Consider the following 144,179-nt stretch of genomic DNA (forward strand, 5'->3'; position numbering starts at 1 on the left):
AGTTCCTCAAAAGAAACACAATCTCAGAGAGTAGCATCCAGGAAGACAAAAAAAAAAAATAAGTGTCTCCAAACCTAAACCAAGTAAGGTATATTTCATATTTTCTTAGAATAGTCAAGAAAAAGAAAAAAAAATGGGGCAATGAAATAGCACAAAACAAATTGAAATAGGATTTTTGTGACAGTTTAATAATGTCCTTTCATATTTAATAACACAATTATAAATGTTAATGCATATATTCAAGGAAAATCTGAAAGGAACTCTTTTGAAAAAAATAAGTAACATTGAAATAGTCATAGAATAATTTAAAATTGTTCTAATATTGATTTAAATAATTACCTATACAAAAACAGATCCTTTGCTCCACTGTTAAAATGAAAGCAACAGCAAACATATTTGCTTGCTAAGTTAAAATCCAAACATGATATTTTTCCTTATTTTAAAGTAATAATTATGTCATTAATTATTTTCACCTCTAAATTGTTATATGTGCTTTTCATTTTGGCCCCTTGCTATTTGAATAAGGTATATTGTTAATCTGATAAAAGGAATTATTGTTAATAACTCTTCCTATTTTTTTTGCCTTTCAAAAATGTTGGCTTTCTCCTTTAAACTTGTTTTCTAAAAGCTTGCCCATAACTGAATGTTCTTCTGATGTGACTAAAACAGAGCAAACACCTGCAACAAAGAAAAAAAAGAAAAAGGGAAAAACTCTGAATTTAATTTGTGCCTCTGCCTATAACAAGTAGTGTGACCCTGAATGCATTGATACTTGACCCTCAATTTTCTCACATTTTAATTGGTAATAAGAAGGCTTGCTGTATTATTTTGCTGCTTCTTTTTGCCTAGTTGGGCACTATAATATAAAAAGGGCAAACAGGGAACAAAGACAAAACATAGATTAATACCCTGACCAAGTCAGGCTGCAAAATTCTTTTAGCCTCCCAAGCTGCTGTTGGAGGAGTTTGGTGGTGAAAGATAAGAACTATCCCCAGAGAAAAGGATTTCTGAATAGTACAAGAGACTCTTCCATGTGAAATTCTTCCTGGAAAAGCCCCTCCACCCCCACATTGCTCCAAAAGAGAGTGGTTATATATTTCACCTGGTACAATCCATCAGGAGAGCTGCAGAAAGTAATTTACAGAAATGTTGTAGCAGTCATTTATTTATTGATTTTTTTTCAGAGTGTTGGCGGAAACCATTCAAATATTTAGGTAACTCAAACATCAGCTGTACTCCAGCCTTCCTGGGCCAGCTGTGTTTCAACCTCATGCTAACTGATGTACTGAACAGTTCTTTTCTGTCTTTTAGTTTTCCATGTATTCTAGAATTTTGTGGCTATTTTGTATGTGAGTTATAACTCAACAAAAATTTAAATAAAGTATAGCATCACTTTAAAATAAATATGAATGAGACACACACCTTTTCTTTTTCAAAGTTCCCTTTAGACCACAGGGACAAACAATCATGCCCTTCTGGCAAGCCAATCTTCCTATTATTTAATTACACTCTTGTTTTCTGGCAAGCTTTTAAAAAAACAAGTTTAAAAAAAGAAAGCCAACATTTTTGAAAGTCAAAAAAATAGGGAGCATTATTAACAATAATTCTTTTTATAAGATTAACAGTATACCTTATTCAAATAGTGAGGGGGCAAAATGAAAAGAAAATGTAACAATTTAGAGGTAAAAATAATTAAAAATTTAAAAATATTAAATTTTTCTTCCCTTTTCCTTAGGAAAATAAGGACCTTCTCTAAGCCCAGGTTCTTGACTCTTGTATTTATTTGGCAGAGGTATCATTTTCAAAAAACAATGTCACTACTGTTAAAGAAAATTAATTTGCCAGGTGTCAAGGACATAATTTTTTTCTCTAAATTATCACATACTAATTATTGAACATCTTGGTTTCCATCTGCCCTACATCTTCCTTAGCTTTTCTTGGAGGTTTATAAAGAGCAGCCTGTCATTTGTGCTCTGTCCTCCTTTCTGAACAGCTAACCACATCTACTAAAGCATGGTGTCCTTAGTGCTTCTCCTAGCTACACAGGGGTACATCTCTGTTGTGCATGGATAATTGCATGCTTTTAGAACTTTAGTCATAGTTTAAAAAGCAACTTTTTGAATACTTCACTTAGAGTGCACACTGTGAGAGCAATGTTTACTTATGATTCTCTCTGTTGGTTCTCTGGATCTTTTACTTGAGTGGAGTAAGTAATACATAAAAATAGTAGAATGTTGATATATATGTATATATCACTGCTAGTTTAGCCTCATATTTATCTCTAGGTAGGACCATCTGTGTTTTCATTTGAGGAAGATTTCTCCAAATATAATCTTGCTTGATATTGCTATTTTGGTCTTCCTTTTCTTATCTCTATGAAAGCTGTCTTATCCTACCACCCTTAATTTCACCTTGATAGAATATATTATTGGATGTTACTTTTTAAAAACTAAAATACAGTAAAATTTGCTTTTTGATATTAATTTCTATTTGATCTCATACATGCATACATTCTTGGAACCATTAGTACTGAGAGAATACAGTATACTTCCATTATCCCAAAGAATTTCCACAGGTTGCTCCTTTATATTGAGACCCTAAAACACTCCAAGCCCTTGCAATCATTGATCTTTGTTCTCTTCTATGGTATGCCTTTTCCAGAATAAATGGACTTATGTATTTTATAATCTTTTGAAGCTAGATTCTTTCCCTTGTTGTAATGTTTTTGAAGTTCATTTATGTGTGTATTGAGTGAATTAATAGGTTTTTTCCTTATTGTTGCTAACATACCATTGTGTGGATGTACCATAGCACATGCATTTATCCACTGAAAGATAGTTGAATTGTCTTCAATTTTTGTCCATTACGAGTAAAGCTTCTTGCTACACAAGTCTTTTTGTGAACAATGTTTTCATTTCTCTTAGATAAATACCTATGAAGTAGGATTACTGGGTTATATAGAATATCTATCCTTAATTTTATTTTTTTTAAATCACCAAACTTTTTCTAAGTGGTTGTACAGCTGCCCTTGCCTTCAAATTTTTTCCTTGATTTAGTACTTATATAATTTTCTTTTCTCTTATAAGAAAGGAAAATTGCAGCTATTTTCTAAATGTGTTTTTAGACAATTAATATATACGATGGGAAGACTTCCTCTTTATTTTAACATAGTAGAAGTTGTTTTATCTTGCATAATTAAAAAATACATTTGGTATATTTTTCTTCTGCTGACTCACTGTATAATCTCTTATTTGCTTTTTGATAACATTGTGAAGAAAAAACAATCATGTATTATATCCTATCATCCACCTTGTAGGTATGATAGATTGATTTGCTTCTTGTATTGTAGAATAAGATCTTGATACTGTCACTTCTACATTCAGAACATCTGGACATATAACATGAGTTATAAATTAGAAACCTATCAGTAATAAACCAATTTATGAATTAGAAGAAAACATAATATGAGAGTATATATGTATTATTTGCCTTTCTTAAAAACTTTCCTGAGTTTTAGGGATTGTTACAGTTGGTATCTTCTCTGGTGCTCTCTAATCCAATAAGGTCCTCCAATTAGAACAGGTATCAATGAATCTGAAGTCCTGATCTTACAAAAGGGGATGTTTTTAAACTGTCACATCAATGATCTACAATAGAAATGAAGGTATGCCCCCAAAAGAGCTGAAAATTTAGAATCTGTGTTGGTTTGAATATTGCTATGCTTGCATTTTGTACCTTAATTCAACTATTTCGAAACTTTAGGTAAGTTTTGCAAATTTTTTAAAAATTTTTTCTCCTGAACTCCTACATTTTGGATTGCACATAGCTGTGGCAGACTCCTAATTACTGATACTATTCTTTTTATTCAGGTATTAATAAAGTAGGCAAGGAGAATTTTTCTAACATCTTTCTTCTATGAGTAGCTCCAATGTAATTCTGGCACAGGCAATCTTCTAATCGGTACCTGGTTTATCTATCCTACACATCAAGATGCCAACTTCCCTCAGGTCAGGGATTTGCCTGAAAAATGCCCAATAGAATGTTCATCCAGGGCTATGTTAAGAGAAAGATTATAGGGTGGCTGACGGAATTCACAAAACATGATGAAAAGTGTATACCAATTACAAAAAATTCTCTAATTGTAATTACACATGAGGAGCTGTGTATTATCCTCATTACAAACACAGTGAATAGTTTCCAGGTATGTCTAAAGGAAAGTTTTATTTTTGGTGCAAAATCTATGCTGATTTGAATTTGGTATCTGCTTTATTGCTTTAGTTCTATGCCCTATGTTTTTCTTGTCCCTGATAGAACACTCTGGAAAAGCATTTTTCTAATTTTGGGATCCTTAGTCCTAACTACCCTCATTTTCGATCTATAATTGCCCACAATTTTACTATCAAGAATTTTCCCTGTTCATCATTGCAGTTTTGCTTAATTAATATATTCTGTAAAATGTGACCTCCTGATTACTTAACTCTTCATAGTTTGCTGTATTATTCAGCTATCAGAGGCATAGGGTAAGCCAGCAGCACCATTCTGAATCCTTCTTGTCCAATCTTGTCTCTAGAGGAAGCATGTACAGCTTTGTATTTTTTTTTTTTTTTTGCTGCTGTTACCTCAATATCAGGTAACATGCTTCCACACGATTTTTCATTTATTTGCTTTATATATGATATATTTCTTTTTTTAAAGGCAAAGATTTAGCTAGTTTACACTTATTTTCATCTTTATTTCTTTTTTTAAAGGCAAAGATTTAGCTAGTTTACACTTATTTTCATCTTTACACTTCCGTCCAACAAAACAAACACATATGATGTTCAATTCAGTTTTCCTATTAACCAAAACATCATCTTCAGAAATATGTCTCTATAGATGTAAAGCATCATCAATAAATTATTTTTAAATATGATGTCTCAAATGTTACATGAGCCATCATATAGTCATCTCTAGGGGAAAGTATGGTTCTATAATTCTATTAATATAATTCTATTAATAATTTCTCTCTGTGTATTTTAGTTACAAATGATGAAATGAAAGATCTAAATGTAGAGCAGCTTAAAGCACATTACAACAGCAAACATCCTCTGACTTGGGCAAGATTTATAGAATCCAGTGCTTCTGAATGGAAATACTAGTTCTGTTTCATAGGGTTGGATATGGAATTGAATATTTTCACATATAAAAAAAAATTATAAATGTGTGTAGTGGAGAGAATCCATAAAGTGTACATTGCCATAAAAATAGTTACTTTTATATTATTCTTTGCTTTCTGTACACCGTGTCTGAGAGTTTCATATGGGTTATCACCTACCTCATTGGATACTTACAACATCTCTGTAAGAAGATACGATTATCTGCATCTTACACATGGAGATGTGAAATAAAGAAAAGTTATTTATTCAAGTTGGCATTGCCAATGATTGAAGGAGGAAAATTTAAACATGGGCAGTAAAATTTCAGAGCAAATTTTCAGTCACCAGACACCAAACCAAACTATTGGGTAATAAAGTATGAAAGTCAGTTAGGATAATGAAAAAAGTTTACAATAGTTTGGGATTGGAACCTAAGTAGGATTCAAGTTGATATAGAAAGGAGAAATACAGGGACTGGCAAGTAGAGGTCAGTAGCACAAACCTTGGGTTGATATTTATGATATTAGTGCAATGAGTTCATCTCTTTCAAGATTTAGTTTGAGAGTTTTTCCAAAACTAGAATAGTGTTAATACCTAGTCAAGATAATGTTAATGATAGTAACACTTCAAAGTGAATTGAAGATAAATATTAAATGCTAAGTACAATTACTTTTAGAGATTTTTTGAAGAAATTGTGCAGAAAAATGAAAATATTGAAAAGAAACTTGTGAAATCAGAAAAATCATAAAATGTTGCTTACTGCATCTAATAGACATTTTTTTCATGTGCAGCAATAACTGCACAATAACATCTATGTTCTTATTCTATGACTATTTTATTTTTGTTTAAGTTGTTGTTATGTCTTCTTTTAAAATTAATTAATTAGTTAATTTTAATTAGGTATATATGACAGCAGATTGCATTTTGATTCATTGTACACAATTGCAGCACAATTTTTCACTTTTCTGGTTGAACACAACATAGCATCTCACCATATATGTAGTCATATATGTGCCTAGGGTAATGATATCAATCTCATTCCACCATCTTTCCTACCCCCATATCCCTTATTTGCCTCTCTGTTTTGAATGGGTTATTTAAGTGTTTAAGTTTAAATTCCATGAGCTGTCCATTTCCTTGGTAGAGTTAAATGCAAATTCATCACCAATCTCTTGTTTGATTTAGGAGAACAGATTTCATTCTGCATTGTAAATAAGGATACTTTGAATATGTAATAGGAATGCTAGTTCTCTATACCCAATCCTCATTCTAGACTTTAAGTTATTCATAGCCACTATTCCCATAACACTTAGAGTGATTATATCTATTGCCAACTTCTATAAATCATTAAGATCAAATCTAGCAATTCCCTGGCACCAAATCCCAACTTTCTACATAAAGCACAACTGGGGGAGGCTTAAATAGATTAAGGAAATGAAACTGGTAACACGGTCACTAGAAATTTAGTCTTTATTTACAAATGCTTTTCATTTCTTTCCTTACTGGTTCTTATTCACAAGACTTGGTTGTCAACAAAAAATTCTGTGTAAATTCCAAGAGTCCAAGTGTGATTTTACTGAGGAAAACTTATTCCACCCAACCTTTTCCCCACAGTTTTACATAATGAGGTAGCAGAGTCACTTCTCACTTAACAACACTGTGCAGTTATTACAGTTGATTCAGCAAGGCCTTACAGACTGGATTCATAAAACAAGAACTTATTGAATTCAAAAAGAGGAATGATGAAGATAAATTGAGAAATGTCTAAATGAAATTAAAAATTATTACTTTCTCAGAATTCAGAGAGTGGCTGGCAGTGGTACGCAATATCCAGTTAACAATGTTAGGAATAAAAGGTATGTATGTAACTGATAAAGATGGATGTCTTACTTTTGTGCATATAACTTGAGAAGTTTATAATAAATATTGTAATAATTGATCTTTCTTTATGATGTGCAAGTGTTAAATGACACTTGATTTATGATATCAACTTCCTGCCTTTGGCACTGATGGATGGTTCTCATGTTTCTTCTAATAAAAGAATGGTCAAGCCTTCAATTACAAATACCAAGGTGGTACACATAAACTAAATGGAGCTGGGAGCAGTCTCTACCACCACCTTCTAATATTAGCCCAGACTAAAACCATTTCTCCCATGCATGTTGACAACAGGAAGATATCACTGCTGATTAATGAGACTTGGATTACTCTGTCATAGCAAAAGAATGGGGCAGGGGAATTTAAACTCTTTTTTTTATAACAGCTACTTGGTTACCTAAATAAGTATAAAGAAGTTTCTGAAAGATTATTAATAGCTATATTGACATTCTGATTGAAAGTAATTTTTTAGGAGGCATGGGTATAATTTAGTAGAGATTCTTTTGGCTTTCAACCACAATTTCTAAGAAATATTTCAATTATTAATGTCACGATCTATATGCAATCATGGTATCTGTGTGAAATTTTTTCCTCAGCTCAGATCTGAGTTTTTTCAAAGATAAGAATTTGACAATTTGGAGCTGCATCATTATGGCTCTTTAGGCTAAAATAGTTAAACATAACCTAAATTGCTTAAGTAGATCAGGGTATGTTGGGGAATATTCTCTCATTTGTACCCAGAGCTATGATAAGGCAACATTTGATTTTATAGACCACATTTGAGACATAGGTTCTTGTAGTTAGTGAATTTTGTCTTTTGTTTTCTTTAAAATTCTAAAAGTATATTATTTTTTTAGTTTTGACCCTCATTTAAAAAATATATCTTTGTTCCGCCTCTGAAAGACTGATTTGTAGATTTCAAACCTCATGAAAAGATATTTCAATAGAAAAATAATTCAGAGTTTTGAAAACAGTAATTCAAACTAAGTTTCTGTGGGAAACACAATCCCTAAATTTTGTTGTTTTCCTGAACCCAATGCTATCTGTGGCAATTAATTTAAACAGCTACATATCCATAAAAATATTTTATCCTCTGTCTTCTACCTTATTAAGAAGTGTCCCCAATGTGAGAAGGTGTTACATAAATTTAAATTCAGTAATAAAGAGATATTTATTTATATTACCCTTGGAGTGCAGAGACTTAGGTTAGATAGAGCAGGGCTGTCACAAAGGAAACTTGCTTTTCTGCACTGTACGTATGTGTTTCACCATGTGTGGACATTTGTATTCTTTAAATAAAAACTCTTAAACGTGGTATCAAATTTCACAAAATAAACAAAACCAGGTAAACATGATTCAGAAACTGAACATCACCTAAGCTTCAGTATATGTTCTCCCTTTGGCCATTACCTCTTTAATGACTCCTCTGAATTAATATGGTAGATATGAACTTTATCTTTTTATCTCTTTTCTTTTTAAAAGAAATATGTAAGAGATAAGAACTAGTCAATATAGTTCTCTTCTAAATAACCATACAGTATGTGCTTTATTGTGTCTGGCTACTTGTACGCAGTTAACATATTTAGTTTTTTTTTTTTTGTATTTGATATTCCGTTGTAGGAATTTATTTATTTAATGGTTGATGGGGTTTGGGAGAAATTTCAAGTTGTTGTTGACTTTTTGTAAACATCGACACACATTACTGATGGGTGTATGTTAGGAGTGAATTCTGGAGACTGGGTGACATACACATGTTCAGGTTTTTTTAAATATATGTATATGTATTTTTAGTTGTCTATGAACTTTTATTTTATTTATTCATTTGTGGTGCTTAGAGTTGAACCCAGTGCTTGCAAAATACTAGGCAATCACTCTACCACTGAGCTACAACCCCAGTCCCCATATGTTCAGTTTTAATAAATACTTTCAGGCAGCTCTCCAAAGTGGTTGCACTTGCATAGACTAATAGCACAAGTGTATGAGATTTCTAATCTTAAATTCTCACAAATGACTAGCATTTTTATGTGTGTGTTTCGATTTTAGCCATTCTTGTGTTTTGTGTGTGTAATTGTATTTTTTTATTGTTTCAATTTGTATTTCTCTGCAATTTAATACTTTTTCATAGGCTTATTATCCATTAGTTGTTCTATTTAGTGGTCTCTTTTGAATGTTTATTTTTTCCTGTGTTGTCATTTTTAATTAATTTATTGTTTTTCATATATCCTGTATATAAAGTTTTTGTGAGATATATGCATTTCAAATATTTTTCTCCAGTCATTGCAGTGAGTAACCACGCTCTTAAATATTTTTAAGGCAAACAAATTATTAAATTTATTGTAATCCAAATGAGTAGAACATAATTGACAACATGTCTGCATCTCTCTCTCTCTCTCTCTCTCTCTCTCTCTCTCTCTCTCTCTCTCTCTACTGAAAACTACCTGTCAGAAGAATGGTTGAAATCAAAACTTTCTTGTAAACAAATTAGTGACCATATATCATAGCCTTCAAGCTTGTGGCATTCACTAGCAGGATGATAAACTCCTAGCCACAAAATGATTTTGAAGTAGAATATACCTGGTATTATGGTTTAGATGTGAGGTGTTCCCAAAAATTTCGTGTGTGAGACAATGCAAAAATCTTAGAGGTGAAATAATTGGGTTATGGAAATCTTAACCCAATTAATCAGAATCGTCTCTTGATAGGGATTAGCTGGGTGGTTACTGTAGGCAAGTTGAGTGTGGCTGAAGGATGTGAGTCATTGGGGGTGTGCTTTGGTGTATACATTTTGTCCATGGTGAGGAGACTCTAAAACCAAGGCAACAACTTTTATGTGAGTAATGTTACCACACATATTGAAGAGGAATAGGATATTTTATGAACTTCCTAAGACTTTTCCAAGAAAGTACATTATTTTAAAAATACTAATTTTCCTTGCAAGAACATTTACAAAGCTTCTATGTACCCTATATATTTTAAAAAATATATGTATATGCATATTTAAATATATTCATATCAGGTCTTACCCTAAATCATTACAAAGAGACAGAGCTATATCATTTTTTGCTTTATTTCATTTTAAAAATTAATAAAGAGGAGAGAAGATTTGAAAATCCTATTTGTTCTTCATAAAACATTATATACTCAGTCTCATATAATCTGACACATGACCTAAAATTTTAAATTTTTTAAAATAACTTTGCACAAATGTTATTTTAATAGGGGATATTTTGAAAAAAACTACTTTGCACATGTGTTATTTATGAGTATTATTTAAGCCTCACTTGTCTCAATTACCAAACTCATAATTGTGAATCATAAATCTATAATTCTATGAAGCCTTTTCTACCATTAATATGCAAAAATATTGCTAATATATTTTGCTGGTAATTGGATAAGATACAAAGCTGGGATGTAGAGAAAATTGAGAAATGAATGTTTGCCTTGACATATTTTATATTATTCCCACTTTACTATCAATTGGCTAAGTGGAGTTTTTCCAGGAGAAATAATAGACCATTATCAATGGCTTTGACTTTGATAGATTCCTAAACTGGGGAGTCTTTTTAATATTTTAAAGCCAAGCATATTTTTTATGTAAAAAGCACACAGATATCAGATTTAACATTTTGTTATATAATTAAATAAAAATACCACTTTTAAGTCTAGATGGAGTCCTCTATTTAATATGGAGGTTAAACACAAGAATATCTAAAGTCATTGTCAGTTTCTCAAAAAACAGTTTGATTTATATTTATTTTCCAAACACATACTTTGATGTAGGCCTAGACTTCTGATCCAGAAGCATGCAAGACATTATCTTATCCTGGGAGTTATTTTGGGTGGGAGCCAGTCTGCCTCTGTCATAAAGAAACCTATATATGATTCCTAAAGGATACTTTCGTGCAAAACTGCAATCAATGAGTCTACCACGGAGAGTTAACTGCAAAACATATCCTTTGACAATTCAATCTTTGAGTAGAATTGCTTACTACTAACAACCTGGATGCAGTAGATTGTGCACCCAAGAAATTTTTAGTTTCATATGAGCTGTTTGCTTAAGATAAACAGAAAAATTAGTTTATCCTTTAGAACTAAAATATTTATTTTGGTACTTCTTTTTTTGCTTGCCATTGTAATGTTGAAAATAATATATCTTTATATTTATTCTAAATTCAATTTCCTTCTTGCTTCTTTCCTACCACCACCTGAATTTGATAGGTGCAGAGTTTTAATTCATTGTAAATTATGTTTATAATTTTGGAGGTTATGCTTTAATTTGTATTTCTCAATTCATCATCTTGATGCTGACTTACAGATCATGAGTAAATGAACAGAGGTCTGTAGTTTGTCCCAACTCCTTCCCTTCATTCTTCCTTCCTTTTTTCCACTTCTGACAGTTCTTCCCTTGCTTTTATGGGGTCATAGTATTAGTCATATGCATTCTACTCTCTAAATCAGGTGTTCCATGGTTTTTAAACAAGATGAATTTAAGAAGTAAAAAAAAAAAAGAAAATATCCTCTAAAATTTATGGTTATATTATTAAAATTCACTGCAGATTTTTCATTCTACCACTAGAATATATCCTTGCTATCAATATTTTTTAATTTATACTTACTGACAAAGTAAATCCCTTATCTTTTTAGACCAACAGGAGTAAAACAAATTCCTTAATGTTTGAGGATCCAATGCTAGCTAAAACAGAGTTTCATCCATAATTTTCATACATAAAATTTACTTTGGTGATTAAGTTCTAAATATAACAAATAAAGGCTTAGCAATATGTCTTTCAAAGAATTTATTAGTAGCTGGAAATGAATCACCCATTAAGATTTCCATTTACTCTTTATGGGAGTAAAAGACACTTTCACAGTAATCATTGTTTTCAGAAATACTAACTTAAAAGGAGCAAAAAAAGGGTCTAGTATTTGTGAATAGATGTGTGTATGTATATTTCAATCTTTTCAGACTGCTATAAGAAAAATACCACAGACCATGTGACTTTGACAGCAAAACCTATTTCTCATAATTCTGGAGGCTTGAATCGAGGCATTGGGTGAAGGCTCACTTCCTGGTTCATACTGATATATATATATATGCATTCATATACATACACTCATATATATTATATATATATATATACATACAAACATATAGGCACCTAATATAGGCACCTACCTGTCACACACACACACACACACACACACACACACACACACACGCATATATATGACTCACACAGCTTACATATTTACATTTGGTCTCTTGTTTTCTAGATATGTGACCTTGGACGATTAACATCTCTGAACCACAAAGATCCTATCTCAAAAATGGGGTTAGTAATCATTCTGACTATTTAAACGGTGGGAAAAAATTGAAAAAAACACTAAGGGGAGGTTTTTTTTTTTTTTTTTTTTTTTGGATACCAGAGTTTGAAATCAGGGATGCTTGATTTTGAGCCACATTCTGGGTCCTAATTTGCATTTTATTTAGAGACAAGGTGTCATTGAATTGCTTAGCACCTCACTTCTGCTGAAGCTGGCTTTGAACTCATAATCCTCCTGCCTCAGTCTCCTGAGCCACTGGGATTACAGGTGTGTGCCACTGCCCTGGCTATAGGGAGTGTTTAAAATACACAATATTGTTATTATCATCTGTTTTAATGGACATTCAACTACTACTAAAACTAACTTTATACTAACAGAAAGATTCAACCATGTTATAATGGTGACTGTATTAGCAATTCATCTTTCCCTTAACAATTGTAATCTAGAAATATAGGTCAATTTAATTAACATTAAATTTGATGTTAATAAACATTAATTGGTGTACTTTATTTTTTTACTATTACTATACACAAACGCAGTTATACTTTTAACAAGCTTCCCTCTCCTTTTTTCTTCTTCTTTTTTTTTAAGTTTAACTTCTTCTCCTGGCAGAGTATTTGTTTCAAAAATCATGCAAACACAAAAGATTATTTTTTAAAGTAATGTTGATATTGATTTAGATTTGTGGTCTGCTTACCAACTTGGTAACAATGTTATTAAACTTGTGACTCAAATTTCTCATATACCAATTTTGATGATATGCATCTACCTTATAGAATTGGTAGGAGTCAATGAAATAATGCATGCAATAAACTTTCACTTTACACATATTATACACATAATAAATGGTAGTTTTTAAACTCATAGTTTTAAATTAACAACTATAGTTCCTAAATTACTATAAAATGCTTGTTTAAATTAGAAAAACAAATATATATATATATATATATATACACACACACATACACACACACATACTGTTTGGAGTGTTATAAGAGTTTTAGTCTAGCAAGGCAAGTATGGCTCTTGCCTGAAGAGAAAGATATTAAACATTAATAATATGCAACACTCTCAATTGAATCATGTTACGTTCTCCATGTCAACATGTTCTATCTTTAATTAACTGCATAAAGGTTACATTAAATGAATCAGAAGGAAGATTATACAGAGCACACTTCAGACTTTGCAGAGTTTTATCCAACCATAATCTTTGCAATAGTGATATTCTGAAGTGTCAGATGAATTGAAGGAGGTGTAAAAGCATAGACATTTAATGAGTGCTTTATCAGTGCTCTATCAATTTATATCTAAACTTCAATAAAATAAATCATTTCAGTGTGGTTTACCTCTCAGCACATTGACGTGTGCCATGATGGTTTATTATTTATGTATGTGTGTGTGTGTGGTGGTGGGGGGTGTCTACTATATTATAAAAGAATAATATCATTGGATCAAATTTTAAAAGTAGGATTGCTAATTGTATCAAAAATTTATTCAAATTTATAAAATATTACAATGATACTGTACATTTGATATAAACAGAGACAAATAATCAAGATAAGGATATGATCTTACCCTCTTTATACTTACATATGCTATGGTCTGAATGTTGGATTCCCTGAATTGCTAATATGATAGCATTAGGTCATGAGGACTCTAACCTCGTGAATGGGATGACTATCCTTACCAGAGAGACCCCAGAGAGCTAGCTCTTTCCCCATGTGAGTATGCAGTGGGAAGGCATGTCAATGAGGAAGCAAGTCTTCATCAGGCAAGCCTGGTGCCTTAGCCTGGACTTCTGTATTTCTAGAACTGTGAGAAACAAATTTCTGTTGTTTATAAGTCACACAGTCTAATGCACTCTGTTATGGTAGCCCAAACAAACTAATATGCCCATAATTACTTTTATAATAGTAATGAAATACTTATCTAAATTACAGTTTATTATATTAAAGAAAATAAATCTCATTAACAAATTCAATATACCCAAAATGTGTGAACAGATAATGAGAATCAGATTTATTTACTTGCCTATTTTCTTATTTATGCACAAATTCTTCCAGAAGGAATTACGTTGTTAAAGGTTATCATTTAATTGATATATAAATAAGAAATAAAATTTCACATACACATCACAAAACTTTTGATAGAATGATTTAAAAAAAAATCTTTATTTTTTAGTGTAGTTGGACATAATACCTTTATTTATTTATTTCTATGTGGTGTTGAGGATCAAATCCAGGGCCTCACATGTGCTAGGTGAGAACTGCTGAGCCATACCCCCAGCTGTTGATGGAATATTAATTGAAAATTTTCTCATGTGTTATACAGTAATACTTGAAATAAAAATTTTAGGACTCATCATTGGACTTAAAGTTATTAAGAAGTAAAACCCAGGCAGTTACAATTCTAAGTGAATTACATTGGAAATGCTGTGGTATCTAGTTGTAAATACCCTGAATACAAAGTAGAAAGCTTTGTTCCCAGAACAATGTGGACCTCATTGGACTAGCAGTATTTTGAAAGTCAGAACCTGTGACATCAGACAATGGTTGCTACTTTTCCAAGGACGTAGATAAAAAGCAGTATTAAAATTATCCAACTCTTATCTACCTCTTAGAACACTTTAATTGGCTACTCCACACCATCCTCCATTAAAGATGATGCACCATTATTGGAGGTTCACTCTAGAATCATCCTGTAAGTAGTGGAGTACCCACTAGGATCCTATCCCTCACTTTTTCTCTTTCCACTCAATTCCTATGTTTTAGGTGTTGTCATTTAAATCCCATGGTTCTAGATATCATTTTACATGGTAGTAAATCTCAAATCAACATCTTTGGTAACTATTTTCCAACTAAGTACAAACCATCATCATCTGTCAGCTGAGACTCTTTAAGTTTCCTCTACAAACTACTCTCCTCAAATCAACTAGACTGACTTTGTCAAAAGGTATAAGTAACTACTGATTTCTTGCTTAAAAGACCTGTCAGTCAATCCTGCTGCAAGAACAATACAATCCATCTCAGATCAAAAATAATTTAAAAAGATATTTCCTATCCATCCACCTGGACACACACACACTCATACATAAGAGTTATTAAGCATGTTTAAATGTTTTCTAAATTGTACATAACTTTTTTTGTGTTAATCGTGGTGGTAGTACTAATGATGATGAAGATTCTGATGAAACAATGCCCTGACAAGACCTTTTGTCCTGGGAATACCAGTAGGTAATTCCAACTAACAATGTGACACATAGTTTCTATCCAGAACTAAGATCATATATTTGCCCTACATTGGGCTCAATTCTCTCAGTGATAATGTGGTTAAAAACTACTGATTTTATTAAACACTGTGTAAAAGATTTATAAATGCTACTACATATGGATTTCTTAGCAATGTATAGAGTGCACCAGATGATTTTAGAAACTTTGCTTAAATAGGCAGAACTGATATTCATTTCCTCTTTTCTACTCTTTTTATTTATTTATTTATTTATTTTTCTTTTTTTAATTAGTTGCTCATGACAATACAATGATCTTGACATATCATACATTTGAATCAAATGTTACAGGATCTGATTTAGGTTACTTACAGAGGTATTCTATCTCTAACTTAGTTAACTTTTCTGTTTTCATGTATTTTAGTTAATTTCACAATTTTGTGGGTTAACTTTTCTGTTTTCATGTATTTTAGTTAATTTCACAATTTTGTGTACTCTTAGACATTCTTAGAAAGTAAACACATATGTGCTTATATAATACATATGTATGTACACACAAACATGCAGATACATGTAGATACTAATAATTTTCTCATTGAAATTTTTGTAAAAACATTTTAAAAGACTTAAAGAGATACAGCATACATATAAAATATTGAGTTTTAGTACTGTAGGTTTTGTAAGTGCTGAAATTAATAAAGCTGAGCTTAGCTGAGATCAAGTTTGAAGGTTCAAATTCCATTATTCTCAATCTTGTTTTATTTGTCTTCCTGAAGATCTCAATAGCTTTAGTCATAAGCAGATTTTTTCCTCTCATAAAGGTCAGCTTCTACTACTGAAATTCTGATTCAGCACAATAATTAGACTCCTGTTACTAGGCAGATGAAATTTTCAGAAGATCCTTCCCATATACATAGTCCACTTAATATCAACATTTTCTTCATTAGAATATTACCAACTTTTCTCACTTCCACTGAATTGAGCTCAATATGTGTAATATTGCATAATTTGATGGCAATTTTGTTCAAAAATTGTAGTCTTAAAATATTTAAAAGAATAAGTGTGGTTCAATCACTTAAGAAATAAAATATTTCAATTCCATTGAAATATTCTCTAAATAGTAATCATTTTGCTTAATTCAGTATTCTTACAGTTTGGTAAGAACTTACATTATGCTTTATTTCTAAAATATACTTTATATCTATTTTATTAAAATCCATTCAAATGTTTTATTGTCTATATTGTTTTCCAAATTGCTAATTTTTCTTCAATGTCATTTTGAGAATAATACACCTTGACTATCTTACTAATGATCATCCATCTCACACATATTGAATAAATTCTACATATATGTGTGTATATACATATAAATATACACACACTTATGTATGAACCTTTTTACTTTATGAAAATATAAAGGTAAATATAAATTACCTTTAAATATAAAAATTTAAAGGTTGCTGCTAAATTTTCTTTATTATAAGTGATTCTATGAGCATATGGCCTTGTACAGCTGCCTCTTTAGAGAAAAACTGTTGGGTTTTGAAAAAATATATATATATATATATACACACACATACATATTAAGTTTATCTAGATATCATAAAGTTACTCTTCAAATTGGTTGTATTCATTTAAATTCCCAATAACAGGACACAGAAATATTTTTGCTCCATATCCTTGTCAAAACATGTTATTGTCAGACTTAAACGTTCCCAATCTCTTAGTGTGAAATGGTTTCTTATAGTAGTTTTAACTTGCAATCCTCATATTACTGTTGAGATTAAATATTTTTACACACAAATCACGTTTCCTCTTCCTTCAATTTTCTGTAGCTGTATTTTGTTCATATTATTGGATTACTTTCATTTCTCTCCCTCTCTGCTTCCTTCTCCACTTTCATCATTCTTTCTTCCTTCCTCCCCTCCCTCCCTCCCTCCCCCTCTCTCTTCCTTCCTTCCTTCCTTTGTAAATCAACTACATAACTAAGCATGCCAATTTAGTTGAAATGACATTCGAAGCCAACCTCTCTCAGGGAAGTAAGCAGTGTGTTGATTTACATTCTAGTATAAACTTCTAATCCAACTGCTGATCAACAACAATCAGCTAATTGGCTATTTCAAGAAACATTTTCTATTACATAGTATTAACAGAATTAATTTGGTAACAGCTTTCCCTTACTTTTCTTAAAAGGCTTATTTAGTTTGTACTTATCAATTTCTTGAATGTTTTGACAATTAAAATTAAATTATTTTTGGGGGATAGATTTGAAAGTTCTGATGAAACATTTTCTACTTGTTATATGATATTTTTTTTCTTCAGTTACTATTAGAAGAAATTTTCCAAGTCATACAAATTTTACATTCATCCATATAGGGAAAGTCATTGTATTTTCATATCACTTGAAATCTCTTCTATATCCTTAATATGAATGACAAATTTCATGTCTACAGATTGGGTAGGGGATGCCGGTATAGCTAGTGAAACTTTATGTCAGTGTGCATATGGGAGGATGTTTTTCCTATATTTTTACATTTATTTTTGCCCAGAATCACACATTTCTCTTATTTTTTGCATTGAAATTAATGTATTATTGCCTTGAAGATCTTTCTTCCTTATAACTCATTTTTATCCTTTAGTATTTGTTTTCCTTTTGAAAGACATGCTTGAGATTTTTCTCAGATTTGAATATTACCTCTCTGCGAATGTTTATATGCTGCTTTTTTCTATAATAATACTTTGACCATGTACAAAATTATAGGTTTTCAATTATTGTTTTTCTCATAGGTTGAAAGGTATTATTTATTCTTTCTTGAAAATGACTTTTCAAAACTCTGGTGTTAGTCCTGGTCATCTTTTATTTCTTTCTGTCACTGTTTAAAATCTCCCTGGCATCTTTTGTGTTTTATAGTTTTAATTCTATGTGTCAAGGGATGAGTTTTTCTCTTTGTCATGTGACATCGTTTGGAAGATTTGTGAATCTCCCCAAATAGAGTTATTTTAATTATTAGTGATCTACTTACACATTTAAACTGTGACTATTCCATATCATTTATCTTACTTTGGTGTTTTTAATGAGAATATTTTCAGGACATATAATGTGTTTTATTGCTAGATACTAAAGTTTCATGAATTAAATTAAAAACTGGAAATTATTTTGTTTATAAAACATGTGTGAAATGGTGATATAACAGAAATATTTAAGGAAATATATTATTTGAAAACTAAAACAAGAGAAATGTTTAAGAGTTTCACCACAGGTAGATGAGAAATCAAACACATATAACTTTTCCAAGAAGATACTATCTTTAGTCATGCATTTAAAAGCTCAGAAAGAAAATCTGGCAAAGGAAACTCATCTTCATTTTGTGAGCAACAAATAGAAACACATTTGCCTCTATCTACTGAAAAGAAGGAAAAATATTAACCACTGAATGTAATATGGACAAAGCCTTATCTTTAATTATTCAAAATTAAATGTTCACCTTTCATGTGAAAGAAAAGAAGGGTATATCTCTACAGATTGTTGAAGAAACTTTATTTGGTGTTTTAATCAGCTATTTGTTGCAATGTAGAGAAGGAAAGGTTTATTTTGACTCAGGGTTTCAGAGGTCTCAATCCATGGTTTTCTGAGTTCATAACTCTGGGTTGAAGGTAAGGTAGAAAATCATGGCAGAAGGGTAAGAAGGGGATATGGCAATCAGGAAGCAGAGAGAGAAGTCTACTCACTAGGGACAAAATATAATTCACAAAGGCAGGCTCCAGTGACCTACCTCCTCCAGCCACACTTTTCCTTCTAGAGTTACCACCCACTTAATCCATATTGGTGGATTAATTCACTGATTAAGCCACATCTCTTATAATCTAATACTTTAGCCTCTGAATGTTCTTGTGTTGTTTCATACATGAGTATTTTGGAGGACACTGCATATCTAAACCATAACATCTGGGAAGCAAACAAGGTAATTGGAATAAGGAAAAAAACAAAAACACTTTCATTGTGCAAATTCTGTAATTAATACTTAATTCTGTAGAGATGACCTTAAGCATTTTGTCTATTGTTAATTACTATAAAAATAAAAACATTTAAACATATTTTAATTATTTTTTTTCCTAACAAAAAGTGCCTGTTTCTTTCTTAACTTGAAAATTACCTTTTTGGTGGTATTTAAGGAACATTATGACATTATAGATTTCCTGTGCTGAGGCATCATGCTGATTCATACAAGTAGAGAGAAAGTATCACACTATGATGTGCCAGCCTCTGAGACTGAGGAGACATATTTTCTTAACAAGCCACACCGAGGAATTTTCTTCAGTGTAAAATCTCTTTTATTTTTTTTTCCAATATGATTCTTCTAAAATACATATATTTCAAACACCTCACTGAAAAAAATTTTTACTGGGTGTTAAAGGAAATGATCTGGATTAAAATACACATATCTGATCAGTACATTCTGGAAAACTGATGTCATCACATGTGAATAATTTTAAAAATACCTAAAAACTTTAATTTTAAAACTGATACATTTTCAGAAAATTATTAAATATTATGTTGAATTGTTGCAATTGAGTTAATCAGGATTTTGTAAGTATTTTGTATTAAAATTTAATATTATTTAAGGATAAAAAAATTAAGTGTACCATTTGAATTTGAATAGTAGAATTAAGAAACTAAGAATAATTAAGGAGAAAGGCAAGGGAATGGAACAGTATGAGAAACACAATCTATCTCTCATCACTAATCATTACTGAAAAACTGTCAACAGAAAATGTCTAAATGTCTTCATTATCCAAGAAACATAAATCATGAAGTAGTAGTATAAGCCTGATATTGGGGACATGAGGGAAACACAAAAAGATTTGAGAAATGAACAAGTAAATGTGGTTGCCACTAAGAAAAACTGTGATTGAAGCAGCTACCAGATGGATCCTTCTCATTAAATCTTCTATATGCCTAGGTTTTTCTTTCCTTTATTTGAAAACCATGTTTATGCATCACTATGGAAAATCATCAATAGAGTTTTATCAAGTTGAATATATCTATCATAGGGTCCTACTCAGTATACAAGATAGTTCTGTGAACTGAGGTTTTTTAAAAAGAAAATGCTGTAGGAATTTGTACACCAAACTAATACCTTTGTTAGTTTTCAGTATCAACCTGAAGAAAGATATGTTCATGTTTCTCGTCTTGGGTCAGGGGGTTATTATTTCTGTACTAACATACATGCTATATAAAGAGCTATGAATCTTTTCAGGAACATTCTTGATCTGGTTATTTATGTCTATCCTGTCTATTAGAAGCAGGCATGAAATTTTTTTCATTCAATGTAGCAGTCTACATGGAACAACAAAATGAATGTATTCTTTAACTCATAACTTCTATATCCAAATATAATAATCATAACACAAGCACATATGTATTTTGTATTCACACGTTTTTCTATTCATTTTCATATTTAATTACATAGCAGAATATAGAATTCAAGCAGAATATAGAATTTCTCTAAAGTCACACAATTAGCATATTGAACAGACTACCGTTGTCTTATTTATTTATCTATTGTGATTTTCTTCTAGATCTCCAATGACATTTTTAATCTCATGTATTTGAGAAGCCTTAATTGTCACTTCTAGATAATATTGCAAAATGTTTTTTCTCTTTTTGGGGGTGTTATTTAATTAATAAATTAATTACTATGTTAATAAATTAGGCAAGTATGTTGATATTTCCAGTTATTGATTATTATGTAACAAACTATTCCAAAGTTAAGTAGCTTAAAACAACCACCATTTTATTATGACCCATCAAGAATTAGGGGGAGAGTTCAGCTGGGTAATTGTTCGGCTTCTAATGTCATTACTCTATAACACTCAATTAGCTAAGAGTTGTCTGCAGCATCCAATATGACTTCACCCACACAATGTGTATAGCTGTAAGGCTAGACTCAGCTCACACTGTTGACCTACCTGCAGCTTCTTCACTATATGATCTCAGGGTTTCAGAGTTTCTTAAGTAGCTGCTGGCTTCATATAGTTGTTGGCATTATAAGAGGTTTTGGTGAAAGCTAAGAGCCCTTTCTTCTTTGAAAATCCTAGACCAATTCACCCTATTCCACTTGCCAAGCTAATTAATTAATCCAGCTTGTTTAAAGGGGAAATGAATTTTTCCTGCACTCTCAATGAAAGGAGTAGCAAAAGATTTGCCAATATCTTTAATCTATTATGATAATTTGGCAAAATGATGCTTCATATCAGTATTCTCTATTGCTCCTAAATTTTTGAATTTTAATATACAAAACTCAGAGTATGTGCTCCTTCATCATTCCACACCTTTGTTTTCAGATTTTCAAATTATAGCCCTGTCAAAATCATGTGCTTATTAAATTTGAAAATGTATGGCTGTGAATGTGTATTTCACACTTTTATTTTTATTCTGACATACTAAACATTTTCCTACAGAAAGTTTAAGAATTGATCTTGAACAAAATTTATAAATTGGTATAAACAAAATAAAAATCTGTGAAAGATGCTGAGAGATTGAACATTTTCTATTGGAGTGTATGAAAACTTTAGCCCCCAAGCACTCCCCTCTTGTCCATCTGAAAATCCCAAATGGGCCAATAAACAGTAGCTAAGCTGAGACTCCAGGCTTGCTTTCCCTGCATTCCATCCCCTACAAACATCTGTTTCCTCCTCTAACATTTTTAATAGTGAACAGCACTGAGCTAGGTACTTGTCTATGCATGTATGATGTAATATTTACAATTCTTATTTACTAATTTAATATCAAATCTAGGCATTAATTTAGTAATCCAATGAAGTAAGTGAGATACAATTTAAACAAAGAAATAATAATAAAGAATCTTATATTTACATTCTTCCCAAATTCTCAGATTTTGTAACAAAGGACTAGAGAATAGAAATATTGAAAAATGGCAGATTATAACCATTTCGTGAAATAGAACATTATTTTGACTCTAACGTAAAATATTATTTATATTAGCTATCAATGGCTGTATGCCATTATTCAAAATTTAATTGCTAAAAATATTACACACATATTATTTCATAGATTTTGTGGATCCAAAATATGGATGTGACTTAGGTGGATCCTTCTTTTACAGGCTGCAATGCAAGAGTTGAGCTGAAGCATCATCTCAGGCTTGAATATGGGTTGGCTCCCCTTCCAACTCTCTCAGTGACTGTTGATCAGGTTCATGTCTCACAGGCTGAGTAAGGTAATTCGTTCCTTGGTGGCTATTGATGCTGCTAGCCATGTGGACTCCTCATAGGACAGGCCAAAACACAGCAGCTGGCTTCATCAGAATGAGCAAAAGAAGCTCCAAGACATTAGGACACTTTTTTAAAAATGATTATCTATTATTACAGGTAGTACCACACCATTTTTAAAAATTTTGTTTGTTTGATTCTTTGTTTGGTATGCAGGAGCACTTAACCACTGAGCCGCATCCCCAGCCCTTTTTATTTTTTATTTTGAGACAGGGTTTCAATAAGTTGCTTGGAACCTTGATAAATTGCTGAGGATGGCTTTAAACTCATCATCTCCTGCCTTAGCCTCCCAAGTTGCTGGGACTACATCACTTTTGCAGTATTTAATTCCTGAGAAGCAAATCATTAGGTCCACTCCATACTCAAAAGATTACCAAAGAGTACTAATACCCTATGCAGGGATAACTGGAAGTCATTTAAGAAGCTGTCAAGGATAATTATGAGCATATTTAAAACTTTTAATTAATTTACACTTCTCTAAGATAAATATATTGTCAGTTTTTGTAAGTGTAAGCTTATTTCTTGTCAACTGACATATTTGAATTATGATGTGTCTTTATTTCAGTGGATAAGTGTAAGAGTATAAATCTTTGGTTTGAGTTCTTTTATTTATTTATTTTATCTTTGCTTTTTCTTAGCCTCAAAATACCAAAGCTCAATGAATCATCCCATCTTCATTGTGTTCAGCTCATAAATATTACAAAATATTTATACCTAGAAAAATCACAAAGTATTTATACTTAGAAAATGTTTTTTTTTATATATTCTTTCAAAATCATGTACAATGGAAGTATAACCCTTGTATACATCTAGCCAAATGCAAAGCACATATTTTAGTTTCATTAAGTGTTATTTAGGGCCGGAGCACAAAATCTATAAACATGGTTCCAGAGTAAGATACACACGGCATATGGTGTCTTAAGTAAGTTGAAGCACATAAAAGGAAAATCTTATAATTGTTACACTTAGTAAAATTAGCACAAGCAAAGTTAAATAAAAAGTTTGAAATTTTTTAGTAGTAATATGAAATAAATATTATTTATCTATAATAAATGATATTTCTATTATTATAATGATACTTCTGTTATTATTATTTCATTGATTCCGTAAAATTTATAAAAAAATAGAATATTATGTAACATTGGAATAGAAATTCTCTTGTTATATAGTTGATGATTATTACCAAAACAGGATTGACATAGGTGACAATGTTAGTTGAATATTAAATGACATTATGTTTTCTACCTTTCTCCTTTAACTTTAAAAAAATTTGATATTCATCTTTAATGACCACGTAGAAGATATTAGGATATATAGATCCTGAAAAAAATTTAATTTGAATGTTTTGTTTGTACTTATGTATAATTAATTCTTTTATTTATATAGAATTCAAGTACTTTATAGAAAGCTAAACATTTTTATAAAAAGCATTTGTATTTTTTTCACTTTTCCTTCTTTGAGATCATTTTATTCATTCTTGGCTTTCAGGGTATTTCCACCTTTTCTGGGCAGTAATCTGTCTTTACTTTCATTATATTATGGGGGAGAAAAGATGCTCTTCAAAGGATAGGATCACCAATAAAACTGTTTATGACAATTTGGAATGGAAAGATTATGTGAAGAAAAATAAAAATGTCAAAGGTCTGCATGTCAATGAATTAACTGGTGGGCACATGGTCATAAGATTTCTAACAATGATGGATGATGTTATACTGAAAAGATAAACATGGAAAATTAGTCTGTTTTTACAATAAGCAGGTCTTTACTTCCTTAGTAATTCTGGTCCTTTATTATCATTTTATAAGGGTGAATGTTAAAATATTTTGTTAATGTACTACTCTTAGAATCTATTTCCAGATTAACAACAACAACAAAAGCCTAATGCAAATGAAAACATTGGATTACTATAAAACCCATTATGTATTTTATCTACAGTTAAATAGACTTATTTGTATAAATACCTGTTTAATTTCATCAACTTATAATTAATAACTTTGAAGTCTGTTTAATTTTTGTAAATATGTAGATAGTATAGGTAATACTATTTTCCTGCCATGCTAATACAGTGTTATAACTCTGATTTCTATGACTTTTGTTGCTCCCACAGTTCCAACTAGTAGGAAATCCCAAACCTCCATCTTCACACAACTTCCCCCCATCCATTAATTTAGTTCCTTCTGTGGGTTGAATGTTTGTGTTTTCCCACATTCATGTAATGAAGTTCTAAATTTGACTATTTGACAAATCTGCTATTTGACAATGTTTGGAGGGGCTTTACTTTTTTTTTAATTTCAAGTACAGGATGTTTTATTATGAACATTTCCAAAATACAAGTTTTAAAAAATTCCATTATTAGTATGTACATGCTTGCTCCAGTAACCAATATTTTTAAAAATATTTAATACTCCTGCTTTGCCAGAGAGTGAAGCATTGTTCACCCTTTCTATGATTCTGTAAACTAAGATGCTTCTTCCTCCTGTCCCCAGGACTGTCAGAGTTGGAGAGGAAAGGCTACAGTTTCATTCACTTCCCACAGCAGGTTACCACAAATGTTTGCAAATTCTTTTAGAGGAAGATAATAAAAGATGGCATATCAGAAGGTCTTACCCCTTTTCAAAGAAATCTGCAATATCTCTCACCCCACATGCACTTCCACAATGTGATTTTGTCACCTACTTTCTGCTGCTTTCCCAAGAAATGAAGTCTTTTTAATCTCCTTGAATCCTGGTGATCTACAACTACACAGACCTCTAGAATATGGCAGAAAAGAAGTTGTGTCCATTCTGGGTTCAGCCATCAACTGGCCTAGCAGCTTCTGTATCCTTCCATTTGGATCACTTAGTCTTGACTTGTTCCATCTGAGAAACCAAACAACGTGCTATGAGATTTACAAGCCAAGAGGAGAGACCACATGCAGGCATACTGATTGACCAACAACCACTACTGCCAGCCACAAGAGGCTGCCATCTTGGATGACCAGGACAGTCTAGTCTTCAGATGACTGCAACCCCAGCCACCATCTAACTGCAATGACATGAGCTATCCCCCAGAGTGTCATTTGTTTTTAATCAATACAATTTAAAAAAAAATCCTCGTTGTGTGATGTGGCTCAAGCTGTACCATGCTTGCCTGGCATGCGCTGGGTTCCATCCTCAGCACCACACAAAAATAAAGATGTTGTGTTCACCAAAAACTAAACAAATAAATATTAAAAAATTCCTTTTCTCTCTCTCTCTCTTTAAAAAAAAATCTGACTTAGTCCTATTATGATGTTTCACAGATGGTAAAATGGATTCGCAAAGAAGAGTGGGAATTTTGAATTGTTCCTTCATGGACACAGTCACCCATGTGGTGGCCAGGTCTGATATTATTATATATACATGACAAATTGGAATAGGGGTATCTAGTTATCTATTACTGTAAAAAATTTTCTCTAATTTCAGTGGATTAAAACAACTATTTATCATCTTTTACCATATTTCTGTGGGTTGAGTGGATTTATTTAACCTTTAATTAAGTTTTAGTGAGGTCAAAAGGTGAGTTCTGATCCAGTGGGATCAGTGTATTTATAATAAGAGCCTCCAAAATTCCCTCTCTTTGTCTGTCTCTCTATCTCCTCTCTCTCCTCTCTCCCTCCTGCCTGCTTCTACTATGTGATGATAGAGGCAAAAAATGGTTATCCAAAGTCAGGAAGAAAACCACCATGAAAAGCTGAGTTGGCTGGCAAAGTGATCTTGGAATTCTCAGTGAGAAAATGAATTTTTGTTGTTTAAGTCCCACAGTCTGTGGTATGCTGTTATGGCAGCCTGAGCTGAGTACAGCAGCCACCATTTCACTCAGTCCACAAGGTGCCCTCAACTTTCTAACAGGAGAACCAAGAACTACACCTGGAAATAAATTCCTTTTATATTTCCTTCTTTGTTCCTTGATGAAGGATGGGCTGCTTTTCCAATGCTGTCAGAAGGAACTGTTTTAGTTGTTTTTTTTTTTTTCATTCTTGAGACCAAAAGACCTGACAAGAACAATTAAAGGAGAAAAGTTTATTTTGGGGGCTCACAGTTTCAGATGTCTCTTACCATGGATGGTGAACTCCATTCCTCAGGACTCCAGGGGATGCACGACATCACAGCAGAAGGATATGATAGAAGAATTCAGGTCAAGACATGGCTACTGAGAAGCACACACAGAGATTCCACTTGCTATGGACAGAATGTATACCCCACAAGCACACCTCCAAGTACCCACCTCCTCCTGCCACACCCAACTTGCCTACAGTCACAACTCAGTTACTCCCTATCAGGGGAGATTACTCACTGATTAGGTTAAGGCTTTCATAACCCAGTCAGTTCACTGCTAAACTTTCCTGCATTGTCTCACATGTGAGCTTTTTGAGACATCTAATAGTGAAACCATAGTAGGACCTGACAGGCAATGTCTCAAAGACTAGAGTGCTGCTGGCCCATACTAAGCCCCTAGGATGACTAGCTCTTGTATCTTAGAATTTCATGTTAAGCCATTTTTTTATACTGTGTATCTGCTGGCTTAGGGTATCAGAGAATGGAGGATTCCTAGAGAAAGGAATGAACGCTTCTCAAAGAACCATTAGGCTCTGGACCCACATTCTGAGTCTCAAGACTTCCTTCATCATTCTTGTTTTCTACCTAATGACACATATGTCACAAAGACCCGTATAAAGCATGCCTTTTGTTATTTTATTAAACTATGAAACTTACAACTCTATTTTAAATTGCATTATCTTAAAAATGCTCATATAGGAGCTGGGGTTGTGACTCAGTGGCAGAGTGCTTGCCTAGCACGCATGAGGAAATGGGTTTGATTCTCAGCATGCCATATAAATAAATAAAATAAAAGTCAATTGACAACTACCATGTTTTTTTTTTTTAAAAAGTTGAGGTAACTTTTGAAAATATGTGAGTGAATGTATATGTGTTCAACATATATATTAGAATATATAATTATACATTTTAGTACACTTACTAATATAACAGCTGGATTGTTTTGATATAATGGAAAACATGAGTAATTTAATTTTTGATATAATGGAAAATATGAGTAATTTAATGTGTTTACTTCATAGTTAAAATTTTTTATTGCATAGAACAATTTTCAAGGTATAGGTTTATAAAATTACTCAGGGGATATACTTCAGGGAACTATCCATGAGAAAGTAAAATTATCAGGGAGTTGAAGTTTACTAATAAAGTTCACAATGATTATTTATTGAATATGATTGAATTTGACCTACACTTTTCTGGAGATATCACATCACTACCACATTAAATAATGCTTATAGTGTGTCTGAAGAACTAGAATTTCTTATATTATACCTCTGTTCTATCTGGCCCAAAATATAAGTGTCAATCAGAAGATGAAAAGAGAGAAGTTGTGGAAACTCACAGGTCATTTGATATCAGTGAACACAGAACTGCCACTGTAAAGAATTTGAGTAAAATGAGCTAGACCTTCAAAGATTGAGTGAGCTTAGAAATCATATTCATATCTCACTAAATTTTTGTGAGAGTGAATGAGTTTGTACATGAAATATCTGGGGAGCAGCTCTGCATATATTCTTTGGAGTTTTATAGATCTTTATAAAAATTTCTAATTGTGTAATTTAGGCAAAAATTATTAATATCTCTCTCCATCAATTTAATCAGCTTTAAATTATTTTAAATGACTGCCTCAGAATTACTTTGAAAATTATATAATGTGTGTAAGATCTTCATGCCTTAATAGATTCCCGGAAAATGATAAGAATCATTACTTGAGAGTTGGGAACACTAACTTATTGCTTCTCATATTTATTTCAGCAAGGAAAGGTGCACATTAATGAGAACATCACATGCCGATGTGGTCTGAGCCTTTATTTTGTACATTTGTTCTGTCAGTCACATGGGTTAGACTGCAACTTGAACTTACACCTCCTCTATCCAGTTTATGAGCTTGGGTGAATAAACACTTAAAATATTATACAACCAGAGATATGAAAAATTGTGCTCTATATGTGTAATAAGAATTGTAATTCATTCTGCTGTCATATATAAATACAAAATACTATGTAGATGTAGAAAAGAAAGGAAAAGCATGTTTTATAATTTATTTTTAATTGGTAAATGAAGGAAATATACATATGCAATATAAAAATGAGAGAGGAAAAATCAAAAATAAATTTAAAAATTAGATTAGCTACCTAATTACAAATAAAAAAAAATTCAAGACTAACAGTCAACTTGAATTCTGGTTCCTTTATAGCAAGAATTATCTTTATTCATCTTCATATTTATAATGGTCCTTCACTCAGCACTTTACTCAATAAACAGTAGTTGATTGACTGTCATTTGAACATATGCTGACAGCTTATTTCAATTGTTCATATCTTAAAATAACCCAACACATTAAATATCTCTAAGCAATGTCTTTTAATGATTGACAAGCTTTATTAATTAATATAGTTTGTAATGGACTTATTAAGATCAAGCATAATTGGGTTCCATTTTGACACATTTGAGTAATACATTTTTTATCCATTGTACTGCTTTTTAAGCCTTGGCAATCTTAATGGCATGTCTGAGTCACCTTTTCTGTGGCTTAATGCAATATCGGATAGAGGACATAATGAGTGGAAATGTATTTAAAGGTACAAATATGCTCCTAAATTATCATTCCATTCTGTGACATTTGGTAGTTAAAATCTATTCCAATTAAACTCTTTTGAGATAGTAATTTATGATGAGAAGCAAGAATATTCAAAATACTTAAATGCTCAGAAGCTTTATTCTATTAAAAGCATAAATGTCCAAGAAAGATTTCAGAGCATATCTACAAGAAGCAGAATCTGCCTATGGTAAGGATTATTAGTGACATTAAGTTTACATAAAGTATTTATATTTCTAAAATATTGCTAATGTATATGGTAAACAATATAATTCCTCATTGTGGGGTATATTTAGATGACATTTTCAAACAAATAAACATGGATATGTTTAAGCCATTTAGCTAAGGTTCAAATATTTCTTATCAAAATTTAATTAAAGTTTATTTTTATATATATCAACCTTTTTTTGGTTCAAATATTTTGCATATGGATTAAGTATCACTAGTCAGGATGAGTAGTTTTGTTTAGTGGAAATATGACTAAACAAGATAAAATTGAAATTGTTTTATTTATTTTAGAAAATGGCTTGAAGATGCAGTTCTCAAAACGAATTCCATGAAGTGTTTGAGTTTAGGTGAAATCCTAATATATTGAATCAATATATATTCTCAGCAACACTGTGTGTCTGGCAGGAAATGAAACAGTTGCCCTTGTGGAACTGATGTTGAGGGACTTCCATCTCAAAGAAATGAACATACACTTAATAGGTTAGATTATGATAAGTGTAGAGAGCAGGATAAAGCAGTTTAGGAGGTTGGAGTGCAATGACATGAGTGGATAAAATTTTACACAGTGTATTACTGGAAGGTCTCTCGAATAAGTAGTTGTTAGAGCAGATGTAATGCCGTGTGAGTGAGCCATGGACTACCTAGTGGCCGAGTCAAGAAAAGAACAAACATAAGGGCCAGTAGTATTAATGACCTTGGAACTGTAGGATGGTTGAGGAGTCCAGTGGGCTTGGGGAGGAGAAGAGAAAGTTAGAAGATGAAGCTAAAGATGTTCAGAGCAGTGAGAATGGTGGACATTGCAAAGACTTTGGAATTTATTCTGACTGGGGAAAGTGGTTTGGGGAGGGTTATGAATAGAGATGAAAATGGCAATGAATAATTGGTAGCAACTATGTATCACTTCAAAATGTTAACCATATTAAAATGCATTATATCAGTATGATGTTATATATACATTATTGGATGTATTAAATTCTTATTTCAAACATGTATCATATTTTGAGAAAATATAATAATTATTTTTCCTAATTTAAAAAATCTTGATGCATATTACTTTTGATGAATATGCTAAGAATACATTAAACATTTTAAACTGTTTTAAGGTGAAGTTTATTTGTAAAACTCTGATCTAGACACATAAGTTTGAAACATGTAATTATGCTACTTAATTGCCCAATCCTGAGTCAATCAACTGAATTTCTTTGTAACTTGCTTTTGTTTTTGTTTTTCTGCTATAAAACAAGTGTATTGGTTTGGATGACTTCCAAGGACACTTATAGCTTTCATGTCCTGTAAAATTTCTATTTTCCCAACTATCAGAGAAACTTCTAAGGAAGTAATATTCTCCAAAATCATATTTTAAATCTTAATAAATTTCAGAATTTGGAGAATCATTGATTTCTTGATGTAAACCACCATAATACTAGAAATATTCAATACTTTGATATTGTATACTTTGCTATTATAAGTAATTTATAAAACTATACTTTGTGTATACTTTGCTATTATATATACTTTGCTATTATACTTTGCTTTATAAGTAATTTATAAAACTAAATATACTTTGCTATTATAAGGTTTGGTGCAAGAAACCTATGAGCAATCTTATGCAAACATTGCAAGCTCCAAAAAGTGTTACTTTTTTTTCTCTTACACACTAGAAAGCAGATATTTAAACAAAGGAAAATAGCTCTATAAGGCAACATACCAATGTGCATTAAACTCCTTATGACTTGACTTAATTACATGTATTCTTTTGTAATTTGTCCATACATTCTTTTTAATTTTCTTTAATTTTCCCTGATCAGACATTTTAAAAATTTTCTCTAAGACCTGAGGTAGTAGGACTCATTTACAATGTTCCTTTGCTTCTCTGGCAGCTTTATGTAACAACTGATGCTGAGCAATCTTTACTTAAAGTTCCTCATCCCAGGCTCCCAGTTGTCCAATTAAAAACAGAAACACTGCATGACATTTGAATTATTTTTATACACCCAATGAAACTATGTCCAGTTTCCATTTCTGCAACTACCAAGAGAGAATCCCTTGTAAACACATTTTTTTAAATGAAATAAATTCAGGAATACATTCAAATTAGGAGCCAGATATATCTTTAAAATGAGTGTTGTTTGAATAAACTGAGATTAAGAAGCACAAGGGGCTGGGGTTGTGGCTCAGAGGTGGAGCGCTTGCCTGGCATGCTTGAGGCACTGGGTTTGATCCTCAGCACTACATAAAAATAAAAAAATAAAAGGTACTGTGTCAACCTACAACTAAAAAATAAAATTTTTAAAAAAGAAGCACAAATATTCATTTGTGTATGTGCGTGTGTGTGTGTCTGTGTTTGTTGACATTTAAGGATGAGGGGACGTTTCTTTACTATGCACTTATGTTTCTAGTTTTCACAGATACTTTACAAATAGAGAAGCATGAGGTTATGTTTGAGATATGAGGTATCCCCCCAAAGCTATTATGTAAGACAATGCAAAGAAATGTGGAGGTGAAATGATTGGATTATGAGAGCTTTTTTTTAAAAAAATAATAAATTTATTTTTAGGTGGTGCTGAGGATCAAACCCAGTGTCTCACACATGGTAGGGAGAACTCTACTGCTGAATAACAACTCCAGCCCATAGATTATGAAAGCTTTAACCTGACAACTGATATGGATTAATCTGGCTATCACCATAATCAGATGGAGAGTGGCTGAAGGAAATAGATCACCGGTTCATGCCCTTGGGGTGCTGCAGTCTGACTGGGCACAAATAACTGGTAGGTCACTAGACACTTGTAGGTTCAAACAAGTCTCTTTGAGGTCTGGTGCTAAGTCCTGAGCTTCTTTCCTCTACCATGCCCTTCTGCTTCAACTTTAGGCCCAGAACAATGAACAGAGCCATTTATGGATGAAGTCCTCTCAAACATTGAAGGCTAAATAAATTCTTTCTCCTTTAAAATTTGTTTTGTCAGGTCTTTCTGTCAAAGCAGTAAAAATGATGACTAAAACACCTGACAAAGTGGTGTACATAAATGGGAAGAAAAAATATGTGAAAGACCTAGGGTTTAGAATAATCACAATTCTGAGGGGTGAGGGTATTGTGTTCCACTCCTTAGTTTTATAAGTAGAGTTTTTTTTTTCTTTTTCCCTATTTAAGTAAATGTAAATGATTGCTTGTCATGGGTCCCAGAAGCAACATATCAATCTTAATAAGGATTTCTGTTAGTGATAACAGTAGGATGAGATTGGAAAGTGAGAATGCAGTGCTCGTTTATTGTGTGGTCCTAGTGCTAAGTAAATGGCAGAGGACATTTGATATGGGAAAGGAGCTATGATGTTTGTTTGGCAAGTAGAAAGAAACATTAGGGAAACGTGAATGACCAGCTAAAACTTGTAGACCAGCCTTTAAATTTTTATTTTGTGTTTTAACTGCTTATAAATCCAACTGCCTTACTCTCAAATGTTTACTCATAGGTTATGAAATCTCAAGTTTATGACATCTAATTCATATCATATTGTGGATAATGTCATTCCATAATTTCTGGAACAGATAACTTTGAATAGGAAATTGTGGTTATTTCCAAATGGCTTAAGCTAAATTGATCATAATTGACCACAGGTTGTCCATCATTCCTTGTATGAAAACTAATAAAATAGTTATTTGACTTAAAGACTCATTGGTCTTCAGATTTAGCATTTTCACCCATGAAGTGAAAAAGAATCTCTTATACAGCTAGATAAAGCATTCATGTAGTTGTTTTTCAATTTTCTTCTTGAATCACATTCTTAAGACCTATAATATAAAAAAAGTAAAAGGACTGTATTTTAGTCAGCTTTCTGTCACTATAAAAAAGTATTGGAGACTATCAACTTATAAAGAAAAAAAGGCTTATTTTTTGGCTCATAGAGGATCCAGTCTATGATCAGTCGGCCCCAAGACTCTGGGCCAATGGAAAGTCAGCTCACCATGGTGGGAGTGCATGGTGGAGCAAAACTACTTAGCTCCTGATGAGCTGGAGAGCAGGAAGGTGATTGGGGTCCTAGTATATCTTTTAAGGGAACACCCCCAATGACCTCCTACTAGGCCCCTCACCTCTTAAAGATTCCATTACCCCTCAAAAGGCACTTTATCACATGGGAATTTGGGAGAATTTGATATCTAAACCATAACAGGCAGTTAGTGTAATACAATGTAAAATAAACACATAATTTTTTAGAATGGTAGTAGTATACAATCTATGTGATCTTTGAGGGAAAATCAAATTCTTAAGACATTGAAAGCATGATTCTAATTTCCTTAGCACTTCTAATAATTTCTTAATCTTTTTCCAGCAGTTGGTGACCATTCCAACTTGACCTATCTTTACAGACTTTGGTGGACAATACCTGGGATTGGTTCATAGTCTGAATGCTGAAAACTACATCTCTCAGACTCCTTTGCAGTTGGTGCTCTGCATGTGCTCAGGAATTTTCTACCACACACATTCTCATGGAAAATACAAAGGGAAGATCCTTCCACAAACTGCTTCTTGACTTTGACCAGAGGAGATTTTTAAACTCTGCGGTTAGGAAGAAAACATAAAGGTTATTTGAACGTGACACAGCAGAATGAGAACCATATACAGTATCTTACTCGTTCATCTCAAAGGAGTAACTAGGGCAACAAGAGAATGAGGAACATAAGAAAAATAGGTCTTACTTGCTGTCCATTTGCAACCTGGTGGGTACCAGAGTAGAGGCTTTCAAATAAAGTAAGTCCCACTGTGAGACACACAATAGCTAGTTTCCTGTTCTCAGGTTCAATAGTTAGAAAATGCCAAAGCTGGGATCTGAGCCAACTCTGCTCAGACTAGTGCACTACAATACCTCCACTTCAGGAGACGTCTGTATGATATACAATCACATCTTTGTACTAATATTTTTGTATCTTTTCTGGTTGGGCTAGGATTTGTGTCTTTGTTTAACTGACTCTGGTCTAGGGTTATGTTCAGTGTGTCTTAAACCATTCTTGTCTGGTGCTGTCTAATATGGGGCTGCTCTGTTCTCTATATCAGGGTCTTTATAATTAATTGCAAAAAATCATCAGTCTATTTATTGGTCTACAGTAACTAGAAATCCAGGTTATAAATATGCTGCTGACAGTCTTGTTGAAAGGATGCAGCCCTCCTGAACTTTCTTCCTGTAACCTAAAGGCCTCCAGGTATTTAGCACTCTGGGAGTAATGTAACTGAGGGCTTTCAGGTCCTGAATTTCTGTTTCTGAGCTCTTTGCTTGCTGCCTTCATGGTCAACATTCTCTTGCTTGAGGGGCTGGGGAGATTTTTTGAAGAAACAGGCACTCCTGAACACTGGGTCAGAGCTGAAAACAAATAGTTGTCATACTTCTTAGGAAGTATCACGGGAAGTATGCAGTTAAATCCCTTGTCTGGGTAATAACAGTTCTGGTTTCTATGCTTGAATCATTTTATGTCCAAGAATCATGTCAATGTTGGTTTTAAAATATGCATGACATCCAAACTGGTTGTCTAAAATTTTTCCATTGAAAGTGTTTTTCTTAACTAAATATTTCAGCATTTCCCCTCACATAGACAACAAAAAATGAGAAACTGAAGCTTATTATGAAAATAAACATTTAGACATCATCTGAAAAATCAAGATTAAATTCAAACCGATACAGTGAATAATACTTTGCTTTTTTGACAGATCTCCAAAAATTCATTTTTGACACATTCTGTCCGTATACTCCAATTTACTAATTATAACTCAATTTAAAATTTTTTTAAAGACTGCCTGCTATCTGCTTTGTCCATGAGAGTATTCCCTAACCCTCTAACCCTAACACCCAACCCTAACCCTAACCCTAAATCATAACCCTAACCCCTAACCCTAAACCCTAAAACCTAACCCCAACCTAACCCTAACCCTAAATCCTAAACCCTAACCCCTAAACTCTAACCCCTAAACCCTAACCCCGACCTCTGACCCCTGACCCTAACCCCTAAACCTAAACCTAACAATAACCCTAACCCTAAAACCCTAACCCTAACCCTAAAATCCTAACCCCAAAACCCTAACCCTAACCCTAAAACCCTAACCCAAAAACCCTAACTCTAACCCAAAAACCCTAACCCTAAAACCCTAACCCAAAAACCCTAACCCTAAAACCCTCACCCTCACCCTCACCCCTAACCCCTACACCCTCAATCTAAACCCTAAAGCTAAACCTAACCCTAACCCCAAACCCTCACCCTCACCCTAAACCCTAACCCCAACCCCATCCCCAACCAACCCTAAGCCTTAGCCCTAGCCACAGCCCCTAACCCCTAGCCCTAGCCCCAACCTCAACCCTAACCCCTAACCTTAACCCTAGCCCCAGCCCCTAACCCATAACCCCTAACCCTAACCCCTAACCCTCTAACACTAACACCCTAACCCTAACCACCCCAACCCTAACCCCAACCCTACCCCTACCCCTAACCCTAACAACCCTAACCCTAAACCTTAAACCCTAACCCTAACAACCCTAACCCTAACCTGAACCCCTAACCTCTAACCCCAAACCCTAACCCTAAACCCAAACCCTAACCAATAACCCCTAACCCAACCCCAAAACCCTAAAACCTAATCCCACCCTTCACCCTAAACTTAACCCTAACCAACCCTAACCCTAACCCTAACCGTAAACCCTAAACCTAACCCTAACCACCAAAACCACCCTAACCCAAACCCCTAACCCCAACCCTAACCCCGAACCCTAACACTAACCCTAAACCCAACCCCTGACCCTAATCCCTAACACTAACCCTAACAATAACCATAACCCTAACCCTAAAACCCTCACCCTCATCCCTCAACCCAAAACCCTAACACCTACACCTTCACCCTAAACCCTAAACCTAACCCTAACCCAAAACCCTCACCCCTCACTCCTCACCCTAAACCCTAAACCCAACCCCAACCCTAAGCCATAGCCCTAGCCCCAGCCCCTAACCCCTAGCCCCAACCCCAACCCTAACCCTAGCCCCAACCCCTAAACCTAACCCTAACTCTAACCCTAACCCTCTAACCCTAACACCTTAACCCTAACCTTAACCCTAACCCTAACCCCAACCCTACCCCTACCCCTAAACCCTAACAACCCTAACCCTAAACCCTAACAACCCTAACCCTAACAACCCTAAACCCTAACCCCACCCCTCACCCTAACCCTAACCAATCCTAACCCTAACCCCCTAACTCTAACCCCTAATCCTAACCCCTAATCCTAACCCCAACCCCTAACCCTAACCCCCAACCCTAACCCTAACCACCATAACCCTAACCTTAACCCTAAAACCTCACCCCCACCCTCACCCCCACCCTCACGCCTAACCCTAACCCCCTAACCCTTAACCCTTAACCCCTAACCCTAACAATTTTCTCCATTAAATTTCCTCCTGATCAATAAAGATAATTAGAAATGCAATATCGCATAGGCTTAAGACAAAAATAAAACCAATACAATTTTATGAAAAGTCTACTTACCTCTACATAACTCTTCACAAAAGGGTCCCAAACTCCAGGAGTTTTAATCAATCCACAAATATTTACAGATGTCTTTCAGCTGTCACTGAGCATACTTTGGGTTGCTGAACTGTATGCATAATCATTTTCATCTGCTCGAAGATAAAAAAATTTTTAAAGTCATTTGGTGAAGGCCCAGAGTTCAATACCCAGCATCACAAAAAAACAAAAAAGAGAGAAAAGTCGTTTAGTATTGAGAACTTCTGTTAAGACAATAGTAAACTGAGCTATTGTTAAAAGAATAATACATCATGCTCAAGTGGGATCTACTCTAGGAATGCAAGGTTGGCTTAACAACTGAAAATCTCTTAATGTAAATAAAGATCTACTGATCTAAACCAAATCAGTAGACCAAAGAACAAAAACTACATGATCATCTTGTGACCATGGACAATCTAGGAACTTTCCACAATCTGATTAAACAGTATCTATGAAAAACCCACAGTAAACATGAAATTTAATAGTGATAGATTGGATGCTTTTTTTCCCTAAAATCAAGAACAAGATAAGAATGTCCCCTCTCACTATTTCTATTCATTATACTGGAGGTTTTAGCTAGGGCTTTCAGCAAATTATAGAAAAGACATCTAGACTGAAAAGGAAAACTATATTTTCTGTCTAGAAAATTCTAAAATTCCATTAAAATTTATTAGAATTAATAAATGAATTCATCAATGTTGCCAGGTACAAGATAAATACAAAAAATGAATTTACAATGAAGAAGCAAACAATGAAATTAGGAAAACAATGCCATTTGTAAAAGCATCAAAAACTAAAAATAAAAGGTGTAAGTTTTACGAAAGAGATGAAAAGTTCCATCTGAAAAGTAATATTGTTGAAACAAATTTCAAAAGACCCAAATAAATATAAAGACACCTCAGATACACAGGTTGGAAGACCACTATTGTTAAACTAGTCTACAGAGTCCTATCATTCCTATCAAAACCACAGGGAATCTTTTTGTATAAATGGACAAGCTAACTAACTGCATTGTAGGTTTTTTAAAATTATATATATATTTTAGTTGTAGATGGACACAATACCTTTATTAATTTATTTATTTTTATGTGATGCTAAGGATTGAACCCAGTGCCTCACACATGCTAAGCAAGCACTCTACCCATTTAACAACTCCAACCTGCAACTGGCAGTTCTTTTAAAGTAAAGAATAAATTTGCCAAGGCCTGTAATCTGTTCAGCTCAGTAGGCTAAAGCCAGGTGGATCACAGTTCAGAGCTAACCTCAGCAACTTAGCAGGGCCCTACGCAACTCAGTAAGACCCTGTCTCTAAATAAAATACAAAATAAGGCTGGGGGAAGTGGCTCAGTGGTTAAGTGCCCCTGGGTTCAACACCTGGTACCCCCCCACATACCCAAAAAGCATTTAATTATGTCAGAAGCAGCCAAAATAAATAATCCATTACTCAACTATTACTATGTTCCAAGCACATAAAGATATTTCCCCTTAATTTTAAAAAATTCAAGCCTAGAGAAAGAAACAATAAAATGCAAATAACAAATACAATACAAATAGTAGTAGCTAATATTTATTGGATCTTTACTACATACCTGGTCTATTATTTAATTTGGGGCTAGGGATGTAACTCAGTGGTACAGTGCCTGACTAGTGTGCATGAGGCCCTGGGTTCTATCCCTCCCACACAGAATCACACACACTCACACTACATACTAATTGTTTTCTTCCACATTATGTTGAAAAAACTAAGGGAGTGAAATTATGAAACTTGTCCAAGGTCACATACACACACACAAAATGAGGACAAGGAAATTCAGAGAACATAAAACTACTAGGCATGACTAGAACTAGGACAAGAGATAGGTAGGAGGCAATGATATTGCAGGTGGCAAACGAAACTAGAAATACAAATGCAAAAGCGAGTTTGGAATTAATCCTCAAGAGGCTCAGTGTCTCTCTCCCTCATTTCCCACATCGACCCAAGCATTAAAGCTTCTGATCCTACCACCTAGAATTTCTACAATATTTCCTCTTCTCTGGAATTCTACAACACCCTGAAATTGTGTTAATCACTGCATTAGCTTTCTAACTAGTTACCCTGCCTAAAATACTGCTTTTCCACATTACTACCAGAATTAAATCCTTTAAAGTCAATTTCCGGGGTTAAACACCTAAGTTTGAAATAATATGTGACTCTGAATGCGACCCAGCATGTACTTTGAGGAGTTATAACACAAATTCTCTTTTCAAATCCTCAAAAACCAGAATCAGTAACACATGGTTGCCACAGTAACCAAAGCTTCTCCAGCTGGCTCACATTTCCCAGAACCCAAGGTTTTAGAGCATAAGGGGAAAAAACTCGGAAGGAAAATCCTCAAAAACCAGAATCAGTAACACATGGTTGCCACAGTAACCAAAGCTTCTCCAGCTGGCTCTCATTTCCCAGAACCCAAGGTTTTAGAGCATAAGGGGAAAAAACTCGGAAGGAAAACACGGGTAAATCCAAGCACACCCTTTTTGTCTTCTAAACAAGTAAGCTCGCAATTATACTGGCGGCACTCACCCACCTACCGCCGGAGCTCCGCAGGAAACCGCCTCCACTCCAGAAGAAAGCTCTCACCGGAAATTGTGAGCGTGGGCTTGCTCTGAGCATGCCCCAAAACCTGCCTTGGGAGCATGCGCAAAACCTAGCCCCGCCCCAACTCCTCCTTTGAAGGTTGGAACGAAGTTGCCCGCCCCTTGAGCCGGTACCGGCTAACGGAAGTGAACCAAGAACTGACTATAGGATGCTGCCTTCCCATTTGTTTGGCCAGAGATTTGCATCATTCTGTCCCATCCAGAAGGTGTAAGATTTCCATTGCAAATAGAGATTGTGGAGAGGGGACGGCGGCTGGACTAGGGGAGTAAGATGTCACTTTACCTGGTGGTCCTTTGGATTTTGCTTCGCTTTCCGACGGGAGTGGTGGTGCACACCTGTAATTCCAGTGGCTCAGGAGGCTGAGGTAGGAGGATTTTGTCAGTTCTACCTTTGGTTAAACAATCCCTGCGAAAGGAAACCACATAAGCAGTAATAAATACCTAGAGCAAAGGACTCATCAGGTTATGTAAAGCCAAATCATAGAATAAGGAAAAAATAACAAAGAATTTTTATTTTAAACCATTAAGTTTATTACACAGTTAACTAAAACACACAGTGCATCTGTTTCTACCTGATGGATCATCTCCTTTTATCCTGAAGAGGTTCTTTTAGCATTGTTAATAGTAGAGATCTATTGGTATTGAATTTTCTTACTTTTTATTTATTTTAAAATGTCTATTCTGCTTTCAGTTTTGAAGAGATTTATCCTGGATTAGCAGTTTTTGTCTTCTAGCACCTTAAACCTTTCCATTAACTTTAACCTCTCATTTCTGATAAGAAGTCAGCTATCATTTTAGTCATTTTTACCAATGCATAACACACCACTTTTTTCTAATTGCCTTCAAGACCTTTTTCCTTCTAATTGATCATTTACAGTTGACTCTGATGCATCTAGATGTGATTTGCTTTGTAACTAACCTTAGTATTCACTGAGTTTCCTAAATCTCTTGACATCTTTTTTGTTAATTTGGGATAATTTTAGTCATCATTGTCTTAAATATTTTTTTCTGTACAATTTATGCCTCTATTCTTCTAGAAATGTAATTATATGTATGTTAGGTCACTTTGTATTGATAGTAACCAAGTCTCTATTTTTTTCTTTCTAATTTTTAGACCAGATAATTTTTATTGGTCTATCTCCAAGTTAACTTTTTGCTGTTTTTGCACTATACAATCTGATGATAGATTTGTTTCATGAATTTTTCGTTTCCAATACCGTACTTTTTATTTCTTTTAAAAGAAATTTTTCATTTATATGTTGACACCCATATCTACGTATTCATTATGATTAAGCTTTTCTTTAACTCCTTGAAATTAGTTATAAAAACTATTTAAATTTTTTCTGCTAATCCTAACATCTGGGTCAGCTCACGGAACTTTTTTTATATGTGATATTTTCTCTTGTGGTTCTCATTTTTCTATCTTCTTTGCATTCTGGCAAAATTTAATGATATTCTACATGCCTATAATCCCAGCGACTCAGGAGGCTAAGGCAGGAGGATCAAGAGTTCAAAGTTAGCCTCCGCAACTAAGGGATGCACTTAGCAACTCAATGAGACCCTGTATCTAAATAAAATGCAAAAAAGGGCTGAGGTTGTGGCTCAATGGTTAAGCACCCCTGGGTTCAATCCCTGGTACCAAAAAAAATTTTTTAATTATATTCTGGTCATTTATAGATGATACATCATAGGAAGTCTGGATTATGTTTTCTTCCTATAAAGGATATTCTGTTTTATGTGTCATGCAGGCTAATTACTGGTGAATTGTTTTGATCATATTAGATTTGGTATTATTATTATTATTATTATTATTATTGTTATTATTATTATTATTTGGTTCCAGAGATTGAACTCAGGGTACTCAATTACTGAGGCACATCCCCAGACCTATTTTGTATTTTATTGAGAGACAGGGTCTTGCTGAGCTGCTTTAGCACCTCTATTTACTAAGGCTGGCTTTGAGCTCGTGATCCTCTTGCTTCATCCACCTGAGTCACTGGGATTATAAGCATATTCCGTGCCTCACTAGGTTTGGTATTTTTCTTTATTTCCATATTTCATGGTGCATTATACTTGTACATAATGGTGGGATTTGTTGTTATGTTTTCATACATATGTACAATATAGTGATAAAACTTAGCCAATATCATTCTTGAGTATTTCTCTTTTACCTGCTTTCCTCTCTCCCCTGATCCCTTTCCTCTATTCTACTGATCTCCCTTTGATTGCCCTCAGATTCCTTTCACACACACACACACCTTTCTTTTCCTTTTTCCTTTCTGGCTTCCTCATACATTTTCAGCATGAATCAATTTTGGTTTCAAATTTAGGTCTACCATTTTCCCTTTACTCTTTTTTGTGTGGTTCTTTTTGCTAAGGCTTATTTATGAACTCTTAATTAAGTACCTGATATATTAGTGAAGCTGCTGCAACCTGACTCTGCTGAAAACCTAATTTCTTCCAACATTGCCATTTAGCATCATCTTCAGTCTCCTTTATAGCAGTCAAACTCTGATAAGCCTTAAAGAGTCTCATCTGGTACATTCATATCAAAAATAAATTTCCTCCAGGCTTTTAGTATTCTCTCTCTCTAACACACACACATAATCACATTGCACCCACCATAAATAGCTCAGACATTCTTGTCCACAAAATTCCAACCACTATGATAATCTTGCACTTTGATAATTTTCTCCTTAACTCAGTATGACCACCATCTTACTTGAGCTTCATCTCTCTGAAATTAATACCTGAAAATGTTTAGTTTTTCTAGTTTTATACTCTTTTGTGTCAGGAAAACAAATCCCGTACAGTAGAACTATAACAGTTTCAAGTAAAAGTACTAAATTAGTTATATCCTTGCCCATCAATAGTGGTAGAAGAACTTAGGTGAACTTACATAGAAACTGCAACATCTTACATACTCAACAACAATTTCATTGCCCATGGAACCCAAAATTAATTGAAAGAGTAAACCCCAAAATGGATATCTGAAAAATAAACTGGTCAAAATTAGTAAGGCAATCAGAGTTAAATAATCATATATTTTACCAATAGCACTAGCTTAAAAGTATGGGTCTACAATAAGTAGAAAAATACAAGTTAATGGCTAGAGTCATAAAAGTTTCTATTATGATAGGCAGTCTCTTATGATGCTTTAATATTATATGATAGTTGTGAAATGATTACAAACTAATAATGAACATAATCTATTTGCAGATTAAAATGTTCTTCCCTGTATTATCTACAAATTTTAGATACACCTCAAAATGCCCTGGAAAAGAAATTTCTTAAGTCTCATCAAAATGAACTGCCAGGTTTTTTCCTACATTTGACATGACACAGTGCCAAGATTTCTAGTCCTGAATACACACTTTCTATAGGGAAGAGACATATATCTTGGCAATTAATAGATCATTTATCTCATTTCATACAGCCAATTTTAGTCGTAAGAAAAGAAATGTTTATGTATTCATTCTGCTGACTTTAGTCTATAATCTAATCATGGATCAACAAACTTTTTCTGAAAAGAGACTGATAATAAACATATTAGACTTTGTAGGCAAGTCTTAATTGCCACTCAAATGCCAGTGTAGCACAAAAACAGCCTAGACTATGGGTAAATAATATAAGCTTCTGTGTTCTAATAAAACTTTGTTTACAAAAGCAAGTGTCATTGTTGGACACTGTGGTGTGCTCCAACAGTCACAACTACTCAGAAAGCTGAGGCAGGAAGATTACTTGAGCCTAGGAGTTCAGGCCAGCCTGGGAAATAAGAAAGAAAGAAAGAGAGAGAGGGGGGGGGGAGAGGGAGGGAGGGAGGGAAGGAGGGAAGGGAGAGAGAGAGAGGAATGAATGAAAGAAAGAAAGAAAGAAAGAAAGAAAGAAAGAGAAAAAAGGAATAAAGGGAACAATTTAAAAAAACAGTGTCAGGCTTACAGCTATGATTTGCTCAACACTGTTCCAGAGTATTAATGTTATGCTCACAATAGATGTTTGGCTAGGCTGTATACATACATACATACATATATACATGAAAGCAATTTTGTTCTTTTGTTTGCTTTCTTTTATTTTTTCCATTTTTTTGTTGATACATTATAGTCGTAAATCATGGCAGTATTTGTCGTTACATATTTCCACATGCACAATATAACACTACAGTTTGGCCAATATCATTCCCCAGTATTTTCCCTTCACTCCTCCCTCTCCTGGTCTCTTTCCTACACTCTACTGATCTCCATTTGATTTTCACTTTTTTTTCCTTTTTCCTCTCTTGCTTCCACATCCGAGAGAAAACATAGGCTCCCTTGATCTTATGAGTTTAGCTTATTTTGTGTAATAGAATGTTCTCAAGTTTCATCCATTTTCCAGCAAATGACATAATTCACCTTTATGGCTGAATAAAGCTCCATTGTGTGTATATGCCACATTTTCTTTATTTATTCATCCTTGATAAGCACCTAGTTTGGTTCCATAGTTTGGCAACTGTGAATTGTGCTGCTATAAACATGGGTATGCATGTACTACTCTAGTATTATGACTTTAATTCATTAGGATAAACATTGAGTAGTTGTATAGCTGGGTTATATGGTGGTCTCCTGCCTAGTCTTTTGAGGAACCTCCATACTGATTTCAATAGTGGTTATATTCATTTATAATCCTATCAACAGAGAAAAAAGTGTCCCTTCTTCTCCACATTCTCTCTAGCATTTATTATTGTGCATATTCTTTTTTTAAGTAGTTGGACACAATACCTTTATTTTTATTTATTTATTTTTAATGTGGTGCTGAGGATCGAACCCAGGGCCTTGCACGTGCTAGACAAGCAATGTGCTGTTGAGCCACAACCCCAGCCCCATATTGTTCATATTCTTGATGGCTGCTATTCTGACTAAAGTGAGATGAAAGCTCACTGTAGTTTTGATTTGCATTTCCCTAATTGCTAATGATGTTGAACATTTTTATAGATTTGTTGTCCATTTTTTTTTCTTCTTTTGAGAAGTATCTGTTTAATTCATTTGCCCAATTAAGCTAGGTTATTTGAGGTTTTGGTGTTAAGTTTTTAAAAGTTTCTTATATAGTTTGGATATTAATCCTGTGTCAAAGAGTAGTTAGCAGGGTTGGGGATGTGGCTCAAGCGGTAGCACGCTCGCCTGGCATGCATGCAGTGCAGGTTCGATCCTCAGCATCACATACAAACAAAGATGTTGTGTCCGCCAAAAACTAAAAAATAAATATTAAAAAATTCTCTCTCACTCTCTTAAAAAAAAAGAGTAGTTAGCAAATATATTTTCTCCAATTCCTTAGGTTCTTTCTTCATGTTACTAATTGTTTCCTTTGCTGTGCAGAAGCTTTTTAATTTGATGCCATTCTGTTTATTAACTTTTGTCATTATTTTCTGAGCTTTAGGAGTTCTAATAAGAAAGTCATTGCCTGTACCTATATGCTGGAGTCTCAAATGTATATTTTCTTCCAAGGATTTGCATAGTTTCTGGTCTAATTCCTGGGCTTTTGATCTCTTTCAAGTTTGTACAGGGTCTAATCTTATTTGTCTACATATGGATAACCAATTTTCCTGGCACCACTTGTTTAAAGCCTGTCTTTTCTCCCAATATGTTTTTGGCATCTTTGTCAAGAATCAGATGAGTGTTAACTGTGTTGGATCTTTTTCTGTGTCTTCTCTTCTTTCCCATTGGTCTATGTATCTGGTTTTATGACAGAGCCATGCAGTGGTTATTTCCATAGCTTTGTAGTACAATTTGAAGTCAGGTATTGTGATGATGCCTCCAGCTTGCTTTATTGACTTAGAATTGTTTTGGCTATTCTGAATATTTTATTCTTCCAAATGGATTTCAGGACTGTTTGTTCTAGTTCTGGAAAAATGACATTTATTATTATTATTATTATTTTAAATTTATATATGACAACAGAATGCTTTACAATTCATATTACATATATAGAGCACAATTTTTCATATCTCTCATTGTATACTAAGTATATTCACACCAATTCATGGGTATTTTGATGGGAATTGCATCAAATCTGTATGTTGCTCCTAAAACCAATTTCAAACATATACAATCATATTAGTAGTGATTTTAGTGTCCAAAAAGAGATCTACTAAACAATAATTACTGGGCTGGTTTGGTGACTTGTAGTCCTAACTACTCAGAAGGCCAAGCCAGGAGGATTGCTTGAGTCCAGGTGTTGGAGATCAGGTTAGGCAACATAGCAAGACCCCCATCTTAAAAATAATAATAATTACTGATGTCAAAACACATCTCAATCATTATGCTAGTTACCAACTCTTCATTGTTTTCCTTGAAACTCTAATATACAATTAGTGAATGTCAATTTAGGACTAATTGTGCTGTTTTATAGAGGAGAAAGCTGATTATAATAGTAAGTGAAATCATCTGTCATGAACTGATTTGTGTTTATTTAATCACAATTATCATGCTGGTGACTCTACATATTAAGTCTCCACCTATAGTCCCCTAGGTGCTAATTTTAAAAAACGTGAGTTTTCATTAAAAATAAGAAAAGAAACCCCTCCATATGCATTTCAATAATTCAAATTGTATCATAATTTGACTATTAACACAAGGGAAAATCAATGCAACTAATTCAGATTTAAATTCAAGATTACACAGTGCAAAAGAGGGAATAGTCTTGGAAAGGGAAGTAGAAAAATGTAAGATCCCTCTTAGAGGTCAGAAAAAATAAAATAAAATTTCCTTCAGAATAACAACTGGACATAAAGCTTTCAAGAAATGTTAGCTACTAGCCTTCTTCTCTGACAATCGGTTTTGTCAGTTGGTTCCCACTAAGTTGTGGACTTTTTCCGACCAGGACCAGATATCTTGTCTTTTGATTTTCATCCACTCCCACACCATGCTAGGGCTTTGGTAGCACAAAATGAGAATTAAAAATATGCTTTTGAATTAAATAATTTCTTCCCTTACGGATAAAGATAAGAATCTCAAGATCTTAGCCTGAAGACTAATGTCCATCTCTCTGCCCCCACCTGTCCCCGCCTTAAAAAAAAAGCAGGCCACTGTCTCCAGTTTACACCCTCACTCACAGTTCTATTCACCTTCCCCTTTCCTAATCAGAGGGATCTTGGGGTGGGGCTTCAAGGAACCTCAAAGAGATTGAAGGGGAGGGAGCCTGGAACCATAGACTAGCTGTGACAAGTCATGGGTGGGATTTGGTAGTTCAGAAAAGGAGGTACCAGACCAGGAATGGGGGATGGGAGTGATGGTGAAGTGGAGTGGGCTAGTTTAGGATGGACCAGAAATGAGACATTAAGGAAAGCCAGAAAGGACCAGTTGGCAGGGGGGGGGATGGGTGGGTGACTACTAGAATCATGTGGAGGGTCGCTTGTGAGGTCACAGGAGCAAAGGCAGGTGATTGGACGAGAAGGAGAGTTCTAGTTGCCAAGGCAGCGACTAGAGGAGAAGGTCTTCAGTCCATGAGAAGGTCTTGACTAGAGAAGGATGGAGCTCCAGCTCCGTGTGTTCTCCAGTAGAGTTTGTGGATTGACCCCCAGATATCCCTGCTGAGGTGTCACCCGGGAAAGGCTTAAGCCTTCCCGGGCGCCACCCCTCTGTGCTTTGCTACCCACCCCACCCGCCCCCCTGAGCCCCGCCTCCGCCCCCTGACGCCCGCCACAACCTACTCCACCCTGTCACCGACTCCCCAAGGTGACCACAACATGGCTGCAGCGCCAGTGCTGCTCTTCTTGCTGTTCGTGCTGTGGCTGACCTGGCGAGTGCCGGGCCAACTGGACCCGAGCACCGGCTGGCCCTTGTGGAAGCACAAACTCTGTGCAGACGACGAATGCAGCAGTGAGTCCACAGGTGGGCGGGCAGCCCAGGGTCTCCGTGGTGGCTCTTTGGGGCCTCATGGGGCTCTGATCCCCCGGTCCCCTGCCCCGTGGGCTGGGCTAGGGGGTCGTAGGATGACGGGTGGGGCGCAGGAGTGACAGAGCCTCAGGACCCTGCGTGTGTCTCCTCCGGCTCTGCCGGCGCCTCAGCCAGCCCGCTCAGGTTGCTGAGATGCTGAGCCTATGGTGCAGACTTCACCAGCAGTCAAATTCATAGACCAATAGTGAATGGAGGGCCTGGGGTTGTAGCTCAGTGGTAGAGCGCTTGTCTAACATGTGAGGCACTGGGTTTGATTCTCAGAACTGCATACAAATAAATAAAATAAAGGTCCATCAAAAACTAAACTAAAAAAAATTAGGCAAAAGCTTAAAAAAAATAGTAGTGAATGGGAATCTCAGGGTTGAGAAAGACCTTAGAAGCAACTGGTCCAACTTCTTAATAACTGCATGTTGGACTCCTGCTGTTTAATCAAACGTACCCCAGGCTGTAACTCATACTGAAATTCCACCCCTACAAGCTCTCAGTTCTTACTGGAATTCTACCTCATTCACAGAGCCTCAATGCAGGTCTGTATCCAATTCCCTTTAGTCTCTCTTGATATTACTGTGTTCTTTTTAAATAGCTGTCATCTGTGCATTCAATAAATAATTGTTGAGTATCTCTGCCAGGTGCCAGATACTGTGTTAAGCCTTGGCTCATTCCACCTGCAAATCTGCAAACCAAGACTCCCTCTATTTCAGCTTTCCTAAAATTTTAAACACAAGGTTTCACCAGCACTAAATCCATGTTTGTTGAATGTGACCCTGGTCTATATATCTCTAGTTTTAAATTTTCCCTTGAGTGAATATTGTTCTGGTAGCAGTTCTATGGCCATTGAAGTAGTGGAGAGTAGACTAGAGATTGTTCATTTTATAATTGAAGGGTCTAATAGCTCTAATTAGGATTATGAAGTTTTCTTCTCTGTGTTAATTGTCTTTAGGAGAGCCAAATATTCCAGGCACTGTGACTCATATATTTAGTGAAACACTCGATGAATATTGAAACTGAAGAGAGACAATTCTTATTCTATAGCATAAAATAAAATAGCCATTTCCCCTTTCAATTTTAGAGCTACTTATAACAGAAGGTACTCCTGTTGATGCTGCTGATACAGAAAACCAACTAGAGATAAAGGTGGAAGAGCCAGAAGATGCCACCACCATACTTTTCTTGTTACATTCATTCTTGCTTTATTTGTCTAAGATGGTAAGTTTGACATAGTTTCTTCAATTAGAATGTTGATTATTTATTAGTTTTTAAGTGGCTTCTGGTCATGAAGTGAAGAACTTAAAATGTCTTTATGAAAATTACTCCTGATCCTTTGAGTAGATAGCTCCTGAAACAAAAGCCATAGGGGTGTGGCTTTAATGGCTACTTGGTTTAGCACATGAGGAAGATTTGCTGTCTACCAAGGCTGGACATTTGCACACCTATAAAAACTTGGTTCTTCCCCTCAGAACCTTTCATTCTGGCAGGGAGATAACAACATTCACTTGAAACACAGTAAGATAATGACAGAAAGAGAGGTATTTATTCGATGGTAGAACATTATTGTCCATAAATGCATTTATTATGGTTGGAAGGGTGATCAATAAGGTCAGAAAGTGGTTGAGATGTGTTTGAAGCACAGGCAAAGGGCAAACAGGAGTCTGACATGTGGTTTGTTGTTGATTAGACAGGCTGGGGTGGTGGGGGAAGCTGGCAGTCAGAAGAAATGTGTTCAGAGAAATGGAAACATGAAGAAAGGATATTTGGGGAGGGCAGGAGAATGTGAATAGTTGGTGTTGTAAAGTGTGAAGTTGGAGGGGGATGGGCCTGTTGGAGAGGCCAGCAAATCTTAACTGAAGTCATGAGCCAAAGTAGCATTAGACCATTAATAGTGGGGATCCTTAGAAAGTTTTAAGAATGAAAAGGAATTAGGTTAGATCTGTTTCTTAGAAAGAGTCACTTAAGGCTGATCTTTCTAAAGAAAATCATGATTCAAACAAGACATTTAATCTGTCTAGAAGCTTATCTAAGCATTTTAGGACTTACCTCCCCCCCATTGGTATTTGTTGATATTGGACTTTTAGAATTTAATTATAGGAATGAGAAAGCTTTTAGAGGTTGGAGGTCCTAGGGCCTTTGTGACAGTAATCCTCCTCAACTGAAGTTGTTTCCTGTAGATTGTGTTATTTCAAGGCTTGTGTAAGAAAGATGATGTTGTTGTTTTCCTTGTAAAATGTATATATTTTGAAGCCAGGTAGATGTGGTTTCAAATCCCAAGGTTATCATTTAGAAGTTTGGGCAAATAAGTAAACTTTTGAAAAAAGTTTTCCTCATCTGAAAAATGTAGATAATGCTTACTCCAATCATAAGAATTAAATGATTTGACAAGGTAAAATGTCTGGTGAGGTGTCTGGCATTTTGAAGGGTTTTACCCCTACGCACCCCCTAATTCTCATGTAGGCAGTCAGAAGGTGGTATAAATCAATGAATACCTGGGGAGGAAAGACCACCAGGGTTTTTGGAAAAGATGTGGTGGGGAGAAACAAATCATTTTTCAGTTGGCTCCATGTTTGTTCATGATGGTGGCAGCCACCTGGGTAAGGGGTATGTACAAGCCAGGCAGTTAGAATAATGATAATTCCAGTGATTAAAGCAGTCTTCCACAGTCATAATTTGATTATCAGAATGAATCAGCATCACTTGGAAAGTTAACAGCCTCACGATATGGAAAGGATTTCTTTATTCATATTTTTAGGTATGCACAGAGCCCTCCTCTAGGTCTAGGTCAGGGGACACGAATGTGGTGCAGGTGTGTCAGTGATTGTACGGTGATAGGTAAGACATAGACGTGAGTGGCAAAGAAGAGGCACAATGTTAAAAGACTGATTTGAAAGGAGATTTCAAAAAGGCATTTTGATGGCCCAGTATGTACAGGACATCGTGTGAGGACTAAAAGAGTCTAACAGGTGTAAGGCATGATTGTGATTTTTGAAAGCCTTAAGAAAAGGACTTAACAAATATATGCAAAAATTATGAACAAATCAATGTAAAATCTTAAACAAGTAGTATGATATCTGATAGGACTGGAGAGTAATAGGCTCTGATGTGTTTGGGAGATGTGCACCAATCAGGTTCATTGATCAATGGAATCTTAGTAGAATCTTAGTGTTAGAAGAAACCTTGGAAGGCTGTTAGTCTAGTTTCTCACTCATTGCTGTTATTTTCTTTACTGTGGCCCTGATGAGTAGTTATGAGGCCTGTACACCAGTATTTCCTAGTATGAGTCACTCTCTTACAAGGCTATGTGTTCTTCTGTTGTCTAGTTCATCCTTGTATTGACTCCAAATTTTCCTCCACATGATTTCCTCTATAAAACTGAATTCTTTTCTACATAGAAATCCTTTAAATATTTGAAGTTATATCTTAATTTAAAAATTATTTTTAGTATTTTTATCATGGAAACTTTCAAATAAGAGCAGAGAGAATAGTAGGGGACTATAGGTAACCATAACATACTGTACATTTTAGAATACTAGAAGAAAAGGTTGTGAAAGTTTTACCATAGAGAAATGATGTTTGAGGAGGTAGATATATTTAACTGATTTAAACGTTACATAGTGTAATCATGCATCAAAATGTCATGTTACCTACTTCAATAATTATAATGTTTGTTTCTATGTACTAGTTAAAAAATAAATTTAATTAGAAAAGCTTTAAAGAAAAGCACAGAGAGTAGTATAATGAACCCACGGGCCATCACCCAACTTAACAGTAATTCCTTGATAGCTAATATCAGTGAGTTTTTTTTTAATTTGTTCTAATTGGTTATACATGATAGCAGAATGCATTTCGATTCATTGTATATAAATGGAACAAAACTTTTCCTAGTTGTACACAACACATTTGTATTCCTACATGTACCTCGGGTAATAAGGTTCATCTCATTCCACCATCTTTCCTATCCCTATGCCCCGTCACCTGTCCTACCTCCCCTTTGCCCAGTCAAAGTTCCTCCATTCTTTCCATGCCTCTTACCACCCACCTTACCCCCATTATGGGTCAGCATCCACTTTCAGAGAGAACATACAGCTTTTGGTTTTTGGGATTGGCTTACTTCCCTTAACCTGATATTCCCATTCACCCGCAGATGCCGTAATTTTTTTCTCTTTTAAGGCTATAAGTAATATTCCATTTCATATATGTACCACAGTTTCTTTATCCATTCATCTGTTGAAGGGTTGGTTCCACAAAACTATGGAATGCTTCACAAATGTGGGTGTCATCCTTGCTCAGGGACCATGCTAATTTTTTCTGTATTGTTCCAATTTTAGTATATGTGCTGCCAAAGCAAGCACACTCTGAGTTTTAACAAATGTAGATACCCATGTAAAAACTACCATAATCAAGATATAGAACAGTTTTTTCACTAGAAAAGGGGTTTCCTTGGGATCCTTCCCAGTGAGTTCCTTCACCACCTGTTCCAGGCAACCACTGATAACTTTTTTTTTTAAACTATAGATTCATTTTTCCTACAGTACTATTTCATATATATGCCACTATAAATGGACTCATTTATATCTAGGAGTGCAATTGCCTCCTACGTTTAATGTATGTTTTTATCTTATGTGATACTGTCAAGCCATGCTAAAAAATGACCACAATCATTTTATACTTCCACCAGCAATTTAGGAGACTTCCACTTGACTTCATCTTCACTAGCACTTGGGCCATTCTAGTGGGTATGTCTTTGTGAGTTTATTTCCTGATAATTAATGATATTGAGTGAACTTTTTTTTTCTTTTGAGATAGGGTCTCACTAACTTGCTTAGGCCCTTGATAAGTTGCCAGCCTCAAACTTGGGATCCTCCTGCCTCAAACTTCTGAGTTGCTGGGATTACAGACATGTGCCATGATGCCTGGATCAAATACTTCTTCATGAGCTTGTTGACCATACTGTTTTTGTATGTCAACTCTCTCTGGCTAGCTGGAATCCAGACTTCTCCCAGCTCAGTGCCAACTGTGGGATTGGTTAGCTTATAGTTGTTCTTGGCCCTCGCAGGTACTGCTTAGAATGTAGCCCCAAACTGAAGACCACCTCCATGCAGATTTCTGGAACTCTCTTTCTTTGTGGCTCCCATCTTTCCTGGTAGTTTTCTCTACATATTTTTGGCTGCTTAATCTCCTGGAACTCTGGTCTCTCTCTCCTCAGTGAGACTGTTATGCCCTATTTGGGTTCCCCTTCCCAAACTGAGGTCTAGAGGGTGCCTCCAGGTGAAATGCTCATCTATTTGTTCTCCTGCTCTTAGGGGTGACAGTTGCATGTCCCTTGTGGCTTTCTATCTGAAAAATAGCTCTTTAAAAATATATTTTGACTGGGCATGGTGGCACATGCCTTAATCCTAGTGGCTCGGGAGGCTGAGACAGGAGGATCATGAGTTCAAAGCCAAAAGTGAGGTGCTAAGTAACTCAGTGAGACCCTGTCTCTAAATAAAATACAAAATGGGGCTGAGACTGGGGATGTGGCTCAGTGATCAAGTGCTTCTGAGTTTAATCCCTGATACCAAAAAAAAATATATATATATATATATATTCCAACTTTCTGGTTGCTTTCAGTGGGAGAACAAGTCTCATATAAGTTACTCTCTATTGATTTATCCTTTTGTTGTAACTTTTTGCGATAATTGAAAAAAATATGTTTGTGGGACTTCTAGGATATATTGTAGCTTTGGTGAATAAATGACATCCCCCTGGTACAACAATTTAACCTGTTTTCTCTATTGCCTTTTTTTTTGTTTGTTTGTTTGGTGGTGTTGGGGATTGAACCTCGGGCTCCATGCATTCTAGGCAAGTGCTGAGCTAACAACCTCAGCCTTTCTCTGTTGCTTTATATTTCTTGGAAATTGGTAGTCAGGTCTAAACAATTCTGTTTCTTATGAAAACTTAATAAAATATTGCATTGACATCTGCATGTCCTCTCCTTTGATGTTGACTACTAGTCAACAGTGACCTTGGTGAGATTTTCTAATATATTACAGGTTGCAAAATAGCAATGGTCTGAGTTGCTGGGATTTTTCTTTCTTCATTTAAAGGCTGGGATGCCTATACAAATAAAAATTTATGATTGATTATTCTTTCTTTCTTTCTTTTTTTTTTTTTGTACTGGGGATTAAACTCAGGGGCACTTGGCTAGTGAGCCATATCCCCAGCCTTATTTTCTATTTTATTTATATACAGGGTCTCACTGAGTTGCTTAGCAATTCGCTTTTGCTGAGGCTGACTTTGAACTTGCTATCTTCCCTCCTCAGCCTCCCGAACTACTGGGATTACAAGTGTGTGCCACGACGCCTGGCTATGATTGATTATTCTTTACACAGATATTTGGTTTGTATAGTTAAGGCAGGAGATAAACATTTGATTCCTTTTCTTCATTACTTTTCAGAATAGTAAGGTGGTATTCTAGCATTATCAAATGATACCCAAAGGGGCTTTTGAAATCTTTTTAACTTTTATTTAAGAGTCAATATGACGTCATGCATTTAAAAATATTTGGTGTGTTTAATCCAGTTAGGAATAGTAATTGTTCTTACCTGATGCTCAATTTCTCCCCCTTTTGCCTTGTAGAAGCCTCTTTATCTTGGCTCCTGGGACCCTTTGCCACCACCTAGTGGTCATTGTTACCTATTTCCCTTGCTTTTGAACTATGAGATATTCCAAGTTCATCTTAAACATTCCCTGTCCAGACCTTGAAGGAACTATTTCTCTAAAAGAACTTTGGTTCCTTTCAATAGGAAATGATATTTAGAGGCTACATTCCAAGTACTAGGATTGCTTATTGCTCAAATTGACTGTCATTTGTAGGCCTTTTTAGTGAACAAAGCTCAGAAATATGTGGGGATTTTTCATCATGTCATTTAGATAATTCCCATGAAAATTCAGGAGAGATTTTACTTCACTTCATCTATCTTAGATTTGTGTTTTCTTTCTCTGATGTTGGAGTTCCAGTTTTCAATGACATCAGTATAATTGTTTACAGTCTTGTGCCACTTAATGACATTTTGGTCATTAGTGCATAATAATGGAGCTAAAAAATTCTTGTCACCTAGTATTTTTAATATCTTTTTTGTGTTTTGATATGTTTAGATATATAAACATTTACAATGTTACAATTGTCTACAGAATTCAGTATAATAATATCTTATAGGTTTTTATCCCCAAAGCGATGATATACCATATATGAATACCTACGTGTGGAAATGGCTATATTTTCTAGGTTTGTATAAGTATGCTCAATGATGTTTACATGCTGAAATTGCCTAAGATGTGTTTCTCAGAATTTATTCCCATCATTAAGCAACACAAGACTATATTTATGTTATTTAAAATACTTTCAGGAATGTATTCCTGAAATGAAATTCTCTTGTCTTTAAGCTATATCCCACTAAGGTATGTTTGAACTAATTCATTTCTGTGGTTTGTCACCAACTTGATGTCACAGGTTGTTTCATTTTTGCTTTCAATATTTAGGTATTACTTTATAAAGATTTTTTTGTTTATTTTACAATTATTTAAATATTTAGAAGAGCCAAAGTTAATTTGTAAAAATAAGTTGTTTCTGTTTTCTAGTACTGGTGATTGAACCCAGGGCTCCTATCCACTGAGCCACATACCTAGCCTCTTTATTTTTTATTTAGAGATAGTTCTCACTAAATTGCGTAGGGACTTGCTAAGTTGCTGAGGCTAGCTTTGAACTTGTGATTCTCCTGCCTGATTTTGAAAGAATTCTAGCTTTTGTCCCAGTTCTGTCTACCCTGATGTTACTCTCTTTTATAGTTAACTTTTAAAATTTATTTCATTATGTATTCTGTTATTAAAAAAATAAGCAAATGAGAAAAGGGATATGTAGCTCAGTGGTAGAGCACTTGCCTACCATACATGAGGCCATGTGTTCAATCCCCAGCACCATAAAAAGAAAAAGAAAAGCAAATGATTTTTACATCTAGCTATGATAGCTTTATATAGGTACTGGCTTCACCTTCCCAACTGAAACAACTAAAATAAATATGAAAAAAAAACCCACAAACAGATAAAATTTGAAGATCCAGCAACATTGAAGATCAAGCAACAAAGAATGATTCTGGAAACATAAGGAACAAATGCTGTGAGCTCTTTAGTTGTCCCAGCTTTTACTATGTTAAGAGATTCCCAAGCCATGACAAAGAAGGGGAAGTCAGGCAGAACCAGAGGATACCATGAATTGAGAGATGGTGCTGAGATTCCAGGAAAACCGAAGTGACTAGAATTCACAGGGTGGAGTACCAAAAGAAGGTTGCTACATTGAGAGACAATTCTGGAAATCTGTGAAAGGCTCTCTGAGTGTTCAGCAGGGTATTGATCTGCACATAAGTGTGATGAAACTGCTTAGCAAGTCAGAGAAACAATCTTAAGTGATTAGAAGGAACAGGTCCTAACACAGGGACCAGAATAGCACCTGGAAAAAACTATCTAAGGAAGTTGGGTAGAATAATCAGAAGGGCGTTACCTCGGACTGACTATTACAATTTATGTAATACCTAGCAAATATTCAGACCCAAGAGAATCAAATTGTTTCCAGTAATTTAATTGTATACAAAATATTAAGAATAGTAATTCGTAATGTATGGCATCTAATCAAAGCTTACCAGGCATGCAAAGAAGCAAGAAAAATACAATCCACAATGATGAGGAGAAGAATCATCCAATCAAAGCCAACCGAGAACTGCCGGAGATGTTAGAATGAGGTAATGGCATTTTTTAAAAAGTTATTACTACTATATTTCGTGTGTTAAAAAGGTAAAAAGAGATATAGAAGATACATTTTAAGAAAATCAGACTTCTAGAGTTGAAAATATATGATAAACACAGTGGATGGGATTAATGTCAGAATAAGCATTTGTGATGAAATTGTTAGTGAACTTGAGGACATAACAGGAGAAGTACCCCAAATGAAACACAGGGAAAATTTCTTCTGTTAAAGAAAAGTGAACCAGAGCATCAGTGAGCTGTGGGACAGTTTCAAGTTGAGCGTTGAGAGGTATTCAGAAAAATATTTTAAGAAATGATGGCCAAAAATTTTCAAAAATTTGTGAAAACTGTACATCTGCAGATCCAAGATATTAAAAGGAACTAGAGTACAAAAAGCATGAATAAAGCTATATCAAGGTATATTATATCATAAATAAATTGCTCAAAACCAGTGATAAAGAGCAATCTTAGCAGTTAGAGAAAACATTTATGTAGAGAAGAACTAAGGATGACATCAGATTTCTTGTCAGAAATTAGGCATAAGAGAATATAGTGGAGTGATACCTTTAATATATTTGAAGAGTAATAATGTTGGCCGATAATATCATGCCCAGTGAAATATCTTTCTAAAATGAAGACTTGTACTGACATACAAGCTGAAAGAATTCACCCTACACTTGCACCAAGACAGCAGATGGAAATAATGGAATAAAGGAGTAAAGAACACTGAAAATGGTGACTGTGTGCATAAATATTTAAAATAATTTTTCTTATTTGAACATTTTAAAAAGTCATTGACTGTTTAAAGACAAACATCAGTGTAGTATGGGATTTAGAAAACATGTAAAGTAAAATACATGACAACAGTATAAATCTCAGAAGGGTAGTAATTATTGTAACGTTCTTATTGAATATGTGAAGTAATACAGTATCATCTGAAGGTATATTGTGACAAATTAAAGATGTACATTCTAAACCCTGAAGCACTAAGATTAGAAAACAGAGTTATAGCTTAATAAGCCAATAGAGGAATCACTAAAAATACCGATAGTGGTATTTCTGCAAAAGAAGACAGAAAGAAAAGAAAAAGAACAAAGAACAGAAGGAACAAATAGAAGATTATATTAAGCTTACACCTATGCACAGCAGTAATCCTATTAAGTGGAAAGTATCTAAATACATCAGTTAAAAACAGAGATTGTCATATTGCCTAAAGAAGCAAGACCCAAATAGATGTCTAAGGGAGTAACACTGTAAATAGACACAAAGAAGTCAAAATTAGAATGATTGAAAAAGGTATCTCATGTTAAACACTAGTGAAAGGAAATCTGGAGTAGCTACATTAAACCAAAAGAGGTTGTGGGGCAAAATATATCATCGGGACTCAAGAAAGTTATTTCCTAATGATAAAGGAATCAGTCAAGATTATATAATAAACTTAAATGCTTGTACTTTTAATATTAGACCTTCAAAATACATGAAGTATAAAAATTGATAGAATTATGAGGAAAATGATGAATCCTATAGATTACATTTAGAGATTTTAATATCCTCTCCTCAGCAATTGGCAGAAAATGAAAAATAAAAGTAAGATTGTAGAAAGTGTGAATGGCATAATCAATCCATCCATTTGAAATTAATTGACGTTTATAGAAAACTCCCAAGGAGCTTAGTGCACATGGAACATTTACCAAGATAAACTGTATTCTGGATCTTAAAAAAATTATCAGTAAATATAAAAGTATTCAAAGTCAGGCAAAGCTTGTTCTCTGGACACAATAAAATGAGAAATCAATAATGGAAAAATCTGGAAATTTCTCAAATATTTGAAAACTTTAGTGCCAGACTGCTAATATATATATATATATATATATATATATATATATATATATATATATATATATATATATAAATGAACAACACAGTACATTTATTTTTATGTGGTGCTGGGGATCGAACCCAGTGCCTCACACATGTGAGGCAAGCACTTTACCACTGAGCTACAACCTTAGCCCCCACTGCTAAATAATTTTTGAGTCAAATAAATCAAAGAAGAAATTCATATTTTGAGTTCAATAAAACTGAAAACAACATATCCATTTGTGCAATGTCACTAAAGCGTTATTGGAAAATTTATAGCACTACCAGGCCCAAGATAGCTTTATTAAAAAAGAAGTCTCCAGTCATTGACTTTAGTTCCTACTATGAGAAACTAGAAAAGGAAAAATAAGTTAATCTCCAAGTAAGCAAGAAAAAAAGATATAATAAAGACTATAAGTCAGTAAAATTTTAAAAAAGGAAAATAAGAGAAAATCAATGAAACCCAAAGCTAGTTCTTTAAGATGAATAAAATTGATCAACATCTAGTGAGGGAAATAAAAGAGGAGACACAGATTACCAATATCCGCAATCAGAGAAGGGATATAACTACATATTTCACAGATACTAGACTGATAATGGGGATATTATGAACAGTTTATGTTAATTAACTTGACAATTTAGATGAAATGAAGAAATTCTATTTAAGCCACAAATTGCAAAAGTTCACTCAAGAAAAACAGACAACTTCATAAACCTTGTTGACTATTAAAGAAATTGAAGGTATAGGTAAAAACCTTTCTACAAAGAAAAAAATATAAGACCCAGATAGCTTTATTGGTGATCCAATTCCTGTAAGGAAGAAATGATACTAATTCCTAATAGTATTAGTAATACTAAACCCTTGTAGAATATTAAAGCAAGGAAATATTTCTCCTATGAAGCCAGTGTTATCACTACACCAAACCAAGACAAAGATATAACAAGAAAAGAAAATCACATACCTCTCAAGAGATCTCCAATGAATCTGTACAGAAATTCTAAACAAAAATTTAAGTCGAATACAACAATATGTAAAAGGAAAATACATCATAGACAAAAACTAGACTGATGATGGGGATTTATGTCAAGAATCCAAAATTTATTTAACATTTGAAAATCAATGAAATTTACCACATTGATGTACCTAAAAGCTGAATAAGAGAAGCCATAGAAAATACATTATTCCATACACATATCCCATACTCTTGTTTAGCTCAAGAGTTACAAAACAAGCATTTAAAAAATATAGCAGAGGGGGGAAATGTTGGGGAGTAATATTGGCCAAATTATATTGTTATTTTGTGTGCATGTACAAGTAGGTGACAATAAATCCCATCGACATGTAAAAAAAAATCAGCCCTGATTATTATTTAAAAATTTTTTTTAGATTTTGATTGACTTTTATTTTATTCACTTATTTATATGTGGTGCTGAGAATCGAACCCATTGCCTCACACATGCTAGGCAAGTGCTCTACCACTGAGTATCAACCCCAGCCCCTCAGCATTTATTATTGATGTAGAAAAACAAATAACAAACTAGGAATAGAAGGGAGCTTAAAATATCCTCTGAAAAAATGCAGCTAACCTCATACTTAATGGTTGATAATTGAATACTTTTCCCCAAGATCAGAAACCAAACAGAGATGTCCACTCTCATTACATCTATTTAGCATTGTACTGGGGTGCAGTAAGGAAATAGCTAGTATACTAAGGCAAGAAAAAGAAATAAAATGCACTCAGATTGGAAAGAAAGAAATAAAATTCTCTTTATTTTCAGATAACATGAATATATATAGATACAATCTGGTATGATCTAGAAAAAAGCTATTGTAAGGTTGACAGATAAAATTTACACCTAAAAGCAATTATATTTTCTATATATTAACAATGAATAATTAGAAATTGAAATTTTAAAGATTTCCATGTACAATAGAATAAAAATATGAAGTATTTAAACATAAACGTGGCAAAAACTAAAATGTATATATTAAAAACTATAAAATATTGCTGATAAAAATTAAAGAGAACCTAAATGGAGAGATATACCTAATTTATGAGTCAGAAGACTAAGGTGTCCATTCATCCCAGTTTAATCACCAGAGTCAACATTATTCCAATCAAAATTCCTGCAGAGTTTTGTAGAAAATGACAAGCTGATTGCAACAGACCTAGAATACGTGGCTTCAAGACTTAATCTAGGCCTGGGGATGTAGCTCAGTGGTAGAGCACTTGCCTAGCATATGCAAGGTCCTGTGTTCAATCCCTAGTACCATACGAAGAGGAAAAAAAGAAAAAAAATATTCTAAAGCTACAGTAATCAGGATTGCAGACAAAACATTGGAACAGAGCCAAGAATTCAGAGATAGATACACAATATATATGGCAACAGTCATTGACAAAGATGGAAAGACAAGTAGAGAATGGGAAGTTTTTCAGCAAATGGTACTGAAATTACTGCATATTTATATGCAAAATATTGATCCATGCCTTGCATTAGACACCTGAATTAACTCACAGACTTAAATATTAAACTCAAAACTACAAAACCTCTAGGAAAAAAATAAGAGAAAAATTTTTGTTGAACTTAGGTTTGGCAAAGATTTCTTAAATTTGACAACAAAAGCATTAAAAAGGATTTGACAATGTGGGATTCATCAAACTAAAACCTCTGTAATTCAAAATACACTTTGAAGTGAATGAAATAGACAAAACACAAGCTGGGAGGAAATTACTGTAAAGCATTTATCAAGACTTGCATCAAGAATATATGAAGAACTCTTAGAACTCATTAGAAAAAATATAGTCCTGTAAAATAACACTTCATCAAAGAAGATAAACAGATAGTAAATAAAGACATTAAAAATGCTTGACATAATTATCAGGGAAATGCAATTTTGAAGCATAAGAGTTACCACTACATACTTATTAAATATCTAATATTAAAGACAATTGTGCTGAGTGGTTGGAGATGGAGGAACTGGATGGGTACACAGCTGGTGGGGATATAAAGTGGTAGAATCACCTTCTTAAAAAGGTAAACATATACCAGTCATATCCAACCATTCTTTTCCAAAGAAAAGATAAGTTATATAGCAATAGGAGGAATTTTATATTTGTAAAAGCCCCAAACTGGAAAAAAATCCAAATGTCTATCAATAGATGATAGACAAATTGTGGTATGTATATATAATGAAATGCTACTCAGCAATAAAAATAGATGATAGATAAACTGATGTAGATGAATCTCAAATTATGCTGAATAAGAGAAGCCATAGAAAATACATTATCCCATACACATAAAACTTGAGGAATACAAAGCAATCTATTAAGATAGACATTTTGCTGGAGGAATGGGAAAGTGGGGGGCAAGAAGGAAGGGTGACAAAGGGCAGAATTACCTAGAGAATGAGAATATTTTTGGAAGTAAAGGATGTGTATATTATCTTGATTATAATGGTGATTTCATAATTTCATGTTAAAATTTATCAAATTGCACACTTTAAATACATGTAATTTATTGCATGTCAATTTTACCTCAAAGCTATAAGAAATAATATACTCATCTTTTTTCACTTTCTAAGATACAATTAGTATTCTACAAATATTTTTCTCTACTTCATTTTAAAAATATATATTCTGGAAACCAGCTCTTAGCAGTATTTAAAATTATTTTCTTTCTTTGGTTTATTCAACAACTTTCATTGATGACGGTTGTTTCAGCCTTTTGTGACCATCTTGTATTATTATAATTAATGCTTGAATAACATAGTTTTGTAAATACAAGTTTTAAACATTTGTTGTTGTATTCCCAGTATCTTTAGAAGTTAGGGCTGGGGGACTATAGCTCATCAGTAGAGCACTTGCCCTAGATACCCTTCCCCAGCACTGAAAAAGTTAAAAAAAAAAAAGTGCGATTGTTGAGTTAATAGGTAAATATATAAGCAGTTTTGGGAGATGTTGCCAAATCTCATTCATAAGGGTTGTATCATTTTGTATACTTATCTGAGAATTTGTATTCCCCCACATTCTCTCACCTACTGAGTATGTGGTCAAACGTTTGGATCTTGCCAATGCAAGTGAGAAATGGTATCTTGGTGTGGTTTAATTTGTATTTTGTTCATTATGAGCTAAGCAGAGCATGTTTCCATATGTTATAGCTATTTGCATTTCTTTTCCTGAGATCTGTTTATTTCTTCAGCCCATTTTTGTATAGGTTTGCTGGCCATTTTATTTATAATGTTCTTTATATTTCAGGAACATGATTCTTTGGACAATAATAGGTTGCAAATATTTTTTCTCAGGTTGTCATTGTCAAACTGTGTGTGTGTGTGTGTGTGTGTGTGTAGCAGGTTTAGATACAGCCAGGAAAGATTTTTTCAATGAGGCAGGTTTTGCCCACTCATAATACATAGAAAATTTCACCCAATATTTTCTAGCACTTGTTTATTTTCTATTTTTATATTCATGTTTCTTATCCATTTGTAGTTTATCTTTTGAATAAGTAGAGAAAAATCCAATTTTATAATTTTCCATGTGGTAACGCTACTTATTAGAAAGTCTATTTTTCCCAAACTAACTTTTATTATACCCCAAGTGTCCAGTTGGTTCTGTTTCTGGATTCTCTATTCTGTCCCACAATCTCTATGTATTCTTGGGCTTGGACGAGGGTACATGAATTAATTATATAGTCTGCCCTCCCTGTACCCTTCATTGCTCTTCTTTTTCAGTGCTTTCCTGCTTATTCTTGTTCTTTTGAATTGACTATAATCAACTTGATGACAGATTTTTAAAGATCCACATATGTTCATTCCCTCCCCAAGTTAAACGTCCCCAGTTTCTTCAATTTTTAGCACGTGCTTTTCGGGGGCTATTCATGATTCTGTTCTTTTCCACAAGTCATGCAACCTTAAAATGTGGCATCCAGAAATGAAGCCACCGGAGTGGGGTGATAATGACATGATTCCTTAGGGTAAGGCTTTTTAAAAAGAGTGTCATCCACAATTGGAGAAAGTAACAGGACTGGATTGAGCAGGGAAGGAAAGCCCAGTCCAAGCAGTAGTCCTTTATAAGGGAGCAGGAGAAGCTTCTCCTCTTCTGTCTGCACTTTTGGGGCAGGTAGGTACCTGGTGTCTCAACACGTTGACAAAAGGGTTTTGCTCTGGGAGGAGCTGGGAGGCCTGACTTTCTCCTTTTTCCTAGTCTCTGCCTATAATCCCCTTTTGCTAGTTCCCTGGCTTCCTCCAGGGCCTTCTAAATCGCTGGTCCTCTCCCAGTTCTGGGGACAGGTGAGCCTCTTTCCTTCTGGAGTCCTTTCATTTGGACTCTTCTGCTGGGCTCTCCTTGCGCTGTCCCCCGCTGGGCTCCGCAGTTGGTTCTTTCCGCTCCCTGCCCGCCCCTCTGCATCCTCTGTCCTCTCACTGCTGTGGGCCCAGGGGCTTCCTCTGATGACGCGTTTTACTTGCGTTGGGCGGAAAGCGCCTGCAGTGGAGGAAGGCAAAGTTCACTCCCAGTACCCGCCCCCTGCGCTGGGTCCTACCGAAGTAGGAAACAGTGAAAGAGGGTCCTGTGCTGTTCTGCATGGAAGCGTTGCTTCCGCTCAGCTGTCCCTACACCATGGACTCAGTACCTGCCACTGTGCCTTCTGTCACTGCTTTCCCGGGGGACCCGGAGCTCCTAGGACCCCTGTCGGTGCTCTACGCAGCCCTCATTGCCAAGCTACTGGAGGTGACGGTCCCATTCCCAGGGAGGGACCCCAGCTCTGGCAGGCGGGTGGCTGAGTTCTGGCGGAGTGGGTGCACTGACTGTCGTGGCAACGGAGAAATGGAGTGTGTCGGGCCCAAGGCAGGCAGGACTTGAGTGTATTGTTAAGCGAGGCCGGTGAGAGTGTACTTGAGCTTTCCCCACTTGCACTTTTTTTTTTTTTTGACGGAATAGAGGTGACAACCTCATGGTATGTTCCGAAATGCAGCCAACAATCCAAACAGCTAAGGTTACTACAGGTGTTTTCCCTACGGAGACTGCTGGGGAATTGGGCCCAAATGACAGTTATCTCCTATTACGTGTAGAGGGCGGTGAAAACAGGGAAGAGTAGGCAGGTGTTTACTGCACTGCCTTTGAGCAACCATTTAAAATTAGGCTTTGAATTTTATAGAAGGATGTTAAATTCAGAGAAGTTTAAGCCAGTTTTCAAGAGTTGTCTGAAATTACATGTCACTTATCTGTTTATATAAGAGTGGAATGGAAGTAAGATTTAAAATCTTATATCATCATTGTTTTTATTTGTTGCCATAAAATTAATTAGTTCTTTCATATATTTAAGTTTTTGTCTTAAATGAATTTTTTAAATTATAAAAACCAGGTTATCTAAGAGAAAAGAATGATCCAGAGGGATTCTAGCCAGGTGTTAGACAATGTGATGATATAGGGCCTGTTACAAACTGGAAATGTATGCTCAATTTAAAGTATTTAGATTCGGGCTGGGGTTGTGGTTCAGTGGTAGAGCGCTTGCCTAGCATACATGAGGCACTGGGTTGGATCCTCTGCACCATATAAAAACAAAACAATGTGTCCACCCTAAAACTAAAGATACATAAATAAATATTTTTTAAAAAAGTATTTAGATTCATTATACTTGAAAACACTGCAAGCCAACAAAAAATGTGAGACTGCCAGTATCCTCTCTCTTGAAGAAGCTATTGGAAAATATTGAGGAGGTTGATTTCTGATGAGGAGGTTGGTTTAGAATTGCCATGATTCTTTGTGACTGTTTTGTTATAAATTTAAGGTTTCCCATTTCTTCTAATTTGTCTGTTTCAGCTGTTTACTACATTGCCTGATGATACTCAACCTGGGCCTGATTTTTATGGACTACCATGGAAGCCTGTAGTTTTCACTGTTTTCTTTGGGATTGTATCCTTTGTCATTTTCTTTTGGAGAACTGTTCTTGTTGTGAGTAAATTAACTTACTTATACCTCAGCACATAAGCACAAGGATTATTTTATATAGTCACTGCCCCCCCCCTTTTTTTTTCTTTTTCAGTTGCTAAAACACAAATTAGTGGTTTAAGTCAAACTAACCTTATAAAATAATTTAGTGTGGGTGCAGTTGGTAGAACTGGTAATTCTTACAGCCATCCTGACCAGTAGTTTCATATGTATCAGAAGTCTTAAAAGTGGGATAAAAGATGGGATAGGTTAGATAAATATCCTTTTATGTAGCATATATGTCTAGTAATCTATCTTAAAGAAATAACTATGCTTTGAAGATTTTGGTAATGTTTTTCAATGGAACAGTGTATTAGATTGAAGACTTAGCACAACATAATTCATTTAGGGGTTATTGTATGTTCAATTAATGGAATAGTAGGCAGATGTATTTATTTCAAAGCTTTGAGGTACAGAAAATGCTCACAATTAAATGTGAAGTGGAAAAAAAAAGCAGAAACTAAGATTTAAATGTTGATGAACTGTATGTTAATATAAACACATATAAACAGGGGGAAATGCTGCAAAGAAATACAGTAAAATGAGAAAAAGGAGATGAGATAATTTTTCCAGTCTTTTATATAAATTTTTCCCAGATTTTATGATTTGATCATATGTTCAGAAAATACCTTTTTATTTGGAAGTATAGATTATGTGTTGTCCAAAAATCCATTAAATGTTTTGTTCATTAAGTCTTTTTTTTTCCTGAGCAGAATTAGTCTATCTCTGTGTATATGTGTACATATATGTATAAGTGTGTGTGTGTGTGTGTGTGTATATATATATATATATATATATATATATATATATATATATATATATATATATATGTGCTTATACATACTTATGTTTGTACTGTAGGTCATTCTGTTTCATAGTTATTTAACATAATTGGAAGAAAATTATTTTAGGTAAATGGACTTTGCATATGAAAAGCCTAACAGTTAAAGAGGTCAAAAGCATTGGATACAAATCTTTTCAAATCTGATTGTTCTTTTTCTGATTTCTTAATTATATCAGACATATCATTGTTAAGATAAGTTTCCTCTCCTTGTACAATTGAGTGTAAAATCTCCTAGAAAGTATTCCCTTCTTAAATAGAAGAATCGTTTGCCTGGATTCCTGTGAGGAATTTTCTAATCTCATTGAACTTTTTCTCAGCTAAAAGGAAAAAGGAAATAGAAGGATAAAGAGAAGGGAAAAACATGACAACATTTTATATTTCTCTCTCTTGTTTCTTTCATTTCAAAAACCCTGGTACCTGTTTCTCTTTTCACTAGGTTATGTGGGATCTGGTTCCTAGCTTGTTGCTCCTCAGTTTCAGCATTTGACTTTGGAACTTTAGTCCTTACCTTAGATGACTGCTTTTATGCTACTTCCCATTTTCCTCTGTTGTCATTTTGAGTAAAAGGTTAGCAAGGCTATGACATTAAAGAAATGTTCATTTCTTTCTGTGTTGGAGTTTTCTGAATGCAATTTCCTATTACGAAGATCCCATGGATGATCCATGGACACATCTGAGTATCCCATCACCATTTATAACATTTGAAAGGACAAGTAATATGCTAAGTTATAAAGAAATTTAGTGATGTTTTAAAAAAATTTCTGCTTACGTTTTATTATCAGGTAGTTTATTGCGGTCTTTTGGAAATGATTGTTTTTGTCCTTTCCAGAATATGTTAATTGTCATTTCTCTTGTTGCTTGTGCATTTTCTTCTAGCAGTCTTCCCTTTCAGAATTCTTGCTATACATTTAGTGGTTTGCAGAAATAAGATGATGTAGCCTCTTAGTTTCTAAATTCAGCCAATAGCCAAATTTAAATTGGAGTTCTAAGATGTTTTCTGGTGAGTGAAAGTGGCATATCTTAGTACAAAGATTATGCCTTTAATATTGTTTCCTCAGATTCCTTTTGAATAGTCATTGTTTCTAGACTTTATCCTGGTTATTTAGAATTGTCAAGTAAATGATTTTGAGTACACACACACACACACACACACACACACACACACATACACACACACATATTTACTGTGAAATAAGGTGCATATCTTAGTGTTTTTATGTCAGAGGCTATTTATGAAATATCACTACCAATTAAATTTAAAAGGCTTGTTAACCTTTACTTATTTTTAATCCTATAAATTATTATCCTGAACCAGAATGTTATTAAATTCTCACTTGGTTATGATTCTGATTGTTGTTTTAGGAATGCTGTTTCTATTGAGCAGATGTTTGATATCAAATTTAATCTTTTTTCTCTCTTCTAGGTAAAAGATAGAGTATATCAAGGTAAATTTTTAGGTCTCTTAAACTTGTAATAACCCTTTGTATTGGTGTTTGATGTGTGTTTTATGTATGTTAGAAGTAGATACAGTGACTTTTAATGTCTATTATCTTTTTTACCTCCTGAAAATTTTACTGTTCCTAGGTTGCTAGCATGGATAATAGAGTAGATGATGATGGTTCCAACTCTGAGATAGGAGATAAAGAGGAGGAACAAATTGTGGATAGGGAGATGATAAGTTTTAATTTGGGGCAGATTGACTTTGAATATTGATATAATGCAGATGTATTACATTTGAAGAGTATTTCTATGCTAATGATTTAATCATGCATAAAGTAATTGAGTAGATAATTTAAAGAATGGTAATGTGAATCAGTATGTTTTCATTTCTGTTTTTCTTTGCAAAGAATTAAATGATTCCATTTTCTGAAAAGAAAGTGTTTTGAGAAGGGAGGAATATCAAGCTACAACACTTTACTGTATTTCCCATCTGTGAAATAAGCTTAAATTGAAATATCATTTTGGATGGGAGGGGTACCTGGGATTGAACTTTGGGGCATGCTACTGAGCCACATCCCCCAACCTCCTATATTTAGAGACCAAGTCTCACTTAGTTGCTTAGTGTCTCGCTCTTGCTGAGGCTGGCTTTGAACTTGGGATCCTTCTAGCTCAGCCTCCTGAGCCACTGGGATTACAGGTGTGTACCATTGCGCCCAGCAAAATATCATTGTTCTTATATTTTTCTTAAATTTTAATAATTTTTATACTCTTATTGCTAATAAGCATAGATTTCTTTTTAAAAGCATAATAGCTATGCTAAGAAGTATTTCCTCATAGTACCATATAACATGTCTTTGCTTTTAGTAGATTGAATAATTGAATTTCATTTAGTGATTGTAATAATCTTGTATATTTCCCCCTTTTAGTCAATGAACAGCAAATTTCCAAAAAGGTGAACAATTTCATAAAAGAAAATGAACAACTAATGCAGAAATTGTCAAATTATGAACAGAAGGTATAATTATTTTTTTGTTTCTTTCTCCCTTGGTTCTAGCTTGAATCATTTCTACCTGTTTTAATTTAAAAATCGTATTTTAAAATTTTTTTCATTATTTCCTACAAATCATCCAAATTCTAAGCAGTCATGTATTAAGTACTGCTTTCTTCTGGAAAGGGTCACTTGTCTGGAAGTAACTTGTATAGTAGCACTATAATTTGTGTATCTTAATTCTGAATGCTTTATTTGCATAGGTGAAGGAATCAAAGAAACAGGTTCAAGAAACCATGAAACAAAAAATGATTCTTTCTGATGAAACAACTAATTACAAGGTAAAAATCCTTTTTTGGGGGGGAATTACATTCTAAACTCAAAAGTAAATGTAATGAGTGAGTAATCTTGACACCTATTTTTTCCAGGATAAAATGAAGCTTCTTGAAAAAGCTAATGAACTTCTGGATGAGAGAGCTAAAAGTCTTCATGTTATGTTAGAATCTGAGAAAGAACAGAAAGCTAAGAATCAGGACTTGGTAAGAGTTTTGCTGCTAAGTGTTACTGCAATTTGGCTTTTGGAATATTTTGTAAAATTGGTTAAGTTAAACTTAGTCTAGCTGTTAACTAAAGTAAGATTAGGAGCCAAGGAAGTTGAACCCACTTCTGCCCATTTTGTGGAACTTTTAAGTACTGATACAACAAATTATTTTTATGGGCCTAGGAAATATTTTTATTCTCAACCTTGGATAATTTTCATATTGCTTTGCTCTGCCCTTGGAAACATGCAGAACAACTAAAAAACTATTGTCCAGTTGAACAGTATTTGTTTACTTTTTACTTGAAAGAGTAATGAATTAATCAATTTTCTGTACTTAAAAAAATTTATTTCATTTTCAATTCATGTTTCATTTTCAATTTTTATAAGTTTCTATAATTACATAAAAGTTGCAAAAGATAGTAGAGAGTGTGTTCTAAAATATCCTACCCCCAAGTAAGCTTGATCACCTAGCTGAGGTAGTATTTATCAGATTTCTCCACTGTAAAAATTCTTTCCAATCCTTTTCATATTGTATTCTTTGGAAGTTACCATGCACAGCCCACAGTTAAAGTATGAAGAGTTACAAGCTCAGGATGCAGCTCATGGTAGAGCACTTGCCTAGCATACATGAGGCCCAGGATTCAATCCCAGGCATTGCAAACAAAGATTGCAGAGTTATATCCACTTCCTTAAGGAGCGGGTATATTTATAAATTTTTTGGATTTCTTCTGTATGTGAGATTAGTCTATTCTTCCTTAAATTTTATCATTTTTTACTTCAGATAAGAAAATTTTAAAAATGATCTTGGGAAATTTTTTTCTCTATCACTAGAAAAAAATTACTAATTTGAACTGGTTTACTTGAAACAGTAATTAATTAGTTAATTTTCTATGCTTTAAAACATTTTATTTACTTATTGCATTATGATTTTCTATACTTTGACCTTTTTTTTCTGGTTATCTCATAAACAGTAAGGTTGTGGATGCCATGAAATATTTATGACTTCATTTTCCCTCATCTCTTTCAGTTCTTGATTTTTTGCTTAGTCCAAAGCTGGATCCCCTGCATTTACCTGAAATGTAATGGGATGGCTTGACAAAAATTTTGTTGTGTTTATCTTTTTAGTATATATATGTGTGTGTACACACACACACATATATATATCAGTATTTCTACTGAAATCCTAATGCATATTTTGTGTTCTGTTTTCACCTGGCAGATAATGGAAAATAAGAAAACTATAGAGAAGCTTAAAGATGTCATTTCAGTGAATACTTCTGAACTTTCAGAGGTAAAGCTGCCAACTCTTGCTAACGGATATTAATACTATATCTTAGTTTTGTTGCAGACCAAAAATTTGAGGTGTGCTAAAATGTGCAAAAAATGAGAACTGTATGATGTGTGGTTTGGGAAAGTATAACTTTGTTTTTTCTTTGGAATTAATTCACTAACTGTAGTGTTTTGCATTAGCTTCACATTGTCCTTAATGAAGCTAAGCTTCGTGAAGAGAAGGTGAAGTTGGAATGCTGTCAGCTTCAGAAAGAAAATACCATGCTTAAGAAGAAGAAAGAGCAGGTAAATAAAATTTGATGTCATACATAATGTAAACTAGAGAAGTGAATATCATTATCTTGTATCTTTTTTGGATCTGTTTCTGAGGTAAGGAATATTCATGTAGGACCTTTTCTAGATATGCAAAGTTTAAACAATGCTCCCCAAATTGAGTGCATATATATGGTCTCCATCTGTTTTGGATTTTTGGATTATTGCTTTTCTTATCAAATGTCAATCAGTTATTAACTTGCATAGCCTCAAAGAAACTTTTTAAACCAGAAAATTAAGTATTTTATGATCCTCTTTTGAGTAGTTACTGATTCACCGGCCAAGGGAAGATTACATGATAAGGAATCTAAATTTAGGAGACAGTCATATGTGCCCAGCCATTCCTGCTGGAGGTAAATTATTTGAATTGGCAGCAATTTTCTGGGGAATGCAATAAACAGGGTCAACTTCCTGATAGCTCTGATGTTCTTACTGCAGCTGTGAGAGTTGAGGCCACCCTGCCCTCTTCCTTAACCAAGGTCTCAACCTCCTCGATTGAGGGAGGCCACCGAGGAGTATGGCTCTGTATTTCTTTGTCTAAGTCTTGTAGTCCTGATGTATCCAGTGCAGAAACCCCTCCCTAACCCATAGGAATTCATTTGTTTTGACTTTTCAGTTGCAGCAGGAAGTGAAAGACTGGAGTACATCACACGCTGAGCTCAGTGAACAAATGAAATCATTTGAGAAGTCACAGAAAGATTTACAAGTAACGCTTAGTCTTAAAGATGATACTATTAATGTAAGTTTATACTCCAAATACATGTTTCATCTCATGAATTCTCCTGAAATCTTTGAATTAAAATTGAGAGTCTTCCAACCTTTTGCTTCTTTTCTAGGCTCTAACTAATTACATCACACAGTTGAATCGGTTACAATGTGAATCTGAATCTGAGGATCAAAGTCGAGATGAGTCAGATGAATTAGCCAATGGAGAGTTAGCAGGTAAGATCAGTCTCAGGGAGGTTGAATCCTTTTTTGCTTTCCTGTCTTTAATTAAGTATACAGATGCCACTTTTCAGCTGGCTGAATTTCTTCTTAAGCTTCAGGGTTGTAGACACATATCACTGGATCTATAGATATGTCTGTTGCATTGTCAGAGGTGGGTTGCTGGGGTATAATGTAGCAATAGGCATGTGAAGAACACTTGACTTTTTCTATCCCATTGAAAACTAGTAAGTACACTGCAGCTACAATAGTCACATCCTAAACCTCTAAGTATTGAACATTGTACAGTAAGAGAAATTTATTTCTTAACTTATGCAGATGATACTTGATTTTGATACTCATCATCTCTATGACTCTGTGGTTTTAAGTCCACAGTCAGTCTTAAGAGTCCGGAGGTAGTTGGAACCATAAACTAAGGCTGTGAGAACAGAGGCTAGAGACTATCAGAAAGCTAGAGAGGGAGTGTAACAGTGTTTACTGATGAGGAAAATATTTCCAGATGTTTTCTCCCAAGTTGGATATTGCTTACATAGCAAGTATTTCAAACCACACCTGGTAGTAGATTCAGGGAGAAAATAGAGGATTGAATCTTTCTAAACAAGACACTTACTTGCCCAGGTGAAGATAGATCTGAGAGAGAAGAAAAGCTTTTATCTTACAAGAATAACATAGATAACATTTTAGTTGTGCAAACTAGAAATTCACCTTTTTTTTTAAAAAAACAGACACAGTACTTTTATTTATTTTTATGCTGAGGATCAAACTCAGTGCCTCACACATGCTAGGTGAGCACTCTACCACTGAGCCACAACCCCAGTCTGAAATTCACCTCTTTCTTTTTTTTTTTTAAATCTAAGCTTGCAATTCTCTTAAAAGTCATTAGTCTAATCAGTTTAATTATTTAATTGATTTTTTTTTCTTCCGGTGTTTGAACACAATCATTTTTTAGTTTGGGGAAGTTAGGAGAATATAGAGTTAAAAGTAAGGAAAGGAAAAGCTAAAAGTCTTTTGTTTTTTAGGTGATCGGAACGAGAAGATCAAAGATCAAATTAAGCAGATGATGGATGTCTCTCGGGTATAGTTCTTTGTAAGAGTCCCATAGTGCCTGTGAATTCTTCCTGTGCCTCACTTTTAAGAATACCTCTCTTTTCTGCAATTTTTAGACACAAACTACAATATCAGTAGTTGAAGAGGATCTAAAACTTTTACAACTTAAGCAAAGCACCTTGATGTCCACAATATGTAATCTAGAAGGTGGGTTCTTCTTGAGAAGAAATTGCCATGTTGAAAAGACTTAAAATTTTATTGGAAAGATAAAGAATGGCTTCTTGCTTTCATGCTTCTTACTTTTCTTGGCACTACTCCCTCAAACAAGTTCTTAAGTCCTTGTACACATATAGAGATAAGCTGTTTTATCCTTTACAGACCAAATAAAGAAATTAGAAAGTGACTGCAATTCACTACGGTCTTCTAAAGCTGAACTGGAAGAGGAATGCAAAACTCTTAGGCAGAAAGTGGAGATTTTAAATGAACTCTACCAGCAAAATGAGATGGCACTCCAAAAGTAAGATTTTCATTGTTTGTTATTGTTATCACTGTGTGAACTAACAGATAATTTTATCTTTTCTTAAGATTATTTACAATTTTTTCTAGTTGTAATAAGTAGAGATTTGTCTTTTCTCCTTTGTGTTTTGTTTCCTATAAGTTGCATTTTTCTTTCCATCATCAGTCTTAAGAGTCCTGAGGTAGTTGGAACCATAAACTAAGGCTGTGAGGACATCGTAATCAATTGTCAAATTCATATGAAGGCAGGAAGTGGTAAACTGGTATTAACAGTCACTGATGTGGAAATACCTCTCAAAAGATCTAGGCCCTTTCTATGATCCCACTATTTATTTTAATTACCTTTCATTGTGATCAGTTATGTAATTCTAATGTTTTGAACTTTTATCTCTAACTCTGGACCTTTAAAAATACTGAGTGATTTGGAATGACATGTTTTAGTAGAATAAAAACTTCAAAAAGGAATAATATTTACTTATTGATGGTACAAGTTTTGGACTTGAATATCTCAGATGTTCACACTAAAAATTGAACTGTGGCAAGGACCTTAGGAGTTATGATTACAGAAGTACTTGTTTGTAGTATATATTTATATATTAATCTTCTCAGTGTGGAGCTAGTTATTTTTTGAAAGTTCATTTGAAGTTTTTAATCCACAAAAATACTTGAATTCTCTAAAAATAGGTTTTTTGTGTCAGATTTTGTTTGTTTGCACCTGATTTTACTCTTCGGCATATATATATATCTTGTTAAAGCAAAGACAGACCTTCTTATAGACCTAACTATTTTTAGGTATTTTGACTTCTGTTGCCTAATTAATGCATTAAATATTAAAACCTTTCCATTAACTTTTCTAAAATTCTGTGATCTCCAAGCGACCTTTTTAGAATCTCAAATTTTTGTTCAGGCCAGTTCTAAATGCCTGGCCTGTTTCAAAGAAACATTTCTCATTTTATCACTTTTTATTTGAGAACACTTGTTTTCTCTGTCCCTACTAGTAATATGAATGACCTAAATGGCAATTAATTTTCTTTGTAATGCAGTTAAATTATAGCACTATTTTTCTCAACTCCTCCAAAATTCATTCAGTCATCATCTGTGGTTTGTACTCTTTTTACTCATCCCCAGGTACTATGTTAGTTCATGCCTGTGTCATCTTTTCTGTTTCTAACCTAGGTCATCTGTCTTCATTCTCCATTATTTATATTTTTATATAATTTATTTCAAATTCTTAGTAATTTTCTCTATAGCTGCTTGAGTGGACTTTCTAAAATATGTCTGTCCATGTCAATATGTGCCTGTGGTTTATGAAGAATTTGCTTTCTATTTGATGACCTGTTCTTTTTTTCTTCCTTGTATCTTTTTAATAGTTTAAATATTTTTAATTATTTTCCTCATCCCCTGTATAAGCTTGATGTAATCATAAATTATAATGGAATTATAATTATATAATTGTAATTATATAATTATAATTTTATTCATCTTCTCATAATTTAAAGGCCATGGTATATATTCTGGATTTAATAAAAACCTGACATAGATTAATAGGTTTATTATTTTTTTTTATGGGCTTTAAGTAGCTCCCGAATCAGATAACTGTTGTGGCATTGTATGTTAGTACTTCATATACTGTGAACTCCATAAGACATTCATTCAATTTATACACATATTTAAAGTTTCTGTAGTTCTGCATTCTACACTGTTGGTTTCATATTTGAAATTATTTTCATTCTATTTGAACATTGTCATTTAATGATAGATTTGATTAGTGTATCAAAGTAGTACAAGGATAAACAGAATAGTATTTTATCCACTAAATATTGCTACCTTTATAATCTGTATTAGGTTGACATGAACTTCATGATTAGAGTTAAAACCAGTTTCCATTTTTAAAGGATCTCTCTTTTGGCTACTGAATTTTGACTGTTACTTAGTTTTAGCAATTTAAAAATATCCAATTAATTACCATCTGTTCTAAATTTTTTCTTTAAGGAGTCCATTATCATTGTTGTTTGGTCTTATCCCTCCCCTAGTTCCTGTAGTCATTTCTCTGGTTTTTTAACAGTTTTATTGGGAAGTGCCTAGGTGTAGTTTTCCCCACCCCACCCACTTTTTCCTCTTCCAGTTATGTTGTTTGGGACCATTAAATATTTCTTGAGTCTTTTTTTAAATGTTGATTTTACCTCATTCTCTCGATTATAATAATGCATATTAGAATTTGATTTCCCCTGCCTCCTACATTCTGGATTTACTTCTTCTGGATATTTTCTTCTGACCTGTCTTAAAAGCGCTAGGATTTATTTTACTTCCCAAATCTGCTGCTAAAATCATTCATTGAGTTTAGGATTTTAAAAAGTTCAGGGTTTAAAATATTATTTTAGTTGTAGATGGACATAATATTTTATTTTATTTTTTATAGAATTTTTTTAAGAGAGAGAGAAAGAGAGAATTTTAATATTTATTTTTTAGTTTTTAGCGGACACAACATCTTTGTTTGTATGTGGTCCTGAGGATTGAACCCGGGCTGCATACATGCCAGGCGAGCGCACTATTGCTTGAGCCACATCCCCAGCCCGACACAATATTTTATTTATTTTATGTGGTGTTGAGGACTGATCCCAGTGCCCCACACATGTGGGGCATGTGCTTCACCACTGAGCCACAACCCCAGTCCTATTTCAGTACTACAGCTTAAACCCAGGACCTTGAGCCATGTGCTCTACTATTGAGCTACCTCCCCAGACTCCTTGCTCTTTCTCATAAGGGACTAGTGTCTTACTGCTTTCCAAGCTATCTTTAATCTCATCATTCTGCCTCTGCCTCCTGAGTATCTTCGATTGTAGGTAGGTCACCACACTCAACTATTTCTTGGTTTTATAGTTTCTAATCCTTTGACAAAATTCATAATCTTTTTTTTTTCCTCTTTTGTGGTGCTGGGGTTTGAACTCAGAGCCTTGTGCATGCAAGGCAGCACTCTAACAACTAAACTATATTCCCAAACCTGAAATTCATAATCTTGACTTTACTTTTTTGAGTATATAAAGCACAGTGATTTTAAAACATGTGCGGATAACCCCATTAGGTGGTTTCCTTTTCTGTGGGATTTTTTTCTCACAGAATTTTGTCTTATGGAGTGCCTGATCAGTTTTGATTGGCTAACATTGTTGTGATAATTATAGATGAAATTTGAGGACTAAAATGAAGTTATCTTTTTATAGAAAAGTGTTGAGGTTACTTGAGTAAGATTGTCTGTCACTTTAAACTTAGTCAGCAATTAAGATAATTCAAAAATGACTTGTCTTTTCAATGTTTCAGTATTATTCCTTTTGGATTTTTTGCCTGTTCATCACTTAAGTGTGCAGTACTTTCTAATCTAAACTCAAAGGCTAGGGCTTTTATTAAGGGTCCCTTTATTTGTAGCCCCAAACACTTGTTTTTTCCCCTAAGCCCAGGAATTTGATGAAGGCTTAGTTCAGACTCATTATATCTTTGTGTTATCTTCAATATGTGAGTAAACCTAGGAGAAAAGTACCTTAAAGTGCCAGCCTTACTTGTAATTCTGAGATTCCTTTTTCTAATGGATCTTGGCCACATACATATATCTTCACTGCCTTTTTAGCTTGGATCCTTTCAAACACAATTTTATATTCTTATAAAGATGTTTTGATTGTTCTTAGTACTCTCAGACTAACTCTTTGATAATTGGAAACAAAATTCTCTCTGTCCTTCAAGATTCAGTTTTCTCCATATTCCTTCTTAAGCCAGTGGGGAAAATTATTATATTCCTTTAGGTGTCATTTGTACCTGAAACAGTGAGCTCTTTTATTCTTTAGCATCTTACAAGGTAACTAGTATATTATATCCACTCATAAAATACTTGCTGAAGAATTAAATGAGAAGCTATATAAGAATATATAATCCCCTTTTTCTATTTGGTATCAATAATCCTTTTTTACTATAGTTCTTCTGATTTATGGAAAATTAAGTTTCAATTTAATTATCTTTTGAATTAGAACTATGGCTAAAGTAATACAAGGATAGCAGAAAATAGTATTTTTTAAATCATTAAATGTGGCTACCTTTGTCTCAGTAGATGAACATCTTGAGTTTCATGATCAGAGTTAAAACTTGTCAGTAGATAATACTCTGATCGTGGGTCAGTTTGGCTTCTTTTCAGACATTATCAAAACTCAGATTTGTCTTTTTGCTTAATTGCAATTCTTTTGAAATAGATATCTAAAGTGTGAAAAATGTTCTGTCGTTAATTGCATAGCTAAAAAGACATATTCTAGAAGATTTTTTCTTTGACTGACTATATCTTTATTATGGTACCAGTCTTGGATTGAGAAAAGAGTTCCTCCATGACAAAGATATACTTAGTGTCCTACCCATGGCAGAAACAAGAAAAGAATTATCCCCTGCTTCATCCTAATATGTTTAATTATGTTAGGTTGATCAGTCCTGATCTTCCACATTGAAGTAAAGTAAAGTGAGTTTTTATTATCTTACACACAGGATACTTGCCCTTGGGGCACATGTTGTTTTCACATTTATTTTATTTACTGGTAAGTAGAGAATTAAGAGGAGAAGTTAGAAAATGTAAGTGATTTGCCAGAGTTTGATTTACGAAATTGCAGGTTTGAATTTCTATTTTATGTGCCTAAGCATTTTATAGAATTGTGGGAAGTGATATTTACAAAGAGAAACTTTTGATTTGATAACTGGCTTTATTTTAGGAAACTAAGCCACGAAGAATATGAGAGACTAGAAAAAGAGCAGCGGCTGTCAGCTGCAGATGAAACGGTGGTTTCCGCTGTACAGGAAGTTAAAAATTACAAGTGAGTTCAGTTTCTAAAGGAGGGTGTCAATGTCTAATGATCTAGTGTTAGCTTTCTTTTTTAATCTTTTTTTACATTATGTAGATAGAAGAAAATAGCATGGAAGTATAAATAACGAGAGGATATGAATACATTCAATTCACACAGGAGAAAAAATAAATTTCAACTTTACAAATGAAAAATGTTAACAAAAAATTTACTTACACCCAATGGGAAAGACCATAGGGAACTTGGTCAATGCAAACAATTCTGGGGGTTTTGATTGTTGTAGTAATTCTTTAAGAAATCAGTTTGCTGTGTGATGTATCAAGACCCACAAAAGTGTGGCATTTGATAGACCTTGGAAATCTTCTATGGATATAATTTGAAAAAAATAAAAAATGTTTTAAGGAGGAAGATATTTCTAGCAGAATTACTTGAGAACACACTGATGAACAGTTACAGAAATTATAATTTATCATTCAGAATCTTTAGCAATTAAATGATAAAGAAGTTATTAGTATTAGGTTTTTATTTTATTTATTTATTTATTTTTGGTGCTTTACTACTAAGCTACATCCTTAGACCTTTTTTTTCCCTTGAGACAGGGTCTCAGTTGCATAGGTTCCCACTTAATTGCTGAGACTGACCTCGAACTTGTGATCCTCCTGCCTCAGCTTCCCAATCATTGGGATTACTGGCATGTGGCATTGCACCTGGTCTGTAGTATTAGTTTTGATCACACTGGATTCATATAACTATAGAAATGTTTTTCTTATGTATGATAAAGTCTTTAAAAGTATAGCTGATGGAATAAAGGGAAAATGGTCAGAATGTTTCAAATGTTATTCAATTGTTGTAATTCTTAGGTGGAGAATTGAAGAACTGGAAGAAGAACTACAGAAAACCGAGCGCTCATTTAAAAACCAGGTAGTAATTAATACTGTCCTGTAGTTGCAGAATTCTTTGTATCTAATACAGACAATTATAGGCTATTATAATGAGTCCCTAAAAACATATTTTTTTAATGTGTTGTCTTTTTCAGATTGCTGTGCAGGAGAAGAAAGCTCATGATAATTGGGTAAGATTTTTTTCCCCCTTTTCTTCATTTTGTGCATAGCCTACAGCAACTGAATTTGAATATTTTCTCTTTAATAGCTCAAAGCTCGTTCTGCAGAAAGAGCTATAGCTGAAGAGAAAAGGGAAGCTGCTAATTTGAGACAGAAGTATGTGATTTTGGTATCTTACTATATGTTTTATAGTGTTTTAAGGTTATGCTAGATATTATCTATGAAGGAATAGATTGCTGTTTCATAATTCAGCCCATTCTTTCTCAATATTCAAGACTATTGGAAATGACCCAAAAGATGGCAATGCAGCAAGATGAACCCATGATTGTAAAACCTATGCCGGGAAGACCAAATTTACAAAATCCTCCTCTGAGAGGTAGGGGGCACTTTGTAAAAGGAGCTATTTTATTTCTTGGTGCAGAATGTATGTAAATTACTTTTTATTTCTGTGTGTAATGGTTATGAAATAATCTGAATGATTTGCTAAAGCAGGAGGTGAGGGTTGGTGTCAGGGAGAAGGCTACCTTAAAGTAGTAACACGGCATTGTTGTCTCTAGGTCCACTGAACCATAATGGCTCTTTTGGTCCATCCCCCGTGAGTGGTGGAGAATGTTCCCCTCCACTGACGGCAGAGCAAGCTGGAAGATCTCCTTCTGCTACTCTTAATCAAAAAGATATGCCCAGAAACGGATTTGGTGAGCATTCACATGTTGCTTTATAGTAAACTGCTTCAAGGTTTTGTTTTTTTTTCCCTTTTGAATATTCTAATAAAAACATAGAATTTGGGCCTGTACAATACATAGAAGATAATTTCTTACGTTATCTTTGTGAATGTTTTCTGTAAAATCTGTTCTAGAATAGAAAACATTTTTTTTTCCTGGAGGTCCCTGTATTGTTTTTTTCTTTTAAATTTTACACTGTGAAGTGTAAACCTTTATCTTTAAATTAAATCTCTATGGTGTTCCTTTCCAAAATATTATAAAAGTAGCCTTAAACTTTATGTAGCATACATATTTCCAACATGAAATACTGAGTCTTATTTCCAATTCTAAATAGGACTGTAGTCTTGGTAAGATTGGAAGTCAGGTTATACAGACTAAAGAAAAAACAGCCTACACATACTTCAAGTCTATAGCTTAAAGTTTAGGACCAGTACTTATTAATCTGCTGTTCTATCAACCCAAGGCAGTTCTTTATTTTACTTAAGTCTCTTCATAAATTGTGATTTATGTATTGGGCAACCCATTTTTATTAAAAAAATATTTTTAATTGTAGATGGACATGATATCTTTATTTATTTTTTAAATGTGTGCTGAGAATCAAACCCAGTGCCTCACACATGCTAGGCAAACACTCTACAACTGAGCTATGACCCCAACCCCTGGGCAACCCATTTTTAATGTTGCTTTCCAGTTATTGTTGAACCCTGACCTGTCCACCAGTGGTTTATTTCTTCTGAAAAATACATACAAGGGCTCTGATCTTTCTTTCCCAAGGGTCAATGGATGGACCTTTACCTCGTACTGGTCTTCTGAGGCATCTGGGAAACCCGTTGCCTCTGGTAAAGGACCAAGTAATTTCAAAGAATCTGTAATTGTGGATGGAGGATTTTTATTCTTTTCATGTTAGAATAAGTCTGAATCCATTCTTTGATCTCTAACAGACCCAGGATGTGGTCCAGCTCACATGAACAGCAGCTCCAGAAGTTCTTCTCCAGCTAAGGTGACGAATGAGGGCAAGGTAAGTTTTGTAGTTACTGTGAATCATGTGGTCATGCAGGAACATGTAGCTTTCCTACAGTACTTTCTCTTTGCTTTATCCTTCTTTGTGTTCTATTTGTAGTATCCCATTTGTTTTTTAAAAAGCAAACTGTTCCCCAAGAACCTGAGACCCCCTCAGTCTCCACCATTACTTCTTTGACTGAGCATCCAGTTGGAGTAAGTACTTAGAGGTTGAGAACTGAATTGGGTTTTATTCTGTGCATTTCTGGGAAGGATATTCAGAGCATGACACTGATCTTGTGTGCTTTAAACTGCATGCAATATTGAGCTTACTTTTCTCCTTAACTTGGGAATGTTGCTTAAGTGTGTACAACTATAATGAACTACAGAATGTAAAAAGTTATCACTCTAACTTTATATGGTGTTTTGTGTTGAATCTTCTAAGGCAAAGTAAATTCATTATAAATTATATAATTCATCATTTTTATTTTTGTTTGGAAGAATGTTATTTAAGAATTCCTCCATTTGTGCAAACCCTATTTTGAGTGATTTGAATTAGATTGGTATCAGATTTTCTGAAAGTGAAATACTGTTTCAGTGAAACAATGATAATCTGAAATGACCTCTTGAGCCAGTCCCAAGCAATGGTCTCATTTGTTCACATAAGTGTATTCTCTTGTAACTGTGTTGCTATTATATCTGGTAGGTCTTCTGCAGCTCTATAATAAAATAAATTTTTAATTGTTTAGTTTCAAACCCACTACTCATAGGAAATGATAAATCAATATCTCAAATGGTGTACAGTAAATGAAAGTAAATATTAAAGCCTTTTCTTCCTAATTTGTGTATATAGCACTGTGATGGAAAATACTTCTCAAGTTCCAGTGTATATATATTCTAGGAATATACATCTCTGGAGAAATCTAAGGGCAGCTTAGATAAGACCCCAAACCCCTTTGTAGTAGAAGATTTAAAAGAGAGCAAAGACCCATTGTTAGAGAGGAGTAGAGGTGGGAAAAGCATGGCTTGGAGGCAAACGTGGGATTGAGTTTCTTTAATATGCAGTGTGGCCTTCAACAAATTATGATATTCCATTTGCTTTTGTTCCCTCTTATTTAAAACAAGACAGTCTACTTAAAGATCTCAGAGGTTGAATAATATATGAAAGACTTACCGAAGATACTCTGAATAGTAGCTATTATTACATGGGTAGAGAATGGATTTTTCATTTTATTCTGTTCATTCTTAATATGGAAGTAATGAGCTATTGTGATGAAAGGGAAGTGATGGGGAGGGGGGAGTCCCTTTGAAATAGATTGTAGTGAATACAACATGACATACTGGTCAGAAATCACCTCTGTTAACAACCTCTGCCAGTCCTCTTGCCTTTCCCTTTCCTGTGCAGATATAATCAGTAACAAACTGGTCCCTCTTGTGGCATCCTTCCAACTTCTGTAAGCTGTCAGTGGGAATACACAGGAGGGGTGGGTAGAGTTTTGTTGCACTGATGGTGTTCTCTGGACAGGTGCCTGTTTTGGGTTTTAGCTTTTATCGGTGTTGGTACTTTGTCTTAATACATAGGAATTTTAAAACTTTTAACTTCTTTCAAATCTTAAATTGCAGGTTCATATGGCTATGAAAGGGCCCCTTCCTTTCTCAGGGGTACCCTTCATGGGCCCCCCCATGGGACCCCCAATGGGATGGCCTCCACCACCTCCCATTCGGTATGGACTGCCACTTCAGCTCGGTGGGCCTTTTGGGCCTCAGCCAATTCCTCCACCTTTTGGTATGATGATCTGAATAGTAGTGATTGACTTATAAATCACATTCATCTTCCACTTCTATTGCTTGCTAAAACAGTTGGTTGCTATCTCAGGTCTTAACAATGAAAGGATAAAGCTGAGTACATTTTAACTTTTCCTCCAGTTTTCTGGCACATATGGGACACTACATAATCTTATACTGAGATAGGCAATAGCTATCTCTCATAGACAAGGATAAGGGGCTATATACAGAAAAGCCAGAAATATTACTTCTGCAGATGTTTGTTGAAAATCTGTTGATATGCACTGCAATAGATGGAAAGGTGGATGAGATGCATGCCATAACTTAAAATTTTGTCACAGATATGAAAATCCTATAACATAAAGTTTGTAATCACCCATAATGGAAGCATAAGCAGTAGGTTATAGAATATAGAAAAGGAAAAGTCAAACCCTCCTTACCTTGAGAAAAGTCAGAGGGAAGTGTTAAAGAGGAGGATTTAACAGTGATCTAATAAATGTTGCTGATTTAATTAGGTGGCTGTGGAAGGCCTTTTCCTGGAGGGCCTGCACCTTGATTCTGATGGCATGTGTAAAGTCCATGCTGAAATACTTCATGAATTTTTAATGGATAGAGTAATAAATAGTGGGATTTCCTTTTATCAAAATTTCTTTGATGTAGTAAAGTTCTTATTTCATAATCTATCATCTTTTCATGGTAATATAGTACTTCCAAATATAAATGGAGCTCTTGTGAGATAGAAATAATTCTGCAATTATATAGTAGGAAAAGAAAAACGACAAGCCTGGAGCTAGGTAGAGCCATATTTAAATCCTTAATATGTTGCTTCATGGCTGGTTGGCCAAAGTCTATAACCTAAACTTGTTCCATTTCAGTTTGCCTCATCTGGCAAGTCAGGATGTTCACCAGTTGATGTTCTAGGCTTGAGAGAAATTAAAGACTATAATATCAACATACTTGAAATCACCCTAGTTCAGAAATTTCTGGGTATTTACATAACTTCCTTTTTATTTTCCAGGTCCTGGTATTCATCCACCAATAGGCTTCAGAGAATATGCACCAGGTGTTTCACCTGGAAAACGGGATTTGCCTTTTGACCCTCGTGATTTTTTTCCAGAACCTGCACCAGCACCATTTAGACCTTTAGGCTCATTTGGCCCAAGAGAGTACTTCATTTCTGGTGCCCCATTACCACCTCCAACTCATGGTCCCCAAGACTATGGGCCACCACCTGCTGCAAAAGACTTAATGCCTTCAGGCTTTAAAGATGAAGCTCCACCTACACCTGATTCTCAGGTGTGAGGGATGTTCACAGGCCTTAAAACAGGGCCTGTAAAATTAACCTCTGACACTTAGTCAGAAAATGGACTATGAACTATTCATCGAGTTAAAGGATTATTGGCTTCAAAATATAAAAGTTTATTTTAAAAGATTTATGTTTTTAGAATAAAGCTGCCTTGGCGCAGTATACATTTTGAGCCAAAATATTTTCCCCCTAAATATCCCCACTTAAGCTAGAGTATTCTTCCAATTTTAAAATGTGCAATAAGGAATATCTTTGTTTTAGTTAATGTAGCATATACAATTGCTAAATGATTTAGAATGTCATAATTATGGACATTTCTTGTGGAAATGCTTTAAGAACATGTATTTCCATTATCCTATTTTTAGTGTATTGCAGTTGATAACAGAGAAATGGTGTTTTATAAGCTTGATTTTTTTCTCTTTCAATATCTGGTTGCAGAGACTGTTACGCTAAAAATGTTTACTCAAAGATCATAAATTTCATTTTCCTTCTTGCTGAAGTTCTTTGTTGTAATAGTTCATAAAAAATTGTTTATTAATATTTCCCAAGTGTCTGTTGATTCATTGGATCGTCATGAGACTTTGTGCCATTGGGGAAGCATGTAAACTCACTCTCAGAACTGAAGATGGTGACTTGGCAGCATATTCCCTGTTGCTCACTGTTAAGGAGGCTGGACCTTGGTCAACTGTGGAATTCTATAGAGGATTTCTTTTACTTGTGAGAAGTCTTGTGGCTCTATTTTTGTAGCACATTCCTGTACTTTTTTCTAACCACTGTCTATGTGAGAATGGTTTTCTGAGAATGAGTTTACATTAGTAGCAAGAGTTGTTTGACCTGAAGTTCTACTGCTTTTGCCATTATTGCATTATAACAGTAAAATATAAGGTGGTATGTTGTGTCTATAAAATAAGGAAATTTCTTTTTAAAAATGTACACAACACACTCTTCTCTTTCCCATACCTTGCCACTGATTTTCAAGGAATATGATAAAAAAAATTAGAAAAGTATAATCCTCTAAGAATGAATGAAACTCATAAACTTATAATGTCTATAATCAGCAAATATGGGCTGAATTAAATTCTTTTTTTGATAGATACTCAAATATATTTTATTTAAAAATCAATTAAAGCAAATCCTGAATCTGTAACTACTGTCTTTAAAACAATGTTTCTAAGAACTAGCTCTCCAGAACTGTAATATTAATTACGGCAATTTTAACAGTACATTTTAAGAGGTTTAAGATTTAAATAAAATTATAAAAGCCTAGTACTTTTTTTTACTGCTAGACCATATTCTTCCATTCTTTTAAATTCTAGAAAGTAATAGGATTGTTAAAACCTAGAACATAACATATCATTGTTCTTTTTATGTCCCCTAAGTATTCTCAAAATAGGGGCAAAAGCTTCAGTGTGAAACAAAATCTCTAAACTACTGAAGATAACTCAGAATAAAAAGAATTTGAGTCCTTTAGGAAGAATTCAATCTACATAACCTCCATTTAATATTAGAAGCAGCAGCTGTGTGTGTAAGAGGAAAACCATATAATAGCTTATGCCATTTTTAACCATGTAAAATAAAATTTAAGTCACAAACACCAATTTTGAATGTATCTTTCAACCTCTACAGGACACAAGGCAATGCTGAAGTTACTAAAACTTCTAATTTTAAAATAGCATTTAAATAAAGGTGATGTTAGCTAGGAAGATAGATTTTCAAGGAAAGGCAGATTTATTATTTTATTCAAAGCAACAGTAGTTTTCCCTCTAAAGCCTTTTTTGTATTTATTCTATTAGTAAGTTATAATGCATTCTACGTAGTTTATCTGAGCAGTTCTGAACCCACCTATAGTTGCCTCTCCTTACATCCATCTGATTGTACCACTTCTGTAGCAAAGCCCAAGGTATCTGCCAATATACAGGTTGTGTAGAGAATACTGTCCCCTGATTCAATTATACTTTTGTATCTCAAAAGTTTTAGAAGTCCTCTCCAGCAAATTGTGTTTCAGTTTAGTTACTAAAATCATTTAATTTGTGAAGCAGTAGTGTTTCAACCTGAAAGTATTACTGCTATAGTTGTAATTATTGTCCAGTGACTCATCCCCTCCCACACTAGAAAGTAAATTTAAACAACTAATTTGTGAGATACAGATTGCTTTGTGTTAACTGCTTCAAGATAAAATCACCTTTTTTGGGGGGGGGTTGGTCAATCAGGTCTGAATTAAAGCTAAGCTGACGACAATGTTCAATTTAAGTTTGTTTAATGCTGATGAAAGACATTCATATAAAGCATCCTCTTTTTTTTTCCATATAACCCCATTCTTTGGTGGCAGCTGGGGTTGTGGCTCAGTGGTAGAGTACTTGCCTAGCACAGGCAAGGCCTTGGGTTTAATCCTCAGCACCACATAAATAAATCGAGGTTAAAAAAAAGCATTCTTATGTGAAGGATGCTAAATATTTCTTCATATAAATTATCACTTTGAGGGGCTGGGGTTGCATGTGAGGCACTGGGTTTGATCCTCAGCACCACATATAAATATAAAGGTACTGTGTCCATCTACAACCAAAAAAAGTTTGTTTTTTTTAAATTATCACTTTGATATACATATTTTATAGTATGAGAAAACAGAAAGAACAATGTATCAGTTTTGCTACATTTTAATAGTAGATTTTAAGGGAGCAACATCAAACATCAGTAACATCAAACAAAAAGGTACTGAGCACTCCACAGGGTACAGAGTAGAGTGCTGCCAAGCACCTTGGAAAGTTTACATGACATGGAGAAGATGAGGCCCTTCTCTTGAGAAGTTTACAGTCTGGAAATTTTGACTACTCAGAGTTTCGGTTGAGTGAACATTTTATTAAGGCAAATTCTTCATTTCCTAGAACTACTGTATACTGAACTATTTTTGCACTTGTGAAATTAACCCAATCCAGATGAAAGAAAAGACTAAATTTGGTTGAGAATTCTTTCAGGCTCATATAGTTTTATTAACATTCATCTAGTAAACAAAACTGACCTAACAGACAACTGAAAAATTAAAGACTAGATCTCTTGAAGTGCAAGGGCTAAAATAACTGTTATTCGTTTTAAAAAGCAAATTGATGGTATGATTAGGGTTTACACTAGTTTAAAAATAGGTCAAGTATTGCATTCCCTTCATGCATTGTTCATTTAAAATAGTGAATATTAAAATACATGGGTTCTACATGTAACCCACAAAAAAGCTCCTCACAAATCTTTATTTTCTGTGTATCAAATATCCACCTTGTGTACTATGACAGTTTTATTTATGTCTCATCAAGTTAAAAGTAATGTAAATAGTGAAATTATAATAGGCTAATAACCTGCATATTTTCATATGAATGTCAATATATCTAAATAGGAAATAAATGGCAGTCGTATCTACCTATATTAAAAAAAATAGAATATCTTTCCAAATTTTGCATACTCATCACTTTATAAAGACAAGGTATGCAGGTTTTAAGGTTTCACAATCAGTTGTCAGAAAAACAGCAGTTGTTCCTGCAGTATCTCATTAGCATCTGACTCAATTATTTTTAGATGACATGATTTAGACGATGTAAACCCACTCAAAAATTTGTAATTATTCTGAGAGAGATAGTTTTAATGTTAACCCTAGAATCATTTAATGTTAACCGTAGAAACAATAGCAATGTGATATAGAACAACTAATCAACATGACTAAAAATATGCTCACTTTCAGAAAAACAATCTGGTCATCTGGAAAAAAATCACAGCTACAATCTGGGGAACACTCCCATATAAGATATTGATCTGATCAAGGCACACTATTTCTAAGTAGAACTATCAGATGAGGGTGAATTTAGGCCAGCTCTAAGGAACAGCCTAAAAGACAGACCATAACTGATCCAATTTCCTTTCAAAGCAATCTAGTACTATCCTACCCACTTCAATTCAAAAGTTTGAAGTTAATTCAAATCAAAAGACCATATTGGAGCAAAAGTGAGCAAATGTGTAAACTCTAGCACATTCTTATTGCTGTATTAAGTTTGAAGATGAGCATACCTACCACAGCAATATTGTTCCAGGAAGCAGGGTAGGAACAGTGGTAAATTAGGAAACAGACTATTAATTGCACAATTAATAGAAAAGTAAAAACAAGTTTCAAAATCTACAATAAATCTGTATCTAAAGGAGTCATAACAATGAGGTGCTGGACTTTAGTTCTGTGGTACAGCTTTGCAATGGACTCACTGGCCTATAGATATGGTTCACTTCCTGCCTCCTGAAGGATGAATATGCTACACAGAGCTATGATGGTTTCTACTGAGTGGTAAAATTCACAGAAATTCCACATTACTCATGTCAGAATCATTCCTTGTGCAAAGTTTGATGTAGATGAAGATAAAGTGGTTTCTTGGTCAATAACTGCAATTTCTTTTAAAGTCAGTGGGTTTCTTGTATCTGTAACCACAATAGATTTAAAATACTTTGATGATTGATCTACTCCAATGTTACATTCTCGATAAGAGGGACTAAGAAGAAACATGAACTAGTAACCATTAGAACAGTATGAATCCTATATGTATATCACTTACAGTTCTATTACAGTTGGCCCAGGTTTAATCTCATCCATCTCCATGAAAGCAAAACACTTGATGCTGGTAAACCTTTTTTAGGCTTGTAGTGTTTGAATTCAAAGAAGATAGCTGCACCTAAGGAATTAAAACAAACAACATAAGCCAGAGACCACACATTTCTTATGTGTCACCAGAAGCCTATGATTTTACAAAGTAACATGTGTCAAACAGTCTGATGACACAACTGTTGATAACTCACTGTGGCTGTCACTCCAAGCTCTGGTACTAGCATGTCTGAGTGACATTTCTCCATATCATTTAATTCTACAAAGTACAACAAAAATGTATAGCAAGAATGTAAGTTATGTACACAGGTAGAATCATAAACTACCAAAGAATATAAAATATTAAATACCACAAGAAAAACAGAAGTTACTTAAGTATCAGCAGTACCTATAGAAATGGTTTCAATAAGCACCTGTATTAGATAGAATAGAAATTTAAGAGTTCCTTTAAAAAAAATTCTACCTTATATCATTTCTCTCCCTCCTGAAACCACGCCCAGATTGTCCTTTCCATATTCTTACAAACTAACTGCCAGTTATAGTATCTTTTTACCCAATGCATCTTATTGAAAGAAAAAAAATAATTCTTTAACTGTTAGAAAGTAATCATTAGGTTCCTAAAAGGACTTAAGGTAATTATTAGGGAACCTGCTTCCTTAACTCTGTATTATGAGAAAAACTTCCCTATCAAATAATATTTAACCACATTTATTACACAACTTGATAATGCAACTGCTAATTCTCATATTTTAAAAAAATTTTTGATTTGACTTTAAGTCAATATTCATAACTATGTGACATAAGATCTTGTGTTAAGTATACTATGAACACAAACCCAGATAAGTACTGTGTCCTTAAGAAGTCAGTAACTGATAATTACAAACCTTTGGTTAATTTTTCAATATGCTTCTGGAGCTCAATGTCCACATTAAAATGAACATATGTATCTTCTTTTCTTGAAGCCACAGGAGTATCTTGCACAGGAGTTAAATCTATGTCATTCAGATCTGGAGAAACAATTAAGTTTCTGCTTATGAGCATTCACATATACAGACGGAAAATATAGAAACTGCAAAGGTTACAGTTCCTAAAGAGGCATGGAAAGAGCTGAGAGGAGATTCTCAGGCTAAGAGATTCCTATTTGGTGTGAGCAAGTATGTGAGAGTTGTTAAAGTTCATGGGGTATGTGGAGATAAATGAATATAGACTGGATAGGAGACCTCATGAAGGGGACAAGGAAGCCTTTACATGGCCCAAGTGGACAAAACTTGATCTTCATAGTGAAGTTGTAGGAAGCCTTTACATGGCCAAGTGGACAAAACTTGATCTTCATAGTGAAGTGGTAAAAAGAACAAACATGTTTTTTTTTTCCATAGGGAATATCCCACTATATATTTCTATGCCAAAAAAAATCTGGAGTATATAATTTGCCACAATGGAGCTCTGCCACCAATTTCTAACTTTGATCAAGTATATGACTTATTTAGAAAAGCCTTTAAACCTAACCTTATCATAATTTCCCTGTTAAGAACCAAAAATGGATGAGAACAGCCAACAAAAACCCTTTGGTTAATGAATAATTTTTCATATATATTATCTAAATTCTGGTTATACTGTTTACAACATACCCTGAATTTACAACAACCAGATGGCACATTATATATAGTTTTAATTTTCCGGGTTTAAAAATCTCAGTTTAGTCAAATTCAACATGGACTCATTTAATAACTCCTCAGTGTTTATGTGTTATTCATTTATGTGTCTCAAAAAGCTCAAAAAACAATTTAGTACATTTAATAATTAAAAAAATATTTACATAAAAATATTTCAGTATAACATATGCAAAGGTAATTTAACATTTACAACATCATTAAATATTTTTGTGTTTTAAGTATACTTTCTCAATGAGTATGCAGTTTTATAAATGGCCTATCAAACAATGTAAATATTTTCCGGTACACTATATATTTGATAACTGGTAACCTCGGAATTTAAAAGTGTACCAGTATTAGTGCTGTGGATTATGTTCTTTAAATAAATGTTTTTCTTTGTGGTCATATTTTTCTTTTAATTAGCACTAATGAACCCATGGATCTGACTTTATTTCTGCAATTGATAAAAGTTCCTCCATTTAATTTCAGCACCGATCTGTTCCTTTGGTGCAAAACTACAGATTAAAATAAGCCGTTTGTACTAACTATAGTTATTTCTGTAAAATGGTATAATTTATTCCTTAATCACATCATCATCCCACGGGATTGCTTTCAGGGCATGGATGTTATGGTTGCACCCTACTTCCCTGTCCCCTGATTTTCATCTGCCTCTGTAGGATTCACCTAAGTAGATACCTCAGTAGCACAGGAAGAAGAAGGGGCTGAAGCAGGAGAGATGGGAAAATAGGAAATGGGGCTTTGTGGAGAGAAATGAATATAGACTGGATAGGAGAAGGTGAGGGGTGCTATTGTTAATCTATATCCTGAAGACTGTAGCTGCTGTTAAGGACAATGTGTATGTTTAGTCTGCACATTAGATGGAATCTGAAGAGCAAAAATCTATACAAACTCAAAAGCAAAAGTGAGTGTATAAGTAGGAAATATTTTTTGTAAGTCTTTCGAACTATGTTCTGTTATGATCTCTTCTAGGATTTTGCCTCATTATAGAATGCATTAAAGTAAGTTGTCACATATACAAGACCATCCCCTGTCAAAAACTTTGTCCCATATGAGAAAAAACATAATGCAATTTGCCAGTTATTTACCCTTTATACTAACTGTAATATAGGGATCAATGCACTGTCCAGTGTCTTTCAGACCAATTTTCTCAATCCTGATAGTGAGTAATGTCATTCCCGGTTCTGATGGCAACCTTGGTAATAAAGTACCTGGCAACAGAGAAACCTCAGTAAAAGTTAGCTCCACCAACAATTCAGAGTAAATACTTTGACAAACAGAAGATATAGCCTACCTCTTAGGAACTAGCTAGGCATTATGTATTTTTATTTCCGAAATTCATGAACATCTGATGTTATACTTTTTTAGAAAAACATTTAATTTTACACATAATATATCTGCATTTCCCAACCATAAATCACCTTTAAGCAGAAATAATCATTTCTATAATAATAGTATATAGTATGTATAATAAAAGTATGTTAAAAAGATTACTTGAGGAAGCCCAATTATACATAATTGTATAATATGCTCACATAATATTTATATTCCATATGTACTTCTATATTATACTCAGCATCTTAATATGAAGTGGTAGAACAAAGACAAGAAAAGCTTTTAAAATACTTGTTATACTGTTCTAAAGTCTGAGACATTTAATATCAGAGTTGATCAATACATTCTTCTCTTTAGTTACTCCTAATAAAGAAAATAATTTACAATTTGATATTTATGTTTTAATTTAACTATATAGTCTAACTTCTATTCTTCATTCTATTTTGTATGAGTTATTCTCTCAGAAATTAGTACTATACAGACTGCCATATAAAATGGCCATTTGTATAACTGAACATTTTCCCCAAAACCAACTAAAATTTTTAAAACTAAAAACCCACCCAGAACAACATGACAACATTCACCCACCAAGGACATATGAAGAAAGAAATCAACTATTCAGTATGTTCCCTTTTTTGAAACTAGCAATAGAGAACAGATGCAAATAAGCTGATTTTAATCAAGTATGTATACAGAACCTCAAAATACACTTAACAAAAGATTTTGGTTGATGTTTTTCAAGTTTCTATTCAACAATGTGTTATGCTACTTTTAATGATGAGTTATTTGAAATACATGAAGCAATAAACACACTACATTTGAAAATACACATTTGATTGATGGCAAATGTGGCTTGAGAAAATTTTGGGAGGTGATGGGAATGTTCTGAACTTGTATAGTGATGACAGATGCAAAACTCTATAGAGGTGTCAAAAATCGATGAATTTTATACTTACAGAAGGGAAATGTTATGAAATGCAAATTATACCTCAACAGTGCTGTTAAAAATGTATTACTTTCTAATTTAAACAAATATGAAGACAATACAGACAAATGCAATAATGGGAAGGCCTGGAGGCTGCAGTCCACTGTTGCATTAACAAACCTAAATGGGCTCAGGCTGATATCATTAAATATATACATAATACCTTTTATGCATCTTCTTTGATTGACAAATGAGGGTACTTTTAGAAGAGGGGCTTGTACCTGGACATCTGGGATGAACTTCAGAGAGTTAAAAAACACCTCTGAAATTTTATGAAAAATGTGAATATGTATACATTTATATTTATATACATACATATTCACATGTATGTATATCATATATGAATTTTTCTGCAGAAAAGTTCATTCTATTATGTAGTACATGGCTGTATAGATATGCTACAGTTTATGTACACATTCTTGTGTTGATAGACATTTGAATTACTTCAAGTGTTTGGATATAGTTAACAAGGCTATAATAAATACTCTTCTGAACATCTTCTGGTTCCCATAAGCACCCATTTCTGAAACAGAGGAATCACTAAGTCACCTGGCATGTTACCTCCATACCTACTATGTAATGACAATCCATTTCCCAAGGTGGTTGTGCCAATTTTTATTCCTAGCCCAAGTGCAGTAGTGTTCCCATTGCTCCACATCCTCACTAGGTACTGTTTTCTCAGATTCTTCATGTTAGCCAATTTTGGTATAAAGAAATCAATCATTTGAATTTGCATTCCTCTGAAGATTAATAAGGTTGAGCACCTTTTAGAATAAATCAAATATATGATTTCCTCTTTTCTGAAGTGTGTTCAATTATTTTGCTCGATTTTTTATTGAGATATCTATCTTATTGAGCTGTAGGAGGTCTCTATTATTTTGCTGGACAAATGTTTTACAAATAGCTTCTTAGTACTTTTCCTTTATAAAGACTTTTTGTTGAAGTAGAGCATATACATTTTAAAATGTACAAATTGTTAGTACAGTTTGCTGAACTTCCACAAAGTGAATACACCTGTATAACTAGTATCAGATCTAGGAAAGATATGATCAGCCTCCTGGGAGTGTCCTTCTCCCCACCATATCCAATTCACTCTTCCAAAAGATAGCAACCATTGCTAACTTCTAACACCAAGTATTAGTTTTGAATGTTAAGAATGACTTTTCTCTGCCATGGTGTCTTCTGATTATGATAAATACTTACTGCTAGTAATATCAAATTTCTTAATATCTTCCTTTACTATCAGTGCTTTTTATGTCATATTTAAGACAACTTACCCCACTCCAAAATCATAAAGGTATTATCTTGAAAGCATTTTATTGTTTTGCCATTCACACTTAATTCCATATGTCACACAGAATTATTGACTACAGTGTATAGTAGGGGCTTTAATTTCATTCAATTTCACATAAATACTCAATTGTCTCAGCACTACTCATTAAAAAGACTGACATTTTCCACCACTGATCTGCAGTCCCACTTCAATCATAAATCATGTGGCAATCACTTTCTGAGTTTTCTATTCTGTCTTACCGGACTGTTTATCCTCTTACCACTAATACAGTATCTTCATTCTATAGCTGCAATAAAAATTCAGATGAGTTTCAGAAAGAGTCTATCTTTATAAACTGCTTCTTCTAATTTATGAACTAGTATATATCTTTACATTTTAAAAATCATTACAATTATTTAATAGAATTTTATTTGACCTAAAAGCCTTCAGAAATAAAGACCTAGAGATCCAGGGAAAACTCCTGTTTTTATGTTTATGTTCCATGAAGAATGGATGGCCATGTAGAAATGACTGGAAAAGGGGGTGTGAGCTAATGGTAAAAGGCTGCCAGGGTCCCAGCAAGCCCTGTCTGGTCATCTTCTTGGCCTTCTTTCCTTCTGGACCTAAGGCAGGTCCTGTCTGGAATGAGGGTTTTTAAGAGAGGGGGAAGGGAGGGTAGGGGGACAGGAAGGGAATAGCAGGGAAGGAAGGAAAGAGAGAGGGAGAGAGAGAGAGGGAGAGAGAAAGAGAGAGAGAGAGAGAGAGAGAGAGAGAGAGAGAGAGAGCACTTTCTAGGTTTTATGACTGGCTTTGGGAGAGAAGGGTGAACGGACAGGAGGGCAGGAGGAGAGCAAAGGCTTTGCTGCTGAGCTTGCTTTTGAGATTCCAATCTCCTTCAGTTAGAAGTTCTCAGCAGGCCAAACCCCACCCTTTGGGTTATCATATTCTGATCTGACCCTGCCCAACTTCCCCCTCTCCCTCCCTCCTCCTCCTTTTCTCCTTTTAAGAAGGGAATGTGTAGATCTTTCCATCTTTTAAGATCTTCTTTGATTTCTCTCTTTAGGGTTCTGTAGTTTTTATTGTATAGATCTTTGACTTCTTTAATTGATTCTCAAGTATAATTTTTTTGAGGTTATTGTGAATGGAGTAGTTTTCCTCATTTCCTTCTCAGAGGCTTTGTCACTGATATACAGAAATGCCTTTGATTTATGGGTGTTGATTTATATTCTGCTCCTTTGCTGAATTCATTTACTATTTCTGGAAAGATCTACCTTGCTCTTGGATAGGCAGAATTAATATTATCAAAATGACCAAACTACCAAAAGCACTATATAGATTTAATGCAATTCCAATCAAAATCTCAATGGCATTCCTCATAGAAATAGAAAAGGCAATCATGAAATTCATCTGGAAAAATAAGAGACCAAGAATTGCTAAAGAAATCCTTAGCAGGAAGAGTGAAGCAGGGAGTATCGCTATATGAGACCTTAAACTCTACTACAGAGCAATAGTAACAAAAACAGCTTGGTTTTGGCACTAAAACAGACTGGTAGACCAATGGTACAGAATAGAGGACACAGAGACTAACCCACAAAATTACAATCATCTTATTTTAGACAAAGGTGCCAAAAACATGCACTGGAGAAAAGATAGCATTTTCAACAAATGGTGCTGGGAAAACTGGAAATCCATATGCAACAAAATGGAATTAAACTCATAAATCTCACCATGTACAAAACTTAACTCAAAATGGATCAAGGACCTAGGAATTAAGCCAGAGACTCTTCGTCTAACAGAAGAAAAAAGTAGGCCCTAATCTTCATCATGTGGGTTAGGCCCCAACTTCCTTAATAAGACTCCTATGGCACAAGAATTAAAACCAGGAATCAATAAATGGGATGGATTCAAACTAAAAAGTTTTTTTTCTCTGCAAAAGAAAACAATCCGTGAGGTGAACAGAGAGCCTACATCTGGGAGAAAATTTTTACCCCTCACACATCAGATAGAGCACTAATCTCTAGGGTATATAAAGAACTCAAAAAGCTAAGCACTGAAAAAACAAGTAACCCAATCAAAAAATGGGCCATGGACTTGAACAAACACTTCTCAGAAGAGGATATACAATCAATCAACAAATATATGAAAAAAATTTCAACATCTCTAGCAATCAGAGAAATGCAAATCAAAACTAAGATACAACTCCAGTCAGAATGGCAGCTATTATGAAGACAAACAACAATAAGTATTGGAGAGGATGTGGGGAAAAAAGGTACACTCATACATTGCTGGTGGGACTGCAAATTGGTGCAGCCAATCTGGAAAGCAGTATGGAGATTCCTTGGAAATCTGGGAATGGAACCACCATTTGACCAAGCTATTCCTCTCCTTGGACTATACCCAAAGGACTTAAAAACAACATACTACAGGGACACAGCCACATCAATGTTTATAGCAGCACAATTCACAATAGCTAAACTGTGGAGCCAACCTACATGCCCTTCAGTGGATGAATGGATTTTTTAAAATGTAGCATATATACACTATGAACGTTTTTTAAAGAGAATAAAATTATGGCATTTGCAGGTAAATGGATGGCATTGGAGAAGATAACGCTAAGTGAAGTTAGTCAATCCCCAAAAAACAAATGCCAAATGTTTTCTCTGATATAAGGAGGCTGACTCATAATAGGGTAGGGAAGAGGAACATGGGATGAATAGATGGATTTTAGATAGGGAAGAGGGGAGTGAGGGAAAGGGAGGAGGCAGGGGATTAGCCTCCTAATGAATGTGGAATGAATGTGATGGACATCATTATCCAAAGTACATGTCTGAAGACACATATTGGATGTCAACCTACTTTATATACAAACAGAGATATGAAAAATTGTGGTATATATGTGTAATAAGAATTGTAATGCAAAAAAAACAAGTATATGTATAACGTGAATTGGCATGAACATACTTTATACAAAGATAAAAAAAATGTGCTCTATATGTGTAATAAGAATTGTAATACACTCCATTGTCGTGTATTTAAAAAAAATAAAATCAATAAAAGAAAAAGAAGGGAATGGGGAGTGGGTAGGGAAAAACTGTGGAATGAAACCAAATTAACTTTTCAATGCACATATGTGAATATACTATAATGAAACTCATCATTTTGAATATCTATAACATACTAATTTTAAAAAATGTAAATAAATAGATCAGTAAAGTAGATGAAAGGGAACAGTGGGAGGGAGGATGGGGAGGGTGAAGGGACTGAATTGGAGCAAATTATATCCCATGCATTTATAATTAGTCCAAATGAATCTAATGTCAAGAATAACTATTATGAACAAATGAAAAAAAGAATAATGACTTCACTGTTTTTATAAAATGCATTCTCATAAACAATTCAATTGAGAGAAATGAAAAAAGTAAAAGAGAATGTACAATTCAACATCTCACCAACCATAACAATTATTAAGTCACTCTTCCATCTTTTTCCCTAATTTCAAGATTGCTCCAGTTTCCTTTTCCTTTTGATATTCTTTTATTTCTTTCAATAAAGGTTTATTTTCTACATAAAATTCTTATATTTCTTTTGTTGAATTTATAATAAGGTCCTTGATATTATTTAATACTACTATAAATATTATAATAGTTCATTTTCTAAGCAATTATTACTTGTTTGAGATAAAATTGATTTGTCTGTACAGATTTTCTATCCAGGAACCACATTATCTTATTAATGAGTTATGAATAGGTTTTTTGCATATATTCTCTATATATTCATAAATGTGCAAATAAAGAACATCCCCCCTTTTATATTTCATTTTCTTGTCCTAGTGCAGTAGCTAGAGCTTCCAAAACAATGCTGATGAAAAGAAGTAATAGACACTCTTGTTTTGTTCAAATTCATCATTAAACGATTTTGGGCTGTAAATGTCATGTAGCCATGTTTTATCAGGTTAAGGATGTTTTTCTGTTCTTTGACAAGAATTGTTTAAAATCAAGGCTGTATTTCAAACTTAACTGAAAACTTTTTCTGCATTGTTGACAACTTTATGAAATCTTTCCCCTTAATCTGCTAATGTGAACTACCTTGATAAATTCTGCTAACAATAATTTGAAAAATCACTCATTAGTTCATGGAGATTTTCTGAATTATTTTCTACAGCATCCTATGTTTATTCAGTCAATCTTCATATGGCAGTTACTTTATTTCTAACTTTTTATCATTATAAAAAACACCTAAACAGAGAATCTTGTGTATATGCAAATGTTTCCTCCTCTTTTTCCTGTATTTTGGGGGTGCATCTTCAAAGTAAATTCTCAGGAATGGGATTGCTAAGGAAAAAATATGTACTTATATGTTGTTAGAGAATGCTCAATTCCCCTCCAAAGGAACCTCACCATTTTTCTGTTCCCACCAGTGATTAATAAGTACCTATTTCCCCTAAGACTCACCAACAGTAGCTTTAATTTCTGTTTTTTATTAAAAATAAAGTTGAGTATCTTTTTATGTTTAACGGATGTTTTTTAAATGTGTGTGTGTGTGTGTGTGTGTGTGTGTGTGTGTGTGCACGCTCGTGCGCTCGCTCATATTGTCTGTTCCTCTCATGTATTCTGCTTTGGTTATTACAATTAAAATTTTTCTTTATATATTAAGAATGTTGGGTTGGGATGTAGCTCAGTGGCAAAGTGTCTGCCTTGCATTTGCAAAATACTGGATTCAAACCCCAGTTCTAAAAAAGACAAAAAAAGAACCCACCCCACCCCACCCCCCAAAACCCCCAAGAATGTTACTTCTTTTATGTATTACCTCTTTACTACCTTTTTTGACATTCAAAAGATGATTGCTTTACAACTTTCAAAGTCTTTTTGATGTTAAGATTATTTTTTTCCAAGTTGATATTAAACTTGTTGTTACTTTGGGGTGAGTCAATTTTATAACCTGTCATCATCTAGGTCTTTCAGTTGAAATGGTAGGGATGATGCTACATTCCTTACCAACAATCTTTTTGCCTGAGACTACACAGTAAGGTTTAATGTAATAATTATGCTTCGAATAATTTAATATGGAGGCAGTGATTTCAAGTCTGAATTTCTTGTTTAATTCAAGGTAGAATGTCAAACATTGTGTTCCATTATGAAGGAAGCTGAGTGTAATTAAGATCATAGATTACATAGAAAGGTGCCTATTTAAGGTGTTTCAGAATGGTCTATGATGTGCTCTCTCTCTCTGCATGGTCAACTCCTACATACTCAGTGAGTCCTAAATCTGGCTAGATTTATTGAATTCCCTCAGCCCTTCTTTTTTGCCAACCTATGACATTGGTGCACATCTCTAATCATAATCATGTGCTTTTGGCTCTGTCTTGCTGACTACACAATAAGCATCCTGAAAGGTGTGGGAACTGTTCCTTTTGTAGTATGCACAAGGAATAAACAGATCTTTGTTGAAGAAATACTTTATTGAATGAATGACTGAATTTTCAGTTCTAGAGGTTATCATGCTCTAGTAAACAAATGGCTAGAGAATCTATATCAATGAGTGAAGAAATAATAAACATAAAAGAAGATCAAATGCTAAAATAATACCATACCATCTATATGCATGTTTTTGCATCAAAGATAAAACCATGATAGTTGTAAATTGAGCCAATGCATTAAAAGGAAGATTTCTAAGTGAAGAATTAACATATCCAATTACATAGTGTAATATGAGAACAAGTCAACTACATTCATAAAATTCGAAGACTAACAAGGATAAGAAAGAAATCACTACACACAATCCAGTGTAAACTGTGCTATTCAAGCTAGATCATCTACTCTCAGATCTAGAGCAAAGATCAGAAGAAATGTTCTTCCACATGGAATTGCTATGTAAATAAGAAATAGCTAACACTTGTGAGTATTTGTGATGTGCCACATACTATCCTAATCCTCTCATCTAATCCTCACAACAATAGTTTAGTTCTATTTTTCAGAGGTGAAAAGTGAGGCATAGAAAAACAAATTATCCATAATCACACAGAAGTTTGGCTACAGAGTCCATGCTTTTAACCATCATGTCTCATTTTAACATCTTTATTTTAATTGTCCCTAAAGCCTTAAAAGGAACTGCAGGAGAACCTCCCCATCTCAAGCTTCTGCAAAGTTCCTTTTGCCATGTAAACATAACAGTCACAGGTTCCCAGGATTAGAATATAGACATTTTTGTGAGGCCACTATTTATGCCTCATACTTTTAAATATGGAAAACTCTAAATGGCTACAGCTGTCCAAACCAAGTTTTCAATAACATCCCATGGATGTTATTGAGCTGTCACTAAGAACTCCAAGTAAGGGAGTGATTAAAAAAGAGTAACATTTGAACTTTGTACACTGGGCAATGCACATTCACAGGAATGGACAGAGACTGAGCAGCCCAGATAGCAATATGATAGGTCTTTAACACTCATATAGCAGTGAGCAGCAGGACTGTGTTCATTTGGTTAATTCCACTTTCAGTTTTTACTGCAAGACAAAGGAAGCCATTGGTAGCTGGTGAGCCCCAAGTTGTACTGAACACAGAAAGCATGTCTTTTTCTGACTTATCTGCCCCCAACCACCTCTTATGCACCAACCAGAGCAAGCATGCTCTCACTGGTGTCAAAAAGAGTTGGAAGGAATTACTCAATTCAGTGTGATTTTCTGCGAGAGGAAGATTCTAAGCCTAAACCTAAAGACAACTCTGATAAAGTAATGACAATGAATTAGAAGGTTTGGAACCATTTTACCACACTACTGTAATAGGGGATACCAAAAAGCCCATCTTGTTGATGGAAACTGTTTATTAACAGGTGGTACTTGGGTAAAAACTCAAGTTGTTCTATTTCATTGTGCTTCATCTGTGGAAAACAATTTGTGAAGGTAGCTATGGATCCCCCAAATGGCTGTTTGTTAAACATAGACAATTTCCCTCAAGAATGTTTTAAAAACTGTGTAAAAGCGTCTGACCTAGCCAAGAATGTTACAGCCACTGCCACTGTGGAGAGGAAAGGGAATTGTGCAAGTAAGGCCTCGGCCTCTGCTGGGCACCCCACAGCACTGACACAGACCAAGCAATGAAGCACCACTCTACCTGCAACAGGTACAGAAAAACAATGGGAGAACATCTGAAGCCCCCCACCTCCTGCCCATAACTTCTTTGTTCCAAGAGGATGCTGAGAAAAATGAAGGTCTAAGTATCAAGTAGGATGGCCATAGAGATCATGGAGAATCAGACAATGAAAGGACCACCAGCCTGAGGATGAGTCTGGAGTGACATGGATATGAAGGTCAATGGGATCCTTAAGACCCTGTCCTCACATGCAGAAGAGGAAGTCATTCTTTTCTTTCAACTTTTTTATTTTTGCTTTTTAAAAATTTCTATTGTTTATATCTCATATCATACTATAAGGACAATTTCTAGTCCAAAATTGGAAATGGCATGACAGTCTTCGTTCCAAAATAGTACATCATTTTCTAGGTCAGAACATTAAAAGAGGAAAATTACCAAAGATTATATTTTTTAAAACACTGATTTGAATTTGCTTTTTACATGATATTGTACAAATGTTTGTCACAGGCATTTACTTCAATAAGAGGTGAGTCAGTCTTCATTTTGCCTTGGTGCTTGGTAAATTAAATGTCATGAATAAGGAGTACAAAATTTGTTGTCCATACTTTTAGGACAGAGATGAACCTGATATCTAAAATGTAAACTAAGCATTATCATATGTGTGTGATTATATATTTATGTCTTCTTTGTTTTAGATTTATCATACTTGTAATTAAATTCAGATGTTTGATACTACAAATTCAAAGTCTGTCACACACATTTTTTAAGTGCACATTTCTTTGTAATTTTAAAATCCAATAAAAATGATATATATAAAATAATATTTTCTATTATTTTGGGATAATTTTAACATAATTTAAAATAATGGTATTATCAAATCATTATTTGGTCATAACATTTTATAAATGGCACAAAACATGAAATGGGTCTTAAAAATCTAGCAAGAGAAAAATTTTGCAATTTGTACTGCACATCTGCAATTTGTACACACATACAAATTGTGTGAAAATATGAAAATACATGCACAATTTCTTTTGGTTGGTAACTGATTAGTAGTTGAGAAACTGGTCCAACCTTTCAAGATAAAGAGTAAAATCATAAGAAGTTTGTTCACTTTGAAATTATATTAAAAGTTTGGTAAAAATCTTAGGGGTCATTAGCATTCAAATAATAATATTTCTAGGTCTGTGAAAAATTATACCTGATTAAAGTTGTTTGTATATAAGTTATATGAATATATTCTTGTTTTTATTTTCTTTATTGACTGGTACTAGAAATATGTATTTTTCTGTGTTCAGAAATATGTGATTTGGATAATGGCTGAATTCTTAAGTGTAACCATCATATCTGGAAAAAAATAATAAATACTCTCACAAAACCTAAGATGAATCAGTGGGTATATGCTTCATACACAGATGCCATTTAGCATGCAAGGAAGAGTTACTACAGGTGTTGGGTTAAAAATTTGAGTGGCCAGAGGACTTTCAAGACAAAGCAGGCCAGATGTTGCTTAGAGCCTTGATGAAGAGCATACTCAATAGAAATTTCCTATAAACCAATTTCTGCAAAGCTCTGGAGAAAACCTTTTGACTTCAAGTGACAAGATTCATGGATTAAAAAAAACTTAGCCAGACTTAGTGGTGCATGCCTGTAATCCCAGGAACTTGGCAAGTTAAGGCAGGAGAGGCCAGCCTGGGCAACTTAGCAAAACCCTGTTTCAAAATAAAAAAAAAATAAGTCAAAGAGCTGGGGATGTAGCTATGTGGTAGAGCACCCCAGACTTCAATCCCCAGTACTACAAACAAACAAGACAAATTATAAAAAAGAAATCTTAAAATGTTTCCAAAACTGCTTGAGAGTAATAGAATATTAACAAGCCTTAAAACTATTGAAAAATAGCTAGGAGAACTTCCAGATAACATTGAATGGTATTTTCCTTTCCTTTCAATATAAGTACATGACTGGATAAGGGACTCTGGCTCTGACTGTTCGGCTCAGTCTGAGAATTTGAGACTTTGAGAGAAAGGAAGTGCACGGAGAGCCAGAGTTTAACTGCACACTTTGGTAGTATTTACTGCTTAACCCTAAATATATTCTGAAATTCTGTGAAATAAGGATGCCCTAATATTCATGGAACAGCAATGAATATTTTGTTGCAGTTTTCAACTTCCTATATGCATGAGTAAGAAAAACACTGCACTTTAGCTGAAAATGAAATCCATATTTGCTTAACTCTCAAGTTCAACTCAGAATTGAATATTTATGCAGGAAAGAAACAAGTACAGGCTTGATATTAAAGAAGTAAGATTCACTCTTCATTTTGAGTTTCAAAAAACAGTTTTTGTACATATCTAAGACTATATAAAAGATGAATAACCAATAAAAATTTAGAATAATGTTGAGATTGCTAGGCTTATGTTTAGGTCACTCAGAAATGTTTTTTTAAATTTTGTCTAAAATTGTGTCATGGCTATTTGTGCATGTGGTACTAGGAAACAAATGTAGGGCTTCACACAGGTGAGGCAAGCACCCTACCACTGAGCTACATCCCTAGTTCTTTCTATTTTGAGACAAAGTCTCTCTAAGTTGCCCCCACTGGCCTCAAACTTGCAATCCTCCTGCCTCAATTTCTTAAGTAGCTAGGATTATAAGCATATAATCCTGATCAGCTATTTTTTTATTTGTATTACTTTGGTTTATCATTTAGAAGCTTTAATATTCAAAATGATAAATAAGTTTTCAGGTAATAAATAATAGGTTATAAATTTATATCCTCTATTTAAATGAAATCTACTGAGATTACCTTAAGAAAATTAAACTACTATTTGTACTTAAGCCAGTTAGTGTTTAAAGCAGTACACAAAAGTTACTGTTTGTCTTATGAGAATTGAAGGCTTTGAAAATGATATTAATGTCAAAGAAAGGTTTAACAATTTTTTATTCTTTTCAAGAAAGGTTGGATAAAAATTCATTTTTAATTTTAAATGGGAATAAACTACTCTTGGTCATACCATAGTCATATATTATACTTCATCTCATTAGCTTAACAGTAGTAGTGTTTAGCATGTGTGTTTGTCAAAACTCATAAAGCTGCACACTAAAAAAAGATGCCTTTTATATATGTAAGGGACACCTTAATCAATATTTTTTCAAAAGATCATAATAAGCTAGATGCTATGGCACAAGCCTGTAATCCAGGTGACTTGGGAGGCTGAGGCAGGAGGATCCCAAGTTTAAGACTAATCTCAGCAACTCAGTGAGGCCCTCAGCAACTAAGTGAAATCCTGTCTCAAAATGAAAAATAAAAAGGGCTGAGGATGTGGCTCACTGGTAAAGTACCCCTGTGTTAAATCCTCAGTACCAAAAAAAAAATACAACAAACTTACAATTATATAAATTACATAAAATAAAGATAATAAAAATGTTATAATTCTTAGGAGCACCCTGCCATGATAATATAGACACAACAGCCTTATCATGAATGAAATCTTGGATGTCCACAGTATAACAATTTTCCCCATTCTACAATTAAGTTAAAGGTCAAATTGTCCTTCAATGACATTTTTAATTTTATAATGACACAGGCCCTGGAAAATATGATCAAAAATCAAATATAGCCAATTGAACTATATGTACTCTTTCTTACTTTGAGGAAAATAATTCAGGGAATAGAAAGGTTTAGTGAGCTTTCTGTATCTCTGAAATAAAATACCAAAATGCTATATCAGAATACAAAAATCTAATTACTTTGGGCTTAATCTTTCATAGCAAATAGACTTAATTTACAGAGTTTCTTTTCAACTCAGCAACCTGAAACCCATAAAGACCTTAATCTGTCCATTTCATGACTTACATCATCTGCTTCAAGGATCTTGTTTGCTACAGAAGTATAGCTAGTGAACAAATAATCAAACCAGAAATTTATAGAACTGGAATCTATTTCAAGTACAGCATGTGGTTTGAAAAGGAAATAAAAAATACAGAAAAATTTTAGCAAATTTATTTACCTCATCATCTCAGCAATCTTGAAATTTCCTACAAATATGACAAGTAAAATATAGCTCTTTCTTCATAAGGACAAACAGATTGGAAATAATTACCTTGTATCAAAGAAACACTAACAATAACATTTTATAGTGACTGTAATTTTTCCAATAACCCTATGGTGTAGGACTGTTAGCACCATTTAGAAGTGATAATGAAAATACAGTAGCCACCACTACCCCAGCAAATGAAAAGTATCATGCCAAATGCTTTGTATGTGGTGCCTTAATTTTCATTGTAACCCTATGAATTAGGCATTGTCAACATCTCCTTTTATAAAGAAAAAAGTACAGTCACTCAACTACTGATTGGCAGATGTTAGACTCAAAAGCGCAGGTATCTTGTTTGTCTAAGCCTATACTGTTTATATTTCAAACGTCTTCTACCAAAGAGTATTTAAATTACTGGAATATGACTTTAATTATGAAGTTTTCTGGATGATATGTATATTATATTTAATTATACCATAAAGCATAAAAAATGCATCACAATAGTACAGTGTTATTTCCACACTTCCAAAAAATGAACTAGTTCATCAGAAGTAAAAACTGTGCAATGTATAAGAACAGAAGAAATTATAGAAGTGGAAGAGGCAAAAAATTCACTCAGGGTGCTTGACTAGGGTATTTTACAACCTTGTCAAGATCTTCCACAAATAAAAAGAACTTGCTATGTATTCTTTATTTCCCTGTTAAGGGCAACTGTATAGTATCTGTTCCTCCAGGTCCAGGTTTCACAATCATATATGATTATTTAAAGAACAGCTAGATATATAAAGAAAATAATTAACATAGCAAACAGTTACTCTAGAAAGCCTACTTACAATGTTGGTCCATGGCTAGCATCTGGGAACCTGGATTTCAGCAGGATTCCCATCATGCCCTGTTAAGAAGATCACTGTGCCTAAACCGTCCATGCAAACAATATGGTTTGTGCTGAACACTTGCTTTCTTCCTGGAGTCTTTAGTTTTGGTTCATGCTAACCCCAATAAGTGTCTTGTGCACTGAATCTCTACAGTGTTTCCCCAATAGACAATATTTTTCATTTTACAGGTGTGAAATAATGTTGAGAGAATCAAGTACATATTTGACTCTGCTGGGAGAGGACTCTTAGAAGTTTGGTTTCCTCTGGAATTTGCCTGTGTGCTTTTACCCTTTGCTAATTTTGTTCTTGTGTTTTCTTGTTGTAATGACTCAGAATACAACTATGAGTACAGCTATATGCTGAGTCCTGTGGGTCTTCCTAGCCAATCACTAAACCCGGGATGTTTTGAGGATCCCTGACACAAATAGTAAGATACTTTCACAATAAACCATTAGCTACCGCTATCAGAATGGCCATGATAATTTGCTTAAGATTGGCAAACCTGGAGATGTTTTACCCGCCACTAACAAGTACAAAAGTAAGTTCCAAACACCTGACCTTGAATTATATAATGTACATTTTTTGTACCCACCAGGCACTCTAGCAGGAAAAGTATCAGGAGACCCTGCTCCAGCACCACCTTCTTCTTCATCTTCTTCAAATTCCAAATGCTCTTCCTCACCAGGGGCTGAAATTATCCTATATAAAAAAGGACAGAAAAATTAGTGAGCTACTCCACTTAATACACCAGCTAACCCTCATAGCCACTAACTTCCCAGATAAGATGCTGATTATTAGGTTAATGTTGATATAAATGTCAATGTCAATCATCTCATTGCTACCAATGGTATCAGCCATATCACCAATACCAAATTTGATAGGGAAAAAATACAGAAATATTTGAAAAACAGGCATAAAATAGATAATAAAATCAGAAGATAAAATATGGATGCTTATTTATTTACCTTAATGGGACAGGCTGAACATCAAATGGAAATTCTTTATTATATGTGAGAATATTCTTTAGGACTAGAAAAAATACATAGACCAACATTAGACTTATATCATAATCTTAGACTTATATATTAGTTAGTCTTATATGTTATATCTTAAATTGATACTTTTAATCATATTTTATAGTGTATTAACCACACATTAATATATGTATTTTAAATTCCGAGCTTCACTATCATTTCAAGACTCTGCAATTGACTACTGAATGTCATAGCAAAATAAAAATGTCCATTGTGGACTGCAGGTACCAGTATTTTCAGAGTACTGTAAGATCTCCAAGGAAAGTCTCAGAGCCCTCATAGAAAATGAACCATAAAATAGTTCTCCAATGTACAAGGTCCTAGGTGATATGAGGTACCAGTGAAAGAGAATACCTCTTCTCCTGAAGTATTTTAATTAAAAGATTGATACTGAAGATGACTAATTAAAGAGAAATAGATAATCACATCTTATTCTTTATCCTCAGTAGATTTTCCTCAATACTTATCACACTGGTAAGGTTTGTAGAAGCAAGGTTATAATTCTAATATTCCTTTTATGATGAAATTTATTGTATATGTATAAATACATATATACATGCATATATATATATTTTTTACACGTGTGTACACACACATACACATACACACACACACACACACAGCAGACTTTCTCCTCAGGGAAGTCATCAAACAACATAATGCTATCACCTCTTGTGTCCTGGTTGATTACTTTCTGGCATGTAAGCCTACAGACAGATGTTCTACAATTCTATCTGTATCTGGAAAAGTATTTTATGAAATTTATTGTTTCATTCCCCAATTTATGGGTTCCTAGTGACTACCTGCAATTATTTCAAGGTGAATATTTAGCATTATTAATTGTGCAACCCATGGTTTTTACTCTAATTACTCAGACTTTAATTTTGGAGTCTTGCAGATTTGAGTTAAAAGGAGTATGGCATATTGGATTCCTAAATAAGGAAATTCAAAAAGAACAGGTTGTAATTACATAACTTATTCCAATAGGAGTCAATCATCCAGTGAGAAAAAAGTTGGAAACTTGTACATAGATTCTCATTACTCACTCTTATTCTCTCTCCCTTTAGCTCTTCCTCATCCTTTATCTCTTTCTTCATCTCAATAAATGCATACTGAGTACTCACAATGTTCCAATCACTGTTTTAGGTGCTAAAGATACACACAGTTATCAAGAACTCATATCTGGACCTTAGACCTTACTAAGGAAAAGTAGACAATAAATATGCCAACAAATAAACAAGATAATGTAAGATTGATTAGTGGTATGAAGGATACAAACAGGATGCTGTGTAAAAGCAGAGAGAACTTGGTGGAGTAGCTAAGGTAGACAGGGTGCCTTTCAAAACTATACTGTAAGAAGACATTTGAGCCAAGACCTGAGATGAGAGGAATCATCCACAAGTGGCTCTAGCATAAGGGCTTCCCAGGTATTAGAGAACAGGCTGGAGCAACAACAAAGGTTCCAAGTAGGAAACAGTTTGTCTTATTCAAGGCACAGAAAGGACTGTGGGAACTTAAGTCTGACAAGCAAAGGGGAAGCAGCAGGAGATCAAAGTAGAAGGTTTAGATCAAAACCTAGCCCTACAATTACAACAATAACTTCAACATTTACATAAATACTCTAATCTTCCCAGTTCTAAAATGAGAATGCTACTTCCTTTACAGGCTAATGAGAGAATTACAGCCTAAATAAATTTATACAAAATGGCAAGGGAAAATCTAAAATGGACATTCACTCTCTCCATGACCTTCTTGATCTAGTTGACTAGAATCCTAATATTTCTTATCTCACTAAGAAATACTGTTTATTTTTTAATATAAGAACATCTTTTCTATACTTCTGCATGATCATTGTTACTAAACTGTTAAATCAACTCAATATTAATAAGTAATATTAATAAATATTGATCACTTACACAACAATGGAATAGATACCAAGAATGGGGAGCAGGTAACAAAAAGATCATGTCTCACTCATATCAGAAACAAAAGCACAGAAATGATCATATTGTAATAAGAGTTTAATGAAATGGGCAAAAAAATCAACCATTAAAAATGTATATAACAAAAATTTTTAAAAGTTGATCCTGTTATGGTAGCATGTGTCTGTAATTCCAGGTACCAAAAGCCTGAGTCAGGAGGACTAGAAGTTCATCTGCCTAAGCAACATAGGGAGACCCTGTCTCAAGAAGCATCATGATGGCCCCCTGGTTCTGACAAGGTTCACATGGGGCCAGGAATGGACCTGTCCCAGGTTCTTCTCCTAGATGTCTGGGGCCACAGATCCATTCAATGGTTATTTCAAATTCTCTGAATTTGTAACTGAAATGAATCATCCATGGACTTAGTGAGTCACCTGTGGAGTCAGGGATACCCTAGTAGAGAGGGTCAAGTACAATCTTCTGACACTACTTTCCCCAGACCAATATGTTTAAAATAGTATCCCATCCTGGAGAACACACATTTGTCCTCTACTAAGTGTATCACTTCACCTTGAGCTCACACCTGTGGCTTTAGAAAGTGTACCCTATAATCCGCATGAACCGAAGAATCCACTGGGCAGCAAAGGGTGTGAGTGTGGGTGGGGGTACAGTAGGCCTCAATCTACAGGAACCCCTCCTAAACACCAGACCATCTGAAGCCACAGGAGCATAAAATATGCATCTGCAGAATCACTTGGGAAAGACAGCATAAGGATGGGCACCAACACTGGAGACACAGGAGATACCCTAATCTAGGGTGAGAAAACTAGGGCATAGAAATCTATGCCAGTGCCCCATTCATTGGCATGTAGTCTTCAGTTGCTCTCATGAGTACTTCATATAGAGACAGTTATAGTGTGGCCTGCAGAGGCCTGCCACCCCTTACTATCTGCCTTTATGGAGAAAGTAAACAACTTGTGCCTACTTTATACCCTTATATGATGCTGGATCCTCAAGAGTTAGATGAGGCTAGGATACAAGGTCAGAAGTCTATAGATGCTACTACAGAAATGTATAGATGTACCATTGCTGTTAGGGGACAGACAGATGAGGAGGGTGGGAACACACGTTTAGAGAATAATTCTATGAAATGTCCCACTGTGCTGATTCCCACATGCTTTCTTCACCCCCACATGCTTTCTTTGCCAAAAACCAATTTACCTGCAGCCCTGACTAACCAAAGTGGAAAGAATATGTCTTATTCTTCAGCAAACTATTATCTACAAGGAAATTCAGGCAGGAAGTAACATTGACAAGAATAACCCAAGTTATGTGTCCCTTCACAGACCAGATTCTGGAAGATAAAGATAATTCCTCCTAACCATAAAACCTGTAAAAATGATTAAGAATCCAGATAGAACCAGTCAGCATGGGCCAAGGTGACAGAGTTGTCATGGCAAAGCAGACTTGAAATTCTGATGTCACCCTGCTGTCAGTCAAGAGCCAAGAGGTGGGCCTGGTGGGACTCTCTGGAAACTTTCCTGCCCCCACCCCCCAAAGAAAGAACTGGAGCACAGGAGAGTGCTCTTTGTCTCTCCCCTCTGAGAGGACCCACTCTCTCCCTTGAGAATGTCCCTTTTCCTACTTTGAGCAATGTCTGAAACCTTTCTGAGTTGATCAAAAGAATCAGGGTTTGAAGATGGGGGTCTTCCAGCTGCCTCAGTTTTTAGGAAGACCCCCAGCTGTATAACATCACCAGGGTCATTAGAGAAATGGGGCCCCTGCTCTTGCTTTAGGATCTTGGGTGAGGTGGGGGATGTTTGCAGGGTATGTCCTCAGGCAGAGGCATATGGTGCCAGGTGGTCCTGGTGGAGGTTAGGGTCCCTAGGAGGAAGGGAACTAGGGAGGCCCTGGATGGGGTGTGGCTAGATGAGAAAAGGAGTGAAGGGAGGTGAGCTGGGTGGTGGCTCACTGAATCACAGAAAAGTGATTGTGGCTGTTGGCTGATGAGGCTCTGTGGGCGCATGTGCTGAGATCCCCAGGCAAAGTGTGGTGGGAAGTTCAAGAGTCAACAGCCTTGGGATGCTGAGGGTTTGCAGTGGGTGAAAGAAAGTCTGTAGAGCAGAGCTGGGTCTGGGAGTGTCTGTTGTCCTGACCCTGGGGGGATCACGCTCCTGTGCACGACCACACCTGGTCCTGGGGGTTGTGGCTCTGGCTCCGCTTCCTGGCTGCGAGATGTCACCAGAGACTGCCAGCCTGTGGTCTCCTTCCCTATTGTCTCTCCCACCTCCTGCCCTTTTCTTTCTCGCTCCTCTCGAGGGCCTCAGGAGAAGAGCCAGACACTTGCACCAGGTGGGACTGACCCCGCGGGGGCGGTGGAGGGGCCTGGGGAGGGACCCAGGCTCAGTCCTGTGATCTGGTGTCTGGACTGGAACCCTGTCCCAGTGATCCTCTGCCGCACCCCTTAAATTGTAATGTGGGAACTCACCGGTGCTGACAGAAAAGAGCCAGGTGAGGGTACCCACATCCATATCTGGACTAGACAGAGCGCAAGAGGGTGCCTAGGTGTGCGGTCCACGCGCGGAACGGGGCGCGTAATCCTTTTGTGCGAGGGAGAGGGGCAGGCCGAGGTGAGGCCTGAGGACCGCGCACGGGACAGGGGCGGGGCAAGGTGAGGCGCAGGGACCGCGCCCAGGACAAGGGCGGGCGGAGGTGAGGCGCGAGGACCGCGCGCGGGACGGGGAGCTTGACAGGGCGGGGTGAGGTGAGGCGGGACTGGCGCATAGACCCTTGGTGCGCAGGACAGGGGCGGGAGCAGGGTGCGGGGCCGGTCGCTGGTCTGGGAGGCCTGCTAAGGGCGGGGCAGGTCGCGGAGCGGAGCTTCCCGAGGCTTCTCCTGCCTTTGCTGCAGAGGTTTGGTGATAAATTTCAGACTTTTTACTTAACGGACAGAGGCCGCTTTCCCTAGGTTTCTACACCCGAGTTTCAAGTCTCCCCCCTTTTCTTTGCATAGAAAATGGTTTTATCAAAAACATGTTTTGCAACTTTTTTCCAATCGAGTTTTGCTGCTTTTTTTCCCCTTCATTTTAAACGTGTGTTTAAAAAAGCACAGGAGTTTTGTGTGTAGTGGTGACGTCTTGTCGGGTAACCTCTGCTGTACTGGGGGGGGGGGAGGTGGACGAGGAGAAAGTGCTCATTTCGAGCCTGGAAGCTGGATCAGGCGAGCTGGGGCGGAGAAGTCGGCCCTGCTTAGTCAGGTCCAGCACACTCCCAGCTGTTTGCCACCAAAGCAGAGACTCCTTCAAGCTTCCGGGCTGGGACTGTGTTTTTGTTCTGATCTGACAATAAGATTGATTGACTGTTGGGCACTGCAGAATCAGAGCAGTAGACGACTAGTACATTTATTTTTCTGCAATCGGACAGGCAAACTCGGAATAGGTTATAGGAACAATGTTCTCACTATGAAAAGGAGAACTGGGTTAATGCTTATTTTCAAAGCAAATATGAGCCCATATACATTCAGTTGTTCTCAGTTTATATCTTAAAATAATACATATTCAAGATAGTCCCAGACCATTGCGTTGTACAGGTACTTTTCTTTTTAACTCTGTAAGGCAATGAATGGAATGACTGACAATTTATATGTAAGTAGCTGTCTGTTGATGAAGATAAAGAAAGTCTCCTGTTAGTTATTTTAACCAAACAAAAAACAAAACTTTGGAATAACCATATGTGTATGAACCTCTATACAATTTCTTAGAATAAATTGCTGTGCAAATTGATCCAATTTAAAACTGCATCATTTCATCGGGGCAATTTTTTTGTAAAAACTTGTAATTGTTAAGGCCCAGCTTTGGAAAGGGAAGTGGAACTGTTACTATGCTAGGAGTGCTAACTGGTACAACGATTTTTAACACAAAAGTGACATTATTCATCAACTTCCGGGGGGAGGGGTGATACATTCTCATGTGCTAAGACTTCCTGGGAGGATTACAAAAATCTAATCAAACTTTATCTTGAGTGTGTGGCTAATACCAGAGGATACAGGCTTGCATGGGGGAGACACTTTATGCATACTATAAGTTATATTTTAATTGTTTGCTCATGAAATGTGAGGATGTGATATATATGTGTGTGTGTGTGTGTGTGTGTGTGTGTGTGTGTAGCAGGGATTGAACCCAGGGGTCGCTTAACCACTAAGTCACATCCCAAGCCCTTTTAATATTTTATTTAGAGACAGAGTCTCACTAAGTTGTTTACTTAGGACCTTGTTAAATTGCTGAGGCTGGCTTTGAACTTACAATCCTCCTGCCTCAACTCCAGAGCTGCTGGGATTACACGCATGCATCATCACACCCAGCTTTCTTTTTTATTTTTAGTTGGCTGAGCCTTTAATTTTTATAATTTTTAAAAAATGGATAACATTGTATGTATTTTTATGTACAATATGATGCTTGAGGTATGTATATTTATTTCAGTTTTCCTAGTTAACTTTGTCCTGTGAGTTTTTCCAAGAGGCATCCAATTCAGAAAGTCTCATCAGGCTATCTGGATTGGTCTCTCTGCTGCAGCTGTTGAACCACTAGTGCCGCTGTATGCCCAGGATTGCTACAGCTGCCCGGTAAATATTAGAATTTTATAGTGTTCCCTGGGCCAAAGCATAGGCCAACCACCAAGATATGCACATCTTTTGCTGTGGGCTCTTTTTTTTTTGCTTACAGTTGCTACAGTTAATCCAGTTCTGCAAGTTCTCCCAATTTTTTTTTTGGGGGGGGGTGGCAAGAGAGGGGCCTGCCTCTTGTGAAGAGCCCCAAAATATCAGTGAAGCTGAATGTCCACCTCCACCTCACATTTTCCACTGTAAAAGCTCTTATGTGTAGGGGGATGTGTGTGGTTTCATTCCAGCTGGGGGACGGACAGCATGGGAAAAGCTGTTTCACTTACCCTTTGAATCCTGCATTTCTTGAGAAACGTTGTCTAGGCTCACTCCCAGGGTAATGTTCTTGTCTTTGGAAATTTGCTGGGTGAATTTGTATGAATGGGGCAGGATGAAGCTGAAGCACTCCTATTTGTCGATCTTCCTGATGCTACCCATACTAATTATCTTTGAGTAGTTAACATACATGTAAGATTGTTTGTTTGTTTGGGGTACTGGGGATTGAACCCAGGGGCACTCAACTACTGAGCCACATACCCAGCCCTTTAGACACAGAGTTTCACTGAATTGCTTAGGGCCTCACTAAATTGCTGAGGCTGGCTTTGAATTTGCAATCCTCCTGCCTTGACTCTTGAGCTGCTGGGATTACAGGTGCCATTGCACCTGGCTATATATTACTGATTTTCAAATGGTCTGTGTTATGGTCTAGATGTGGTATCCCCCCAAAGCTCATGTGTAAGACAATGCAAGAGGGTTTGGAGGAGAAATGATTGGGTTATAGCCTTAATCCAGCCAGCGAATTAATACCTGATGGGATTACTGAGTGATTACTGAAGGACAGTGGGGTGTGGCTATGGGGTATATATTTGTTTCTGGCAAATATTTCTCTCTGCTTTCTGATAACATGAGAGCTGCTTCCCTGTGTCACACTCTTGTGCCATGAGCTTCGAGGAATGGAGCTGGCCTTCTGTGAAATAAGACCTTGGAAATTGTGAGCCCTTAAATAAACTTTTCCTCCTCTACAGTTGTGCTGGTTGGGTCTTTTAGTCATAGCAGTGAAAAAGCTGACTAAAACAATCTGTGATCAGTATGAATCAATTTTGCAGTCAGAAATTACAATAATTAGTTATAAACCATCCCTTTAGTGTCTGGTTCTTTCCATTTTTTTCTGATCACCATCTCTTGCTTCAAACTGGGTGCTCCTTTTGTATTGACATTCATGTTTGTCAGCTTCAAGCACTGAATGATTTTCTGCCTTACTTCAGTTTGAACAATAATTCTAGAGTTCAGCCAAAAGGAATGAATCTTGGACTTAGAGGAAGAGAATAGACCTGATAATAGGAGTGCCCCTGGGGAGAGCCAGGATAATGACAGTCCTCAGTATTCTAGTAAATTCTAATTTCCTGTGCAAATAAGTTCCATTCCTGGGCTTTGATGAATGTGCAGACAATAAGATTGGCCACTGTTGGAACTGTGTTATGTGTTAGGAGTCATGTGTGAACTGTATGCAAACTGTACAATGTTGGAGCCATTAAAGCAGGGAAGTCAGTCTTCCAGGACTCCTGGGTAGAATTCTCTAGTTGGAGATATCCCAGATCATGCTGGGATCCTGACCTGGCTCTAAGCTCCTGTTCAAACACAGCCACTGGAAATAGGCATAACCTGCCAAGGATAAACAACCTGTTTGTCTCCACTGTCATCCTGTCCACCTTCCTGCCCCAAGGAAATCTCTATCTATCCCCTTTGTTCTGTACCACTATAAATAAGCAAGCATGGGCTTTTTCTTTGTTAGAAGTCAGACCCCTCTGGTCAGCTAAACAGGTCATGACATTGCTTTGAAAATATATAATTCTTGCCTTTTGCTTTTATTTCACAGCAGTCCATCCCTCTGATGGGTACCCACTTCCTCACCCAAGGAGGATGTGAGCGACGTGTGGTAATGTGTTATGGGCAATGGGCACAGGCCAGTCCAAATTCTGAGAGATTTCTTAGCCTGATAGTTACTGCCATTTGGGCCAGATAGTTCACACCCTCTACCCAGTTGTAATAGCCTAATTTGCCTCCAGAAAGTGCCAAATGTTCCACTGATGGACAAAATCATCTGTAGTTGAGAAGTGCTGGTTTAGAGGAGAGTTCTAGAAGGACTACCTAAGTCTTCTTGTTATGAGACTTGGAAAATATAATTTTTTGTAAAAGATTCTTGAACCAGTTTTCAAGACAAATTGTGAGAACTCCAAGAGGAAACAAGTGTGCTCCTCCAGCTCTTAAATAGGCTTCCTATGTTGGGTGTACAGGGGCAACAACATTTACCTGTTCAGATGATCTCATGTGTTTCATACTGACATGAATGGTAGACTAATCTTTTGAAAATATTAGGTAATATTTACTTATACAATTTTACTTTTTATTAAGAAATAGAAATTTTTGATATTGGAAACTGAATCCAAAGGCACAGTACCACGGAGCTATACTGCCAGTGTTTTGAAATTTATTTATTTTTGATACAGTCTTCCGAACTTGCTTAGCCTCACTAAGCTACTGAGGCTGCAGGCTGACTCACAATAAGGGGAGGTTCTCGGGATTAGACACAGGTAAATGGGGAAACAGAGGGGGGTGGGAGAAGGAAAAACAGTATGAATCAGACATAACTTTCCTATGTTCATATATAAATACATGAACAGTGTAACTCCACATCATGTAAAAACCGCAACAATGGGAAGTTATACTCCATGTATGTATGATATGTCAAAATACGTTCTACTATCATGTATAATTAAAAAGAGCAAATAAAAATACTAAAAATAAATAACTAAAACAAAACAAAAATATTATAAGAAAAAAAAGATGCCATTAAAAAAAAAGTTTCTGAGGTTGGTTTTGAACTTGTGATCCTTCTGCTTCAGCGTATTCAGTCACTGGGAACTTCACTGGTAGTTTTAGAGAAGACTGAGAAGTATGCATTGGGAAGGGGCATTTGTGTGGTGAGTTACTCACTGGCCATGCCAAAATAATACAGAATAATGATTTGGAGAGCAGTGGTGTCACTCTAGGTCCAATTGTGAAACTAAAACTAAAGTAACTTATAGAGGCAATGTTTAGTATGAGGAATTATTAATTCTAACAGTGATTATCTATTGAGAGGGAAACAGCTCTAAAGATTCATAGATGATGTGTCTGGGGAGCAGCCCTTATCCCCAAGGCTGCGGCAGAGCCCTTAAGGAAAGAATATCTGAAAGAGCCTCCTGCCCACCTCCAGGGCTTCAGATCCAATCTTTCTTGGACAGAACATGCCTTGTTCCTCTGGGTTGCAATGAAGGTTGCTAAGAGCTTTTGTGCCAGGTGTCACAACAAGATGTTAATATATCCACATGTCACTTCACTCTATGGCCTTAATCATTTGTGTCATAATATCTAGTGAGTTAGCAGAGTTGACTTGTGGTTTCTGTCCATCAGTAACTTAATTATATACAAAAATAAGTGTGAATACATAGATAAACCTCATTAAACCAAGATAAATATCCTTTTAAATCATCTTCCTCTATAAATAAGGAAAATGTCTACAGGCTTTCCAATTCCACTCAAATGGAGGAAAGTTTGTTGGAAAGAGTGGCAGAGTAGAGACAGTCATCTAAGGACACTTCTTGCCACCAAGGGTGGTCTGATGATGTTGCCTTCCCATGGTCCACAGAAGACATAGTAGATGATGGAACAGCTTCTACACATTAAGGAAAACTATTAACCTGTGTTATATTTTCCCAGAGAGCAAATAACTCCTCAACCAAAGATCTGGAGCCAACACCCACCAGATTCTCCAGATCTGAGGCACTGCCCCACTCAGGAGGAGACTCCTATGTGTCCCTCCTCTCACTGCACTGCTGTGCTACCTACAGTGGCCTCCTCTACTCAGCAGCAGTCATTCCAGCACTACTGTGGAATGGGCAGTGCTCAAGGCTAAGGAAGGGCATTACTTCTGTGGAGAGATATCAGTGGCCAGGGGCTTGGGTGAAACTGGTGGGACACCTGTCCTAAGGCCCTACCAGACTGAGACAGCACCACCCAAAGGCCAGAGGACAGACTATTCCTCACCTTTCATGGTGTCTGTTGATTTCCTATACAACTTGATGGGCATGAAGATGATGATGACTGACGACTAAAATTAAGACAATGATGATCCCTAAGCTGGTCACTGAAACAGATGAGGTACGTGGAGACCCACTGGTAACTGGGACTGTTGATGTTGGTGCTAAAACAAACAAAAGAGCAAAATCCCTGTCAAAATTAAAAATATCCATTGTTCAGCACCTGTTTTCCCCATACAGTGCATTCAACTCATATATACTGACTCATCATGGGACAATTATTCTACCAGGTCCTGGGGGTACAGAGATAAACAGAGGTTGTGCTATGTCCTTATACAGCTCACATTACAACTGGAGGGGACAGCAAAAGTCCATCCAATTTGTTGTAACAAGAGAAGGCCTGGAAGTTTACAGAAATATATATATATATACCTGGGAACTAGTTGGCCGACCATTAATGACTGCATCATTGATTAATGGACAATGGGGGCTTCTGTAAAGAAGAGACCTTGGGAGGTGAGATGAGAAAGGAGGCTAGTGACAAATCCACATGGCTATCACTGATTGTCCAGTCAAGAAGCCGATGAAGAAGTCAGTCATTCAGCCCATCAAATTTTCCATTATATGCACATGCTCACACCCCACAGGGAAGTCATCAGACCTTTAAAGAGAATTCCCACATCTTTCCCATCCTGCTGAGTTTCATAGTAACTCAGCTCTCTACCTGGCATTTCCTCCAAGTGCTCTGAGAATTCCCCGAGCCACTGATTGCAATCTCCCATGGAGACCTTCCTTAAACGTTCTGTCAGTTCTTTCTCATTCTCCAACTTCTCCTTGATCCCTCTGGCTCTAGGATTAATCACTGTCCACTCCATGTGCATCACATTTAAGTAGAGAGATGGCTGTCCATCAATGCTGAAATTCCAGAATGAACCAATGTGATTTTTTCCTTCAAACTGACAAGACATCTTGGCCTGCAGGGTGAGATGACCTGCAATACACAACAAAACTATCATCTTTCACTCTTGATAGATTCATCACCTCCCAATAAGTTGAGCATTTCTCTGCACATTTAGAGGCCTTTATTCTTTTCTTCCAGATTTGCCCTTTCTTGCCCATTAAGCCCCACATCCCTCTAAGGCTGGGCCAATGTTAATCTCTTTTACACAAATACATCCAGAGCCTCCTCCACATGTACACTCCATCCCTTCCTCTCTCCTGTTTTATCTCTTCACCCCATTCCATACTTACCCATGGTCTTATTTTTTTTCCAAGTCCATGTCAAGCAGGATCATCCTGAGATCTTGCCTCAGTTCTCTCAGCATTTCCGTCAATTGTGTCCATGTTTTGGTGGCATTCACCTCCCTTCCCAGGTGACCCAAATGTTTGATCTTATTGCTCTCAGAGTCATACTGAAGGAAAGCAGTCTTATCCACTGAGCCCTGCACTTCACACCAGGACTCCCCAGGTCTGGACTGAGATTTGACAGTGAAGTTGAGGCAAAGAGAGTGGATAACTGTGAGAGAAATATGGATGTGAGGTTCAGGACAGGGAGAAGAGGGCCATTAGTTCCCATCCTTTTGTGACTCTCAGACTCCCTCTGAAGGGCCAGGCTGGCAGATAGAGGACTCTTTATCCTAGACCCCCTTAATCTTCTAGATCCTTATTTTGGTGTCACATTTAACTGAGATTGTAGGATGCTCTTGTTCTATCAGGGACCCCTCACAGGCACAGTGTTACTAGGAGAAAATCTGAAAGCACTTTCAGTGACCTCTACTAACTTTTGGTTACAAAAAATACAAGATGGTATCTGTCCTCCTGAAACTTAAAACCTAGCTGAACAGTCAGTATTTCCAATAGAGAGAAAAAGGAGGCATCAGGGATCACAGGTCAATTCATCATGGTCTTGGTGTTCAGGCAGATCATCATGGAGTAGATACAGGAACATGGCAGCAGAAGGGAGCTGCCACACAGGAGCACAGAACCTAGTCTGGTGTCCTAGGCTGGTGCCCTATGAGCTGATCATCAGATTCCAGGGAACCTCTGTAGCCAAACCACACCCTTTCCCCATTCTTTAGAAGAGGTATCCACTTATCTGTGCCCAGCATGGAGCCCCAATCTCTTCTCTCTGTTCCCAACCAGTTCTTTTTTATTTTTTATTTTATTTTTAGTTTAGATGGACACGAAACCTTTATTTTATTTATTTATGTAGTGCTGAGGATCAAACCCAGTACCTCACACATGCAAGGCAGGTGCTCTACCATTGAGCTACAAACCCAACCCCTAACCAGTTCTTGCTAACACTTATGACTCACAGTCTTCCAAGATTCTACTAGCAGCATAAGTAGCAAAAGAAGATAGCTACTGGAATATACTGGAGACTTTCTATTGAGAATAAGTCTCAGAGAAATGCGCAAAATTAGCCTCTAGGGTGTGGGCATGCCCCAAACCTACCATTGGAGGACTAAGGACCAGTCTATTGAAACTCAATGAAGAAAAAGGTTGTTTAAGGCATGTTTAGCAGGTAATGCAAAACAGAATTACTTATTAATAGAATTCTAAAAATTAGAAATGCAGATGTTAAAAAACAAAATTCACTGTGAATACCCAGTCTTTGTAGGGGAAGCAGAGCTTGCTGGAGGTTATATGAGTTTCTTCCTTCTACATACTGCTTCTTCTCTTTTCCCTGCCTCTTTTGCTATCTGCTTTCTTCCCATGTCTGTATTTTTTCCCAACCTCACTCTCCTCTGTCCCATTACCTCTAACCTTTCAAACCCGTCTTCTTAAAGACTGAGATCCATTTGCATTCAATACCCCACAATGAGAGATTCAGTCAATACAGACACGAGCCCTAGAGCCCCAGAATTACCTTTTTGGTTGAGAAATAGAGGCTGACAAAGATGATCACTTTCAGGTGGATAATGATGAAAATGAACACAAGTAATTTTTAAGAATGGTCTTTTGATGGGTGGTGCAAAGAATGAACTGCACCTTGCTGAAACAAAGGCAATGGATTATGAAGGCAGTCCCAGTAAGGCAATGGTGGCAGTTTTGAAAAATGTCTGTGCAATAAATAATTTCCCTTGGAGACTTGAAAATTATACCATGTATGGTCTTGATATGAAGTGTGGTCCCTGGTCTATGCACACTGTGGAGGAAGATCCCAGGTCAGAAGCATAGAAGGATGTCAAGCTCTTTAGTGAATGTGAAAAGCAGTTGGACCCTAGAAGCAGTAGTAAGGTTCAACAGAAAGCAGTAAAACTTGTTGCTACTAAAGATGATGATTTTGTTGATAAAGAAACTAAATAAAAGCACTAGTGAGGAAACCTCTTTGTGACTCTCCAGCTAAAAATGCACAACAATGACATAAGAACAGGGAAGATGAAAAACCACTGACACCTAGATCAAGAGGTCAAGAATCCTCCAGAACACAGGGAAAAACTCCTGAAAAACCAAAGACCCACTTCTGCCAAAGCAAAAAAACAGAAATGAAAGAAAGTACAAAAGGGTCCTTCTCTTCCCAAAATGGAAGCCAAGTTCTTCAATTATGTGTAGAGATGTTTCTGGATGATTGATCTGGAGGCTATTCAAGATCTCTGGTATTGGAGGAAGTTTCTTTAAGAAAACAGTTTACCAGTTTGTCAAAAGTTTCTGTCTTAAATCTCTAGATACATATGATCTACTAAATTGAATCAGGAGGGCATAAAAAATTTGAATGTACCAATTTCAAACAATGATATTGAAGACACCATCAAAATGCTATCAACAAAGAAAAGCCTAGGACCAGATAGGCTCTCAGCCAAAATATACCAGAACTTCAAAGAAGAACTTACACCAAATTATTTCATGAAGTAAGAAAGAAGAGGGACCTTCCAAACTCATTCTATGAATCTAATATCATCTTGATACCAAAACCAGACAAAGACACTTCAAGGGAAGAAAATTTCAGATCAATATACCTGATGAACATAGATGCAAAAATTCTTAATAAAATAATTGCAAGTAGCATATCAAAACATATTAAAAAGATACTGCATCATGATCAAATGTGGTTAATTCTAGTGCTGCAAGGTTTTTTTCAACAGATGGAAATCAATAAATGTAATTTAATAGACCTAAAGACTAGAATCATATGATTCTGTGAGTACATGCAGAAAAAGCATTTGACAAAAATCAGCATCCATTTGTGCTCAAAACAGGATAAAAATAGGGATAATCGGAACATAGCTTACCATTGTAAAAACTATCCATGCTAAACCCAAGCCAACATCATTCTAAATGGGAAAAAATGAAAGCATTCACTCTAAAAACTGAAACAATACAGGGATGCCCTCTTTTTCTTACTCCTATTTAACATAGTTCTTAAAACCCTAGCCAAAGCAATTAGACAAAAGAAAGAAATTAAAGGAACATAAATAGGAAAAGAAGAGCTCAAACTATTCCTATTTGCCAAGACATGATTCTCCATTTAGAAGACCCAAAACTCCACCAAAAAGCATCTAAAAGTCATAAATGAAATCAGCAAAGTAAGAGGGTTTAACATTAACACCCATAAATCAATTGCATTCCTACACACCAATGATGAATCAGCTGAAAGAGAATTTAGGAAAACTATTCCATTCACAATAACCTAAAAAAAAGAACAAACAAAAACTTGGGAATCAATCTAACAAAGAGGTAAAAGTCCTCCACAATGAAAACCATAGAATACTAAAGAAAGAAACTGAAGACGATCTTAGAAAATGGAAAAAAAAATCTTCCATGTTCTTGGATAGGCAGAATTAATATTATCAAAACAGCCATGCTACCAAAAGTCCTATACAGATTTAATGCAAGTCCTATTAAAATTCCAATGACATTCTTCATAGATATAGAAGAAGCAGTCATGAAGTTCAGTTGGAAAAATAAGAGGCCCAGAATAGCCAAAGCAATCCTTAGTGAGAAATGTGAAGCAGGAGGCATCACAATAGCAGACCTTGTATTGTACTACAAAGCTGTAGTAATGAAAACAGCATGGTATTGGCATAAAAACATTTATGAAGAACAGTCCAGTATGAAGGGAATATATAGAACAGAATAGAAGAGACAAACCCACATATATACAGTTATCTCATACAAGATAGAGGCATCATGAACATAAATTAGAGAAAAGACAGCCTCTTCAACAAATGGTGCTGGGAAAACTAGAAATCCATACATAGCAGAATGAAATTGACCCCCTATCTCTCACTTTGCACAAAACGCAACTCAAAGTGGATCAAGGACCTTGATAGTAGAGCAGAGACTCTGTGCCTAGTAGAAAAAAATATAGGCCCATCTCTCATCATGTCAGCTTAGGAACCAAATTCTTCAAGAAGACTCCTAAAGCACAAGAAATAAAATCAAGAATCAATAAATGGGATGGCATTAAACTAAAAAGCCTTTTCTCAGCAAAGGCAACAATTAAGAACATGAAGAGAGAGTTTATAGAATGGGAGAAAATATTTGCAACTTGTACCTCAGAGGATCATATTCCAGGATATACAAAGAACTCAAAAAACTTAAAAAACAAAATCTATAAATGGGCAAAGGAAATGAACAGGCACTTCACAGAAGAAGAAATCCAAATGGTCAAAAACTATATGACAACATCTCTAGCAATTAGAGAAGTGTAAATTAAAACTAAACTTAAAACAAAAAAGATGTCCAGTGTTCCATTTAGGATTTTGGAATTCATCACATCAATAGACTTAAAGAATAGAATCAGGAAAAGGCCAGGAAATATATTCTTTCTTAGAGTTTTCTGAAGGAATACAGCCTTACAAAGAAATGATTATTGATTATAACCCTGTGAGAGTTTGGTGTTTACATCTTCAGAACAATGAAAGAATATATATATATGTAATTTATTACAGTAGCAATCAAAATCTGGCACAGTGTGTTTAAATAGGTCACAGAATGAGGGGAGGGGAAAAACTCAGGTTGAGAAGGTTCAGGACTGTTCCAGCAGGTGGAGGTATTACAATTTTAAATAGATACCTTTACAAACAAAATGGTTAAAGGGGGAAATATATATATATATATATATATATATATATATATATATATATATATATATATATATTATATGACAATTTTAAAAATTAAATAAAGAATAAATGAATAAAGGATTCAAAAGGGGGAGGCATAGAAGGGTGTGTCACCTGAGAACTAGATGTGAGAATGACACAAGTAGATTCCTCAGGGAAGAACAGTCCAGTCTGAAAGGATGGCAGTGCAAAGGCTCTTAGGCTAGAGAATTCTGCAATATGCTGAAGACCAGCGAGTAAGCACTGGGGTAGGGACTAAGTGAGCAGGGGACAGAGTAGGGAATGGTTGGCCTGACTATAGAGATACCTAGGCCTTTGGTTTTTACTCTGATAATATTCAAGTGACAAATACAAGGGCTATGTGCCTTATTCAAGTTTCTTCATCTATTTGGTGAGACAATTCAGCAGAAGGATTATTATAGCCTGAATATTTGAGTTGTCCTCAAATTTATATGTTGAAACCTAATCAACAATGTGTATTAGGGATTTAGGATAAAGAGAGAGAAATATGGAATCTTAAGGGAAACACCCTCAAGCCACTGAAGTGCAGAATCATGCCACCGAGATGCAGAAGACACAGTTGCAAACCTTGGCCCGTGCCCTTGTAAAATGAGGGAAATACACAAGTGCAGAAAAACTTGGGAGAAATTTTGCAGCCCCACCCTGGATCCACCTCCACTCCAGCTTCTAGTACAGCTCATCTCTAAATATTGGGCCCCCAGCCCAAGTCAGGGCTGCTCCTCACTCAAGTCAGCTGCGTTCTCCCTTGGATGTGTATCTACTTTCCTAAATAAAGCCCAGTCTATATCTTTGTCTGGCTCATGCTGAAATTCTTCTCTGATGCATATGCCAAGGACTCAGCTAGTCCTGAGCTGAGTCAGCCTGCTTCATGGAATCCTCAGACCCCTTCTCCAGAAATTTCTTCTCCTGTGACAAAGTCATTGGTTGTTGGGAGTGGTGACTGAAGTATGAGTCTTGAACTGTCCTGTGACAGAGGTGATGCCTCTCTTGGGAACTCTCAGGGAGAAGGTGCTATTGAGATAGCCCAGTTGCTGTGGTGACACCCTGCTCAATAGGAGGTTGTTAGCCACAGAGTTATCCAGTTCTTGACCTTGAGGTTCAGATGCCAGCTGTTCAAGGGTAGAAAGTTATGGGTGCAAGCTAATTATCATAATTGGGCTGCTTATAGCTATGATCTTGATTCTGCTTGCTTTAAAGAAACTTTCTCACAAAACCCTTTTAATGATAAAACATATAATAAATGTGCTGAGCTGACTCATGGTCACTGCACTCCACCAGAGTGTAATATCTACCAGGTCCAAGCTTTTTCTCTCCCTCTGTGTCTGTCTTTTTTTTTATGGTGCTAAGTATGAAATCCAGGACCTGTGCATGCAATGCAAGCACTCTACCATCTATTTGTCTTTTCTAATCCCCTATTGCCCCTCATCTGGTTTCCTGAATTAACTGCAGTGCAGGTCGCAGCATTAGGCCATGAAGATGGAGTCCCTTAAGAATAAAATTAGTTTGCTTTAAAAAGAGAAGGTAGGGGTTGGGGTTGTGGCTCAGTGGTAAAATGCTTGCCTTGCACATGTGAAGCACTGGGTTTGATCCTCAGCACCACATAAAAATAAATAATTAAATTAAAATTATTATATCCATCTACAAGTAAAAAATATATATATAAAGACAAAGTTGCTGTAGGAATTCCCCTTGCCCACTTTTGCCAAGAATGAGTTCTGTGTAGTCAAATAATGATGAGACCTATGAATGGGGCAACTCCAGAGTGCACCAAGGCCAGAGTGCACCTTCTGGGCTGGGATGCTAGTTTTCCTAGAACATTGTGCACTCGCTCCATTTCCAGGCCACTTCCAAGATGGGTGTGGGGAATGGGAATGGGTCATGTTAACATGCCATAAATCTCATTGTTCTTATTGAAATTTGGCCATTTTTCTTGAATAAATTCTCCTCACGTTGGTGTAAGTTTTGATTGATTTTCAGAGGCCTGACAAAGCTGATTGTTGAAAACATTTGTACTTGTTATCAAAAGTTCTATGAGGAACAGATTTTTAGGCATCCTCACTATACCATTACACAAGGCCTGGACTTAGACCAGGATAAAAAGCTTCTGCACATCAAAGGAAACAATTTTCAGTGTGAAGAGACACTGTACTGAATGGAAGAAGATGTGTGTAAATGGCACATCTGATGAGAGGTTAACATCCAGACTACATAAGGAACTAAAAAAAATAACAACCCAACAACCTGATTAAAAAATGGAGAAAAATCTGAGCAGACATTTCTCAGAAGAGACACACAAATAGCCAACAGGCATATGCAAAAGTACTCAGTACTAAAAATTGTCTTTGAAATGCAGATCATAACTACAATGAGATATCATTTCCCTCCACTAAGAATGGTCATTATTAATACACAAAAGATAATAAGTGCTGGCTTGGAACCCTTATATACTATTGGTGGGAATGTCAATTCATAGAGCCACTAGGAAAAGCAGTATGGAGTGTCCTCAAAAATTAAGAAATAACACCAGGATATGATCCAGGAATTCCTCTACTGGGTATTAGCCAAAGGAAATAAATATAGTCTATCAAAGACACCTGCACTCCCATGTTTATTGTAGCACTATTCACAAAGGCCAAAGACACCTGCACTCCCATGTTTATTGTAGCACTATTCACAAAGGACAAAGAACAGAAACAATCTACTGATGAACAGATAATGACCATGTGATACAAAACACACACTGGAAAACTATTCATCCATAAAATGGACAAAATCCTGTTATCTTCAACACAATTGATGGAAATAGAGATCATTATGTTAAGGAAGTAAGTCAGGCACAGGAAGACTAGTACCATATGATCTCATTTGAAGATAGAATCCGAAAAAGTTGATCCCAAAAGTTGAGAATTGAGAATGGTTCCAGAGGCTGTATATGGTAATTGAAAAAGGAGGGCTGGGAAAATGTTGACTGAGGGGTCCTAAGTTACAGTTACAGTTATGTAGGAGTAAGAAGTTCTGGTGTGCTATGGCACAGTGGGGTGAGTATAGACAACAACAAAGTCCTGTGTATCTCAAGTAGCTAAAAGAAAGGATTTTGAAAGTTTTCACCATAAAGAAATTATAAATGCTTGTAGCAACAGACACATTTAACATGATTTAAATCTCACACAGTATTAAAACTTCACATGGCACCTCCTTTAATATATATAATTTTATGTTTATATGTAGCAATTAAAAATAAAACAAAATGAAAAACCTGGCAAGAAGGGCACCAACATTGTCTAGGAGGTCACTGATGATGACTGGTAAGGGCCAAAGTGCTTGCTGGGTGACAACCAGCAACTATTTGGGGAAGACAACCTGGGAATGGGCACCAACATTGGAGACACTTTATCTAGGGTCAGATGACTAGGACAGTGGGCAAATCTAGTGCCCCATCCATTTTCATGTTGTCTTTAGTTCCTCTCACAGTAAAGCAGAATTGAGTATTTGATATAGGGACAGGTATAGTGTGTTCTGCAGAGTTGAAAGTGCTTACTGTCTGCCTTTACTGTCTGCAACTTGTGCCTACTTTATACCACTATAAGATGTTGGCTCCCCAAGAGGTAGACTACATAGGCTTAGGATCCAAGGTCAGGAGTCTATAGATGCTCCCACAACAGAAACGTATAGATAGCACCTTTGCTGTTAGACAGTTGACAATGGTGGGAACATGATGTCAAGAGAATAATTTAATAATAATTATAAAATGTCCCACTGTGCTGACCCCCATATGCTTTCTTTGCTAAAAAGCAATTTATCTAACTCTGCTGGACAGGATATGTCACATTCCTCAGCAAAGTACCTGTTATCTGGAAGAAATTTAGGCAGAAAATAATGTTGATAAGAGGAACCCAAGTTACTTTGAAGGGAGAGCTATGTGAAGGGTGTTTCACAGAACAGATTTTGGAATATAAAGATAATTCCTTCTAACCATAAAACCTATAAAAATGATTAAAATTCCATTTAGAACCAGTCAGCATGGGCCAAGGAGAGAGAGTTGTCATGGCAAAGCTAACTTGAAATCTGATGTCACCCTGATGTCAGTCAAAAGTCAAGAGGTGGGCTGGGGTTGTGACTCAGAGGTAGAGTGCTTGCCTAGCATATGCAGAGCCCTGGGTTCGATTCTCAGCACCACATAAAAATAAATAAAATAAAGGTATTGTGTCCCACTACACCTAAAGTGTGTGTGTGTGTGTGTGTATATATATATATATATATATATATGCCAAGAGATGGGCCTGGGCAGGAAACTTTCCTGGGATCCCCAATACAACTGGAACACAGGAGAGGCAGGTTGTCTCTTTCCTCTCTGAGAGAACCCACTCTCTCCCTTGAGAGTGCTGCCTTTTCCTTTTCCTATCTCTTCAATAAACTCATTTTTGTTATTCTGGCAAAATGTCTGAAATCTTTAGGACTTGATCAAAAGAATTGGGGTTTGAAGAGGTCTTTGCACTATCTGTTTCTTAGATGACCCCAGCTCTATACCATTACCAAGGTCATACTTGGAAAAATGGGGCCCCCTCCTCTTGTGTTAGGATCTGTGGATGAGGTGGGGATGTTTGCAGGGTATGTCCTCAGGCATGGGTATATGGTGCCAGGTGGTCCTGGTGGAGGTTAGGGTCTCCTAGGTGGATGGGAAGGTAGGGAGGCCCTGGATGGGGCATGGCTAGATGAGAAAAGCTGTGAAGGGAGGTGAGCTGGGTGGTGGCTCACTGAATCACAGAAAAGTGATTGTGGCTGGCGGCAGTTGAGGCTCTGTGGGCGCATGTTCTGAGATCCCCAGGCAAAGTGTGGTGGGAAGTTCAAGGGTGAAGAGCCTTGGGATGAGAGTCTGTAGAGCAGAGACGGGCCTAGGGATATCTGTTGTCCTAATCTTGTGGGGTCACGCCTCTGTGCACCTGGCCCTGGTGGCTGTGGCTCAGGCATGCTTTGGGGAGACAGCGGTAAGGCTGGGAGACATCACCAGGGATTGCCAGCTTGCATTCTCCTTTCCTCTTGCCCCTCCCATCTCCTGCCCTTACTTTTTTCTTTCCAGCTCCTCTCAATGGCCTGAGGATGAGAACCAGACAAGATAAAACTTAAGGGGTGGCAGAAAGTCATGTGACAGGCATCACGTTTGTACACCTGATGGCAGGACTGAGCCTGGGTCCCCTCCTCAGGCCCCTCCACCGCCCCCGCAGGCTCAGTCCCACCTGGTCCAAGTCCTCTTCAGTTGAACTCACCGGTCCGCGCCGGCCAGAAACACTCGGGCAGTAGAAGCAGAGCTAGGGTGACAGAAAAGAGCAGCCAGGTGAGGGTATCCAGAGCCATGTGTGGATTACACTGGAGCGCGAGGGGGTGCCTGTGTGTGCCGGCTGCTTTTTAAAAGATCCGCGGGCGCGGGGGCAGAGAGCGGAGCTGGGCGTGGAGACTTCTATACATTGGGCTAAGACCGGTTTGGAGGCAGGAGGCAGGAGTCAGGACGAGGCGGGAAGCTGGATGCTAGGCGGGTGGCCCATAGCACAGACCTTCTGTGGGCGCAGCTTGAAGAGGGGTGAGGATGAGAACCAGACAAGATAAAACTTAAGGGGTGGCAGTCCCGAGGAGCTGGGGCCAGGGGTCGGAGCTGGGGCCAGGGGGCGGGGCTGGGGCCCTGGAGTGGGGCTCTGGGATCCACCCGGAGCAGGGGGGAGCGGGGTTCGGGGCGGAGTGGGGAGCGGGGAGCAGGGAATTTGTGCATGCTGGTAAGGGTGAGCAGGGGGTGCTGGGAATTTCTGGGTGCGGGGGAGGCGCGGGGGTGTGGGCCGGGCTAGGCACTGTGGTGGGCGTGCATCCTGGAGACTTTCTAGGCCTCCGCTTTAGTACTTTACTGAAATTTCTCTTTTCCTCTTGCCCGAGACTTTTCACTGAAGGGAGTGAGGCTGCTTTCCCTTGATTTCTGCATCATCGTTTCTAGTCTCCGCCCTTTTCTTTTCCATAAAAGTGGTTTGATCAAAGTAGAATCACACCATTCGTGCCTTCATACATCTTCATGTACTTCATCATCATTCTAAGTACATGTATGAAGACACGAATGGTGTGATTCTACTTTGCATACAACCAGAGATATGAAAAAAGTGCTCTATATGTGTAGTATGAATTGTAATGCATTCTGCTGTCACATATAACAAAATAAAAATAAATAAACTAAAAAAATTTTTTAAATGGTTTTATCAAAAACATGTTTTGCAAGTCTTTTCATCCCAAACAAGTTGTGCTGTTTTTTCTTTCTTTTTTTTTTCTTACATGTGTGTTTAAAAAAGCACAGCAGTTTTTTGTCTAGTGGTAACGTCCTGTCAGGCAGCTGTTGCTGTACTTGGTGGGGAGGTGGGTGAGGAGCAGGCGCCCACTCAGATCCTGGGACCTGGCCCAGGGAAGCTAGGGCAGAGAAGTGGGCCCAGCTTAGTCATGTCCAGCACACTCTGCTTTTCTTTGCTACCAAAGCAAGCGACACCTTTAAGCTTCTGAGCTGGGATCATGTTCTTGTTCTAATTTGACAATAAACTAGGTTGATTGTCGGACACTGCAGAATCAGGGGAGTTGATAACTAATACTAGTGGCTTTTCAAATACATTTATTTTTTGACATCAGACAGGAAAACTTGGAATGAGTTTGGGAACACTTCTCGTTAGGGAAAGGTGAGCTGTGTCTAGTATTAATGTTTATTTTCAAAGCAAATATGGAGCCCATATACGTTCAGCTGTTCTCAGTATATATCTTAAAATATTACATCTTAAAGATCCTCCCAGACTAGCTCATTTTATAAGGACTTTTATTTTTCCTTCTGCATGGCAATCTATGGACTGTCCATCAGATTTATATGCAGCCAGCTCTTTGATGAAGATGAAGATGGTCTCCCATTAGTTACTTTAGCAAAAAGAGAACATTGCAATAATCATACATGTTTAAACCTGTATACAATTTCCTAGAATAAAATGCTGTGCAAATTGATCCAATTTAAAAGTGCATCATTTCATCGAGGGCAACTTTTTTGTAAAAACTTGTAATTGTTAAGACCCAGCGTTGACAAGGGAAGTGAAATTGTTACTATGGTAGGAATGCAAAGCGGTCCAATTTTTCTCAACAAGAATGTGACAGTATTCATAGTGAGCCTAAAATTAACAAAATTTCCAGTGGAGAATAGATTCCCATGTGTTGAAATTGAGTTAAGACTCCCTGGGAGGATAACAAATAATCCCATAAAATTTTTTATCTTGAGTGTGTGGCTAAGGCCAGAGGGTGCAGGCTTGCATGAGAGATAAATTTATGTAGTCTATAGGTATATTTTATTCTATTTAAATTTTTTTTGGGAGCTGAGGATGTGGCTCAAGTGGTAGGCTCTCATCTGGCATGCTTGAGGCACTGGGTTCGAGCCTCAGCATCACATAAAAATAAAATAAAGATATTGTGTCCACCGAGAGCTAAAAAATAAGTATTTAAAAACATTTTTAGTTGTATATGGATTCAATGCCTTTGTTTTTATGTGGTCCTAGGATTGAACCCAGTGCCTCACACTTGCAAGGAAAGTGCTCTACCACTGAGCTACAATTCCAGCCCTATGGGCTATATTTTAATTGATTGGGAAATATGAAAAAAAAAAATATATATAAATATATATTGGGGAGGTAACAAGGATTGAACCCAGGGGCACTTAAACAAGTGAGCCACATCCCCAGCCCTTTTTATATTTTATTTAGAGACAGGGTCTCAGTAAGTTGCTTACTTAGGGCCTCAGCCTCCTGAGCTGCTACAGGCATGAGCCACCATACTGAGCTCTGTTTTATTTTTAATTGGCTGAAACTTAAATTTTTATTATTTTAAAAAATGGACAGATAATATTGTGTATATTTGTCATGTACACTATAAAGCTTGAAGTATGTATACTTACTCCATTCTTCCTAGTTAACTTTGTCCTGTGAGGTTTTCCAAGAGGCATCCTATTCAGAAAGTCCCATCAGACTATCTGGATTGGTCTCTCTGAAGAACCTGTTGGACCACTAGTTACCACTATATGACCAGGATTGCCACAACTGCCCGGCCAGGTCAGAATTTTGCAGTGTGCCCTGGGCCAGAGCATAGGGCATCCACCAATATCTACACATCTTTTGCTGTGAGTTCTCTCTCTCTTCTGTCTTTGTTTATAGATGCTACAGTTGATCCAGTTTTGAAAGGTTTCTCAATGTTTTTAGTGGGGAGAGACAGGGGCCTGCCTCTTGTGAAGGGCTCCAGAATGGTGGTGAAGCTGAATGTCCACCTCCACCTCACATTTTCCACTGTAGAAACCCTGGTGTGTAGGGGGATGGGCCATGTGTGGTTTCATTCCAGCTGGGGAAGGGAGAACTTGGGAAAAAAATGGTCTCTCTTACCACTTGAACCTTGCTTTTCTGGATTTAAATGTTTGTCTCCGGTCACTCTTGTCTGTGGATATTTGTGGGGTGAATTTTTATGGGAGGGGCAGGATGAAGCTGAAGCATTCCTACATGGCTATCTTCCTAATGTCACTCACACTAATTATCTTTGGGTTGTTAATGTACATGTAAGTTAATTTTGTTATTTATGTATTCTTACTTTTCAAATGGTGTGTGATCAGTATGAATCAATTTTACAGTCAGAAATTAAAATAATTGGTTATAAACCTCCCTTCAATGTCTGGTCCTTTCCATGTTTTTCTGATCACCATCCCTTGCTTCAGACTGGGTGCCACTCTTGTATTGCCATTCATGTTTGGTAGCTTCAAGTACTGAATGATTTTCTGCCTAACTTTAACAGAGACAAGAATTCTAGTGTTCAGCTAAGTGGAGTGAATCTTGGACTTAGAGGAAGAAAATAGACCTGGAAACAGGAAAATGGGAGTGCTGGGTGTGGGCAGAGAGCAAGGATAAAGACAGTCCTCAGTGTTCTCAGTGAGTTCTAATTTCCCGTTCAAGTAAGTTCCATTCCTGGGCTATGATGAATGTGCACACAGTAAGACTGAACAGTATTCATGTTTCAGACAAACTTGAATAGTGGACTAACCTTATGGAAAATATTAGGTAATACCATTTTCATAGTTTTACTTTTTAAAATTATTTTATTTTTATGTGATGCTAAGTATGAAAACCGGTGCCTTGCACATGCTAGGCAAGTGCTCTGCCACCAAATTACAGCACCATTCTGTGGTTTTACATTTTTTAAAATAAGTTTTTATAGTTGTAGATGGACACAATACCTTTATCTTATTTAGTATTATGTGGTGCTAAATGTCAAACCCAGTGCCTTTCACATATAAGGAAGTACTGTTAGTTGCAGAGCAGGCTGAACAAATTTTAGCTATGGGGCAGGCTGAACACTCAGCGCTCACCTGTCTGGTTCCCACCCTTCATTAGCCCTTCCTTTTGGGATGATTATTTTGCACCTTTTCCCTTTACTTCCTCTTGTTGTTTTTTAATTTGAAACCCACACCTAGCCCATGCCCAATCTGCTTGAAGGCAGAAGATGACACCCTTATCAACTACAGTGTGACCCAATCACTGTACACCAACAAGGCAGCTAGCACAGTAAAGAGCTATTAAAAACCTTCTCCTGCTGGGCCCTCTCTCTCTCCTCTTTTTCTCCGAGTCAATCAGACACTGCTGCAATAAAGATCCCTTGATTGCTCCGAGTGTAGTGATTACTTTTCTTTCACCATGAATAGGTATAAACCTGTCTAAGAGAAAGACAGTTTACTGCAACACAGTCTTACCTTTGAATGGTTTTTCTGGATTATTATACAATTCAGAAGTTGAAGTAGGCCTATCAGGAGTAAAGTATATGAAGGATCCCGTATGGGCAGGCACTTAAGAAGATCAGGGTTCTCAACCATCAGGAACTAAGCAGAAGGTGCCAAAGGTGTTGCTGCTGGTGTGCAAGGATAGCAAGACACCAGAGGAAAGGGTCAAAAGATTTCAGTCTTTAAACCCAGAGCTGGAACTCCTAGCACTGTTTCTCATCCTGGCCCCTGTCAGCTGCAGGTCATCTCACTGTGGGTCATGGACACCAGCCCTAAACCTGGGGGAAAATCACAGAAAACTGCCTGGGCTCTAGAACAATAGCCAAAGAAAGCCTGGACTCTGTCCTGCCTTTCTGCCCCTTTTGTTCTGGTGTGTGTGGGGGGTGGAGGTCGCTGGCTACAAAGGATGTGATAGTAGGTCCCAGCTCTGTCAGTTTATGACTTGGGGACAGGAATAGTCTCCACTGTTAAGATCTGACAGGACACTCCATTTGGCCAGGGCAAATTCATCACTGGGACAAAGCAGTGTTCTTGCTACAACACTATCCCATAAACTAAAAGCCTGGGGAGTCTGGCAGGACAAATAACTGCACCCAGAAAAGAAAAAGACAGAAACTAAGGACAACCTGTGTTTCATAGGCAGCCTCTGCAAAGGGATCTTCAAGAATTCCTAAAGAGAAAAATGGAAAGGGCTTCTTTCATTGCATATCAGTCTGCTAGTATAAGAAAAGGCCCAAATGGAGCCTCTGGGTACAAGTGACAGTGGGGAACTCACTTAAAGTTGATGGCATTGTGATAGTGTTCATGGAGACAGGTCAGGCTCAAAAATGTCATTGAAAGCAACATAGGAGAAAAAGATTAAATCATAATTATTGTATATGTTGGATTGTCCAACCCTCTCCTGGGATGAAATTTGTTATGTAAATTAAATGCACAGATAACATTCATAAGGATTGTTTCAGAATATGAATTTTAAAAAGGTTCCCAAAATAGTAAATATAAAAGAAAATTACAGGTATAGAAATACATTTTTTAGTATGGAAAATTAGAAGGTAAGAGAAATGTTTCTGAATGAGAAAATATTTTGTCTGGTAAAGTAATATTCTTGTGCTAACGTCCCAGATTAAAGGTGACAAAACTAAGGATGTAAAGTTGTGAATGTCTAAGTAAGTTACAGAAAGTTTGGGGAAGGGGAAGGTGTGTGTTTGTTTAATTTGGCTATAATTTATCTATCAAGATAATTTTATTCTATTTGTTGGGCTTGTGGAAACTAAGTCTTAAAGTAATTAAGGTTTGTATCTTTTTGAAAGTCTGAAATAATTACTTTGTAACTTGTTAATCAAACAACTGTTACTTAAACCTACCAATATAGATGTCACCCTAAGTATATGTGACTAGGTATAATGTATTCATTATACCTAGTCACATATACTGAGAACTATGGCTATCTAAGCCTTGTATAAGTATTATGTAAAAATTTATAAAATGAGGGGCTGGGGTTGTAGCTTAGCAGTAGAACAGAGACCCTGGGTTCTTTCCTGAGCACCACATAAAAACAAAGAAACAAATAAATAAACAAACAAAATAAAGGTATTGTGTCTACTTACAACTGAAAAATATTTTTTAAAAGTTTATAAAATGAAAGTATATGCAAGTTTACTGGCAAGATAAACACTAAGTGCTCTCTTTTATACATTGTATCTGACATTGAAGGACCATGCTCTCAATTGAAGACCTGTCTTATATATGTTTGCTTTGAGTAAGTCAATTTCTTATCATTAACCCTGTTTCCTAAATGTATAAGAAACTTAAGGCTATTGATTTTGTTAATCCATAGAGACCTGTGATTACTGTTACTATACACTCTGGATTCTAAATTGCACTTTAAAGTTAAACTTAGTTGAATGAAAAGCTTTGCAAAGTTAGTGTTCTCCAAACTAAAATTATGTGTAGCAAAATCTCTTATTTGTATAAAAATAACAAATTTGGTTGGTATTTATTCATGTAATTTGAGGTTTTATAGCTGTATCAAGTAACATTTTGAATAAGTTATATATATAATTTGGTGTTAATCTTCACATTGGAATTGGAATTTAAATACATTTTTGGAAGCTAATAATGAGAGTCTGATCTGTTTAAAGGTGAAATTGTAAAACAGGGATGCATTTTGCTGCTTTTTTCACAAAAAGAAAGTTAAAATTTCTCTTAGTCTTTGTTTAATTTATGTTTCAGATGTAATGTTGTATTGTGTTTTTTTGTCAGGATCCCCATCTTACCTGAAATAAGAGTCTGCATCCCACCTTACTACATGTTAGAATGACTGCAAAATAGGCTAGACTTGAGATCATTTAGAGTTGTGATAGGTGGGATTATCTAGAGTTTGATGATAGCTCCAGTCTGGTGGGGGCCAGACTGGTTGGCTGGGCAAGTTGATAGCAAGATGCTCTCACCCCATATGGCTCTCTTCAGCATTTCCAACCAATGCTTCCCCCAGGCAAAATGCCCCTAGTCTGTGAAGTTTCACAGGATTGCCTGGACATGAATGACCCATGCAGACCCACTCACTATCTGACAGATAAGGATGTAAGATACCCCAGGCTCAGCCATGTTGCAGTCCCAGAATCTGAACACCATTTCACCTTGCAGAAAGACCATGAGGGATGTGCTCAAAGGAGGGACCCTGCAAAGAATTGGCAAGATGGTGGCCACCAGCACTCCCAGCAGGAGGACCTTAGGGCAGCCAAACACTAGGCACCGTGGCATAGGACATCTAGGTCTTGGCTGGTGTCCCCAGACAGAGTTGGCTGCACCACGAGGTGAGGTGGTGGTGGCAGCAAACCTGCAAGCATCCTGCCCCCCATCCCCCAGGCACTGGCCAGTGTCTCAAGATGGAGATGGCTATGTGCAATCAAATCTGCAGGCAACTTGGCAATGGACCTCTGGGTGTGGGTGGAAGCAGCAGGACTAGTAATTGAAAGTGAGGTCAGGTTGAGGTTTTTGCGGTTAAAACAACAACAACAAAAAATCACTATCAAGGGTGAAGTTCACTGGGGTAAAATTTCATACCTTAAGCACAAGAACATTTGTTTTGAGCCAGCAAAATGTTTGAGATTGCAATCTAGACTACCTGTTAAGAGTGATCCTTACATTCTACTTATATGAACCAATTTAGCAGAATCACTGGTTTTTGTTTTGTTTTGTTTTGTTTTTACTCTACAATATTAAGGAAATATAAAATATCATTCATTCTCTACCAAGACTTTTTGGTCAGAGTTCTGCAGGGAATCAGAACCAAAAGACTTATTGTAGAAATTGGCTTGTGAGTTATGGAGCCAAGAAATTTTAGTGTTTGTCTGCAGGCAGGAGAATCAAGAAAGCAAGGGGTATAATTTGGTTTGAACCAAAGACCTGGGACTGAGGGCTGATAGTTTAAGTCCTGATCTGAGTCATGGAGACTGAGAAATAGTGAAGGTTTTTCATATCCCAGAACCAGGAAAGATGGACATCTCAGATCATGCAGAGGAATTTGCCCTTACTATGACTTTTGGTTTTGATGAGCCCCTAAAAGGACTGGATGATGCCTGCTTTTACTAAGAAGGGAGACTTTGCTCAGTCTACTGCTTTGAGAGCAAATCTTTGCCAGAATCACTGTCAGAACACCACCCAGAAATAATGTTTTACCAGCTATCAGGGTATTCCTTAGGCAGTGTGTTGACATATAAAATTAACCACCACATTCATTGCATTAAAAAAATTGTCAATTCATTAAAAATTGTTTAAAAAACAGAGATGTTTATTTAAGTACAACAAAACATATAAAGAGAGTCCCTGAAGTTAAAAATAAAGTCTGCCATGGTATTTTACAAACAATATTGCTTGCACCATCAAGGTTGTTAGCTTTCCATCACTGTGAGGAAACTACTGAAGACAGTAAACTAAAGGAGGAAATATTAGTTTCTGCCTCACTGTTTCAGAAATTTTAGTCCAAGTTTGGTTGACTGTATTGCTTTAGGGTCTGAGGTAGGGAAGAATATCCTAGCAGTAGGATCTGTGGCAAAAGAGACTGCTCCCTTTATGGTAGCAATGTTAAATAATTTATTCTTTTTGAAAGTAGATACGAGGGGGGGAAGAGAGACAGAGAAGAGAGGAAAGAGAGGGAGGAAAGGGCCTGGGACACAAAGAGCCCTTCAGAGAGTGACCCAGCTCCTGTCCTCATAAAGTTTTCCTCACTTCTCAATAGCACCATAGTCAATACATGGATCTTTGGGGGACACCCCAGTTCTAAACGATAACAAAGGTCAACTCAAGGTGTGGAGAAATATTTGGTTACACAAACCAAGATGGAAACTGTTGAGATTTCTTGTTCCAATAGCCAGAGGCTGTGTATATTTCCACAGGTTAGCGAAGGACATGGCTTATCACATTAACGAAAAGTGCAGAATTGAACTATCACAAAACACAATAAAAAAGCTCAAAGTTGGCTTTTCTGCCCGCGGATGCAGCATAGAAAGCATCGTTAAAGTCTCTTTTCCTGCTGCCATCATGTCTAAATCAGTGTCCCCTAAAGAGCCCGAACAGCTGTGGAATCTATTCATTGGAGGGCTGAGCTTTGAAACAACTGATGAAAGTCTTAGAAGCCATTTTGAGCAATGGGGAGCACTCACGGACTGTGTGATTGTGAGACACCCAAACACCAAGCGCTCTAGAGGCTTTGGGTTTGTCACTTGTGCCCCTGTGGAGGAAGTGGATGCAGCCATGAATGCAAGACCACACAAGGTAGATAAAAAAGTTGTGGAACCAAAGAGAGCTGTCTCAAGAGAAGATTCTCAAAGACTGGGGGCCCACTGAACTGTGAAAAAGATCTTTTTGGTGGCATTAAAGAAGTCACTGAAGAACATCACCTACGAGATTATTTTGAACAATATGGGAAAATCTAAGTTATTGAAATCATGACTGACCAAGGCAGTGGAAAAAAAGGGGGCTTTGCTTTTGTAACTTTGATGGCCATGACTCTGTGGATGAGATTGTCATTCAAAAATACCATACTGTGAATGGCCACAACTGTGAAGTGAGGAAAGCCCTGTCAAAGCAAGAGGTGGCTAGTGCCTCATCTAGCCAAAGAGGTCAAAGTGGTTCTGGAAACTGATGGTGGTCGTGGAGGTGGTCTTGGTGGAAATGACAATTTTGGTCATGGAGGGAACTTCAGTGGTCATGGTGACTTTGGTGGCAGCCATGATGGTGGTGGACATGGTGGCAGTGGGGATGGCTACAATGGATTTGGTAATGATGGAAGCAATTTTGGAGATGGTGGAAGCTACAATGATTCTGGGAGTTATAACAATCAGTCATCAAATTTTGGACCCATGAAGGGTGGAAACTTTGGAGGCAGAAGCTCTGGACCTTATGGTGGTAGAGGCCAATATTTGCCAAATCATGAAACCATGATTGTAATGGTGGTTCCAGCAGCAGCAGCAGTAGCCATGGCAGTGGCAGAAGGTTTTAATACCTCCAGGAAACAAAGCTTAGCAGGAGAGGAGAGCCAGAGAAGTGACAGGGAAGCTAAAGGTTACAATAGATTTGTGAACTCAGCCAAGCAGTGTTGGCAGGGCCTAGCTGCTACAAAGAAGACATGGTTAAGACAATACTCATATGTATGGGCAAAAAACTCAAGGGCTGTACTTGCGACTAATTGTATAACAGGTTATTTTTAGTTTCTGTTCTGTGAAAAGTTCAAAGCATTCCACAAAGGGTATTAATCTACTTTGTTTTTGGCACCCGGGCTGTTGATTGCTAAATGTAATAGTCTGATCATGACGCTGAATAAATGTCTTTTGAAAAAAAGCTCAAAGTTGAAGTTACAGGATCTTCATGAGGGTCATCATATCCTGGGGTATCGGGGATCAATAGGTGGCAAAGAAAAAGTGGGTGTGGCTGCTGCAATGGACAGGAGAGTGAAAGCAGCTATCAGAATAGTCCATCTCTTGCAAAAGAGGGTATAGGCCCATTGTGTCCCTGAAAGTGAAATACCTGAGGGTCTTCTAAATCCTGACTGGATGTGAATAAGCAAAAGAACCATATATAAATTAGGGGTTTGTTTGAGCCATTAAGGCACAGAAGCCACTTTTCTGGGAACTCCTGGGTGAAATTCCCCAGTTCAAGAAAGCCCAGATCATGCTGGCCCTTGTCTTGGCTCACAGCTTTAGGACCAAACAACCTATTTCCTTCAAGATCCTTGCAACACCAAGAAACAAGCACCAAAACAACCCTCCTACCACATTGAAAACTATCTACTGACCCCCTTGATCTGTATCACGATAAATAAGACAAGCATGGGCCTATTCTTTGTTAGAAGTCAGACCCCTTTGATCAGCTCAATGGGTCACACCTACCTTTGAAAATATATAACCTTTGCCTTTTTGACTTTACTTCTTGATATATTACTTTCATAGTTTTTGGTGACCTTCACCCTTGTGAGATGGGCATGGTAACCATTACACTATGGTGATCCTCTACTCAAAATCTGAATCCCTCTAAAGCTAACAAGCTACAATTCATTGCTTCATCAATAGCCTTCAGGACAGGAACCCTCTCATTTTCTTAACAACTAAAATGTCGATAGCCAAAGTTAAATGAGAAAAATTCCAAAGTTAATAAAGAACATTTAAATTATGCTTTTTAATGGATTATTTTAATGGATTATTATGTTTGTTAGGGATGATGCTAACAGTAGGTCTGAAAATTATTAGAACAAGAAGCTGGCAATCTGAAATAATTTATTTCAGTGTTCTCATAATTGTCAGATTTCAATGTGGCTTATCCATCCAAGCAGGCCTGCCTTGTAATTAAATCATATAAATGTTTTATTGGTTCTAATGTAATTCCTAAACAGGTTAAATCAAATAAAAGCTTTGATAAGTATTTGTATCACTCCATACTACCTTTGGAGCTCCACTTACAGAAAGTTATAAAAATTCTTTTATTTTTCTGATTTGTAAATGTGTGTACATAATGCTTATGTCTATGTTACATGATATTAAAATTGACTTATAAATCAATAAGCATGCTCATATTTTAAAATTAACATAAAATGGACCCAAATAGCTTTAATTCACTTGATTTAAAAAGTTTCAATTGAAATAGGGTAGAGAGATAAAAATAAAGATATCTTTAAAATTATTAATTCAAAATTTTCCAGCTGGTTAAATAATTAAGTTGGGGTTCAGTGACAGAATGCTCCCCTAGCACATGCGAGGCGCTCGGTTCAATCCTCAGCACCACAATAAATAAATAAAATACAGATATTAAAATAATAATAATAATAATAATAATAATAAAGTTGTTAATCCCTATGATATTTAAAATTTATATCTATTTGCTTCTAACAATTTTCTTTAACAGGAAAAAGATAATTAATACTGTTATCTACATTTGTTTGATGTCTTGTATCTTACAGTTAAGAATAAATACATTTAAGGTAAAGGGGAGTAATTATATGTCTTTATTAAAAGAGGTACTTATTGATTTGCAAGGTTAGAGTGCTAGAATGTCATCCATTGGATGCTAAAATATCATCTACTAAATATAAAAACATCAGATCCTATTAACTAAAATATACTTAAACTTTAGATGTGTTTGTAATTTGGTTAATATAAAATAAGATCTAAAATTCCTTTATTTTCTATGTCCTCATGAGAACCAAGGGGCTGGGAGTTAAACTTCTATCAGGTGTGATTTATATAGAAAGGTTTAAGAAAAATTTCACCCAGTAAAGTAAAAGGCTATAAATGTCTCAGTAAATTAAAACAAAATATGTACAAAATAATTTTCAAAATGTTTACATATAGCTAAATTGGTTACATGAAATTAACACAATCAGCTGAAGTTATTGAAAGATTTTTACTCTTTAAATCCTGCTAAGTTTCTGACATGAGGCCTATTTACCAATATAGATAAGATCTTTTCACAGACCTTTATTACTTGGGCATTCTAACTAAAGGATAAAAGAAATAAGAAATACTGAAAACATTAATCTACTCTCATTCCAATAAAATAATTTTTTATGTCTGTTGAGTTTTATTATTTTAAAAAAAACTAGTTTTAAAGGATTTAAGGTATATAAAATTTTGCTTAAACAATAACTGTTATTTTAAAAGTACCACATTACATTCCATATTTCAAATTTTTCTTTAAAAGCTAAACTTGGTTAATATAAAAAAAATCAGTGTAATTATGATAATTATTAATAACATATTAATTGTATCTTTATTTCCCAAATATACACGTCATTAAAGTACAAGATTTAAAAGAACATTTTACTAAGCTGATGTTCTTCAAACAAAAGTTTCTACAACAATAGCTCTTAAACTATATAATAATAACAAATTAATTGGAAATTAATGGTGTTATTTAATATTTTATATTTAAATAAATACGTTATAAAATTTTACGTTACTCTCTACACTGAGAAGTAAACTATATTTCGAAAAGACAATTAAGACACACTGGCTTATTTAAAAGTTAACAATATGAAGTATATAATTTTTGTATGTGTGTGTGGTGTTAGGGATTGAACCGGGGGCCTTGTGCAAGGGAAGCACTTTACCAACAGGTCATGCCCTGCTTTGAAAATATGATTCTTGCCATTTTGTATTTATTTCTTGATAGATTACTTTCACAGTTTTTATTTCACAGCCAGCCCATCTCTCCCATGGGTACCTCGCCCATGCTGGATATGAACGGAGAGCTGTAGGCTAAGTTATAATACATGATGACATACTGGAGGCCTCTGGATTTGTACTTCAATCTTCATCTGCTCTATGGAGGAAGAGCAGGAAGTAGACGGGCAGAAGACCATTAAGGCCAGTTATTTAACTGAATCACATTTTCAGAAGTTTCTTGGGAGCACCTTTAGAAAAGAAACAGGTGTTACTTCGACTCTCTGAAGAAATTCTATCTCAATTCTTCTGGGTGCTCACCTTGGGATATGTATTTCCCTCCATCCATTACCCAAGGATCCAACAGCCTCTATCACCCTCCTCCCTTCTTTCCCACAGGCCAGAATCAGTTCCTGCCCTGCTATAGGCTTTGGTCTCAGGACTGAAGCCCTAATGACTGGATCTGCTCCCTGACTGGAAGTCTGCTCCTCCCCCGATAGGAGGGTCCATAGGACCTGGGGATGCGGAGAGTCCGGCCGAAGAGAGGGGATATGGAACCTAGTTCCCAGACTTTGGGTGGGGTTGCAGATGACATGTTTCTTCCCCCTTCTCCCTCAACCTCTCCTTACCTGGGAGCAGCAGAGCTCTAAAAGTGACTGGCCCTGCCTACTCCCTCCACTCTGGTTAAGTCAGCTGGAGCATCAGACCCCAGCAGCTGCTCAGCCCCACCAGTCTCTGCAGAGGCTCTGCTCAAGGCAGGGGCTGCTGAGCTGGCTCAGGATCTGGAGTCTGCAGGAGGCTGGGTTCCAGGGCCACAGCCCAATCCTGGTGTTGTAGGAGTCCCCAGAGAACTGGCATCCTCTGCCTTCATCCTGAACAGACTCCACTCTGTTTTCAACTCAGCTTCTGGAAATGAGCCTCCTGTGGGAATGCAGCCTTGAACTCCAGCCTTCCAGGTTGGGCTGGGAAAGGCCTTCCCTGTGCCTTACCCTGGCATTAGCCATAGGACCCTCTCTCTCCCTCTCTTTTATATATGAACATAATACCTTTATTTTAAGTTTAAACTCAGTGCCTAACACATGCTAAGCAAGCACTCTACCACTGAGCCAGGACCGAGGTCCCAGGACCCTCTTCTTTGACTGTGGGTATGAAGTCCCTTTCTCTGTACACACTGAATGGAGATACCATGCTGCCATCTTTCAGGATTGGGTATTTCCTTCCTGTGTTCCTGTTATCTCCACACCATGCCCCACTGTGTCCCTCTTATAGAAATCTGGTCTGAATCAGACCTGCATAAGCTAAAACCCTTTAGAATCCACAGGCGGCCTTGGTATGGCCACTCCTCTTTCCCTTGGGCCCTGACAGGGAGGATTTCTCAGAACTCAGGGCTGAGCATGGTCAAGCTATTGCTTCCAGTGACTGGAGGCCTGATTCTTCTGTCTCACCTCAGAATGGGAAGGACCAGTCAAGGTACAGACTAGGATCTTGGGAATTTACTTGCCTGTCCTCATTGCTCCCCCATCTCCCCCATCCCTCTCTTCAATCTGCCTACAATACCTGTCAGAAAAAAATTATGATGCATCCTATGATGAGGATTCTAGTGATTAAAGGTACTGAATTCCAGTGATTAAAAGTACTGGCTGAGGACTTCTCAGTGACTGTGTCTGGGGTGGTGGTTGAAGGTCCTGAAATGAAAACACAAGAGTGTTAGCCCTTCTTCAGACCAAAATATGAGGACATATCTGCTTAGATCCTGCTGCCCCAAGTCATTCAGGAAGGCAGATCTCTGCTATGTGGCAGCTGCTGTGACAGGTCCTGAGAAGTGAGGGAGACAGGAAACAGGCCATGTCTTTAAGGGGCTCATATAGCTAATGGGAGAAGCCTGGGTGACCATACAACTCATCCTTCCTGGTGGCAGAATATGAGGAGACCCATGAGGATGGTGGTGGAGAAGC

At 35.9% G+C, this 144,179-nt stretch overlaps 1 protein-coding gene, 4 long non-coding RNA genes and 1 other non-coding gene across 13 annotated transcripts; 3 read left to right on the plus strand and 3 right to left on the minus strand.

Moving 5' to 3' along the window:
- The first annotated feature begins 12,180 nt into the window (after positions 1 to 12,180).
- On the plus strand, positions 12,181 to 26,077 carry LOC144374444 (uncharacterized). The gene is made up of 3 exons (XR_013433843.1): positions 12,181 to 12,346; positions 22,692 to 22,805; positions 25,344 to 26,077. It is a non-coding gene; the product is annotated as an uncharacterized LOC144374444 (long non-coding RNA).
- LOC144374443 (uncharacterized) lies at positions 24,304 to 89,913 on the minus strand. 4 transcript variants are annotated; one of them, XR_013433842.1, is made up of 7 exons: positions 89,606 to 89,913; positions 88,675 to 88,791; positions 39,860 to 40,335; positions 37,278 to 37,408; positions 34,141 to 34,313; positions 26,934 to 33,572; positions 24,304 to 25,715 (listed from the first exon to the last, which is right to left on the minus strand). It is a non-coding gene; the product is annotated as an uncharacterized LOC144374443 (long non-coding RNA). The 4 variants fall into 4 exon arrangements; XR_013433839.1 differs by having other exon boundaries at positions 26,934 to 33,547; positions 89,606 to 89,912; XR_013433840.1 differs by having other exon boundaries at positions 26,934 to 33,547; positions 39,856 to 40,335; positions 89,606 to 89,912.
- LOC144374445 (uncharacterized) lies at positions 32,414 to 34,780 on the plus strand. Its single transcript, XR_013433844.1, has 2 exons — positions 32,414 to 32,531; positions 34,087 to 34,780. It is a non-coding gene; the product is annotated as an uncharacterized LOC144374445 (long non-coding RNA).
- On the plus strand, positions 48,928 to 84,218 carry LOC144374442 (transport and Golgi organization protein 1 homolog). 5 transcript variants are annotated; one of them, XM_078037277.1, is made up of 22 exons: positions 48,928 to 49,063; positions 65,305 to 65,436; positions 67,740 to 67,761; positions 68,683 to 68,771; positions 69,008 to 69,085; positions 69,173 to 69,283; positions 70,505 to 70,576; positions 70,756 to 70,860; positions 71,504 to 71,626; positions 71,724 to 71,829; positions 72,852 to 72,907; positions 72,996 to 73,086; positions 73,258 to 73,396; positions 78,132 to 78,233; positions 79,082 to 79,142; positions 79,258 to 79,293; positions 79,371 to 79,438; positions 79,558 to 79,658; positions 79,840 to 79,977; positions 80,946 to 81,022; positions 82,627 to 82,789; positions 83,807 to 84,218. In XM_078037277.1, exons 1-22 carry the CDS (start codon positions 49,061 to 49,063, stop codon positions 84,088 to 84,090), a joined length of 2,157 nt encoding a protein of 718 aa, XP_077893403.1. In that variant the 5' UTR covers positions 48,928 to 49,060; the 3' UTR covers positions 84,091 to 84,218. The 5 variants fall into 5 exon arrangements, with proteins under 5 accessions (XP_077893403.1, XP_077893404.1, XP_077893405.1 ...); XM_078037278.1 differs by lacking the exon at positions 48,928 to 49,063 and adding an exon at positions 63,990 to 64,212 and having other exon boundaries at positions 82,627 to 82,727; positions 83,807 to 84,030; XM_078037276.1 differs by lacking the exon at positions 48,928 to 49,063 and adding an exon at positions 63,993 to 64,212.
- Positions 52,094 to 52,200, minus strand: LOC144374459 (U6 spliceosomal RNA). The gene has a single exon (XR_013433852.1). It is a non-coding gene; the product is annotated as a U6 spliceosomal RNA (small nuclear RNA).
- Positions 89,914 to 116,073: 26,160 nt separating the features above from the next.
- LOC144374452 (uncharacterized) lies at positions 116,074 to 118,997 on the minus strand. Its single transcript, XR_013433848.1, has 3 exons — positions 118,925 to 118,997; positions 118,398 to 118,664; positions 116,074 to 117,837 (listed from the first exon to the last, which is right to left on the minus strand). It is a non-coding gene; the product is annotated as an uncharacterized LOC144374452 (long non-coding RNA).
- Positions 118,998 to 144,179: the final 25,182 nt, after the last annotated feature.

Source organism: Ictidomys tridecemlineatus, unplaced genomic scaffold (assembly GCF_052094955.1).
Source record: "Ictidomys tridecemlineatus isolate mIctTri1 unplaced genomic scaffold, mIctTri1.hap1 Scaffold_70, whole genome shotgun sequence".
NCBI classification, from domain to species: Eukaryota; Metazoa; Chordata; class Mammalia; order Rodentia; family Sciuridae; genus Ictidomys; species Ictidomys tridecemlineatus.

Bases quoted from the DNA above. Each gene is read 5' to 3' on its own strand.
- LOC144374442 (XM_078037276.1), top strand. From the start codon at position 64,066: ATGGAAGCGTTGCTTCCGCTCAGCTGTCCCTACACCATGGACTCAGTA. The intron at 64,213-65,304 runs GTGACGGTCCCA...TGTCTGTTTCAG, and splicing joins TCATTGCCAAGCTACTGGAG to CTGTTTACTACATTGCCTGA. The intron at 67,762-68,682 runs GTAAATTTTTAG...TCCCCCTTTTAG, and splicing joins AAAAGATAGAGTATATCAAG to TCAATGAACAGCAAATTTCC.